This window comes from Leucopleurus acutus, assembly GCF_964270905.1.
Source record: "Leucopleurus acutus genome assembly, chromosome: 21".
In the NCBI taxonomy this organism is placed as follows: Eukaryota; Metazoa; Chordata; class Mammalia; order Artiodactyla; family Delphinidae; genus Leucopleurus; species Leucopleurus acutus.
In genome coordinates, this window is record NC_139163.1 from 5,601,256 (window position 1) to 5,745,434 (window position 144,179).

Consider the following 144,179-nt stretch of genomic DNA (forward strand, 5'->3'; position numbering starts at 1 on the left):
CCAGCCTCTGTCCTCAGGCCTGGGAGGCTGTTCCCTTTCACTCATTGTGTTATCTTCACAATGAGGCTTTCCAGAACCCTCACTCTCCACACCCACAGCAGCGGACTTGCCTGCGCATCTATGCCTCTGCCTCTGCACCGCAGTTTGGCACGTCTGAAATCAACCAGAACAGGGCCTGGCAGCCTCTACAGGAGGGACACTTGGCATCAGGTCATCATTGTCTTGACCGGCCGTCTCGTGCCTCATAGGATGCTTCCCAGCATCTCTGGCCTCGACCCACTCAACGCCTGCCCGCGTGGGCCCCAAATGTGTCCAGACATTACCAAGTGTCCCTCTGAGAACCAGTGACATAGAGTAATCCCTCAGGGACCGAGCTCACGGAGCAGCTGTAATTCCTCTCACGGACAGATGCCTGAAGACACATGCGAGGACGGTGTGGGGTGCTCAGTATTTGGATTTGCAGCATCAGCAGGACAGGGACAACTCTATAGGCCAAGGACCCAAGGACAGAGCCCTCTAAGTGGGTGGCCTCAGGTCGCTGCATAGTCTGCAGGCCTCTGGAGCCAGCAGACCTGCCCTGGAGTCTGGGACAACTTAACGTTGAAAACTGCCCTGGTGTGGGAGCACCCCGTCAATGTGAGGGGCAGACGTCCTTCTAAGTTCCCTCCATTGCCCAGAGGGTAAGTTAAATGCACACACACACTTCTACACTTCCCAAGGACAAATGTTAATTCTCAGGGACAGGATAATTCAAACACATAAGGGGGAAAAAGAAGTATTTTCCTAACTATCTCATGTTTTTGAGGCATCCCTCTCAAAGCAAAGTCAGCATTTTACATTGTTATGTTTCAAATTATTAGAAGATCCGTATCTATTATGTACATGAAGGCATAAGGCCTTAGGTACAAAATGACTCTTTGAAAGGAAGGACTCAACTTAATTCTCAGCCACAGGGTCTCAGTCTGGGGGAATGAAAGGCAGTGATTTTGGACTTTGTTATGTTCTCCTTAGGAAAAAAAAAAAAAAAGGAAGGTATTAAAAGGAACCTCAGGGCTTCCCTGGTGGCGCAGTGGTTGGGAGTCCGCCTGCCGATGCAGGGGACACGGGTTCGTGCCCCGGTCCGGGAAGATCCCACGTGCCGCGGAGCGGCTGGGCCCGTGAGCCATGGCCGCTGAGCCTGCGCGTCCGGAGCCTGTGCTCCGCAGCGGGAGAGGCCGCAGCAGTGAGAGGCCCGCGTACCGCAAAAATAAATAAATAAATAAAATTTTTTTAAAAAGGGAACCTCACAAGATTTCTTCTTGATTTGTGTACGCAGAGGAAAGTTACATGGTCACCACAGCCATATATGCTAGTTCTAGTAACACTGAGTTGAGCTCCGCTCAGAGCCCTCCACTCAGAGGGCCCCATGCTTGACTTAATGGTGGTCTTGAAATGCTTAAGTTCCGAACAATGGGCCCATTTTTATTTTGCACTGTGCCCTGAAAATCATGTACCTGTTCCGATTCTGCTGTGACCCTCTAAACACACCAGCGAGTACCATCCATCTGGAGGGCATTCCTCCTCTTTGGGTAAGTCACACGGAGCTTTCTCAGGTAATTCCTTTGCCCCATGAAAAGAACTAGAGGGAGAACTTGAGGTCTCTTTTCAAATATCGCCTCAATATGGACATAGTCTAAGTAGAAGGACGTGGCTCAGTAGGAGGCCGGAGTGAACTTTCTGTCTGATTCCAGAATCAGGGAGACCTCCCCACCTCCCCGCGGGCAGAAGCAGGCGGGGGCAGGTTACGTCCATAACAGCACAGATGTCCCTGGTTGAGCAGAGCACAGTAGGTGCTCACCCTCTGCATCCCCCCAGCTCCAGCGCGGAAGAGAGGTGTGGTGTTGAGAAATCGAAACCGAGGCCACAGTTTGAAAATGCCCCTAGACCAAGCACCCGTAGCCACTTAACTGAAACGAACTCTCCAGACTTGCCCAAATGCTGCTGCTGACCTGAAATAAGCTTTAAGCTTGCTCCCTGTCGGTGCGACCTTGCAGCTTCCTAGCTAGTTGGCTACCTGTGAGTGAGCTTATACGATGAAAAGGAGTGCACGTTTCCAGTAACCAATCACAATAGAAAAGAGTGCACCGTCGCCCCTTAGTATCTGTGGCGGATCTGGTTCCAGTCCCCCTGGAATGCCTGAGGATGCCAAAATCCCGGGATGCTCGAGTTCCTTATAAAAAATGGCGTGGTACTTGCTTACGACCTATGGACACCCTACTGTATACTTTAACTCATCTCTAGATTACTTATAATTCCTAACACCACGTAAATGCCATGTAAACAGGTGCTGGCAGGAGGTAAATTCAAGTTTTGCCTTTTGGAACTTTCTGGAATGATTTTTCTAATATTTTCTATCTGAGATAGGTCAGATCCACAGATGTGGAACCCACGGGGCCAGAGGGCTGAAGGTCCTCACACGTTTACACTTTATAAACTGCGCTGTAATTGCCGAAAGCCAGCTTCTAGGCACTTTCTGTGGGAAGTCTCCCTGTCTGACATTGGCTTCTCAATCAACAAAATACTCATATCAAGTAAAGCTCTTCTGAATTTTCTCATGTTGACATAGGTCAACAACAGTTACTGACTGCAAGGGCTGTTTGGCTTGCGCAAAAGTTGGCTGGGTCTTAGAGGATGACTGTGGATTAGTGAACTTGTTCAGGAGGTAACTTCAGTTATAGCTGCTTTTCCATTTGAGGTATTGTAACTGAAAGCGGGGTCCGGCTGCTCGCCGCTCCAAAGCCAGTGAAGAGGCCAGGCTGGTGGAAAGTTTGCTTTATTTTGGGTGCCGGTAACCAAGGCGGGGAGGGGAGGGCGGACTCGTGTCCAAAGGCCAGCTCCCCCCAGTGGCAACCAGTGGGCAAGTGCTTTTATGGGCAGAGAGGGGGCTGCCTGCAGAAACAGCACAGGCAGCTCTGACGGTCATCTTGAAATTGGTCATCTTGATTGTTTTAAGTACAGTTAATCTTCGGTTCCAGGGTTGGTTTGTTTCCATTTCTTGAGGCCAGTTCTCGGAATGCGGCAGCTTATGTCATGGCTACAGCCTGGTCACCGCGTAGTTAACTTCCCCACCTGGTGTGGGTTTCGGTATCTGTAAGACAGCTCACAGGGCACGGCTCAGAATATGATCTATAGCCCTTGAGAAGGAACTAAAGGTCCTTCATTATGCTTAATGACTAAACTAGTATTATTTGGTCTCCTTTGCCATTGTTTCTGCATTTTCTCACTTCTCTGATTAAACTTATTCTTTGGCTATAGTTTTTCCACAGACAAAGGGCAGGCGGAGGACCTGGGGGACAAGGACCATAGGGTGCTGCTGTGTTTCAGTATCTTTACTGGAATAAATCGCCACAACCCCTAGCAGCTGTTATGCTGCTACTGATCTGCAAAGTGTTTTTTCTCTTCTCTAACAGCCTGCAAGAACCACAGAAAGCCGCCTGCTTTTTCTGAGCAGGACAGTAGTGCACGTTCATCCTCCTGCCGCAGGTCAAATCAGTTTTCTGGCTCTCTGCCACGAGATCAGCAGAGGCTTTTGAGTGTCGTATCATCCCACAGAATACCCGGCTGGTCCACTCTATTCGTGATACCGTGGATCCAGTGAACGGGAGTAGCAGGTTCTTTAGCTGCCCTGGTAACATGTAGATGAGCTACTCCGAGTATGAAGCAATGTATGATTCAGCAGGAAAACAGAGTAACTCCACGAATTCAACAAGAATTTAAGATAAGGAAACGGTCAAACGGAACAAAAATGAGACCATCAAACGAACAGAGATAGACCCCTAGTGCTGGAGAGCAAAGGCAAGGAACAGGGGTTCTGAGAGTCTAGAGCTTGAAGGGAAAGCCCTGCAGACCTTTGCAGGGGCAGCGTATACAGCAGATGCTGATGCCTAAGGAGCTCAGAGGAGCGGTCCTAGAGTAAAACCTGGGGCTTGGAGTTCTGAGCGCTTCTCAGTGGTCGCTGCAACCTCTGAGGGAGTACGATGAAACCTGCTCCGGGAATGGAAAACAAAAAACAAAAAGCAAAAAAACAAAACAAACAAAACAAAAAACCCAACCTGGACGGTGGCACCAACTGCCCCTGCCCGCTGGAGCCTTGTTGCCATGGCAACCTTCATCCAAACAGCCCTTCTCCTTTCCTCCGGTCTCCTGGTTCCTCTCTAGTTCCCCCTAGTGGCAGGATTTAATACAACTCAGCAAAGCAGAAACTACAGTGCCGAGTTCCAGCTCCATGGGGCAGAACCTAGAAGGGTGTATTTGAAACACAGACCTATTTGCTTCACAATTGGCACATTTGCTACAGGAAAAAATTCTAACTCCTCAGCAAGACGGTTCTCAGTCAAGCCCCAATCTATAGCCTTAACTTACCTCTCTAGCCATCATCACCGAAATCTTAGGGTAGCCCCACATGCCAAAGCCTAAACACTTCCTCTGACCTTAATGGGTTATTTGTTATTCTTTAAAACTCATAAAAAACTATCATATCATAGATCATGTCTGCTTCTGCTCACACTAGTAACTCTGCGTGGAACTGTCCGCTCCCCTCTTCATTCCACAGATTTCCATGATCGTCTTAGAAATATCATTTAAACTTACTGAGCCCTATGTGTGTACACTGTTCCAGGCTCTTCACTCATTTAACTTGTTAATTTAACCCTTCAACACAACCCTGTGAGGTATATCCTATTTATTTCCATCTTTTACAAATAAATGTGGTTAAATAACTTGCCCAAAGTCACATAACTAATAAAAAATAGACCTGCTGCTCCAAAGCCTCTGCCTTAACCAGTTCAAAATACTGCCTTATAAGATTCACATCAAAGGTCACCTCCTCTGAGAGGACTCCTACACTCCCTCAGGCCAAATTATTTGCTTCCTCCCTGATACTAATATATTTTTACCATGGCAGAGCTTTTCAGGGTGCGTGATCTTTTTTCAGGTATTTATATCTCTGTACCTTCTATAAATAATCTAGTGCACAGTTGCCCAATAGATCTTCCTGCAGTGATACTGTGGTATCTGTGTTGTACAGTGTGGTGGCCACAAGCCCCATGTGGCTACTGAGCAGTTGAAATGTACACAGTGTTACTCACTATATTTTATTGAAATTTATTTAAAATTCAATTGGAACAGCCACGTGGGGCTAGTGGCTACCATATTGAATAGTGAAGACCTAGTGCATAGCAAAGCACCGAATAATAATTCCTCAAAAAAAAAGGTCACCAAGTGAATGGATCATCCGTGAAAGACACATTGGGCAAAGTAAAAACACTTGTAGAGCTCCGTTTTTGTTTTTCTTTTTCACCACATACAGACTCACATTGGTTTACTTGATTAATAAACATGTCTACGAATACACATTCAACAAAATATTATGTAGCTCCACTCTCAAGACCTAGCCCATATTTTATCTTGCACAATAATGTGTATTACGAACCACATTTTTTTTTTTACTGTAAGACTTTTTAAAGGATGTTAACAACTCTGCTGTGTAAATATTTAATTTACAATTGTCTGTCCCTGCTCTGCAATCCTTTTTTTTCCCCCTCTGTACTGTTCACTGATAAATCCCAAGTGACTAGCTCAGGGTCTAGTAGGGACTCAATAAATATTTTTCGAATGAATGAATGAATCATGCCTACTGGGGCATCTTTGTGAAGTGTGAAAATCGAATTTACAAATCGCTTTCGAATATGCAATTTTTATGAACACAGCGTAATAATTAAGGAAATAGGTACGTTAAATTTTGTAGCCATTAAGCATCTATTCATTTTAATTTTGAAGATTTTTTTCATTGGCATTTTGGAACAAAACCCTATCGTTTCCAATTTCCAAACAAAAACTGTCTTTGTCCTCTGAAAGGTCCTCACAACCTCCTCCAAATGCTTGACTGAAACTAGGCCTTCCACGGGGCAGAAACCACGATATTCAAAATGTCCATTTCTAAGGGAGGGCTCTAAATCGGTTATTCTTCACGCCAATTAAAACGGAGATTGAAAGCTCCGCCCAAGGCTTAAGCTCCCGGAACCGAGTCCTCAGTGAGGCCAGGGAAGCGCGTCCGCCAACCCGGAGCCGCAGGACCCCAAACTGGAGGACCCGCGAGGCCGAAGCCCCAGCCCCACCGAAGCCCCGCCCCGCCGAGGCCCCGCCCCCGGTGCTGCCATAGAAACCCAGAGAGCGCCATGGCTGCCGCCGGTCTGGGAGGAGAGCTTTTGACACTGCCGACGGTACCCAAGTCACCGTCACTTGCGCCACGTCCAGCCGCTCCCATGCGAGGGAGGCCTAAGAAGTGTCTGGTCTATCCGCATCCCCCGAAGAGGTCCCGCGTGTCTCCGTCGGTTCTGCGCTGGCTCCAGGGCCTGGATCTCAGCTTCTTCCCCAGAAACATCAACAGGTGCTGGAGCAGGGCCGGCCCCCGCCGCCTGGCGGGAGCCTCGGTCGGAGCCGAGCAGCCCCGGGGTCCGTGCAGGGGCTTTCTCCTGGGATTGCCCCGCCCACTCACCCCCCCCCCCACACACACACCCCTTGCTTTCTTAGGGAGCTGACCTAAAAAAAATAGGATGGAGCATTTCACTCAATGGGTCAATCAGTCAATCAATCATTACAGAGACTTGAGTTAATACAGACTGCTTTGGTGACTACAAAAAAAGTAAAAGAGTCCAGGCTCTTTCTTCAGAGACACTGGACATTAATACTAGTGGCAGTTAATATTTGCTCTGGGCGTGCAAACTAAATTCCATAAAAATAATGACTTTGTTGCAGGCAAGGACTCTGGTTTACTAATTTCGGTATTCCTCAAGAAAGACACGCCTGAAAATTTCAGTGTACCTAGGTATCACATGGGCATCTTGTTAAAATGCAGGTTCGATACAAATGAATAGTTTGGGGTTCATAAAAAGAACACCATGGCCTTCGGTGTGTGTCATCTTACCCAAAGGTTATTCCATAGCAGGTCCTCCTTGGAGCAAGGGTACAACAACATTCTGTAAGTTGCTGCCAGTATAGTATATTAAATTGGTGTTAATGAACCATATCACAAACTGTAAGTAACTGCATTTTATTTCCTTATTTTTATGGATCAGGGATTTTTCAAATGGCTTCCTGATAGCAGAAATATTCACTGTACACTACCCCTGGGACCTTAAATTGTCATCCTTTAAAAATGGAACGTCTTTAAAAGTCAAGTTGGATAACTGGGCGCAGTTGGAAAAGGTAAATTAGCAACCAATGCCACTTTTAACTGTTGAAAAGTTTATGTTTGAAGAGGTGTATTCTTGAGGTCGTGGATTTCTCTGTATATGCGTGTGTGGCCGTGTTTTAGGACGCAATGCAGCTGGGTAGGCAGCTTGTTTCCTTGTATTGAAAAGAAGGTTATTAAGGTTTATGTCATGAGTCACCTGTGAAACTGAGCATACTCATTTCAAATTGGAGCGGGATATAATGGTTGATTTTCTTGCTGAGTAATAATAACTTAATTAACATGTTAAACCTCAAAATATTAGTTGAGGATTAAAGGGGGATTAAAGTGAATTCACAGTAATTGGAGATTTTTATAGAACTTCTTATGGTGAAAGTATTCTCTTTCTACTATTACAGTTCCTGGCGAGAAAAAAACTTAGATTACCTAAAGAACTAATCCACGGAACAATTCATTGTAAAGCCGGAGTACCTGAAATACTGATACAGGAGGTGTACACCTTGTTAACACATCGAGAGTGAGTTATTTGGAATTTTCTAGTAATATAATATGAAACGTTTGATAATATAAATCTTATTACTAAAATGGGGCTTGTCAACAATATTTATTTTTTTATTTCCAGAATTAAAAGTATCCAGGATGACCTTGTGAATTTCACAGACTACAGTTACCAGATGCAGTTGCCCCTGGTCTCCAGATCGACAGCTTCAAAGTCTATTAAAGATAACATTAGGTTATCAGAATTAATAGGCAATCCGAACAAGCTCAATAATGAACGTAAAGTAGAGTTCCTCTTCCTTTTACAAATGTTGCAAAGAAAATTGAGCAGAAAACTGAATCCAAGTAAGTTTTCTTGGAAATAGTCAACTGGGTTCTTCCAAGCTTAAAAGGCTCTTCTTGAGCACAGATGAAAGAAAAGCCTGCCACTGTGCCCTGATTCGTAGACTTGTTGTAATTTCATCTACTGTGACTTTTATTGTTATTAATTCAGTCATACTTATTACCATGTGTGTATTCATATCTATCATATTATTTTGTGCTTTTAATTTGTTCTCTGTTTCTTGTTTTTGTCTTACCTATTTTTCTTCTTCTTTTGGACTGAACTTTTATCCAAAGACTTTTTTCCTCCCTACTAATTTGGAAAATTATAAATTTCTACTCTCTTTAGTGCTACGCTAGAAACTTTAACATGCATATTTATCTTAGTCTAAGAGTAATATCTTTATTCTCTTCCTCAAACTGTAAGGACCTTACAACACTAGGACACTGACCAATCCCTACCAGCCCCCTCCCCACTTCAGTTCTTTTGTTCAGCATTTTCGTTTTGTCAAGTTATTTTTTTAACACTGCAAAATCAGGTATCATTATTTTTTATACCGAATACTTGCTTACATTTAATCTGTCTCACTATTACTTCCACTCACTGGGTCTTGTCGGAATTCCTGGAACGAAACACAACCATTCCATTTAGTCGTCAGTTTAAATGTCCATCTTAGTGCAAAGCTAACCTATCTCTCTGCTGTCTTCTTTGGAACACATGTTCTCTTTAGCCACGGACATACCTCAACACTTTCGATTCTTGAACAGAATTCTGTTATCACCGGTGTTGATTTTTGAGAATGCTGATTTCAAGCTGCCCAATAATTAATTGTGATAATCACAGTTCTGGGAATGACCAGGGTGGTGTTTAAGCATAAACAGGGCATGGCTGATGAGCAGAAATGACCTTAGACACGTCTTCCAGCCTCGGTGAGGGTGAGCTGCTGAGGGGTAGGTGATCGTTAGAAGCACAGTGAAGCTGATGCCCAAGTGCTGCAGTTGATAGAATTAGTTAATAAGACATACGGGAAACATGGAAAATAATTTTGTCACTATTTTTACAGTATAAAAATGTTTGCAAAATGAAATAGATACTGTATGGTTTTACTTATATGAAATATACAAACATGTAAAGCTAACCTATGATGATAGAAGTCAAGACAGAGTTTTAGTTTTAGGGTACTGTATGGGAGAGACGGGAAGCGATTTTGGGGTGCTAGCACTATACTATTTCTGGATCTGGGTGATGGCATCCCAGGTACGTATTCACTCCAAAAATTCATCTGTAAACATAAACAAAATTCAACTGTAAACATACGATTTGTTCATTTTTCTGTACATATATTACTACTGAATGAAAGCTTATTGGGACTTCCAGTGGTTAAGACTCCGTGCTTCCAATGCAGGGGCGTGGGTTCAATCCCTGGTGAGGGAAATAAGATCCCACATGCTGTGTGGCCAAAATATTTTTTAAAAATAAAATTAAATTGGCTGAATTAAAAAAAAAAAAGCTTAACAAAAGACTAATAGGAACATAGGGATACTGTCTTTAAAGTAACTTTTTTTTTTCTTTTTTTTGCGGTACGCGGGCCTCTCACTGTTGTGGCCTCTCCCGTTGCGGAGCACAGGCTCCGGACGTGCAGGCTCAGCGGCCATGGCTCACGGGCCCAGCCACTCCGCGGCATGTGGGATCTTCCCAGACCAGGGCACGAACCCGTGTACCCTGCATCGGCAGGCGGACTCTCAACCACTGCGCCACCAGGGAAGCCCTAAAGTAACTTTTTTAAAGCAACTATTTTGTGCATCAGAGATGTGAACCATGGTGGAGAGGGTTATTAACCTACATATCCACACTGCTCTCAGGAATATGATACAACAGATGTCTAAATAATTTGCTTAATTTCAAATTGTGGTGTCGTACTTTGACCATGGCCATAGTGAATTTTTAAGAAAGAATTTTTGTTTACATTTTATAGAATGGTTTGAGGTCAAACCAACACTGGGAGAATCGACTTTCAGTCATGGTCCTGCCCAAGCCTGTGGGTGCAAATGTAATTCAGTCGTTTCGAAGGAAAGAGTTGCTCCTGTGTGTAAGTTTTTTAAAAGTTTTTCCACTTGTTAAAAATGATGTTTTGGGGTTTTATTGTTTGTTTAAATTTTCAAAATAGTTTAAATGTTGGTCTAGGCGTTCAGTCTAGGATGGTGCGGTAGGTTGGTGTGTGTGCTTTTGGATAGGTGGCGGGAGCATGCTGTCCGCTGAGAACCAGTCACAACAGGTGAAAATCCCAGGCCAGCGCTGCCCCGCCTGCTACTATAGGAGCCATTTCAATTCCGATTTCAGCTTAAAAAAGTGCGCCTGAAACAGGGGAAGCTCGTTGGCAGAGCTCAAAACTCAATCCTGTAGCAGCTGGATGATGAATCAGTCCTAAGGCAGATACAGACAACCTGCACACCTAGACTTCCCCATCACCTGTTTTACAAGAAGCCACGAGTTTAAATCCTGTTAATTCAGAAAGCACTTAACACCAAAGCAAACTGTAGCCAAACAAGGGCCAAAGTCAGCCTCTGCCTGACTTTTTGGTGCAGCCTGCAAGTTAAGAATGGTTTTTACATGTTTAAATGGTTGACAACATACACCAAAATTGCACATAATGGTACTGAAATCACAGCCTGTTCATCTGAGAAGCTTCTAATTATCAAAGAGAGTGGGAACAATTAATTGTAAGAAAGGTTACCTTTTTTTTTTAACACTTAAGTCCCTCTCTTTGTTTACCTAAATCTAGCATCTAGCAAAATAGCGCGCCAAGGGAATGTAGATTTCTTAGTTGTCACTGGCCCCTCATGTTAGAACTGAGTCACCTAAAGAGTCTGAGTGGCCGGCTTGGATGCCTCAGTGCAGAATTCTAGAAACCGAATTCTGAATTCTGCGTAGTTGCCAAATCTAAGCACTATTAAAACCGCGGCACTGTTGCCTCACCTGCTTTCTGAAGCAACATCTAAAAATAGTTGAGTCATATTCAGGATCAGATGCACCAAAATAAGCCCTGGGTATTTTTAGGCTCCACCGATGACTTTTGGAGATGGTGGCATTCAGGTTTTGTATTTCCGACTACTGTCATGCATGCTTTAAATATTGTTTACCAGGCATTTAGACTAACCTGTGCTCAGCCTGTTGCCACTCGTTCTGCATATGTCTGGTATGTTAGAAACACAGATGGTCGTATACAATATTTAGTAACCACAAATGGATTTTAATGTTGTTTATTTAAATATTACACCAAATACAGGTAATGGTGGCAATCCACTTAAAGAAATTCACATGAAGCGAGCTGGAAAACGTTCTTCTGACTCTATGAAACCTATCAGATCAGAAGCATGGAAAGGGGACCCAGAAAAGCACCTGTCTGATGGGCTTTGAAGAAGCGATGCCACCACCTCTTGCCACTCTAAAGGGATACCGTCACCTAGTCTTGGATATATGTCAATAATAAGTAAATTAAAGGGGTGTCTTATCTATAGTTGGGCTGAAGAACATATTTTTTAATTCAATTCAACAACCATTTATTCAACACCTGCACCTAGTAGTGTTGAAAATACAAAATCAGTTTAATTAGTATAGAATGAACAAAAATAATTTTAAAGGTACAGTTAAACATAATTCACCAAGACGGATGAGAATTCTTTCTCATAAATTTTGTAAGAATGGCGAATCTACTTTGTAATATGTTTTCCTCACTAGAAAGAGAAGAGCCATGCTACGGATATGCCTGGTAGTATTTATTTACACGTCATGTTCATCAACAAAATTTATTCTGAATGATTATTACTGTTATACATAGAAAATCTTGCCCACTTCCATAAATAACTTTACTTAAGCCATCAAAAAAAAATAGTCATCTTTCCTGTTGATACTGAGTTGTGGGGAAGGAAAATCATGGTTTACTTGGTGTTTAGCAAACAATTCAGTTTGATTTTAAAAAATGCCTCCTGCTTGCTGCCATGCCCCATATTTTTACTGAAGGGAGACAGAAGCAGTGATATACTGACAGACTGATGATCGTTCATATATTCTCGGTAATTTAAAATTCATATTTGGAAAATTTCCTTCAAGTGGAATTATTCACGTTTTTATGCTATCTCATTAATAGTGTCATTTGACTTCCAAGATGAGTATTACTAATGCTGAATCCCATGATATGCTTGTCAATTTCCAACAAAACTCTATTCATCTTTCTGCATTTTTGAAGCCTTAGAGAGTTTAATTCGATTTCTACCTCCAGAGACTTCCTTGTTTAATCTTACCCTTCTGGATAGGTAACATTTAGTAAAAGAAATTAACGAGAGCCCTGATGAAATCGATGACTTCTTGGGAAAGGTTTAGAAAATTATGAGAATAATTTTTAAACCATAAAATATAGTTCCTTAGGAAAGGATTTTAGAAACAAGTCTTCTGAAGCTCAGCTAGAGAAACGTCCAGAGAAAAGGATTAGATTTGGATAAACAGTCAAATAATAGGTTTCTTTATTCTCTTGACTCTGTTCAATCTCCTGAAAAAGCTACTCACTCATGGCCTGACCCTGGTTAAGTTCCCAAGACCCCTGTGGGACCTACGGAGAGTTTCGAAAATACAGGAGAGTCTGGAAGCTTCATATCATAGTGACTAAGGACATGAAGGAAGTGGGGATATGGTGAAAGTAGGTAACGTCAAGAGCTTCTTAAGATGAGTTGTGTCAACAGAAGCCAACACTTCAGGCAAATCTAAGGAAGGTCATTTTCTTCACAAAGATCTTTGACAGAAGGAAGCAGTGAACTATAGGAACAGCCCCTATAGGAACAGAACCTTTCAATCGATTGGCAGAATGCTTATCACGGGAATGGAAGCTTCTGTGATATGCTGTTTATATTAATTAGTAAGCCTCTTTTTTCTCTCTTTTATACTAATTCTCTCTTCTATACTAATTCTCTCTTGTATACTAAACACTGTAGTCAGTGTTTCTTACAAGTGGAGAATCACCCTCCTGAACAGCCCAATCACATGATTTTTCTAGGTTTCTAAGCAGGGTCATAACCCAGATGGACAGCGCAGCCCTTCATACCTCTGATGACTTTAACCCAGAATTTAACGAGAGATGGTGTCCTCTCACTGGTTGTTCTAGGGACAAGACTGATGTTCATCTTAGCAGTTAACTGTGTCATATCTGGCTTTAACTGCAGTATTTATTAAAATCATTGTCTAATGAGACTTCTTTCATAAAAGCATACTTAAACTTGCAAAATAATTTGTCCACATTATCAGTAATGTCCACATTATCAGACACCTTCAAATAAAAACAAGTTCATGTTCTTTGTTTGGGTTTTCATGCATACTAAATATAACAATGAAATTTAACTTTATAAATTTTTAAAACTTTTGTTTTTCATATTAAGACACATACAGATCAACATAGTCAATGATATTTTATGAAGAATTAATAGTCATAATATTAAGGTAGAGAACATTGTTGAAGTCAAGGAATAATAGAATTGCATTTGAATCAATCAAATTTAGGCTTTAGACAAATACCGGGTTATACCTCAATGGTCTTCATGTGCTAAAGAGTTGTAAGATCTTTCTCATACTTTATACATTAAAATATTATTTCTTGCATTCACTAAAAATACAGAAGAATGTAACAATTGTTTATATATGTATAACTTAATACCTTTGAAGTGTTTAAAGCACAGATTAGGGTTTTTAATCTATTTTAAAACAAAAAGAATGATAGCAGGATTTAGACTGCCACTTTTTAAGTGAGGAGATTTCAGTGCATATATGCCAATTAATAATACCTCTCACCTAAAAAAAAAAAAAGAAATCTGAATTACACGTATCACTAAGGGTTAAAAAGTACTTCTCAGATACGATTTACATTACCCATTGCATCTCTGAGTTGTATACATTCTCTTCTATAATATTAACTATTTTCTTTATAAAATGGAATTTAAGGCTAAAATGCTTTTTTTGTGGAGTTAGAAGTAGTCAGTGTGATAGACAGGTACATAATATATATTGTTTTCTGTTTTAAGAAGCTTAAGAAAAATTTTAAAGTATTTTAAATGCAGCAAGTTTAAAGATAATAAAAACCACCATTATTCTAGTTATATGAGCTCACTCCCTAATTAGACAAAACACCTGTATTATAAACCTTGTAAAACAGCTTGAGTGTCAAAGTACTATTCTTCCTAGTGTGCATTCATTTCGTAAATTTTGAAGTCAGAATTCTAGTACAATTGAAATACTTGTCGTCACGCCTCAGGCTTTGAAAACATATCGACAGATGCGCTATTTTAATAAATATTTTTAAAACTTGAATTTACATACTATATCCCAAATTTCAACTAATATCCTATTTACTTACAGAAATTTATTTGAAACTAATTTTCATCAAATAAATTGTTTATTATAACTATATTATAATGTAACTTGATTAGCGATTATGTGAATATTAAATACATTAATCAAAATTAATATTCATAAATACCAAATATCTTTTTAAGTAGTGAATTATCATCAAATGCAAATTTTCACATAGATTTCACTGCATTTTGTGTTTTTCGCCTCCAATTTTTTTCATGCTTATATAGCCTATTCCTTTATAATTAGACATTTGAGTTTCAGCTACAGAACTTGGGAATGTTTTCTCTTTAAAAAAATAAAACTCAAAAGTACTTTGCGTACCCATTTATTGATATATATTAAACTTATAACTGAAAACTTCGATTAAATATGAGCTAAAACTAGTGGTTTACTACACATTTTATAGAGGACAATACCAGTGTTTGTTAACTTGAAGATCAGCTGTACACACCTTACATTTCGACACTTCAAGATACTCAGTCACCCAAACACTCTAAGCGCCTACTGCACGTCAAGCACGATTCTAGGTGTTGCACTACTTTATAAGTTTCAGCGTTTCAACAACAGAATATTTGGTACCTTTCGTGCTTTGTGAAAAGTTGATATGCTCCTTTAGATTTGTCAGTCCTTCATAATTTAAATATTACCTTCCTCCCAAATAAGGAGACACCTATTTTTCCTTGAAATTATATAAATATTTTATTTGTTGAAGTTAACGAATAAAATCAACTGTGAGTCCCCACTTCCCACCTCCTCCTCCAGACCTTTGGCTCTTGGACAACAAAGGTTAAAGGTAATACTAACCGGAAAAAGGTCTTTAAAAAAACAATTAAGTGTGAGAAAAACCTTCTGTCAAAATGGGTTGAGTCGTATTCCAGTCCCCAAAGGTGAGAATGGGTTCACCTTTGCCCACATCAGAGCGTCATTCAAGGAGATGGTGGATTTCCCATCTTCAAGGAAAAATACAGGGCCCTGCACAGTGACAGTTAAGGGAAGAGAAGATGAGATTATGAATTTGCAATATGTTTTTAAACTTCCAGAAACAGACTCACGCGAATAAAAAACCACTGGTGAGATTTAAGCAACACTGATAGGAAATTTATAAATAAGAGAAAAATTAGATTCTTTGAATTGCCACCAAATAGAGAAACATCTTAAAATATCTTAACATTATGCCCTGATGTCTTTCAAAATAGAATTTAGTTTTATAATTTGAATTCGTTAATTACAATGGCGCTGTCAGTGGCAATAGGTATTGCTAACCTATTAATTACTACAAAGTTAACATTTATAAAGGCATATATGCCTAATAATAGACTTTAATATACTTCACTCTTTTAATCATACAGCCTACATCAATACAACTGGGAAAATTATTTAAGCCAGAAATTCAACCTGCTCTCCTGCTATATATGTGTATATATAATTCAAAGTCCTGTCAACCCTGTGATTTACTAGCATATCTATAATTTAGTTATATCAGCTATTTTGTATGTCGAGGGTAGTTCTGAAGAACTAAATCCAAAAAAAACTTTCAATGTGTATCTCCCAGCTCTTAGAAGGAAAAGCATGATTTTACAAACACAGAATGGAATAAAAAGGTACTTTCTTCATTACTTTCTAAAGTTATCAGGTTTTTTATCATGATTTCAAATGATAACAGCTTGTTGTTAGTAAATTATTTCTAGATATTAGGAAATCCATTATATGAAGTAGGCAGCTTCCTATTCACAGGGACTTGAAATTTTAGTTTTAAGCAGAACACATTGATTTTCTGCAGGAACAGAAATATCCTAGGAGGGTAGCCCCCATCCCGCACCTCTGAATCAGTCATTTGCGCCCTAGTGTATGTAAGATAATGAGTAGATCCTTTCCTAATGTGTGTGTGAGTGCAGAGAGGTTAGCCTGTGGAGTAGGTCATCTGTCTCAGATGGAGAAAAAGTCCTGAAGAGGAGAAAGAAACAGGAAAGTGTCCACTAGAAGTACATGCAGGGCGGTGAGTGGCACTGAAAATGTATTCTGAAAACTGCATAATGGTTTTTGCTCTTAATCATAAGTTCTTGAATTTACTGCTTTGGTTCTTTATCTCTGAACATAAGTGGATAAGCACGTATACAACTAAGTGTTCTGTCTGTGGTTTGGAATATATTGCTGTGTCTGAAGACTTAGTTTGTTTCTGGTGTCAAGTCAAGCTATAGTTAGAGTTTACATTAGCAGCAAGATATTTAATTGGAGTGATTATCCCCCCACGTACCTTTCTCCATTGACCTGGCATGTCAGTGTTAGAAATGTAATTAGCTACGTTACATTAGAAATACAAGAGTCCGCTTAGTAAAATGTGAATGTGCCCAAGAGGTGGCGTTCTTTTAGTCCCACCTGGTCTCCATTAGCATTTCATGGGGATTCAGCTTGGTTTACTTCTTGGGGACACCTACAACCGGTCCTGGCTCTGGGATGATGAAGGCTCCTCTGTTTTCTGGAGATAATGGCACCCCTGGGTCACCCTGGGAGGCTCTGGCATCGTTCACCGTCATTACTTTGATTGGGCATGAGGGACCATTCCTTGGGAATTAGCCACCCCTCATGATTGATCCCCATAATTTTTAACTGCTGAAAAGTTCCGTAAGTCAATGTAAGAATATGCATAATATATCAATGATATATTATACATCTAACAGTTGTTAATTGCTTTCTTTGTGTTTATAAAATACAAATGGAGACTATAAAGTTAAATTTAATCTACTGAGATATAATAATTTGTAACTGTGTTGATTGTTGCTTTGTCTTTCTTATTTAATTTCCCTAAGGATATGATCTATATGTATTTTAAAACATTTGTTACTAAGTATATCTATTATATGAATTGCTTTTAGGATAACAGTACCATGACTATGTCTCTGAATTTATTTCAAGGAGAGGGAAAACATTTATACCAAATATGGAAGCATTGAGGGCAATACCTTCTCACTGGGCCTCAGGTCTCTTTATAGGTACCTACTTTTATTCAGGTTGTGCTTATTTTAAGATCACATTTCAAAAACTAATGACACCAATAAAAATGATGAACATGCACAATTTATGCCTGACATCATGCTGTACCTGGATTTTTAATCCTGTAAAACAAGAGATGTGAATATCAGAATGACTCGGTAGGTTTGACCCGGTCACATAATCTGGTCCAATAATTCCTCTGAGTGGTTCTTCTTTTAGTCTCTTCAGTAAAGTTGCATAAACCATTCTTTGTGAATCAGAAGGGGGTGTATGTGGAGCTTCTTCTGATGATCTATATTTCCAACAGATATTCCATTTTTAGTTTTGCAGAATCACAGGGTTGTTAAGGTTTAGATTAGGAAACAGTCCCTGATGATTATTTAGTTCTCCTTTATGAAACATGGCAAATCAACTTTAGACTCAATGTATAGTAAAATGAAGGACTTAAAAAAGGCAGGAAAGGGCTTCCCTGGTGGCGCAGTGGTTGAGAGTCCGCCTGCCGATGCAGGGGACACGGGTTCGTGCCCCGGTCCGGGAAGATCCCACATGCTGCGGAGCGGCTGGGCCCGTGAGCCGTGGCTGCTGAGCCTGCGCGTCCAGAGCCTGTGCTCCGCAGCGGGAGAGGCCACAACAGAGAGAGGCCCACGTACGGCAAAAAAAAAAAAAAAAAAGGCAGGAAAGGGCGTTGTAAATTATTACTGAATATAGGCTCAACGACACAAGATTCATTATCCTGCCAAGATAAATAATGAGACAACCAAATTGTCAATAAGTCTGTCTGTAATATTAAGTGATACCTTCTGTATCCCAATTTTTATATCAGATTCACTCACCGGTTGATGGATCGTGTGCAAGCTCTCCATGCATCCAATTCCTCAGAAAGGTGTTCGATTTTTATAGGCACTGACACCTTCCGACGTTTCAATAGCTGACTGAAACATGTGAAAAAGACATTAACATCTACCATCCAAGACAAAGACAGCAAAAGAGCAAATGAACTTTAAATAACTGCAATTTCAGGTTTAACAACTGTTGTTCACAAATCTATGTGTATATGTAAATATATACATGTAGGGGGGTGTGTGTGCGTGCAAGTCCCTGGCAGGTCAAAGATATTCAATAAATATTGGTTGGATGACAGGCCGGGTATTGCTGAGTAACAGCCATGGCCAGCTACGGTGTGGTCCAGTGTGTCTCCGTATTAAAAATGACTCTTAGAAAGCAAGTGGAACAGTAAGAAAAGAATGTCAATTAGCGGAAAGCAATGGAAATGCTGACTTCAATTCTTTAAAGACAAGGATGTGTGAAAAAAAGCAGTGAGACAGTGACAGCAATGATCCATCACATCTGTGTATAGAAAACTGGAAAACAGATACAATTTGTTAATTATGAGGCTGTAGGTAAGGAATTACTAGTCCTAGTTTCCATAAGTTACAAACTCAGTATGTTTTTCAAGGAACTAGTTGGTTGAAATTTAAAAGTAAAAGCTGTTTAGGAGATAAAAAGAAAAAGAACATAAGACCTTACAGGTGACATAAGACTAAAAGTAAGCATTTCTATAATTTATATCTTGTGGTTAACTCTTGCTGGTTTGTCATCATTCTGCTGGGACATGATCAGAATTGGTGAGAAAAAATATATAAATACCCTCCCCCCACACACACCCCTAACAGTTCAGTAATATTATCTCAAATCAGCTGGTAGCTTGTTTTTCTTTCAACCTCAAATTATTGACTTAAAAATTTTTTATTGATAATGTAGCTTGGCTCCAAAACAAATTCTTTAAATCATATGGTTTCCCTGTCTACAGTTCTGCACTTGGTAGTACTTTGTCTGCCCAGTAGTTTTTGATGATCTACTGTAGATACAGCACTGTTAAAGAGTGAGGAGAAAAACCCAGGTAACTAGATGGACAGAGCACTGTGAAAATACCAGAGAAAAGCTTACATGTGCACACGGGGAATCACAAGGGTTTCACTCTGGCTGGAGCAGAGAACACGTAGAAGGACACAGTGGGTGATAAGGATGGAATGTGACTTCTGTGGAATTTCAAAGTAAGACTAAGGATCTAAAATGTTATCTGTTCACTAGTGGGGAGTCTCACCATCAGGGAGGCTAATGCAACTGTTGTAGGGGTGACAGGAGGAGCGGGGGTAGGGTGACTAGAGGAAGGGCTACCACAGGGGACAGTTAGTGAAGACGGTAAGTGTGGGTCCCAGAGAATGAGAAACGTGCGGGTGTGGGAACTTACTGCATAATTGGATGCTGACAACGAGGAAGAACACCTAACCCTGAACCTGAGCATTTAATTCTGGACGACAGAAGTATAATGACATCATCAGAAGAAAGAGCGAACCCAGGAGGAATAGATGTGAGAAGGAAGATGGCTTTAATTCTGAGCGCACTGAGGTTAGCGAGCTGCGGGGCGTCCAGCCAGGCGCTGTACCTGCCTACAGAAGGGTGAGTCGTCCGCACAGAGGCGAGAGGGTGGGTTCTGAGGGACAGAGTACAGGCAGGTCCCGGAGCTCGCGTTCCTCTCTCTGGGATAACACGTTTCTAAGCCAGCCACGCTGTCGCAAGTCTCTCCTGCCTTAGGAATAAAATGCCTTCCTTGCATTGGTGATATGTTTTCAAGGGACCATTTTCTCTTTTTCATTACCAAAGTCATATAGAGCTGAACACAGCTCATTAAATAATATTAATTCCATGTGATACATCCTAGTGTTCTTACAATATATTTTCTAAATATTGTTAAAAGTTACTTTCAAATTGTGGTCATGCTGCCTGCGTAGATCTCTCCTTGAGCGCCCTGACAGCAGGAATGTCTGCTGCCCCCTGGTCAGGCCCACAGCTACACCAGACCTCCCCCCCCGGGGGCACTGGATTTTATTTTTGAGTACGACAAGCTTTAAGCACAATGGCCGATGGTCAGCAAGCTGTGAGAAAACACAGGAGTTTGGCAGGTAGGTTATACCTGAATACAATATGCTTCGCACTTTTGTACTGTAGAGATGGGAAAGCTAAAATACACAGTTTTTCATCTTCTTTTGAAAGTAGGGTTACACAGTCCTGGCCAGTGGGTTGTAGATGCCCAGCCCTAAGGAAGACTTTCCTTCCTGAATCCAAGGGTCCTGCCCTCTGTGGTCTCCATCCTTTCACCCTTACCACTCCTTCTGCTTCGAATGTAGACCTAATACCCAGAGGGCTGGGATCTACCTGGTAACCTTGGGTCACTCAGGCAAGAGGAAGGAAGCCAAGAATGTCGGAGTTGAAAGAAGCGGAGAATCCAGATCCTTGATGGAATCTGCCCGAGAACGCCTACCTCGAGTGTCTTGACGTAAGACCAAGTGTTTAAGCTTAGTGTTTAAGCTAGAATTAGGATTTCTATTATTTACACCCCAGTTCACTGCTAATTCATATCGTTTACTGCTGCTTTATTATGAAGCACATGCTTAGTAAACACATGGATGAGTGCAAAATGTATTTGTTGCTTCTGTGATGCACTTAGACACTAACCATCTCAGTGAAAGGTACTTGTCTAATTTCACAGTAGAAGAGAACCTGCTCTCACCTCGTGTACTCATAAAGTGCCGGGACGATGCTTTGGTACTGTCTTCTGATAGCCAGCAAAGCACCAACGTACCCACATAGTATCAGCAGTTCATTTCGAGCTCTAAAAGAGAATATATTTATTTTGAAAGATTCCGTAACTTGAGGTAAGAACATTGCTCTCATATACAGTTATTCTACTTGTGGCTCTATATTTGGATGGGTGACATTTATAGCAAAATATGCTTAGAAAATTTTCTAAACTTGAAGCTGTTTTATTCATCAGTTAACTCCTATTCAGACATGTACACAATAACATAAATTGTATTTTGAAATAAAAGTCTTTAAGTAATATTTAACTCTGCCTTCTTGTTTTTCTCTCTTCCTTGTCTGTTCCTTCATGTAATTTCTCCCCGAGTGATGCACTGGGTCGGACTGATGGATTCCTGGCATACTGTACAGACTGCAGGGGACGGCAAAGAACACCTCCTGCACACCCAGCTGGGGAAGTTTGCCAAAGTTTCACAGGCTCTGCACCATCTTTTCCACACGGCATTGCAACAGAAATAGCCCAAAGCCTCTAGTATAAATATATGTGGTCTCGGGATTTTAGTTACATGGATAACAATGTCCTTAAATGATACTTGAATTCAAGGATAGTGTCTATTTTTTAATTTCTAGCACTTTCACTCCTTTCCCCAACCTAGTAAGCTTTGCACACATGGAGATTTAAGAGATATGACCACTAGACAGACCACCGAGGATATGAGGTCCGGAACCATCCCAAAGCTCCAAACTGGCCCTACTTGAACCAGGTGTGTGTGTGTGTGTCTGTGTGTACATACACATAACACACTAGGTATTAGGAAACGGGACCACTAAGATTTACTATTTGTTTCAAACTGACCTCTGTATTTTTACTGAAGGATAACACAAATTAAAATGTAATTTTTCTACACATGCACCACCTATCTGTCCAAGATGATCTTATTTCCTGATCTGAACACCAAAAACAATACAGCCGGGACCTTCCCTGGTGGCACAGTGGTTAAGAATTCACCTGCCAATGCAGGGGACATGGGTTCGATCCCTGGTCCAGGAAGATCCCACATGCCGCGGAGGAACTAAGCCTGTGTGCCACAACTGCTGAACCCATGTGCCACAACTACTGAAGCCCCTGCACCTACAGCTCGTGCTCCGCTACAAGAGAAGCCACTGCAATGAGAAGCCCACGCACCACAACGAAGAGTAGCCTGCGCTCGCCGTCAACTAGAGAAAGCCCGCACGCAGCAAGAAAGACCCAACGCAGCCAAAAATAAATTAATTAAAAAAAACCAAAAAAACAATACAGCCATTCCGAAACATTACGTAAGCTCAGTTACGCATTTTGGAGAAAAAGTACTCACTCAGTACATGTATGCAGGAGTAATTTTTCAGTACGAACATAACTCAGTAGGTCAAGAATGGGGTAAATGGTATCCAAAGTCCAATTTGAACTACTGATGGATCCTGGCAAAATAAAACCAAATAAAGATTCTCTAAATAATAGGATTAAAACTTGTTCATCCAATTTTTAACTTACGTAATTGATTCTTTTCTGGTCAACGCTATCTACTTCTTTATGTTCTAGATCACAATCAGGTCCCGATACCAAACAGCAACCTCTTTCCTCTTTAAATTCAGGACAGCTAGTGCTTGGTTTTAATCCTTTTTATCGATATGAATGAAAATACCAAATAAAAGAGTAGATTTTAAATTATACTACCAACTGAACACGTACCTTTGATGAAGTCAATACCAATAGGAAGGGCTTTCTCAGGTTCTTGACTTAACAAGTAATACTTTATAGTTTCAAATATATTGCCATCGGCATGGGCTGTCGCAGCTAATTGCATACATTCTTCTACTGTGGGTAGCTTGCACTAGAAAATAATTGGTTTGATGACACTGTTACTAAAATTTATAGGGATAAAAGCAATAGTATTAAGTGCTAAATGTTTCCAATATGCCTCCTTATTAAAGTTGCTGAGAACAGATGTAAATGAAATAATTTGTACTAAAAGCATACACTTATGGGAATATCTTTAAGATCTAATAACAATAAATAGGGTATTACCTAATGAGTCAGTAGTTTTAATCACACAAATACCTAATAAAAGAGGTGAAAGTAGGGCTTCCCTGGTGGCGCAGTGGTTGAGAGTCCGCCTGCCGATGCAGGGGACGCGGGTTCGTGCCCCGGTCCGGGAAGATCCCACATGCCGCGGAACGGCTGGGCCCGTGAGCCATGGCCGCTGAGCCTGCGCGTCCGGAGCCTGTGCTCCGCAATGGGAGAGGCCACAACAGTGAGAGGCCCGCATATCGCAAAAAAAAAAAAAAAAAAAAAAAAAGAAGCTACAAAAAAAAAAAAAAAAAAAAACCCAAAGAGGTGGAAGTAAATTTGTCCTGATTGTGATACTAGAATTAGTACCTGCAAATGTAATTGAGCAGGAAACGCTGAAATTAGTTACTTTAGAACAAATATACTGACCAGTCTCAAAAACTACATTAAATGTAGAAAACATAAAAGGTGCATGCTTACGTGTTCTCTACACAGTGATTTACTTTCACTTGGCCTTGAGACAAAGCAACTTTATTTCGAGTAGGACAAGCTCTCAACGTTTTTAGCTTTGACATTCCGAAATGCCACAAAGTGGAGATCTGAGTCTATGAATTCATTACTGTAAAATGAAAAGCAACACTCCCAATCTTTTCAAATAATGTTTTTTTCTGTTAAAACTGAGAGTCTACTCCACCTTCATGTAAGTTTTTCTGCTTTCATTACGTAGACAGGAATTAAGTTATAAATTAGTAACTTAATAACTCAAATCAATATTTTAACTTAAGTTATGAATTCATTTTAGATAAAATTCTGACTTGTTCATGATATTTGCAGTTTAGGTGTTAAAGTTTGTTGGTTTGTTTCTAAGCAACACAGGCATAGTTTACTGCTGTCTTACTAGTCTTTGGCAACCGCTGAGACAGAGCTTCCGCCGCAAAAAATATTTTGTGCTGTGACCGCAGATGATGTGGTTCATCCACAGTTAGGTCATCTGTCTCCTCTCCTTGGAGATTTGTCACTCTATTTCCTTCTCACTATTTTTTACACCCCCGTAAGTTACTAAAATGGTTTATTCAATTTGTTTATTCCACAGCTTCATATTTTCCGTTGTTTAAAATTTAAGTAAACTGAATATTTTAGATCCCTCAAACTCTCTCAAAAAAATTACAACAAACTAAACTAAAAGAGCTCTCATGTATGTGACATTTCATATTGTTTCCCCATCTTTATTCATTGAATGCCAGTTATTTACTGAGCAACTACTATGTGCTAGGAACTGTGCCTGGTTAGAAAGAAAAAAGTTTCTTCACTTTGCTATATGCTCTGAGAGTAGAGAGAATTAGCAAATGGTTCCCACTGAAATTTCATTCTGACACATAATATGATAAGAAGAGTAGGTTGATCATTCCTGTAATTCTTATCCTATCTTAAAATTCCAAAAGCTATATGACTTAATATTTAAATATAATTTTTAGGGGAGTTCCCTGATGGCCTAGTGGTTAGGATTCTGGGCTTTCACTACCATGGCCCGGGTTCAGTCCCTGGTTGGTGAGCTGAGATCCCACAAGCCACGTGGCACAGCCAAAATATACTGTAATTAATACAATCTCCCTATTGTTGAACATTTTGATTGCTTTTGTATGTAATCTTGGTATATAAATTCCTGTATTCGTAATGGAGCATTTTTAAAAAGCACTTTAGAATAAGCATGCCAATTTTATTAGACTTCACTGATTCTTTTAAAGATCTTAAACTGCCTATTTTTAAAGTTAGCATACATGTACCTTAAGATGCAAAGTGGAAAGGGCTTGGGATGTGAAGTTACAAACGTTGAAGTTCTCACCCCACCGTTAACTAGTTAAAAGTTCCGGGCTTCCCTGGTGGCGCAGTGGTTGAGAGTCCGCCTGCCGATGCAGGGGACACGGGTTCGTGCCCCAGTCCGGGAAGATCCCACATGCCGCGGAGCGGCTGGGCCCGTGAGCCATGGCCGCTGAGCCTGCGCGTCCGGAGGCTGTGCTCCACAACGGGAGAGGCCACAACAGTGAGAGGCCCGCGTACCGCAAAAAAAAAAAAAAAAAAAAAAAGTTCCTTACCTTCTCTGAGTTCACTTTCTTTATAAATTAGGAACAGTATCCCCTGCTTTTCAGGGTTTCATGAGAATTAAGTAACAGATAGATAACAGATGTGAAAATTTAGAACAGTTCCAAACGTATAGTAGAAACTCAATAAACGTTCTTCCTTATTGTTATAATTTTTGTTGTATTTATGAGGGGATTCTGACGGGACCGTATATTCATTTCTCTGTGTGCATCACTATTTGACCAAACCTAAAGCGAATGAAATCACAGCACTGCATTCCAAAGTAGAATACTTAATATCGTCAGCATACCTTCTCATGAAGATCATTTATCTCTTCGATACACCCCGGGTAGAAAGCACAGAGTTTTACTAACTGTAGTTCGCTGTCAGGAGTCATCAGGAGAAGATCAACGGCCAAATTCCTATTCACATAACAAAAGGGGAAACTTCCATGAGGAAGAAAAAGCCTAAAAATAACATTTTAGAACTATTTCAAAGGAAGAAGACTCATTACACCTCCCTTGCTTTTCTATTTACATAAACAGTACTAATTTCCTACTTAGTTATGAAACTCCTCTAAATGTAGATTACAGAAACCAGAGGACGTGAAGAAAAAACGTATTATGAAATTCCTAAATACTGAGCCCTTATATACTTACAATTAATTTTGTTATTATAGAATAATTCTCTAACCAAACTAAGTAGTATGAGACGTGTTCTTTGGAGCGAATTATAAGGCAGACTCTGTGAAAGCTAATTCTCATCAACTTTTGCTACACTTGCCAACAATGGACAACAGTATTTTCCAGCGCATTAAAACTAATGGATATTTAGATATTTTAAGTTTAGATGTATGGGTATTCTGCATATTTCTTAAACTTTAGGTGGAAATCAAAGACAGAAATGTGGTTTCCCGATTTGCTTTCTAAAGATTTAATCAATGAAATAGATCATTTTGAAATCAGACATTTAAAAAATGTGTGGACTTTCACAGCTTTACATTAAAATATTTTGTATAAAACCATTTTTAAAAATCAGGAGGTGAGGAGGTTTTGGTTTCACGCCTCCTAAGAGAGAAATCACTAATTTTTAATGGCTTACGATATTATTATTCAATTTTCAAGAAAATGATAGACATTCCGCATGACTTTAGAATAGACAGTATTCCAAATGTGAAGTTACCACGGCTGTGCTGTGGACTCTGAGTACAGCCCCCTCCACCTTCTCTGTGCAGCCTTCAGTAAAATCTAAATTGGTCATTCAAGTGAATAAATTATTTTAGAAAATATTAGGGAGAGGTTTCATCAGAATACACTGAGCAAAGAACAGGAATAGGGATAATTTGTACGTGTCAAATTCTCTATAATCATTGGGCAAGTAAATCTTTGAGTGTTCTTACAGGTTCCAAATTAGAGTAATTCATCTGTTCTTGATAAAAAGTATGACTTTATGTTTTCTGATACTAACATTTAATAGCAGTTTTTAATGTCCATGAGAATATAGAAATTATCATTTGCTTTTATAGTGTTTTAAAAAGCTGTGCTAAAATTCTACTTTAACGTCTATGAACTACAGACAAAAGTCTGACTTTCTTATCCTAGAATCATATCCTGACACAGAGAAATTTACAGCAATTCTAGCTAATTTTATTTACTTTTTAGGCTAGTTCACTGTTTATTGAAAATTCAGTATGCCAGTAGGGGAAAATGTGTGTCTATATTTCTATATACTGATATAGACCAGCGAAATGATCCAAACTCTTAAATTTCACTACAGAACAGGCATCTTAATTTGCTTAGTTGAGTTAATTATTGTTTTATTGTAGAAAGCCACAGTTCATTTTTTACACAGGTTTCAAGTATAAAATCATGAGTGATTTTGTACCTAGGTTATAGAAACTGTTCTCCTTACTTTGTAGTTAGGTTTTATATAAACTATATAAATGAACTGGCATTCTGCAAAGCAATGAACCAAAAACAGTTAGTGATCATTTCTTAGTAAAGAGTTGGTATTCTAAAAACAAATATGTGAATTTTTAATTGAAGATTTTAATAAAACTCGATAATACCTGTATCCAGTGGATGGAAAGCTAAAAAGAAAATAAATTTGAATACCGTGAATAGGCAATGACAACCAAGGAAAAGCAAACTTTTACCAGTGACTGTAAAAAAAAAAACACGAAGTGTTCTCGGTTTATAAAATTACATTAGGATTAGATTTCACTCGGAAAAAAAAAGCCAGATGCATGTATTTCAGCGTTTGAACTTTATCCTGGTTTCTGGTGCACAAACCTATGGCTATATTAAGAAAGGACTCTTGGAGGGAGTTAAAAGGAAGGAGAAGTTTGTTTTATATTAAAAGCAATAAGACATAGAGTCAGGTGGAAGATTTTGAAACCTCTTTAAAATTTAATATCCATGTTTCGCTACTTTTTTACCTTTACTTTAGTAATCACATTGTATTTGAATTAGATGATGACTTTTAGCACAGCGTCAGTCAGTCACCTTTGTGGGTTAAGTAGTGTGAGTTAGACCTCGTGCTTTCGGTTGGGTCTGAGCCAACGACCATAGTTCTTGAGAGACAGAACTGGGTCCTCTCGAGGGATGGCCTGCGTTAGGTACACTTAAGTCTGAGACTGATGGTGGAGCACCACTCCATTCTGATGGGGGAGGGAGCTCTTACATCACTGTAAGATATGGGTAAAAATTAGAATAACTCTGAGATTCCCGAATCTCTCTGAAGCCCCCAGATCCAACAGGAAAGGAGTCCGGGAAGCACTGCTCTTTTTCTGACTCAGCCCTGGATGAGGGGGCGGTGTAGTGTGACAGCTGCCATAGACTGAATGTTTGTGTCCCCCAAAAGCCCTATGTTGACATCTAACCCCCAGCGGGATGGTATTAGGAGGTGGGGTCTTTGGGAGGTTATAGGGACATGAGGGAAGAGCCGCGATGAATGGGATTTAGTACCCCGATAAAAGGGGTCACAGGGAGCTCCCTCACCCCTTCCACCACGTGAGCACAGCAAAAACGCAGCCAGTTACGAAACAGGAAGCCAGCTCCCATCAGACACCGAATGTGCCAGTTTATCTTGAACTTCTCACTCTCCAGAACCATGAAGAATACATTTCTCCTGTGTATCAGCCACCCAGTCTGTAGCATTTTGTTACAGCAGCCCCAGCTGACTAAGACAGTAGCTAGGAGTGCAAACACTGGAGCCGGTTTATGTAGCTTTGAGTCCTGGCACGACCAATTACTGAGACCAGAGGCAAATCAACATCTACCGCATAGTTCTGAGTGAACTGTTGCATGTTGCACGTAAGTGCTTACGACGGTGCACGGCGCACAGTGAGCGGTAAGGAAGTGTTAGCTAGCGATGACGATGATTCTCATCTGTAGTGTTCAACAGTGGCGTCTGTATAGCTCCATCGTAAGAGTGGGGGCCTGTGTGCAGGGAGTGTAGAGTGGGGAGACGTGAAAGTCCTCATAAACAAGCTTATGTAGAAATTTCCCAAGGTTCTACGTGAGAAGACAGAGGTCTAAAATCATCTTTATTCAACAAACACGTGAGTGACAGCACCATCTCCTTCCTCCACGATGAAGGACTGTCTGCCCTGAGAAGTGAGGAAGAATTGCTGTGAGCTGGAGCTCCAGGTCCCCCGGGGACTCTCCCGGGTCTGCCTCTTACAGCACAGCCCAAGTTTGTTCCAAGTGTCCGGCTATACCATCTTTATTATTACTCTCCCTTAGAAAAGTGACTTTATTTTCTAAACCTCAAACTAAGACCCAAGATCTGACAAGAATGAGTGTAGACATGCAGAATTTAAAAAGTGGGAATGTTGGGCTTCCCTGGTGGTGCAGTGGTTGAGAGTCCGCCTGCCGATGCAGGGGACACGGGTTCGTGCCCCAGCCCCAGAAGATCCCACATGCCGCGGAGCGGCTGGGCCCGTGAGCCATAGCCACTGAGCCTGCGCGTCCGGAGCCTGTGCTCCGCAATGGGAAGTGGGAATGCGTGGTCCTGATAATCTTAAGAAGTGCATATTTACTGTCCCATGGTGCTTTATGTGTTTGAAATATTACACGTTACAACTGGGCTACTTTAGAATAAGTGATGGCAGATTTCGCTACATAGCCACGGTAGTTCTCACTCTTAATTCATGCTCACATCTTATCTTTATCTAAAAGGGAGCTCCTATATTCTCCCAACACACATCTTATCAAGAGCAACTTACCACATTCAAAAAATGCTTCCATCACTAGGAAACTATTCTTTGACTTTAGAAATGCTCACCACGTTGGAATCATCATGCACTTTCTCGCCAGCAGCTCGAGGGCATAGTGGGTTGCGGGTCCTGCCAGCTCTCCAAGCACTGTGCCCACACAGACTGCCAACTCCAGCTCGTTTCCGCGAATCAGGTACGCCATAGCCAGCTTGCTCAATGAGAAAAGAATTCCTTCAGTTTCATAGATGCTGGGCAGCCTCATCATTCCCCTACTGCATCTCATGAAGCAGATAAAGTTGTATTAACCTATAATCGATTATTCTTATAAAATACCGAGTGTAACATTTGTCTACAGTACTTCTGTCAGGGCAACTACGGTTTTCAGATGGAAAACCCCTGATAAAGGGACACAGAGCACATTTTATAGGGTCAGAATTTAAGAGTTTCGAGCCTTTGCTCACATTTTTGTAATTAATAACAGTCTCTCTGCAGTATCCGCAACATGTCCTTCAGTCCCTCTATCAGAAAAAAAAGTAAATTCGTAAACTCTTCCTCGATACTGTACAATGACTATCAATTATCCCTTAAGGCCAACATAGCTAAGGATACACGCAAAATAGAACCCACATCTTTACTTAATGGTTTCCTATTACATTAGAAGCTCAAATGAAAAATACCTCAAAAACATAACTTGCGAAGCATATACTAAAGTATCTATAAAAATAACTGCTTTCAAAAGTCAGGTATTCTGAGTCCAAGTCCAGTGACTCTTCCCTTTACCACACTCCTGCTTCTCATATATGATGAAATACTTAAAGTAAGGTTTTGACAAATATGTCTCTTGTAATAAAAATAAATAAATAGGTAAATAAAAAGATCTCATAGCCTGTACAGTTTATCTGTGTTTATTGGGCACGTCATCGCTCAGGCTTGGAAAGCATGCAAAAACCAGATCTTACATAGAAAGTCACCGTATTATTCCCCCTCAAACATCATGACGTATCTTAAGAGCTTTTCATTCACATGAGCCACTTTGAAATGTACCTCGATATTATCCACAGCGAGGTGGCAACACGCAGCTAGGACTGCCCGGCCATCCTGAAAATACCATTCCGCCAGCTCTCTGCAGGCTTCCTGCAGGAGTCTAGGAAGAAAAAGTGTACGTACTGGATATAAACACAAGGACTCCATCATAAGAGTGAACTGATGCCTTTTTATAACAAGCTGCTTAAGGGATCCAACAAGATTTAATTTTAGATCCTTGGTATAGGTAGAAAGCCTGATTTGGGGGGAAAATCAGGAAAGCAGTCTTTCTTAGCAGATGAGCTGATAAGGCTACCTGCTCTCCCCTGCAATTTTTCTTCTTTTCAGAAGAAAAGCCAAATTTTCAGAATTTCCCATCCTACATCGAATAATTTATGCCTCAGCTATAGGGGCAGTTAACCTTAGAAGAATTACAGGTTGAACAGAAACTTTTCAAGATTTAGGTGATGACTGGAACAGGGGTGGTGTAATGTTAGATCTTTAAAATGCCAAGTTTAGAAATGGCAGAGAATAACAGCAAAAAACCAGGAAGAAATGCGTTAGGCCCAACACATTATTTGCCTAACATTTTGTGATCATTTTTACTTGTCAAGTGTCCCAAAAGTTTAAATATCCTATTTCCTAGGGCCATGATAGGAGCTAAGAGAAGACGCAGAGGAAGGTAGATTACTGGACTTGAAAAAGGTCAAAAGGCTGGAGAATCCTAATTTCTATTTCTTTTAAAAACGTTAGTATTTGGATTTCATTTTTTTTTAATTTTTAAAAACATTTGTATTGGAGTACAGTTGGTTTACAATGTTGTGCTACTTTCTGCTGTACAGCAAAGTGAATCAATTACACATATACATATATTCACTCTTTTTTAGATTCTTTTCCCATAGAGGTTATTACAGAGTATTGAGTAGAGTTCCCTGTGCTCTACAGCAGGTCTTTATTAGTTATCTGTTTTATATATAGTAGTGTGTATATGTCAAGAGACCTAGATGTTGTTCCAGATGCTAATACCAGGGTGTCATGGATTTTGAGTGATGTCAGGGAGATGTTATCCACACTGAGTCTAGGGTGAAACATTAATAAACAGCACATCTTACTTTTACTGCCTCTCCTCCCCAGCAGGTTTGATCAGATTTTAAGGATTTAGGTGCTTTATATGCAATTTCTGTACTGAAATGCAGTTTTTGCTTTTCTGGAAGCTACATAAGACGTGTGGCGGCTGTGTCTATGTGCCTGACATTTCCCTCCTCGTCTAGGGACGGATGCTGTGACGGAACATGACTGTGGTGAGAAATGCAGTTGAGGACACGAGACAGACAAGTCCTCTGCGTGCCAAGAAGGATGAACTGCCTTAAAGGGAAACCAGCCACAAAAAAGTATTGATCCCCAACAAAGAATGAATCGCTCACTCGTTAAAGTCTTCCTTGTAGATATCATCAGAATAAGAAGATCCTTTAGGTGTTGAAACATGGAAGGTTTGCATATTTCCCTCACAAGCAGCCTGGAATTTAATGCAATCTTTAGTTAATCTGTAGCTAACTGCTGATAATGGACCGATTTCAGAATATTCTTTTGAACAAAGTATATTTAAATGATGTTTGAAATTTATACTACGATTTGGAGATAGGCTTAGAATTAAAAAAAAACCAAAAAAACCAACCCATGAACTCTGTTGTATCAACAGGAAGCTTCAAGTGAATGATTACTAGAGTTGCTCAAGTGTATACAACATTCAGCAGCGTAGAAAAGGCCAGAGTTCAGAGATGCCTGCATGTTTAAAGATCTAAAATAGGTTCAGTGTGGCCAGAGCAAAGAGAGGGTGACTGAAATGTCCAAGAAAGAAGGTCAGGAGGTGGGCAGAAGCCAAGCCATGTACAACTCTGTCCATCACGTGAACATGACCTTCCCCCTCCCACACGCCCCTCCCAGTGTGTCCAGCCCGTGTCGTTACGTGTTTGTACCTGTGCAACAAGCAGAGCTTCTTTCAGCTGACCTCGTGACATAAAAAAATGGACTAATTTTTTCACATCGCCAGTGGCTATGCAGTATGGAATGACATCATCCTTATCTTCCTGGATCAGCTGATCAGCTCTCCTAATAAAATAACAACAAAGCTTTTTTTTATATAACATAGTAATTTCAAGGTTCTCAGTTTGACTGAGATTCTCTGAAGTCTCTAAAATTTGCATCAGAATCCACAAAGACCTAGATTTATAATCATATCACATAAGGAGGACAAAAGTTTCCTGAAATAGTAAACACTGTTAGTACTTGTTTCCCCTTAGGAAACTACAAATTTTCATATTTTAAAGGCAATGAACATTTCAGGTCTTAAAATTAATGTAGCTTAGCTATTAAAATAAGGAATATATCTTTCTGATAAGTTGTTACCTGGATATGTGTGATGGGACATCTACTCTCAATTGGATTAATTCATATGTGGGTGTCTACTTCACTAAAGACAGAGAATTTTAAGCGTTTTAGTGAGCACAGCGATTGGCGAGCCCCTGAATGCAAGTAGCCTAAGAATCATTAAAAAGGATAATTCAAGAAAATTTTATTTCACTGTTACTTATATTTAACAAACATGAAATTTATTTGTTTTGATTTTTTCCCTACTCACTGTCATAACTGGCTATATTTTTGCTGTGCTCATATGCTGGAAAGGGTTAAGGAGCTTTGCCCCAGGCAAGGTAGCTTAAAGAAAAATAATGTTCCCAATATGTGAGGGGGGAGCGGAGGCCTGATCTTGAAGATTATGAAGGATATACATGTGTCTCTGTCTCTCTACATCCATCACTGTCTGTCTGTCTGTCTCTGTTTCTCTTTTCCTGTTTTATGTCCCCATTACTTTCTCAGTGACCAACCTCGTTAATGCCACTCTTAACGTTCAATCTCAGTTTTACTGAGAACTAATCTGGTATATTTAATTTATGCTGGCACCTGCATTAAACTCCATTTCAATTGCCAACCTTTGGGTGGGTGCAGTAGACACTTTTTTATTTAATAATAAAACAACAATTTTATTGTTGTTTGCCTAGATCGCTGTTAACAGTCTCCAGTTCATGGGGTCATTGGCGTCTTCCCTAACAACCAGGCTTTCACCATCTGACCCTGATTTCCCTGTTACAGCTGTTTAGAAACAAGATTCTCTTCCTGGGCATTTAGAAATAGGACTGAGAGACTGCCGATCGATCTTTCTGAATGGCTGGATGCATAAAACATGAACTTAGGAGTTGCAGGGAGATGATTTTCTGGCCACCATGTGAACTAAGGAGCAGAGAAAATCAGGTGTTGGTTTTCAAAGATAAATGAAAAAGACTCTTGTTTCTTAGGTTGAAACAAAATTGTTTTGTGAAATAAATACCCTCTGCTAACCTGACTTTATTAAGGTTTCAGTGGGAGCAGTGACATTTACCATTGTGTAGTAATTGTACACACAACAGAAGACACATGAACTTAGAATTACTTTGGATTCTCAGAGCTTAGTCTAAGGAGCCTGCAGTCTGAGGGCTGGAGCTAGCTAATGCTTAACTGATTTGGGGAGAGTAGGTGCTGGGGAATGGTCCACTTTGCCACGGCTAATGCGTTAATCCTTCTGTATTTCATGCTTGGTCTCTGATTGATTTTATGGGTACACGTGAGTTACAGTTGAATTTTTTTTCTAAACCCTGTCCCGTGAAACGAAAACCAAACTTCATTTTTAATGCCAGAAGCAAGGTAATTACTCATTAAATAGTCCTCTATGGTAACTGGCACGTAGTGAGCGCTAAATACCTGTGGAACCAATGAATAGAACAGAAAGAGAGCAGTCTATGTTTCCCCCTCAAAAGATACGTGGTGGAAGCCCTAATCCACGGTACCTGTGAGTGTGACTTCATTTGCTGATATAATTAGTTAAGACGGGGTTGTACTGGATTAGGGTAAACTCTAAATCTGATATGACTGGTATCCTTATTAAAAAGGGGGAATTTGGACCCAGAGACGCACGGGGGATAATGCCACGTGAAGACTTAGCAGAGCCTGCAGTGCCAAGGGCTGTCGGTAACCACCAGAAGCCAGGGGGAGAGCACGGACCTGATTCCTTCTCAGAACCTCCAGCAGGAAGCAACACTGCTGACAACTTGATAGCCGGGAGAGAATACATTTCTGTTGTTCTAAGCACTCGGTTTGTGGTCCTTTCTTATGGCAGCCCTAGGAGACCAATACACCTCAGAAGAACTCTTGTTTGTTTATTACGTTCTAGAACAAGGACATCCGGTTAACCTTGTTCAGTGGTAAAACCCTCTTCATCATCAGAACTACCTTGTATACATGCAGAGGACACAGCAGGAATTAGTGTCCACAGAGAGAATTTCTGAGATTATTTATAGAATGACTATTTCACGAACTTTGCTAACCTTCAAGAAATCTTACCACTTATATTTCAATAGCAATACATTAACCAGTGAGTATGTTGACTGATCTGTCATTTCCTCCATCAACATGGGGGAATTTGCCTTCTACCACTGTTCTTATCAGATGTCAGCTCAAATATAAGAACGCCAAATGACTTATAACCGATTCATTTAATTTACCGTACCAGGAGACATAAAATTCAGTTATCATTTAAAACAACATAAAAGTAAAAAATCTCAAAGGCTACTAGCATACTTATATATTGCTTCTATTTTAACAAAATGTAAAACATCTGCTTGGACACAGACTCTCTGCCTCACCTCTGCATCAACTTCTTCCAGTATTTCACAGACACCCCTGGCGCAACTGACAAGGCTTTGTCCCACTAGAACAGGAGAAAAGAAAAGCAGAAACATACCCATTTTGATTGTACCGGCTAACTCTTAACAGACTTTTAAAAAAATGAACTCATATTTATAACACAAGTTTTTATTAGAGTGTTTGGATTTCCAGGCATATTTTTTGTATACTATCTCATGCATTCCCTAGGGTATAAGTATTACCATAGTTTAAAATAAAATAAGATATATAAATTCCCTGATTTAGCAGGGAAAATCCCAAGCCTACAGAGAAAGAAAGAGAGGTGGAGGGAAGGGGGGAGCAGAGAGAGAAAAAGAAAGGAGGTTGGGGGAAGGGGTAGTACATAAAGTATGTAGTTTGAAAAATATACTAACTCACCTTCCCACACAACACCAGAGTAATCTGGTCTATGGTATTCTATGTTCTCTTTTCAAAGTCATATATACACTGAAATTTTTATTTCACTGTTACTTGTATTTAACAAACACGGCATTTATTTCTATTTGTATTTTTTCCCTACTCATTGTCATAAATTTTATTTATTGTCATCTCTCCCTTTATAATTGATATTCCTGTCTTCATATTTTAAAAATTAGCCTACTACTAAAAGAAGCTCGCTGTTCAGTTAAGGCTGATTGTGACTGTTGTTTGAAGACACAGATTTCACTGAATTCAAGTCTAGAAGGGAACTGAGGAGAAAATATTCTGAAATATCACTACAAAAATCAAAACTTCATTTTAATTAAGGCTCTCCGAGACAGGCAAGTTCTACTGCAAATAAAGCTAGAAAATTGGTAATTAGCCTGAAAATAACAGGTTAGGAAATTTTTAACACTACATTGTTTATAATCATGTTTTTTGGGGGAAATTCGTCTTTATTATAGTAGGGATGAATGGAAGAAAGAAATTGAAATGTAGATTAAATTAACTTTAAAATCACCAAGCTCTTTCAATAAAAACATGTGTTGCAAGTGAAAAGAATAAATGTTTTCCTAATCTCATACTATCAATTTTACAGAAATAGAAGGTATTTGTAAGGCGGTGATCATGAACAATTATAAGGACACCTATATTTCTAAAGGGTTGCAAGCACAGTTTTTTGGATCATTAAGTCCATTGATGAAACTGCACAACAACAAAATTATTAGCTCCATAAGTAAATGCCTGATTAAATTATCTTGAATTAAATTGGAATTAAATATAATTTTAAATTATATACACCCAAATATATAACTCAGAAAGATAAAGAATTACACTGTTCTACCAAATTTATTTATTCTTTTTCTCCTTCACTTGATATTCTTTCTAGAAGTGCCCTGTTAAAGAAGTTACTTTTAAGTCATACCTTTATTTCTTCATAAGAAAAATTTCACACTGCTCCTAAGTTAAACATTTTTTTAGTTTGCAATTCCTTTTAAATAACATTTTTAAATGGTACACTTTATTATCATAGATCAAGGAGTAATTCATTGTTTTTCTCTAATGTATGGGGAGATACAAAGGTGAGCTAAATTTAATTTTGATACAGTTTAATGTAATGTTACTGCTTAGTTTTACTTCATATTATTTATAAGTATGCTTTTTTTTAAGTTAGTTTTTTTAATAGATCTTTATTGGAGTATAATTGCTTCACAATACTGTATTAGTTTCTGTTGTACAACAAAGTGAATCAGCCATTTGCATACATATATCCCCATATCCTCTCCCTCTTGAGTCTCCCTCCCGCCCCTCTAGGTGGTCACAAAGCACCGAGCTGATCTCCCTGTGCTCTGCGGCTGCTTCCCACTAGCTATTTTACATTTGGTAGTATATATACGTCAATGCTACTCTCACTTCGCCCCAGCTTCCACATCCCACCCCCGTGTCCTCAAGTCCATCTTCTATGTCTTTATTCTTGCCCTGCCACTAGGTTTGTCAGCACCATTTTTCTTTTAGAGTCCTAATATCATGCTTTGTAATTATAAAATTAATTAACCAAGAGCTTTTCAGAAATTATCAACCATGGAATGAGTCCACGTCATTCTAATCTTTTATTTTTCATGGGTAGGAGAATTTCTGTTGACCTAAAAGTACACATGCCAAAAAATGAAAGGCTCAATAAATCTTCCCAAACTGAATACTAATGTAATGAGCTCCCAGATCAAGGAACAGAAGCCCCTCCTCTCTTCTGCTCTATTTTAGTCACCACCCATTTCCCAAAGGAAACCACCATCCTGAATTTTAATAGAATGGATTCATCCAAACCTTTTTGGAAAACTCTGTTTTGTTGATTCAGTGCTCTCTAAAGATCAGAATGCGCCTTCACCAGCTGACCCTCAGAGGGGGTCAGTGTGGGGCTGACAAACAGTATTAGCAAGGGGAATTCACTGGGAGCAGATCAGCCAACATAGATTGTTTTAGGAATCCAAGACTAGAGTCGAGGACAGTGGTTCTCACAGGTTAGCTTGTTGGGAAGAGAAGCTGGAGGGCTTAGAAAGGCACCTGTCATTGGGCTCCATCCCCCGAGTTCCTGATTCGGTAGGTTTGGGTGGGAAATGCACGTCTGAGGAGTTCCCAGGCATGCTGATACTGCTAGCCGGGATCTCACTTGGATAGCTACTGCTCTGAGGTATACCCCTGGTATCAGATTGGCAGAGCACCAACCAGGCCTGGAAGAAGACAAGCTTGATATTTAGTATCTAACTGAGACTCGGGACACTGTGTGAGACTCCTTGGTTTTGCTTTAATAGCACATTTTACCTCTCCAAGTTCCACCATCAGCTCACAGTATCTCCGGATCTGTCCTAATCGCAAGTGTATTTCAGCAGCTTCCTTCAGTCTTTCCTCTTTAGTAGGGACGCCAATACCACCACCAAATTTCGACATCTTGATTGTGGTTAGTTCCTGGGCTTCAGACTGGTTAAGAAGAAAATGAAATGACCTAAATTCTGTTATGCAACAGTTAGTGATAACAGATCATTATAAAAGCATTATACAGACACATATTTTATAAGCATATCGCACTGGAAATATTAAATATTTTTTAAATCAATGCTTTTTATCTATAATATATAATACCTCTTTAAAAACAATATTTTGGTGTGGTGAAGAGTCGGGCTCGGGTATGCCTGGTGTGGGTGGGAAGAAGCTAAATCCCATTTTCCTTAAAACTCACCAGAAGTCCAGAGGCCAAAAGGCAGTGAGTGATAAAGTGGTATGTAACTGGTGAAAAAATATATAATAAATAAATAAATAAAAACTAAAAATTATTCTAATTGGTTTCTATACTATCAATAGGTAACTGTTACAGTCATTAGGTGTTTAGTTTGTGACTTAGAAGGTACTTCTTTATGAAAATAGCTGCTTCCTATCACCATCAAATCCACATCCCTGGCATGATTCTCTCCATGGTCTGACAATTAAATAGTCACCCACTGATACTTCATTGCAAATATAAAAGCTTTTTCTTCTTTCTGGTCTCAGGACTGGTTTACTGTTGGAACTGCATATCGCTTCATGTATAAGGTGACTAGTAGTTTTGTACTGAAATTCATTAAGGGATAAAATATGATCAGTTTTAATAAAATATATCCCAGAATACAGCCTAGTAGGACTCTGAGACAAAAATCAGAGTAGCCCATACATACAATCATCTGGTAAGAGTGTAAAGGTAAAGCATTTCAACGGCTTTCCAGGTGACCTTTGAAGAATTTCACGAGATTCAACCTATGAAAACCATGGCTGCCTTAATCTGTTCCCCAAATAATTGATACTCTCGTGATCAGTTTTTACTGAAGGTTTATGTCCTCAGTGTTCACTTACTTCAGTCTACCAACTCTAATTATATATGCAAAAAATAATTTTCATATTTTAATAGTGAAAAGGCAAAACAATTTTGTGTTTGAGTACATCACATCTGCATACTTTACTTACTGTTCGGAATGTAATCAGATGTTTCAAATGCATTATTCCTTTACAGTAGTTCTGAGGAAGTAAGCTATCATCTTGCCCTTTTATCACAGCAACTAAGTCCCATAAATTGTCACTGCCACCCGGAGGCTAAAAAGTTGATACAGAACATCCAAAGATAGAAAAATGAATTAAAAACCCCACAGCATTTTGCACCTTTAAAAATATAATGCAGGCATATCTAACTTGAAAAATTACCAGGATAATAACTATACTCTATCTTATTTATTGTTTCTGGTTTCCATTTAATTTTTTTGTTTGTTAGGCCCTCTGAGATCCTTGTTGGATTAATGCATGCACCCAAATTGTCTATGGAGGACCAGAGGGGAAAAGCTTTGTTCGTTGCGAAAGATCCTTGAATCACCCACAGTCCCAACAAATAGCCTCTATGTATACAAATGTGCGTGTATAAGCGTGTGTGGTATAATATGAAAATTCTGGATATTTTCAAATGTATATAGTAGAAACTGTTATAATTTATAAAATAACACTAAATTTAAAATCATTTAAGGTCGGTGGCAAACTTTTTTGATTACATATTTTGTTAGCTCAGAAATAATCTCAGCTGTCTATTACCATGTGGAAGATCACGAATAGTTCTTGAGGTGAAAAGGGTCTTCAAAACAAAACACGCGGTTCTGAAGTGCAAGTAATAATTAAGAAGGAAAAGTTGATTTATTGCCAATAATAAAAGATAGTAATATCAAGGCGAGGGCCAGAATAGAAGGTAAGGAAGCATGCTGCTATAAAAGCAGACATGGAGACCACACAGCCGCAGCTAACAAGTTAGGAGGTAGACCGGTAGCTGAAGTACCCTAAAGGCTGTCAGAAATGCTACTGATTAGTCAATGATCGATTTTATCAGTGTTAGTAGGGTGGAAACAGCAAATTACCTTCTTCTGTCTCTTTTTTAATGTCTCATTGCCCTCACGACTTATGGACCATTTGCTTTCTTACACTGGGATGACACATGTAAATATGTGATAACTTAATGACAAAAAGTTGTCATGATTCACTTTGGCAAAGGGGAGATTTTCACATTTAATTCCTCTAATACTTACTGATAAACATTCTGAAAACCATCTTAGTTTTTTCACACGAGGGTTGCCACTTAGTTTCTCTATCTCCTGTTTGATGTCTCTTGACACTTTGCCACACAGCAGAGGGGGCATGCCTTGTTCTACAGCACAATCTGGAGAAGAGACACAACAACTCAGTGAGAAAACAGCGCTTATAAAATCGTATTTAGAAAGAAGATCTAATACATGCAGAGTTTCCATACCAGTGTTCCCGATAATTTCTTCCCAGGATCTATCTGCCAGAATATTTATTTGTAAAGGAGTGATTAATGGCGTTAATGACCAGAGTCTCACCGTAGAGTCCCGGGAGCACGAGGCCATAGTGAAGGGGCGGCGTGGGTGGCATGTTAAACCTGATGGAAGAAATAAAGCCATTTACTAATGGAAGCACTGAAAAATATGTTTTATTGATGTGTACCTCCTAACCCTTCCACAGAACTGAAGTTGTGGAGAAGTGTTTTAAGTAACATTTCTATCCTGGCTGAAAACAATACACAGATGTAAAAAAAGTATTTAGCATCTTCTGTAGATATGAATACAGAGTTGAATAATTATTAGAAAGCAGATGGTCCTGGATGAAAGTGTTGGAATTACATTTCAGTTGGTATGTCAGTGAGCTGACTGTCATCCCCATGGAATACACAGTGATCCATGGGTGGGTGGATGTTCTCATTACACGATAAAGAAAGGCTTGAGGACCTTTCATTTTAGAATGTCCAGAAATGGGATTCTCTCCCACACTCAGTCCCACACTGCAGTAACTAAAAGGCCATTGGCGTAAAGCATATGGATACAATGACTAGGTGAGGGTTAACTGCTCTCAATAATCATTTTTGCATTCTTAACGTACCTACTCAACCCCATCAAGGTTTGGGTGCTACAAATGAGGGTAAAATCATGTGCAAAAGGTAAGGAATCTGATTTTCCATTCCCAACTCATTTATAGTAAAAAACTTTGTACTATATTAAGAAACAAAACATTGCCCCAAATATCCAAAAATAGAGGTAAAGGAATGGCTAACTACGTCATACCTAAGTTATTAAGGACTTCCTGTTTTACAACTTACCTTTGGGGTGATGGTAAGGTAACGGAGAAAAATCCAAGCCATACATGAGAATATGTGCAAGGGTATATGTGTGCGTGCGTGCATGCGTGCGTGCGTGTGTGTGTGTATGTTTCTCTACAGGGATAGAGAGAAAGACACCACGGTGCTAACAAGAGTTATTTTCTGATTATTTCTGATGACATTTTCTATTATAGTCTGTGTATTCTGATATTTAAATAGTAAGCATGTATACTTTCTACTAAGATAAATGTTATTTCAAAATGAAACCCTGTAAGACTTCTTCAGAAATACTGTCTTGCTCAGAAATTATAATCATGAATATAGCAAAATTTAAAAGTACATGAAAAACACTTTACCGTATACATCTGCGCCATGATCGTACACGGTATCCAAACAAGCTCCTTCCCGAGTGTCCCACACTTTTATAGTATAGTCCCAGCTGCCAGATATTAGTAGGTATGGGATCTCAGTATTCCACATTAATCCCCGCACAGGTGCCGTGTGTCCTCTAAGAACGTTTATGCATGCATCTTTAGTATAATCCCAGATTCGAACAGAACTGAAAACAGAATATTATGTATATAATACAAGTTATAATTTATCTAGAGTATCAGCATATTCTTAATGGAACACAATGATTATTTCTCAGTATATTGAAAAAACATTTTATGTTTCAATATATGTTATGATTCTCTTCTTTTTAGCAAATAAAAATGAATTTTATTTATTTTAAAATGAATAACTAACTAGGCTAGAGCCATCCTATTCCAATATTTTTTCCTTACTTTTACTGGTCATTAACCCCTGATACTAAATATATGATTTCACAGTTTATGTGTTTAAAAAATTGCTTTCTTAAAATAAAATATCCAGAACAGGTAAAGCCAAAGAAAAATATGACTAACAACATGTATACGATAACTTAAGAGCACTCAAATTATTTGTGTAACTTGAAAATACAGTATGTATGGTGACGGGTATTATTTGAAAAATCAATTCGTATCTCTGCTTTTATCAATACAGGAAACACTTCATGTTTTTGTCAGTTAAATAAGTTTCTTAGTCTGTGGAATCACTCTCAGATCAAGTACAAAATTTAAATATAAATGGGTTCATAATATTACTTGAATCTACTGACTGTGTAGAGTACAAATGTTACTGAAGGACAATTTGAACTCAAAATCAATTTAAGACCTCCAAATGCCAACTCTGCTTGGACAATTCATAATAATCTTTTAGTTAAAGATTTATATAAACCTGAAAAATATCAAAATATTAATACTCCAAAGGTTATATTACACTATTAGGAGACATACCACATATTTTATTTCTTAAGGCATATCTCTTTCTGCTATATATAAAAGACTCCTTTCTTCTTTTTCCCCTTTATACCAGGACAGGATAATGTGGTTACTATATACCACAACTTTTACTTGCACCAAGTAAGATTTTTCTTACCTAGATTTATCTCATATTTAAACAGCCCAAACTGTACCATGCAAATGTATCTTGTCTGGATATAAAATATAGACAAGATTTCAGAAACTTCCATAAACCCAGAAAAAAATGTTATGTCACTCATTTCTAAAATATCTTCTTTTCATGCTAACATACATAATCATCTTCTTTTATTCCATTCTTAATGAAAACAGAGTACAGCTGTTTTCCACATTAAATATGGGAACATTATTAAAAATCAACTCGTCTCTACATGTTACAAAGGTTTATTGTTTCAGACGTTTTTCCCTTTCCCAACAGATTTCTGTTAACTTTGTTCCTAATAAGAGAGAAATAAGCATCTATTGCAAGTACAATAAATAAGGAAATAGAAATCATGAATAAGATGCTAAGTATGGAAAAATTTAATTTACTTTTAGTTGGATGCAACTAGATACTTGTTAACTGCCTACTTGTTAAGTACATGTTTAAAATAGTTCCACATACACGTTGGATCATATAAATAAGTACACTTCTAGAAAATTACAAGCTTATGAATTTTAGGACTAGAAAATTAGAATCCAAAAATACATACCCATCATCAGAGCCACTGCAAAGAACTCCCTCCCTCAGAGGAGACCACCTAACATGGAACACCTTCTCTGTATGCCCACTAAACACTTTCAATGGTTGATCTGAACTGGTGGCCACATAATAGACACGAACATTTTTGTCTTCACAGCCAGTGGCTATCATGTCTCTGAAATATCACCCACGGCACATAAAAAAATAAAAAGTTTGATACTATTTGTTACTGATAGCTTTTAAATGCACACAGTTCTAACTTCTAAAACGAGAATTTTTTGCTTCCTTAATGAAGTTACACTGAAAACTTACATAAGTAAAAACCTCATTTACAGCAACTGCTCTAGTACAGAGTTTCTCAATGTTTCCTTTCAATCAGTTGTGTTTTTTATTTATGAGAGATAATGGCACAGTCATTTCTATACATTCTTTTTCAAGATGTCTAGATTCATAACTTTAGTATTTCTCAGACTTTTATATTTTGCAACTACTGGGTCTTAAGAAGGGTCTTGAATGGTCAGTGACTGAGATTTGCTTAATTGCTGGTAGGCACGTTATTAATTACTACATGCCCTGACCGCTGGTAAATTTTGTTGTGGTAGGGATATAAATAGCAATGCTTCCCCCAGAAGTGTGCTAGGAAAGCTCCCCGCAGAGCCAGGGTCGTCTCATCTGACAGTAAGTCACATTCCTGGTTTTCCAATTCTCTCTGGTGAGATGCTTAACTGTTTGATCCAACAGAATCCTCTGGGAATATAATACGTGGATCTGATCTTTTAACGATCTTGGCTCTATCTCTAAGAGAGTGAGAGAGCTAAGCAACTATTTGTACCCTAGCCGTCATGCCTGGAATACTGTTCCCAACGGAATTCGAGTACTAGGCAGACCTGTGGCATCAGGTACCAGCCAGAACAGTCTCCCCGAGGAACACTAACAACCGTATAAACAGTCCCCAGACTTTAAAGGTAAAGAGGGGAAGTTACACGTTTTGGACCCAGCTGTTATCAAAACCTTCTCCAAACTTCAAATTGTTGATTTTTGTTGCATGGGTTGTAATACCTGTATTTATTTAACCTTACATGCATAAATACCCCAGTTGGTAAACTGCATGCCAATCTATAAATGTGTCGATTACATGTGCCCAAGGCCCACTGATAAACAGCCCGTTCCTCTATGTGGGAAAATATATTTTGCATAATACAAATATTTACACGTATACACGAGCATATTTCTGTATATATGTCTATGCAGATACATAAAGATAAAATCTTAGAAATGAAAAAATATTCAAAGAAGGTACATACAGATATCCAAATTATCAATTCAGAAATATCTTATGAATAAACTTTTATAAGTTCAAGGTGTTTTTCACTTATCTCCTAGGATGCTAAGTGGAATATAAATACAGAAATTAGAACATTTAGAAAAGATTTTTAAAAATAATAGTGAAATTTTAAAATAAAAAATGAAATTTATTAGGTAGGCTTGGTAGTAAACACAATAGTTAAGTATAAAGGACTTTTTTTTTAAAAAAAACTTTTCTTAACCAACAAGGCATACTGCATTAATTTCTAATTTTTATTCCTACCGGTCAAATTCTTATTAACCCTATAAAACAGAGAAATAAGAATGTGGAACTGTTCTGTTGATCATATGCAAGGTAATTCTACTCATTTTTATATTCAACAAATATTTATTAAACATCTGGTTTTTTCAAGGCATAGTGAGGGTCAGAAGTACAGTGTTTTGCTGATAATATACTGCTAAAAACAGATAACCACTACTGATCTCATGGAGCTTACATTCTACAGGGTGAAGCAGCCAATTCACAAATAAAACTTAATTTTATGATGTTAAGTGCACCCAAGGCTTATTATACCATAGGGGAAATTTACCTACTATGGGGGTCAGGGAAGACTTTTCTCCAAAAGTGGTTTTTTGAGCTGAGAGCTGAAGGATAGGGAGAAGTTACTTATATCCGGCCCGGGTTGGGAGGAGTTGTATGTGGTGGGATGGGAAGTAGAATCCTAGATGGAAGGGGAAACAGGAGTGAAAGCCTTGGGGTGAAAATGAGCTGGCTGGTTCAAGAAATCGAAAGCCACTGTGGCTGGATATAAGGAACAAGGGAAGCAAGGCTTGTAATGTGATACTAAAGTACAAAGGAATGGGATTATACAGGGACTCCCTTGTAGGACTGGCTAAGATTCTGCACATTATCCCAAGATCAATGGGAAACTGTTGAAGGATTTAAGCAGGAGAATGCCGTGCTCACATCTGCGGTTTTAAACGCTCACTCTGACAGCAACCTAGAGAACACAGAGAGAGGAAGTGGTGACGAAAGGTGTGAATTCTGGAATTGATTTAGAAGACTTTTGCAGAAGTCCCAAAACAGACAAATGTCATTAGTTTAGTCGCTGGAGGGATGGTTGGGTAAAGAAGGATATTTAGATGGAGGATATGACAGGAATTGATGGCTGGCTGCAAGTGAAAATTGAGAGATAATAAGGTCTAAAAGAAGAGGGCTTCCCTGGTGGCGCAGTGGTTGAGAGTCCGCCTGCTGATGCAGGGGACGTGGGTTTGTGCCCTGGTCCGGGAAGATCCCACAGGCCGCAGAGCGGCTGGGCCCGTGAGCCATGGCCGCTAAGCCTGCGCGTCCGGAGCCTGTGCTCCGTAACGGGAGAGGCCGCAACAGTGAGAGGCCCGCGTACCGCAAAAAAAAAAAGAGAAGAGGTCAAGGATTTGGGCTTTAGCAGTTTGTTGTTTGCATTTTCAGGCCACTGAGGTGGGAAATACTGCAGAAGAGCTGGTCACGAGCTCATTTTAGAGCCTCTAACCGGGGACCTCCCTGGCAGTCCACGGTTAAGACTTTGCCTTCCAATGCAGTGGGTATGGGTTCGATCCCCAGTCGGGGAGCTAAGATCCCACATGCCTCGGGGCCAAAAAAACCAAAACATAAAGCAGAAGCAATATTGTAATAAATTCAATAAAGATTTTAAAAATGGTCCACATAAAAACTTTTTTTTAAAAAGTACCTGTAACTGTGTAATAAATGCTTCTGTATTTACTGGAAGAAACTCATAGATCCATCATTTTGTATAATATGTGATTTGACTCAGAACACAGTGTAATAAGGTTTTAATATTTTAGTATGTATATTTTACGACTCTAATATGGAAAAGCATAATTCACATAGTTTTCACAATATTTAAAGAAAGTTTGAATTTTTAAAGATAATTTATATCCCATCAAAGAGAGGTTTGAAACACAAGATTCTTGGAAGTGCAGGGGCTTAAAGGATCAATTTTAGTGGAGGTTTGACTTGGATTAATTTTTAAATCTAAGCTGATCTTTAATGCCAGGCTCTTAAGCAAGGTTGACCTTTCAAAACCATTCTAAGTTCTGTGTCATGGGAAATCACCCAAGGCCGTGGCATTTGCATTAGGTGGAGGCAATGGAAAGTCACAGGGAACAAAATACCATTGCACAGATTCCTAAAAAGGGTTCAGAGAAAGGGCCACGTTCCTCAGAAGACACACACAGATTGGACTGATTTCCATGTTTCATTAGCTAGTCATATGCTTTTCCTTAAAGCAGCAGGAAATAGCTTGAAAGTAGGAAATCAGTATTTCTAAATCATATAAAAACCTCACGGAATAAAAACAGATGGTTACACATGCAATTACAAGGCTAGGCAAAGGGAATATTACCTAAAAAGAGTCATGAATATTACCTATGGAAATAACCTTAAACTTTATGGCTATTCAAAATCTCTGAAATGTAATTATTACTTATTTCCGGAAAAAATACTTACCTGTTGTTTTGGCTCCAGTCACAACCAAACACTGCAGCTGGATGTTTGTATTTGTGTAGTACTTTACCATCAACTGTTCGAATAATACTGAAATTAAGTATAATATATTAATAGAAAATTACAACAGTCTAAATACATCATTCAAGGGAAGAAAGCCAGAACTGTAAAATTTGAACATAAGTGTTTTAGGAAAGAGACCTTGTCTGCAAAGCACAAGGAACATTTAAAAGTACTGTGTAAATATTACCAATTATGAGTAAGGATATTTATATCACATAGTATTAATTATGGTAACCCACTGAAACCAATTTAAAGGAGATACATTTTTATTTAGAAACTATTTCTTATATTTTTAATTAGGGAAATACATAGTTTAATACATATATTTTAAAATATATGCATTAGATTTCAGCTTCAAAATTTAACAGTTCAAAATGTATGTTTAAAACAACTCATTTATAGTGTTGGGTGCATGCACTATTACACCAACTGCAAGACATATAATATTTTCATGGCATATTTTAAGTGATACAACTAGAACTTCAGAGGACCCCTTCTCCCAAAACAGATCCTATACACTTTCACTGCAAAAACAAAAGCAGCTCTAATACCCTTCTATTATATTGCCATAGTGCAAGGGCTACTGATTCCATAGGGACACAAAGCTGTGTATAAATTAACGTATTGCAAAGTTTTAAAAGTCTTTGGAAAAGACCCTTTTAAAACATCACTAGGCCCACCAAAACTTTGAGGTTACTGGAGAGTGGTGGTGATCTACACTTCCAAATATTTAGTCATTGACTGTGGTATTTATCAAATAAGTAATGCCCTGAGAATATATGGTAAATCTAATCATGTATCACCTAGTCAAAAAACTCTTACGTACACCTTTCGTATTTTGGTATGTATCAATGAGCAAATGGTCATTTTCAAGGGAAAAAAATCACTAACTGTCGTTTCTGAAAATTTTAACTTCTTGGTAAAGATCTTTGGTTTCCATAACTACTGTATTTTCCACTGAAATTAAAAAGTGAGGATGAGAAGATTTGGGGCTGGGTATAGCAAAACCTAAGAGGAGATAAACTTTACTACTTCTCAACAACCATAAGTGCTTATACTACCCGTCAAAGATGACAATATCTATAGCTATAGGGTAGCACCATTGGACTAAAAACTTTTTTTTTAACTCAAAGGCAATTCTTCCCTTACATATATTTCTTGGAAGCCTCCTTTTTCCTGGGACTCAACAGAATTAAGAAAGCACATATTTCTGAGAAGTTAGTCACTTTCTAAAAATAGGCATTTCCCACAGGCATGGTCTTATTGCTCCTTACAAAGCCTTTTTATCCTTTTAAAAATAATAACACCTACTGTGAACAAGTTTCTAGAGCACTTGATACCTCTTTAATCACTTGCGAAACTGAAATACCACTCCCTCAAAATGTGATGAAATTTAGACTCTGTGAAAGTCCTTTAAGTTTCTTTGAGGTAAGTCACGGTATTCTAGTTAAAATTCGAGTAGTATTTTCATTTAGAAAGAATTAGTGGTTTGTTTATTTTTAAACATCATTGAATTGTTATTTATTACTGATGTATCATAGCAATGTAGCATGTGCCTATGCGGGCTTATAAATAATATTTATGATAGTAGGTAGAGCTGTACAAATGGAATCTCATCGAACATTTTAACGTATGTGCTAACATGATACAATTGATATTATCAAATGTATCTTTTATAAACAGTGTAATTTCATACATAGTACTTACCAGTAACCATCACCACTGCAGGTTGCTATTCTTTTGGAATCTTTATGACTCCAGGCAATGCAGAATATTCCATTTTTTCCATGCTTCAAAAAATGTAAAATACCTATCAATAAGAAATAATTCACCCCTTTTTCCTCTTATTTATTTATTTCTTCTAATATTACTTTGCTATTAGGAACTTGCTCTAGATGATGCTACAGAGACACTACTGTCAACAGCAGAAGGCTGAATACATACTTTAAAGAATGTGTAACGCTGTCAACACTTAAGAAACAAAACCATTGTTTTAAGACATAAATGGGTGGCTCTATTTCCTTTTTGTGGACACTGGTAAACACCCAGAATCTGCTTCCTCAGCCATCTGTAGAATTAAGCTCTGCTTAATAGCTTAATACCTTTTTCTGTAAAAGCCCTTCTGGAGATGAAGATATTTATCTATCTGCTTTCTAACCCAGTTAGGCTCCTAAAACTACAGTATAAGAGATGCTGCAAGCAGCTGTTATTACTGATTGTTCTTCTAAATTTCAAAATTTTATTTTTATGAAACAAAGAAGGTTTAAGGTTATTATTATAACAAATCACTCTCTATTTACCTGTACTCTATGTTTATCTGTATTCTTGGACTGGGAAAGGGTAAAGGAATACAGTCACAGCTGGTATGATGAGAATTTTTAAAAACACAAAGAATATATTTTATACATAGGAATGTCGTTCATCAACTAGGTAATGGGTGAATAAAGGTTGCAACCAATCCACTTCCGAATTTTGTTTAAATCATTTCCGTTTTATATAGCACTTAAATCGTGGCTGCTCTTAAGGGAAGACTAAAGTGACTTTTTATCTGGAGCTTTAAGGCTGTTTTACTAAGGTGGTCTCCAGTTTGCTATTTTTACCTTTCTTGGGGGATCAAGGTGGGTAGCTTTATAAAGATGAACACAAGAATGGAGGTAGTCTCTATACTCACTCAGTTAAGGAGGGGAGGTCCTCCATCAGTTGTGCTCGTCCCCGTGAACGGGGCACTCATGGCTCCCTCACGTCCTGCATTTTATTTGGTGAGGCATGTGTAACTTAGTTAACTGAAGCTGGCACTGTTCATTTTCCCCACATTTATTATCCTAGATGTAAGTGGTTTCGATATTGGTCTTAACTATGCTATTGGAGCTGGGAAAGACATAAATGGACGTAAGAGATGTCCCTGATGCTCAGGGCTGGGCTGCTGGAATCAGGCTGCACCTGCCGAGTGCTAATAGGAAGATACTTAGTTGACAGGACGCCAAGATGCTAGAAGAAGAAATCGACAGATTTGACATCCAAGGATAAGATTCTTGAATTAGGTCAAAAGTTGCTTTTCCAGGTTCATCTTTTCTTCTTATATCCTTACTTATTATGGGATACGCAACGTTCTGGTGATGGGGAGGGCAGAAGGCGGGCTGGGGGAATGCTGAACTGAGAACATTGTTGTTAAGTAGAGAAAGGGAAGGATGACCTGTAGTCCTTTGCCAAAGTTTCCTCTTTTGAGAGCAGAATTGCACACTGGTGGTTGTTGAAGTTTCCCTACGGCTCTGCATTTGTCACATAACTTCCGTAACCCCTGGAAGATCAACGCTACTTGATTTTCAGAGAGAGAACAGTCTTTTGTATAAATGGTTTTAAAGCCTCGATATATAAATAATTATTAAGTAAGTTATATGTTTGATAAACTTCAACAGTAATCATTTGAAATGAATGAAATTTCAAGAAAGTGACAGACAATCCTAGATGCTGTTCACATTTCCCTCCATTCACAACTAACATACTGTAACGAGAGCATACGTATTTACAAAATATTAACAGAACTCAGGGAAATATGAGATGACAATTTAACTCCAAGCAGAAGGAAAAGTACAATCTGTGACACTACAAATAGGAAGAGAGGAGCTTTTGGAACTTGTCATGGAAAAATGGAATTTGAGACTTGGAAGGAAACCTAAGAAATTATATAATCCAACTTCACCATCTTATAAAATGAACAATCAGAAGAGATATGGGAACATATGTACATGTATAACTGATTCACCTTGTTATAAAGCAGAAACTAACACACCATTGTGAAGCAATTATACTCCAATAAAGATGTTAAAAGATAAATAAATAAATGAACAATCAGCTTCAAGGCAATAAAATTATCCTCTCTATGTCAAGAGCTAATCAGTGACAAAATTGGGACCATAATTTGGGTCTTGTTCTGAGTTTAGTCTTTTTCCAACTTTTGAATATTTGCCTAGACAGTTTCGTGGAAGGCGACCCAAAATTCCTTTGAACTCTCATGCAACTTTAGGTGAATTTTTCTATCTTAGGCTCAGCTACATTTTTCAGAATTCATTTTAGCACGTGCATGTCCTCTTGGATTTTCTTCTAATTAAAAGACTACAATGCCACCTGGTGACTCACTAATAAATTAAGAGAGGAAAGCATTTAAAAAACGTGAAGCCATATAAGGCATTATGTTATTCGACTAGCAATAAATACATCTTACCTCATTAAATCGTTGTACGATTTTGCCCTTTTTAATATCCCAAATAAAAGCACCATTTCGAGAAGTTGCTCCAGCAATACAATTTAAATCACCTTAGGAAACAATTTGTTAGACGTTATATGAAATGTCTGCCACAAATGTTAATTCTTTTCAAAAATGTAATTTTTGAAAAAGTAAGACTTGAGTTTGCAAAGTGGCTCTTTTTTTTAAATAATGAAAATTATCAAATGTATGCAAATATAGAAAGAACAGTATAATGCATGAATCCATCATACAATTTCAACAATTATCAAAATATGGTCAATCTTATTTTGTCTATAGCCCCCTACTGGATTTCTTTGGAGCCAATCTCTAACATTGTATCCTTTCATCAATAAATACTTGAGGATGGATGTTTAAAATACAGGAACTCTTTTATTAACATGACCAAACTACTACAATCACAAATAGAAAAATTATCAAAAATTCCTCAATATTATTACATATCCATTCGGTATTTACACTTTTCTGACAATCTAGTAATTTTTTTTTTTTTTTTTTGGTACGCGGGCCTCTCACTGCTGTGGTCTCTCCCCTTGCGGAGCACAGGCTCTGGACGCGCAGGCTCAGCGGCGATGGCTCACGGGCCCAGCCGCTCCGCAGCATGTGGGATCTTCCCGGACCGGGGCACGAACCCGTGTACCCTGCATCGGCAGGCAGACTCTCAACCACTGCGCCACCAGGGAAGCCCTAGTAATTTTTTTAATGGTTAGGAAAGTATTTCTCTAAGAAGGACACATGAAAAAATTCATTTTCTCCATCAAAGACATAAACAATGCTCTTTGTTTTTAAGGAGTTAAAAAAATCTGTTAAAATTGAACTGCAGCTAAGTTAGTAGCTGGTCTTGAATTTTTTGCAAGGCAGTCAAAGAAGAGGTTTGCTCCATTAGAAGAAAGAAATAGCTGTTATCTGTCTCCTAGGAGTAAAAATATGGAGGAATTATTTTGTGATAAATGACTATAAATACTAAAAGAAAAGTCCTCACCACTTTTTTCTAGGGTTTTCATTCTGCTACCCTTCTAGTGCTCTAAAATTATTGGGGGTAAGTTTCCATATTTATATGCACTTCTAAAAATTTCCCAGTGATATCTACTCTAAAAATAAAGGAAATTTTGCAATCATCTATAACCTACTCTACTTCCATCCAGTGTCAACCTTTGCTAATCTTTTAAGTTTCATCCATATTTACCTAACAACAGTGATTCATCAGTAATCACTTTGCAAAAAGTGGCAGAATTTCCATTTTACAACATTTTTATTTTCTTAAGGCAAATTCTCAATGTAGAGAGTGAAATAAGCTTGAAGTAAGATCGGGCCTTCTGTGTTATGATTTGAAACAATGGTTTTCACAGCCACAATTTCTATTCAAGCTTTAGGTTTGAGACTTGAACACGTTTTGTAGAAGAAAGAATGATCAGCTCGTTGCTGTTACAGCGTCACTGCACTGGTGGCCCAATGCCTGTATCTCAACCCAGCAGGCCCTGCTGTGACGATGCAAACTACCATGACTAAGAGCACAGGCTTAAACATCAAATTGACAAGGGTTCACATCTTGACTCCACCACTACTCCCTCTGTATATAATCTTCAGTAAGTTACTCAACCTCTCCGACCTCAGATCCTCTTTAAAAAATGCTGGCTCTCACAATCGAAAGTAAAGTGAAGATGGAGGTAAAGAAGGGAGCAGAAAAGAGTGCTAGTTCTTTTTGTTCCTTACATCTATTTTTCTTTTTTTTTTTTGGCTGTATGCGGGCCTCTCACCGCTGCAGCCTCTCCCGTTGCGGAGCACAGGCTCCGGACGCACAGGCTCAGCGGCCATGGCTCACGGGCCCAGCCGCTCCGCGGCATGTGCGATCCTCCCGGACCGGGACACGAACCCGCGTCCCCTGCACCGGCAGGCGGACCCTCAACCACTGCGCCACCAGGGAAGCCCTGTTCCTTACTTATTAATTAGTGAAGTAACTTTTTTTTCCAATTAGCTTTGGATCTATAATAGCACTAAGTATTTTCTGCTTCAGAGAACAGCTGCTGTCATTAAGACTTGGAAGTAAAAGCTTATTCTAGATCTTCTCACGGTAGGAGATAAGGGATACAAAAATAGTAGTTCTTTACCTTTTTTGTGTCATGGACTTCTCTGAAAATCTGATAGCTATGATAATCTTTGACAGATATAGGAACATGCACACATATGCTAAAAATTATGCATAAAATTCCAAGAGAATCCCAAATTCTCTGAAGACATCAAAACCCTGACAGCCCATATATTCAGGGCTAAAAATCTCTGTGCACAAGGAGATAAGCTAAAAAATAAGCTACATCTTGGTTATAAGTGGGTTTTAAATTAATATGTTAGTATTAGGACAAATAAGTAAAGCATTCTACATAGTTTATAAAGTGAAAAATTCATTTTAGGTGTGTAAAATTATTTATTACAGGAAGAAAATATTTGGGAAGAAAATGTCAGAGGTTTCACAGGACATCTCTTTTTTACGTACAGGAAGGTATAAAGGTAGCATCATTCTGAGATCAAAGAAAAGACCCTATTATAGCATAAAAGTTCTTCAATATTACAAAAGTGGAGTTTATATAGAATCACATGCTCACAATTAAACTGTGATGATATATAATCATTCATATTCACAAAAGAGATGTATCAGAGAAAGACAAGTATTATAATTTTTAGAAAATACATGTTTTATCTTCATATATTTGATTCACATGAAAATTTTAAGGAAAACTTCTATAATGTAAAATACACTACACCTTTATAGGCACATCTATACAAATGCAGCTAAAACTAGATGCGTCAGTATCATCCTGATTTACTGGGGCTTTTCTTCATGACTATGTCATATAGAAGGGCCGAGAAATCAACGTGCTTGGGCAAGCAGTCTACTCTACAACCCACAAAAACTGCACCAACCACTATGTTGGTACTAATCTGCCTCCACAATCATTTGGAGTAAGATGACACTGTGAGGAAGAAGATAATACAAATGAAAATAAAAGTTAGGAAAGTCGGGCTTCCCTGGTGGCGCAGTGGTTGAGAGTCTGCCTGCCGATGCAGGGGACACGGGTTCGTGCCCCAGCCCCAGAAGATCCCACATGCCGCGGAGCGGCTGGGCCCGTGAGCCACGGCCGCTGAGCCTGCGTGTCCAGAGCCTGTGCTCCGCAACGGGAGAGGTCACAGCAGTGAGAGGCCCGCGTACCACAAAAAAAAAAAAAAAAAAAAAGTTAGGAAAGTCATTTAATTGTATTCCTGATTTTAATAAAATACTTCTTACCTGGAGCCCATGAAAGGGAATAAATAACCCCTTCATTCCCTGGGGAAGTGTACACTGCCGTCAGTGTGTTTATATCCCAGACTTTTATTGTGCCGTCAAAGGAAGCTGTTGCTAAAAGATTGGGATCATCAGGTTTGAATTTGCAGTCAAAGATAGTTTCCACATGACCCTAGGGATGCAGCATAAAAAAACATAGAACAAACCCAGACAAAATGTGAGTCCTCAGCAGGGCTGTATTCTATTTCACACAGAGGCTTAAGGATCATGAGAACAGAAGTTCGTAGACTCATAGAATTATTATGACTCCATAATAGAAATAAATCTTAGAAAACACTTAATCCAAGCTTGCTCATTTCATGAATGAGAACAAGAAAGCTCAGAGTAACTGGCAGAGGTGGACTTCTCCTTCCTTCTGAAAGAATATTCTATTTCTCATTTTGCTTCCAAAATATACTACAACTATGTGATTTTCCACTACACAAAGGAGTAATGTAGCCCACACAATAATGGGAAAACTACCAAATGCAGAGTAATTCTGATAAGCTAAACAGACATTAATATTTAAAGAAGTTTAATGTTTATAATGTTTACAATTAAATAATTTTAATAGTTCTATACATTTTTCTAAAATGTTTCAATCAACCAAGATAAAGTCCTAATATATGATTCTCTATGAAAATAATTTTAGAATATCATCAATAATACAAAAGTAAACATCATTTTATACACAAAATAAGTATTGTGTATAAAAGAATGACTACAGACATACCAAGTCCCTAAGAAAATCCCACTTCTTAGCTCCCATATCATAAAGTCCAACTCCACCATCCAAGAAACAGCACACTGCGTGACCAGGAGGAACAGAAAATGCTTGATTCTGTGTCAAAGTTGGGGGTGGTACTGCTTCACTCGTTGAGGATGTATAATGATTTTTGGTTGGGGACTGGATTGAAACTAGAAAAGAAAAAAATAAATAAACAAGTAAACATTTATGCCAGTATCTTCCCATAGGCTGGAATGAAGCCACAGGACTTAATTTACAAAGACGCTCTTTGTTTTCTTTTATCCAGAATTTATATCAGTAAACTCTTAAGCAATGATCAGGTTTTATGCCACAGGAGTACTTTAGCAGCATTGCCCATATTTATATATACAAAATGGGATATTATTTTGAAAAGAGGTGTATAGAAGTGCAGGTGGTGCAAAATGAATGAAAATTAGTTTCTGAGGAATCACAGTATGTGGTGAATATTTGGTTTCTTATTGCCCCATAAATTAAAGCACAGCACGATTATTTCTGAATTAAAAGTTTCTTTCAAAGTGCTGATGTAATAGCTTACTTCTTCCTCTATACAAGCAGACACACACGCACCTGAACTTTTTTCTTTTAAAACTAATAACTCTCTTCCCCTAATTTTCAATCCAATGAAAATAATTTTTTTTTTCTTTTTTTTGCGGTACGCGGGTCTCTCACTGCTGTGGCCTCTCCCATTGTGGAGCAACAGGCTCCGGACGCGCAGGCTCTGCGGCCATGGCTCACGGGCCCAGCCGCTCCGCGGCACGTGGGATCTTCCCGGACCGGGGCACGAACCCGTGTTCCCTGCATCGGCAGGCGGACTCTCAACCGCTGCGCCACCAGGGAAGCCCGAAAATAATTATTTTTGATATTATTTATAATTCACTTTAATTTAGCACCTAAATTAAGAATTACAACTGATATACATTTGCATCTTAATTTCTCTCTTCTTCCTAGACTTTCATAGACTTTCAATTACATAAATGTCTCCTTGTTCAGTTATTTTCTTTGTATTCTTTATCACATATTTTGTCTTCTTTCAAAAAGCTTTTCCTTAGAACATAAATATACTCTTGTAAATATAATTCAAAATAATGATACCACCATAAATTATCAGACCAATCTAGATTAATTACACACTGGAATATAAATATTTCCCAGTATATTGTCTTTTTTGACTCAAATATAATAAAGTCTTTCTTATTGCATTCATTAGGATAATACTCATTTCTTAGAATCGGAGAACAACAGGCAGTCCAAACTAGAATGAACCATTAATAACAAAAGAAGCATTTGGTTCAATGAAATTTTGCTGAAAGTTTGGTTAAAATTAATATAATCCATGACTGTTTTCTAATATTTTAATTTGTTGATATTATAGGTGGTTTTGATACCCTTTATGCTCCTATCAATCCATAGTTCATCTTTTTTTCAGAATTTGATGATTATGTCTACATTTAAAGTTTTTCATTTTTACATAAATTTTCTTACGCCACGCTTTCTGTTACATTAAAAAATTGGGAGAAAAAACTATCAACAACCTGAAAGGAATGACTCAAAAATGACAAGATCAGTATGTGCTTCTTTATATTTCCCGACTTTTCTCTAATGGGCCTGGACCACTTTTGCAATAAGAAAAATATAAGGAAGTAAAGAACCTATGATATTTCAGTCATCTTACGAGATGGGTGTTCACAGCAAATAAACAAAGAAAAAAATAGTTCCAAAAAATGCAGGATATGTAAACATATGCCAGTCCCCAGCATACTATCAATACTTCTCCAGTCCTAATGCTTCTAGACCCTCCAGTTCCCAGGATTTAGAAGTATTAGGAAAAGCTTACATTTGTGAAAAGACTGGAGGTTCAAATACAGAGAGTTTCTACTACTTGCCATTGCCCACAAAATTAGATACTAAATTTGCTAACCAAAACAACATTATTTTGAACAGGCCTCACTAATTATTTAGTATATCATAGACAGCAGTGAGTAAGGAGGAATCAATAACTCTAGGTTGTTCAATCACTACTCTTTTCCCCAAGTTTTTTTATGATCCACACAGAAATAAAAGAAACACTACCAACCATGCAGAGTAACCACAGTTGACTTAAATAGGAAGTCAATTTCTTCTCCCTCATATTTAGGAAAAATTCTAATTCTAAACCTCCCCCCCCCCATACTCCAGATTTTTCTTTTGTACCTTAAATGTATTTTATAATTTTTTCTTAATCGTAGAAGTAATAAAAGGTAATTAGAAAAAAACACAAAAATAAATGAAGAACATCTATAACACTAACTACTAATCCTGCAACAAACATGCAATACGTTCAAACATGGAATATATATTCTAGATCCTACATTTCCAATGTTTAGGTTATTTTAACTTTGTTATAAACCATATAGATTGTAAAAGAGCCATGTTTAAAACAAAGTCCCCTAGTTCAGACCAATTTTATTTAATCCCATCACTCTTGATATTTTTTATTTTCACCAATATCATTGTCTCATTTTCCCCATGTAGATTTGAGATTATCTTAATATCCTCACTTAATAGCATTTTTAAATGTAACTTTGCTCTAAATATTTTCAATTTAGCAATATTAGATATTGTGTGGCTTTGATGGTACCTTTAGCACGTATATTGTCAAAGGCTATTTTTTTAAATTTGCTTTTCAGTAGCAGTATTTGATACGTTTATATCATTATATCACTCATTTTATTGGATAGCAGCAAGTACGATATTTTAAAATATCCAATTTTGATATTTTTACTTACATTTCTTCCTTGGAGGAGAATTCAGTACATGTAAGCAGTGAAACCCTGTTTTCTTTAATTTAAAATTATCAACAGGTGTTGCTCTAGAAACATTCCAAACGCGCAAAACACCCACTTGAGAATCTAGTCAGATCAAGAAAAAAGCATTATATTAACAAATTTTATTTGAAACATAAAATGCCTAGATATAAAAGTAATAACAAAATTTCAACTTGCCAGATTTTTAGCACCACTTACTGACATTCTTCACACAGTAATATTATATCATAATACAAAGAAACAGCCGAAGTGATATTCATCCTTCCAATTTCAATTTGCCTTTTTTTTCCTGTTCCAAATCCCCTTCTCGGGTGAGAGACTGCCTGCCTTGGGAGCCTCCCCGACAAAGATCATTATGACAATGTGACCACAAAAAAGCACCCCAGGGACACACTTGCTCTAAGAAAGCCAGCCACAGAAAACTTTCCACCTCTACCATTAAGTAACCCTTCACCTTTCGAAATGCTTGTAAACTGCTTCCTTGCTCACTTGCAGCCAAACAAGGACTGCCTGATATACCTGAAGATTAATTAGAAAGCCCCCTCCTTCGAAAAATCCTACCTTAATAAGCTGCTCTGGAAAGAGTCTGGCAGTTCCTCAAATGATTAAACGCAGAGTCACCATGTGACCCAAAAATTGCACTCCTGCATATATACCCAACCGAATTACAGACATGTGTCCCCATAAAGCCTGCGCACAAATGTTCCCAGCAGCATTCATAACCACACAAAACCGGAAACAAGATAATGTCTATCAGCTGATAAATGGATAAACAAAACCTGGCATATCCGTACCATGGAATATTACTCATCTATAAAAAGGAATGAAGTACTCATCCATGCTACATCACGGATGAACCTTGAAAACTCTACGTTAAGTGAAAGAAGCCAGACATAAAAGGCCACATGTTGAATGACTCTGCTTCTATGAAACGTCCGGAACAGGCAAATCCACCAAAAGAGAAAGTAGATTCGTGGTTTACGTACACACAGGAGTGACTAAGGGGTGTGGAGGGCGTAGTGAAGAGTGACTTGCGGATGGGTCCAGGGCTTATTAGGGGGATGAGGAAACGCTCTGGAGTTAAATGATGCTAATGATCGTAGAACTCTGTGAACACAGAGACCACTACACTGTACACCTTAAGTGTACACGGTGAGTTTTTATGGTATGTGAATCTCAGCTCAATAATAATGATAATAATAATAGGTATATTATTATTAATATATATCTATCATTAATTATATCCTGTGAAATTAAAGGCAATGAAGGTACATCAATAAGAATCCATCTACTTCTATGTGCAGTTTAAGTGCTTAAAGAAGTAAAGACTTCTTTAAAAATGTTGAAAAGGTAAAGACTCTTTGTCTTCATTTTACACTTAGCAAATATGGGAAGTATTTATACAGTAGCTGAAAGTGCTGTCTCTTCAGAGACCTCTCTCTCTCTGAAGCTAAGTAAACGGTAAGAGTCATTTAATTCCTAATTTCTATTTTAAATTCCCCACCTTCCCATCCCCCATCACTTCTTAGTTTTGCTAATTCTCTTATGATTAGGAAATCATGACTGTCAAAATCCTCAGTGAGGCTAACAGACTCCTCATCCAGACAGACTGTTTTTCTAGCCAGTATTTTTACTGTCACCCTGCCATGGCTGAAAGTGAACTGCCTTTGTCTTTTGTATACACACAAACACAGACATGCACACATGTGTGTACATATATAACATATTTCAATGTTACCAGAAACCTGGAAAACCAGGCCTTCCTTTCATTTTTATTTGTCATTGTATTAATGATGCACTGTATAAATAAAAGTAAACGAGCTATTTACTATAATAATAATGTTTGAGATATTAATAAGTCTTACACAAAATTAACCAATAAAAGTACAATCTCCCTGATTCAGTTAAAGAATATACACATATTTAAACCTCTGGGAGTAGGGTCAAGTTACCTCCAGTTATAAACATGCCAGGAGCACCAGGAACCCAGGCCAAGCACTGCACAGAAGCTACTGCACTGGGAAAATTAAATGTTGTTATGCAACAAAGTGATTCCGAATCTACCAGGCGAATTCCACGATGCAAATTAGCCACTAGGAGGTAATCAGTAGACAGTGGGTCCCATTCCAGGGCTGTAACGGGATCCTCTTCGTCGGTCCCTTCAAGAGATTCAGGTCTCAGAACATGTTTCTGACTTTTACTACCTATTAAAATGTAAAGAGCATGATTTTAAACAAAATTTCCAAAATAAGATTAATCATTGAGATCACATGAACTTCCTCCTTGCATACCACTGATCTCTGAGGGTCCTGGGAATACAAGTCTGGCATTTCTATGCAGAAGTCATAACTGACAAGGGAATGCAGGTGAATTAGAGTTTGCCCTAAGGATGAAAGTCGTACTGGACTGCTTTGCCTTGGCAATCCCCAGTACCCTGCATGTTTTTCTATTTGTTACTGAAAAGCTGTAAGAAAAAGACGTAGGAAAATAATATACATCAGCTTGTCATCAACTACAATTTCACTGAGTTACAACAGCATAGGGATAGGGAAGTGTTTACCAAAGGGAAGAACACCGCGTTCTGACTAAAAGCACAGACTTTGGAGGGCTGCCTGGGTCCAGATCCTAGTCCCAAGATACTTAATCTCTGTGTGCTCAGTTTTTTATTTTACAGTGGAGAACATAACGATACCAGAGTTTGTTTGTTTGTTCAAGAGTAAACGAGTTAGTTGCTTGAAGTGCTTCAAACAGTGGGGCATACATTAAACAGCATACCAATGTTTACTGTCATCCGTCCTCATTCATCCTATCACTTGTCATATCATAATTCACTCCTGGCTACCAGAACAAAGAGGCAGCCAGAAAAACAGGGAGATGAAACAAGTGAGATTAAGTGAAGAAAAGGATCAGCAAACAATCCTCTTATTTCTTCCAAAATATATACACGCTGGCGATACGGAAAAAAAGGCCTTTGCTAACGCACCAATGGGGACTCCAATTAAACAGTTCTCTCGTTCACAAAAGAAAGGCAGTGAAACACTAAGTTTACAGATTACAACCTTAACAGAAGTACCAATTATTCCTAAGTACTGTAAACGTTGAAGAAGTGTCTATTTTAAAAATAACACTATTGAAAGATACCATAGCTCTTCCTGCAATGTCTTCGTTACATACTGTTTTTCAATGTATCAGATTATAAAAGCAGAAAAAATAGATCTCCTTGTATATATAAGATATTTGTAAAGTTAACTGAAAAATCTTATAGTTTCTGGCTTGAGGTTAATTCGTCAGAACATATTCTTTAAATATAATGGTATTCTTAGGTAGGGAGTGTTTTATTTAGATATTTTGCAGATATAATCATAGAAGGTGCATGTGAAGCTTCTCTTATTTGACTTTATCAAACTTTTGCAATAACCATCAAGAAAAATTTGCTTGCTTCTTCTTTCCCAAAATAAGCATCTTTAAAGTTGCTATTTGATAAAATAAACAGTAATGAATATTAATATAGTTGGTCATTACAAACCACAGAGAGGTAGAAAAATGATTAACCTAAGTTAATCAGCTATTTAAGTAATTATTAGGTATTTGAATGTGCCCGTTAGTATCTATGGTTATTAAAAATATTCCAGGGCTTCCCTGGTGGCGCAGTGGTTGAGAGTCCGCCTGCCGATGCAGGGGATGTGGGTTCGTGCCCTGGTCCGGGAAGATCCCACATGCCGCGGAGCAGCTGGGCCCGTGAGCCATGGCCGCTGAGCCTGCGCGTCCGGAGCCTGTGCTCCGCAGTGAGAGAGGCCACAGCAGTGAGAGGCCTGCGTACCGCAAAAAAAAAAAAAAAAAAAAAAGTATTTAAAATAAAATGGTCCAATGCATAAAGAAGATGTGGCACACATATACAATGGAATATTACTCAGCCATAAAAAGAAACGAAATTGAGTTATTTGTAGTGAGGTGGATGGACCTAGAGTCTGTCACACAGAGTGAAGTAAGTCAGAAAGAGAAAAACAAATACCGTATGCTAACACATATATATGGAATCTAAGGAAAAAAAAATGTCATGAAGAACCTAGGGGTAAGACGGGAATAAAGACACAGACCTACTAGAGAATGGACTTGAGGACGCGGGGAGGGGGAAGGGTAAGCTGGGACGAAGTGAGAGAGTGGCATGGACATATATACACTATCAAATGTAAAATAGATAGCTAGTGGGAAGCAGCCGCATAGCACAGGGAGATCAGCTCGGTGCCTTGTGACCACCTAGAGGGGTGGGATAGGGAGGGTGGGAGGGAGGGAGACGCAAGAGGGAAGAGATATGGGAACATATGTATATGTATAACTGATTCACTTTGTTATAAAGCAGAAATTAACACACCATTGTAAAGCAATTATACTCCAATAAAGATGTTAAAAAAATAAAATAAAAATAAAAAATAGTGTTAAAAAATTAAAAAATAAAATAAAATGGCCTGACTTTATCAATAATTTATATAGCTTTTTTTTTAACATTAGAAAGATCATTCCCTAAGGAAAGAAAAGATTTATTTGGATGTTCACTGTTCTGTTCAATTTCAATTTCTTCTTTCTTCTATTAATTTCAGATAAATTGAATGTAATACGCCTTGTGAAAGTAGTTATTCTAATCCTGAAGCAGCACTTTCATCCATCTACCTAGTGAACCAGGAGTCACATCCATCAACAGATACCAATGGCTAAAAGCACGTTTTTCAAATGTCAGCAGTGCTGACTTATAAGTGGAGAACTGTTCATCTAATTTTTCAATTTTTTATTATATATTTTGTTATTGTTTAAATTTTAAAAATACACATAAACTAATTTCTCAGACCTTTCCACTGAGCCATGTTAATTAACTAATAGAGCTACACGGAGTTATTGTTCCTTTTTATCCCAAGTTCAAACTCTTTGCTAAGGAGCTGTGACAACTAAATGGTATTTTACAAGCAGGTGCGAAAATATTTTTGAGTAGTATTAGTAAGTTATTATATAATCCAGCTGTAGGTCCTTTGTCATTCAGGCCATTTTCTTAGTAAATACGCAGAATGAAACAACTGACTTTAAAAAGTAAAAATGCAGGACAAATGCCTGACAGGGGTTAACTCAAAGTAAAATCCGCAGAGCTGAGTTAAATGTACTACGACGCCTCACAAATAAGACTTACTTCCAATGGTTATTTGGAATTGGCATAGGGCTGGATAATATTTGCACAACTATTATTTAAAAATTAAAATACTGTTAACTTTCTATGCTGTGTAAATAAGAAATTATATATGCTGAGAAAAATAAAATTTAAGAGACCTGACTAGTAAAATTCTTACCTGGTTGAAAAATTGATAGACTTCCATCAATATGACCAAAGACAACTTTCCCCTTTTTCTGGGTATGCCATCTGAATATACAGATATCAGACAGGAAGCTGTGGGCTTCTCTGTGCACAGTCACGCCACTGTCCGGTCCTGAGATGGTCCAGATGAACAGTGGGCCTCTCTGGGAAGCAAACGCCACTGCGTCATCTGCATTCCAGCACCAGCTGAGAGAGGCAGGCGTCCCTGGAATAAATTAAATGCAGATACACAGTAGAGAAACATGGCATAAGATCGTACCGTTAAATGTGATTTGCCTCCTACCTTTCTACAACAACTAAAATACAAGACTGTGTTCATTGTTAAAAAATATTACCTTCTTACTTGGAAATTTGATTTATAAAGTAACCCTAAAGGCTGCAGGGAACATATGCAGCGTACTTCTATGATGAAAAAGTACCTAGTTTCTGGTTTGAAACTACTAATATGATCATATGCTTCACATACTCAAAGAAATGTATAGAGTTCTTTCTTTCTTTCAGAAAACTATATATTAAAGCAATAAATTCTTACTGAGTTTTTGTGTATAAGACCTGCTTTAGGCGTTCTAGGTATACAAGTTAATATAGGAGAAAATCCTGCTTTAAAGGATCTTAAGTATAAATTGGGGAGATGATTACATTTATGAAAAGTTGCATGCTACTATAAGGATTTTTTTTTTTTTTTTGCGGTACACGGGCCTCTCATTGTTGTGGCCTCTCCCGCTGTGGAGCACAGGCTCCAGATGCGCAGGCTCAGCGGCCACGGCTCACGGGCCCAGCCGCTCCGCGGCATGTGGGATCTTCCCGGACTGGGGCACGAACCTGTGTCCCCTGCATCGGCAGGCGGACTCTCAACCACTGCGCCACCAGGGAAGCCTCTATAAGGATTTAATAACAACAAAATTAACACTACAAACTACTTCTTATCAGGAGTTGGATTTAAGTCTTAGTTTTGCCTCGGATGATCTAAACAAGCCACTTTACCTCTGTAAACCTGTTTCCTCACATAAAAGAGACATGACTAAAAATAGCTGACCACCTGTTTCACATGAAAGTTAGGGCAAGAAAAAATAATGATGTATGTAAAAATCCTTTTTAAACTAAAAGACAAAATACGAAAGTTAACTGATAGTCTCCTGTTATTGTGATCAAATAAATAATAGATGAAATAAATGTTATGGTAAATTTATGACTCAGGAGACAGACTGTGAATCTCCCGACATAGAATCGGAATCATCAAACTGAATATGCATATCAGATCGTGTGGAGTTAGGGCCCAGGAATCTATTTCTAACAAGGTTCTCCAAATGATTTTTATGTGTATAAGGGTTTGTGACCGTTTGGGCTACTGCCCTGGAAAGAAACTGGATTTGAATTACACCTTGAAGGAACAGCGGAGTTTCAATACGTGGGTCAAGATGTATTTCCCGGGAAGAGGAAACGCTATGAACAAAGACACAGGGTTGAAAGTTGTTCATTGACCGTAAATTCAGTTTGTGTCAGCAGCCTACAATGTGCCAAGAGGCAGAAGCTAAAGCTGATTCACTTGGTTATAAAGCAGAAACGAACACCCCACTGTAAAGCAGTTATACTCCAATAAAGATGTTTAAAAAAAAAAAGAGAGAAAAAGGAAACTGTTTCAGGGCTTGACATACAATGGGAACTCCATAAATACTCACTGAATGAATGAATGAGTACACAAATAAGGCCAATAAAAAAGCTGTTTGGTTTTCGGATACATTAACAGAAGTAGAATTTCCCCAATAAGGGATAAGACATGCTGTATGGGTCAAACCACCACAGCCCACTTGAAGGAAGCCACTGGAATGATGGCTCTCGGAATGTGTGTTTTGAGAAGCACAGCAAGGAAGAGAAAGGACCAGAAACGATGTCCTGTAGTTATAATAGAAAACACTGCTATACTGGCTTGTCACACGCAAGCACTTCTAAGAGCTCTACAAATATCCACTCATTTAATTCTCCCAACAATATTCTGAGATAGGCAGGTAGTATTATTCTCCACTGTTAACAGTTTTTTTTTTTTTTTTCTGAAAGTGTATTATTAAGTGTGACATTTTTCAGGTTGGTGACAATTTTTTAACCTTTTACATTTAAACAAAGTAATACTCATTTTCTTTTAAGTGACTTTTTTAATATTAAGAAAAAAGAATGATAAAGTAAAAAGAATACAGAGGCATGTTCAAGTTCAACAGCCGGATGTGGAAGTTCTAATATTTATTTTTTTTTAAGTTGACAATGCAAACTTCTACTTTGTTTAAACTGGATTCTGAAAAGAAAAAAGGAGTCTAAGCCTTTTCAAAGGGGATTATTTTAAATAAAAATGACCAAAAATATTCATAATTTTTGCAAATAAAATATCAAAACTTTCAATCTTCAAATTAAGATCTTTGAAAACATAAGGAATTTAGCCTAAAATTTTTCAGAAAAAATATATTAAATTGATCAAAATTGTTACCACAATTATTTAATCATTCTACACATGTTAATGAAAAAGTCTTATTTAATTGCATATTCAGTGGCAAAGGAAGCTATGGTGCACACAGTTGATGAACAAAAATCTCTTCCACAATGAATGGATGTGATGCATATGGTGTTTGATGACAAATCAGTGGACAAACTAGGTAATGATACCATAATATGCTGTCTAATCTGTCCTTATGCATAACATTTAGAAAATGTTATTACGCAGTTACAGTCTAGTATAGATTTTGTGCGACAACTTTATAAGCACAATGGCATTGCATAACATTTTTAGTTTATGGCGCATAAAATATGGAAAGAATTTTAAGGAGTATTTATTGTGTTATTTAAAATTAATCTCACACAAAGCTGTATTTAAAGTAGTGGGAAAGTGCACTGTTGATCAATATAAACAATACTGGTAAAACCGTAGGATCTGTGATTGGTGGAGAAAGGGCTATGACCAGAAAAGCTTGAAATCTTGATTGAGGCTATTAATCACTGTTTATACACCACAAAGCTTTGTACCAAACCTAATTTGGCTTTTTCTCATTGGAGTAGTGAAAACCTTAAGGAAAACTGTTACTTACATTAATGGAAGCTCACTGAATAGATGACTTTTAAAAAGATTTTGCTCGGACATTGAAGCAAACTACTCACTGTCTAATACTGAAATTCATTGGTTGCTGCAAGTGAAGATAATAAGCACGTATATGAACTTGGGAAGGAGATGCTCATTTTCCTAGCTGAAAATATTTGGTAAATATTTTTTAGGACAAAAGTTACATAACAAAATTGGTGTGTTTTTCGGGTGTTTTCAGCATTCCTAACGACCTAACTTTGAAAAGACAAGGGAAAAGCCATACTCAATCTATGTCGAACATATCCAAAGGTTCCAAAAGGCATCATTACTGTTATATTGGAAGCAAGATTTAAATACAATTGCCTATGACTTCTCAATATTGTTGTTACACACTGAAAAGAATATTATAAAGAAACTCTGTGAAAAGTAAAGTTTGTGACACTGTCACATCTCAGTTTACTATCTCAAAGTTACAACCAGTATTTTTTAGAGAAAAGGCTGAATATGGAAAATATATCCAGCAGTAGCTTTCAAAAACATAATCGGTAATTGAGCTACACTCAGCACTCAAAAAGAGAACTGAATTATTATGACATTTAAAACAGAAAAATGATTATTTAACTTCATCATCATTACGGGGTAAGATGCTAGGTAGAAAGAAAGTAATGATATTATGCCATTCACAAAGATCTATCTGCATAAACTAGAACTTTCTACTTTGACCTAAAAATATAGGAAAAAGTCAACTCAGCAGAGCAGTGACTACATGCGTCATACTGTCTTTGTATGTTTCAAGCAAGGCCAATTGTCTCATTGAGAAAATAGTATCTAATTATTATTTTTATGTTTATTTTGGAATTTTTAATATTATATTTAAATATTAATAAAGTTATTTGGTGTTGACTATGTTTTTTAATTGATCAGTGTACTAAGTCTGATAATTTCATGAAATTTTGTTTCAGTTTTGTACACATGCACATACACAATAATGAGTCATGATGTGAAATGTGTTTCTTATATAGATTACCATTAGAAAGCTTGAAAAACACTACTTTAAAACTTGAGCTAATTGAAATAAAATATTTTGCTTATTGAAATAATAGAAAAAAACTGAGCTATAATTCACATGTAACATTCTATTTATTTTCATTCAATAAAATAAATCCCAGTTATAGGTATACCTTTCGTATTGTCGAGTTTAGCAATGACTTTTTGTTCTGCAACATTCCAAATGATCACTAAATTATCGGTACTGCCACTTGCAAACAGATCAGGGTTATGTGGACACCAAGAGATAGCTGTGATTGTTTTTTTATGTTCAGACATAATTGCGTGAAGTTTGAATTCATTATAACGGTGATCCAACTAAAAAATATATAAATAAAACATGTCAGTGCTTCTTTCTTTGTAATACACTTTCCATTAATAATCACATTATTTTTTAAAAGCTATATACATGAAAATTAGTACACCCAATAACAAGATATGAACATAATTCAAGCCTTGGTCTACTTTCAAGTGAATTCAAATGTATTCAATGTGAAAGAAATCATTTTTCAAAAAAATAAAAGAGAATTGAAATTAAACATACCAATTTTAAAAAGAAGTAACAATAAATGTACATTTAAATATGCATAATAATTCAGAGACGTATTTTCCATAGCTCTATTTATGAGGGAAAAACACCTTGTTCTTAAAATATTTTTTCTGCAAATTTATAACTTATATTTGAGTCAAAAAAATGTAGGTTAAATAAGCCAGCTGCTCATTACTACATTATTAAGATGTCCAAAGTTTGCAGAGCAATGGTATCATTTGGACCTGTTTTATGTTATTGCTTTTTGGAAGGGGCATTATGTTGTGTTTTTATACGTAAGTGGACAAAAGGAATAGCCTAGTTTTCCTATTTTCTTTGTAAATGTGCCATTAATTAGTGGATCAATTCATCTTTCTATCAGTTTTACCATGTTTGAGATGTACATACTGTATACGTCATTTTGTTGAACCTGGTTTTTCCCTTTAACACATAACAAACCTTTCACAGTGTTACATAAGAGTTACTCAAATCATTATCATATTAACTATTAACTACACCAACCTTTCTTTAACCGTCTACTTGCAGTAAAATCCTAACTGCTAACTGTCACCCAAGTTTATTTGTATTAACTTCTAAATCAGGGTAATTTTTAGTTTGTTTTAGTCTTTAATAACACGCAAACTTTCTTCATAGGTTTTTTAGATTAATACTTTTAGCTTAATCTTCCTAAGTATTCAAGTCATAAAATGTCATCATTAAACAAGATATATGCAAACATTAAAAAAATTCAGTTTCGCCTTCATCCACTTTCTTACCTTCCTGACTCCTCAGAGGAATAGTTTTCCCTGCCTGATAAATTCTTCTTCTTTAGGAGGAAGTAAAAGACAAGACAATAGGGACCAAAGATTAAGGGAGAAATTTCTTAAGAGGAAGCTTAGCAACACACACAGGGTGGTAAAGAGGTAGATGGCAAAACAAAAGGGCATTTAGAAGGCTTGCTCCTGTCTTCTGGGGAACGGGAAGTGAAAAAAAGATGTGAGTTACATTGAAATTGCATTTTGATTGCTAGATATTTCCTCAATCTTGAGAAATGGACTACATAAAATCTTAGCATTGTGGAAACTTAATTGGTTTATAGATGAATGCTATTATTTCTTAAATTTTCAATAAACTACAACACTATTAGCAATTTAAAGGAATTTTTACTCTAGAATAAAGCAATAATTTTTTTTCACTCTTAACTGAAATGAGTTGGTATTTCAAGATAAAAAAATTCAAGAAACATTTACTAAGTGGTTACTAAGCGCCAGAGAGTGTGCAGTAACTTGAGAATTCAAAGATGAGAAAGACCCATTCTGGTCAATGGAAGCATGTAGAGACGCCATCCATTCCATAAGGTCCTTCACTAAGAACGAGGAAAAAGCAGAATGTAGAAAAGAGCTTATACATTTGAACTGACATTTGAAAGATGAGAAAACGTCTCTGGACAGGCAATGTGGGCAAACTGAAAAATTAGTGCAAGCACAGGCAAGATACAGAAGAGTCTGAGTAGTTTTGGAAAAGGCAATGATCTCAGGGTCTGGAGCACAAGGTGACAGGGAAACGGAGACAGGAAGATCATGAAAGGATGTCATACCATGAGGTTGGATGTTAATATTAAGGAATGAGGAGCGACTGAAGACTGAAAAGTTTAGATTTGCATTATAGATGACTGATTACACTGAAGGATAAATTAGAGGGAGTCAAGATAGAGGCAAAGAGAATATTAAGAAACTGTTATAGTAGTTTAGATGAGAAGGATATGAAGAAGGGAGTAAAAGGTAGAAAGTACCAGAACCAGTCCTGGTTACCTAGGGTGCAGGACGTGAGTAGAAGAGGGAGTCGGTGATAACTCTCACATCTGTGGTTTAGACTAATGGTTAGTGGGTGACACTGAAATACTGGCTCCAGGTTTAAGAAGAAAAACTGGACTTGGATTTATGATGCTCATGTCACCTCTATATGAAAAAATTCAGAAGGCCGTTGGCTGTGTAGATTGGGAACTGATAAGAGATGTCTGCACGGAGCCAGCACATGAAAAAAGGTAGTGATAAAGGTGTTTATTCCAAGACTATCTCAAAATATGTTACAACTGCACTATTTTTAATAGAAGTCTCTCTAAAGGACGACTCACTTCTTCAACTGATAAGACTATTTTCTCGTATCACATGTTACTGAGCAAGGTTTGAAATAAATGGACACATGAATTCCATTTAATTATATGGGAATATAGTTTAAAAGAATTAAGAACTACTTGTTCACCGTTCATAAAACAGGATCTTTAATTCTTGAAGAAATTCTTTTTGATGAATAGCACCAAAATAGGATTACTAAATCAATTAAGAATTTGCTAATAATTTAATATTATGATATGAGCATTTTCTAAAAGCTTGACTTGGAAAACTAACAGAGTATAAATAGTAACAAAATATACAATAAAATACCAATATCAATAAAGTTACAGCATTAAGCTTTTCAAGTATTAATTAAATAGTAATTTTACCTGATAAAAGGAAAACTTGGAAAGAATCAGCATTCTTTTACCTGATAAACATAGATGGCCAGGGTAGCACAGTACGCAAACCTGTCTCCATTGGCAACGCACACATCTTTGTTCCATGGCTGACATCCAGCAGCCAGCAGTCCCACTTGTCTTACCTGGGACATGTTTGCCTTGAGAAACAAATTCAGAGGCATATCAGTCAATTCCATTATTCAATAAACTTCCTCTTCTTTGTTTTACATCTGTTTTGGTCAATCCTTATCTTTACGCCCTGAAAACATTTTCTACTAGCGCTATCAATCTCAGCGCCTACTTTCAAAGAACAGGAGTTGAAATCTCCAAATGTCAACAAACATCAAGGCAGGTCATTTCAGTTAAGGAAGCGAGAGATTATAAAATAAATGAGACTGACATTTGACCAAGAGTTGGTAATCCTACCAGGAGTGACAAGGACCAGAGTGAAATAGAAAGTGTATATCCTATCTAAAGGGTCTAGTACCACTGGAGAAGGTTACTCCATGTTGCCAGATTTCTGGAACTTCCCAAAGAAATGGAAATATCCAGATGTTTATGTAAACGTACCAATTTTTATACACTGGCAATTCCTTCAAGGCAGCAAATTCAAGTGTAAAACACTGTGAGCCAATACAGTATTGGGAGGATTGTGACCTCTGTCTCAGAACTTCAGTCTTCACATTGACGCTACGTCCTCACAGAAACTATTTGAGGTACACAAGGCAGGAATACAAACTGGCTTAACAGTAGTGTTCATTGTGAAGAGAGGACAGAAGGAAGCTGGAAATTACAGAATTTCCATTGTGAAGAGAGGACAGAAGAGAGGACACAATTCCATTGTGAAGAGAGGACAGAAGGAAGCTGGAAATTACAGAAATTACAGAATATAAATCGTTTATGTGGCAGGGCAGAGGATTTTAGAGTAAAAGAGCCCAGAGTCAGTTACGTTATATCTCATTTCTAAAGCTACTTTCCTCTTTATATCTTTTCTAGTTCATATTTCCACTTCCTGAAAAGATCTCTTTTTTTCCTCTTCTCTTTCTTCTCCAATTTCTATCTTCATCCCATTAAATTCCTTTATCTGGGTGGAACTAGTGATATATTTCCCCAAAAAAGTAAATAATTTGCAGTGAAAACTGGCAGGATAAAAAAGCGGTGCTACCAACCTTTCGGTGCTTACAAGTATAAGAAACTGCTACAAATACCTGCTTTCTTCCTCCTCTAATGACACCTAGCATTCTGGATAAATTTTAAAAATACACTTTTTTTCAATTAGTAATGTTATGACAATATTACTTTTCATTGAAAATATACATTAGCTCAACCACATGTGAATTAAATAGGCTGTTATAGTTTATCCTTGGTATGTATGATTACTATTAATGTTTGTGTGTAAACAAATTTTGAGTTTATATTTGGAAAAGAAACATAAGGGAAAGATATTTAAATATACAGGCAAAATGGAGTCATTTAATTTTCACTTTCTTCTAACTCTGTTTTACTTTTTAAAAAATTAATAAACTTTATTTTTAGAGCAGTTTGAGGTTTACAGCAAAACTGAGTAGAAATTACAGAGATTTTCATTCGCCCCCCGGTTCCCCAACACGCACAAGCTCCGCCACTATCAACATCCCTACCAGATGGTACATTTGTTATAACGATGAACCTACCCTGACACATCATTACTATCCAAAGTCCAGAGTTTACATTAGGGTTCACTCTTGGAGTTGTACATTCTACGGGTTTTGACAAATGCATAACGACATGCATCACCATTGTAGCATCATACAAAGTAGTTTCACGTAACCATCTTTTTACTGTCTCCATAGTTTTGCCTTTTCCAGAATATAGCTGGAAATCATAGAGTATGGTGTTTTTTCCAGATCGGTTTCTTACACTTAGTAATATGTATTCAATGTCTTTTCATGGCTTGATAGCTCATTTCTTCTTAGCACTGAATAACAGTCCATTGTTTTGATGTACCGTGGTTTGTCGACCCATTCACCTATTGAAGGACATGTGGTTGTTTGCAAGTTTGGGCAATTATGAATAAAGCCACTATAAACATCTGTATGCAGGTTTTTGTCTGGACGTAACTTTTCAATTCATTTAGGTAAATAAGAAGGAGTGGAAAAGGAAGAGATTGCTGGATCCTGGCAAGGGTACGTTTATTTTGTAACAAACTATCGAACTCTCTTCCAAAGTGTCTGCCCCATTTTGCATTCCCACCAGCAATGAATGAGAGTTCCTGCTGCTGCACATCCTCACCATCCTTCGGTGTTGTCAGTGTTTTAGATGGGCCATTCGAATAGGCACGTAGTAGTACCTCCCTGTCGTTTTAATTTGCAATTCCCTAATAACTTATGATGCTGGACATCTTTCCATAGCTTACATGTCGTCTTCTTCAGTGATGTGTCTTTTCAAGTCTTTTTCCCTTTTATTTTTATTGAAGTATAGTTGATTTACAATGTTGTATTAGCTTCAGACGTACAGAAAAGTGGTTCATATATATATACGTATATATATACGTATATATATATATGTATATATATATGTATTACTTTTCAGATTCTTTTCCATTTTAGGCTATTACGGGATATTGACTATAGTTCCCTGTGCTATACAGTAGGTCCTTGGTTTTTTTTAATTGGGGTGTTTGTCTTTTCTTGTTGAATTTTAAGAGTTCTCCACATATTCTGTGTAACAGTTATTAGACGGTCTTTGGCAAATATCTTCTCCGAGTCTGTGGCTTGTCTTCTTTTTCTCTTGACACTGTCTTTCACAGAGGAGAATATTTTAATTTAATAAAGTTTAGCATTCAATTATTTATTTCATGGATCATGCCTTTGGTGTTGAATCTAAAAATTCATGGCCATACCCAAGGTCATCTAGGTTTCTCTTATGTTATCTTCTAGGAGTTTAATAGTTTTGTGTTTTACCTTTAGGGTCTAAAATCCATTTATGAAAGACGTAAGGTCTAGTCTAATTTTTTTGCATGTGGATGTCCAGTTCTAGTACCATTTGTTGAAAAGACTACCTTTTCTCCATTGTATTGCCTTTGATCCTTTGTTGAAGATCAGTTGATTATATTTATGTGGGTGTATTTACGGGCTCTCTATTCTGTTACACAGATCTATTTGTCTATTCTTTTATCAATACTACACTGTCTTATTCCTGTAGCTTTACAGTAAGCCGTGAAGTTGGGTAGTGTTAGGCCACTGACTGTTGCTCTCGTTCAACACTGTGTTAGCTGTTTTGGGTCTTTTGCCTTTCCATATAAACTTCAGAATCAGTTTGTCAATATCCAAAAAAAATAACTTCCTGAGATTCTGGTTGGGATTTTATCACATCTATAGATCAAGTTTTAGCAATAAGTGACATCTTGACACTATTGATTCTTTCTATCCCTGAACATGGAATATCTCTCCATTTATTTAGTTCTTTGATATCTGTTGTCTGAGTTTCATTGTTTTTCTCATATTGATCTTGTACATATCTTGTTAGATTTAAACCTCAGTATTTCATTTTTGGGGTGCTATTGTAAATGGTAATGTGTTTTAAATTTCAAATTACACTTGTTCATTGCTGGTACACAGGAAAGTGATTGACTTTTGTATATTAATCTTGTATTCTAAAATCTTGCTAAAATCACTATATTGGTACCAGGAGGTTTTTTTCTACGCAGACACTAAAGTCATCTGTGAACAGAGACAGTTTGATTTCTTCCATGCCAATCTGTATACCTTTTATTTCCTTTTCTTGTCCAGTTACATTACTTAGGACTTCAGTACAGTGTTGAAAAGCAGTGGTGAGCGCAGACATCCCTGCCTTGTTCCTGATCATAGGAGGAGAACTTCAAGTTTCTCACCATTAAGTATGATGTTAGTTACAGGGTTTTTGTTCTTTATCAAGATGAGGAATAAATATGTTCTTTGTCAAGTTGAGGAAGTTACCCTCTATTCCTAGGTTGCTGAGAGTTTTCATCATGAAGAAGTATTGGATTTTGTCAAATGATTTTCAGCATCTGTTGATACATAGGTCTATTCAGGTCTAGATACACGTCTACACAGACTGTCTATTTATACTTGTGTGAGTTTTGGCAAACTGTGTCTTCAAAAAATAGGTCCATTTCATCTAGGTTATCAAATTTGTGGGCATAGAATTATTGATAGTACTCCTTTATTATCTTTTTAATGTCCATAGGATCTGTAGTGATACCTCTTCTTTCACTACTAATATTAGTAATATATTTCTTCTCTTTTTTCTTCTTAAGTAGCCTGGCCAAAGGCTTATAAACTTTATTGATCTTTTCAAAGAAGCAGCTTTTAGTTTTGTTTCCTCTATTGATTTTCTATTTTCAATTTCATTAATTTCTGCTCTAATTTTTATTATTTCTTTTATTCTGCTTACTTTGAATTCCATTTGCTCTTCTTTTTCTAGTGTCCTAAGGCAGAAGCTTAGATGACTGATTTTAGATCTTCCTTTTTTTCTAAGAAATGCACTAAATGCTATGAATTTCCCTCCAAGCCCTGCTTTTGTGGGCTTTTACTTCATTAAGTTGTATTTTCAATTTCATTTAGTTCAAAATAATTTTTAACTTCTCTTGAGAGTTCTTCTTTGATCCATGTGTTGTTTAGAAAAGTGTTGTTTAATCTCTAAGTATTTGGGGGTTTTCCAGCTATGTTTCTGCTACTGATATCTAGTTTAGTTCCATTGTCTCAGAGCAGACCTGTATTATTTCTATACTTTTAAAATTTGTTAAGGTGTGTTTTTTGGCCCAGAATATGGTCTAGTCTGTGAATGTTCCTTGTGATCTTGAGAAGAATGTGTAATCTGCTGTTGTTGGATGAAGTAGCCTATAGATGTCAATTATATCCAGTTGATTGAAGATGCTCTTGAGTTCAGCTATGTCTCTACCAACTTTCTGTCTGCTAGATCTGTTAAATTCTTATAAAGGGATATTAAAGTCCCCAACTATAATAGTGGGTTCATCTATTTCTCCTTGCACTTCTATCAGCTTTGCCTCATGCATTATGATACTCTGTTATTAGGCAAATACACATTACGGATTGTTATATCTTCTTGGAATACGGACCCCTTGATTATTATGTAATGTACCTCTTTATCCCTGATATCTTTCCTTGCTCCGAAGTCTGCTCCATCTGAAATTAAGACAGACATGCCTACTTCTTTTGATTAGGGTTAGCATGGTATATTTTCTCCATCCCTTTACTTTTAATCTATCTGTGCCTTTATATTTAATGTGAATTTCTTGCAGAAAACATATAGTTGGGCCTTGTTTTTTGATCCACTTTGACAAACTCTGTCTTTTAATTGGTGCATGTAGATCATCAACATTCAAGGTGATTATTGATATAGTTGGATTAATATCTACTATATATTTACTGTTTCATTTTGTTGCCCTTGATCTTTGGTCCTGTTTTTGTCTCCCACACTTTCTCTTTCTTTTGTGGTTTCAACTGAGTACTTTGTACGACTCAATTTTTTCTCCTTTCTTATTATATCAATTATACCTCATTTAAAAACATTTTAGGGCTTCCCTGGTGGTGCAGTGGTTGAGAGTCCGCCTGCCGATGCAGGTGCCCCGGTCCGGGAAGATCCCACGTGCCGCGGAGCGGCTGGGCCCGTGAGCCATGGCCGCTGAGCCTGCGCGTCCGGAGCCTGTGCTCCGCAGTGGGAAAGGCTACAGCAGTGAGAGGCCCGTGTACCGCAAAAAAAAAAAAATAACAATAATAATAATAAACAGGAAAAAACAAAATGGCAGCTTCTTAAAAAAATTAGGATTTTGAATGAGGTATTAAAAAATCATGCATCATTAAACATATGAATACTATTGCATCTATAATTCTGAATTATGTATTTAAACTGCTAGTATTTGAAACTTCTATATTATTTTTCTCAAAAGTATCATAAAATATATATATATAATATTATGTAGCCTTTATTAAGCGATATCTTCAGTTACCGAGGAGATAAAAAGAGATGTCCAGAAGCTTTTGATATCATTGTGGTCAGCATGAATGTTTACAAAATTAGTGATTCTGCATTACTAAAAATAGAAAACGTTCAACCGAAGGTCCATTTCAAAATATATGTTTATATTTTAAATATAAATCCTACAAATATGTCACATATATAGGAAATCAAATATATTTTAACTGTATGTGACAGGTAGTTTTATATTTCAGGTAAATATTACGTACCCTTTTATCTTTAGTTAAGAATATGTTTCCTTCTTATGTGAACCACCTAAGAACTTCCATGTCCATTCTAAAGATTTGCTATTTCAGAAAACATCATCTTTCTGGCCCAGAAACAATATACACACTTCAAAGATAAAGTACTAAACCTTGCAGTTCACTGAATAATGCAGATTTACAAAGGATTCAGGGAGAAAGTCTGAGCACTGTGTCACCTCACATGCAACTGACAGTGTCAGTAGCCTGGCAACTACAGCCCTACAGAGATATTATTTTCATTTTTTTAACCTAAATTCTACTCTTGGTTTCAATCTTATATTATATGAAATACACAATGCATACATTATAATTACACTGAAGTGTAAGTGTATGAAATGTAAAAAAGCAAGTTATAAGAGTATATTTGCATTAGATTTGTATAACAATAAAGCTCACCTCTGAATATGCAAGATTATATGACATAAGCATGAAATTTAAATATAGCTAGAGTTACAATACTGCCAAAAATAAAATTATAAAACTAAGTTAAAATCAAGTTCATAAAAGAAAAAAAAAATCAAGTTCATATACATGTGCTGTGTGTGTAGAAATATATACATATGCCATAAATATTAATTATATCAAAGTATAAAGGCCACTTCAGTGATCTAAAGATAAAACTCATACTTGTATGTGACTTTTTTCAAACACTACATTTCTCAATTATAATTTTTAGCTCAAAAACCAACTTATCTTTTCCAGTAAGCATTAAAAATATAACAATGGAAAAATCTGGTATTCTGAACGCTGACTATATAGGGTATATGCGCACATATATATCATCTGAAAAATTTTAAGCTGGAATTTTAGAAGAAATTAAATAATCATGTTTCAATTTTCATTATTTAGAATAAGCTGCTTCATTGTCATCTAAGTCTGTATAAGAACTGATCAAAACTTGAGCCACGAAAAGCTTAAACTCATGAAGAGGATATGGTAATTTTAGGGTTGGACTATATCTATATATGAGAATAGTTATTCTTTTAATATGTCTCAGAACAAGGAATTCACTTATAAAGGCCATAGCTTATTAAAGGGCAGATTGGGCTTATGGTGGAGGGAAGGATTTTGAATCTTCAAAATCTCCATGAGCTGCCTCAAAATCACTAAAAAGAGACACACAATTTTAGCAAAACGCATTTTCTTAAAATCAGTCACCCCCTCCCTCCAAATTAGATTGTCATCCTTTTCCTTTCCCGTAGAGGAATATATGCACTACACTTGAAAACAGAAAGCCTTCTGTCTGAACATCAGAAATGCACTGTTATTACATTTTAAATGCACACACACAATATAAAAAAGGATGCTGGCATTACAGTGCGTGCACGCGTGCCTCTCTCTGTGTGTGTGTGTGTGTGTGTGTGTGTGTGTGTGTGTGTGTGTGTGTGTCCAGCGCAACTTCAAATACTGCTATTAAACGCATAAGCTGAAACATTTCTATCATTATGGTTAAGGCTGGAATTCGGGATGGTGAGCTACCCAGTAATTCTCAACCTCCCTTCTGAAGAACGCTTTAGGATCCATACCATGAGGGTTATTCTCCAGAGTTAGATATTTACTGGCTCCTGAGATGTTTACCAGCCTGTTTCACAGCTGAAAAAAAAAAAAAAAATCTGAAGAAGAAAACCCAAGAGGCTTAAACTGCTGAGGACTGACAACTAAAAAGATAATCTAAACGAAGTAAAGTGCTGAGAAAATATCTTTGATTGATGTGATTAGAACAGTACCCTGAAGAAGTAAGGAGGAAGGAAGAAGAATTCAGCGCTGCATGTCTTTAGTAGTACACGCCCTCAAACAACAATGGGGATAAAGCTGGTAAAACTCCATCAAGATATTCTGGCTCTTTTGTTCCACTCATTAATGAAAAGAAAAGTTCACAAATCTCCTTCATTTAGGTAATTAAGAAATCCTTCATTGAAAAGGGGACCATAATCAAAGAGAAATCTTATGTTATTCTAAACTAAATCCATTTTGATAAGGTGCATTTAAAGATGGCAGTTTCTGCTGTCGCAGTAGAAATAGATCAGAATAGCTGTGCTGCGCAACAGTTGCCATAGTAACAATGCAAATCCCTTTGAAGCATAATTAATTGCCTAAAAATTTACCAAATGGAACATGGCACTCTTCTTCAGAACGTTTTTTCATTTTCTTTTACAATATTATTATAATACGTGGTATTATCATACATATTTCTATCATAAAATTATGTAAAATTACTTTCTTGAAATTATTGCTATTTTCATACGTTAATCACATTAGAAAGAATCCTATTTTATCTTTAAAGCCTAAAGACAATCTGAACACGTTAAGAATTCATCTGAAATCAGGATAGAAAAAAAAAACACCTTTTCTTCAATAAATGACTATCCTTATATATTTTCTTACCTCTGCTTTTAAGTCTATCAGATAAGTATCCTATTTACCCTCAGAATCCTGCAATGCAAAAATGTCCGCAATATGAATGACACAGAAATACAGCTGCATGAGAAATAAAGCAGGAAAAAAATCACAGAAAATTAGAATTACAACGTAAATATATCTTACTCTTTGTAGTCCTTCATAGCAATCATCTTGCTCAAACCAATGTGAAATGTAAGTCATCCAAGCCATAGAATGTTCCTACTTTAATCAAGGCAATTGGAAACCGGCTTCAGAATCGTCAGCACCTAAAGTAATAACAATGTGTTTCAACCAAAGGGGTTTACCAAACTCTGCCTTATGAAATGTTGTTCAGTACACGACACTAGAAGTACATACACATTTCAGCTGAAACAGTTTTAATAATTTATAAATAACAGTGTCTGTAAAAATGCTAAAGCAGAAAGGTAAGCCTATAGTCAAATAAGAAATAAATCAAATGATAATTATGTTGTTGTACTAGACAATGCTATGTCAAATACTTCATTAGCCCTTCACTTGTCATTGTTCTGGCATAGAAACACATGTATGACACATACACATCACTGCAGCTAGTTGAGAACATCTTCATCTCACTCTAAAAATATACCAAATGGGACATGGCACCCTTTAGAATTCCTCTTCTTCCTTATTCTCTAGAAATATTTTCAATAATATCTGCTTGAAGCCCCAGGTCAAAATAGTTGGGAATAGGCTTCCACAGGCAGCTCCAGGACTCGTACACTCTGGTGCTCAATTTGTTTCCATCTTGCTGACTTCCCCGAATCTGGACCATGCTTTCTGTCCTGCCCTTGGGTTCCCACAGAGCCCCTGGTTCCTGGCTAACTGCTCAGAATTTGCATCTCCTGCAGGGTCCCACCCTCTGGACTGGTGGTCCTTCCTTGCTGTCTCTCTTGTCATTGCCTATCCTATTCTGAGTTAGAGATCTGTGTCTGTGTCCTGCCTTACGCTTTTTTACCCTGCCCTGGACCTATATCTAGTGCCTACCCAGGGTATATCTAACTATCTTGCCACCATTTCAGTGGTTGCAGTCTCTCATGCCAAGCCCTTAAACTCCATTTTAAAGTACCTACTGTACCTAGATCCCGTATCTGGTAATCTCAATATAAACATCGGTAAAGCCAAGCTTATCCCTTTCGAGTGATAAGAATCCCTTTCTACTGCCCCCCAATAGTCTTTCATGTGCTCTGCATTCCCTGTTCCAGTGACCAAAACTATACTCGACGGTAACCCGAAATAAGAACATGGAGCCATCTTTGATTCTTTCACCACTTTCCCCTCCACCTCCCGCTACATTTGATCACCAAGTCTTAACAGCTACCTTTAACATGTCTCTTCAAAAGCCCCTTCCCTCCATCCCTAACACCACTGTCTTGTACAAACTAATGAAATACTTTACTTACTAACCTCCCTGCTTTCACTGCAATTCCTAAACATGTTCTATACCAGCATGGCTTTATGCCTTTAAGTTGTGAAATGCTTGCCTGAGCTGTCTTACCTCTTCCCCTTTTTTTGTGACTAATGAGCTGTATCATATTTATCAAGACCCAACTTAATGTCCCTCTTCTTTGAAGCCTTTCACAAATGCACCAAATCCCTCATCTGTATGCCTCTGAGTCTATATTTGTGTGCACTGGATAGTGATTATTTGCAGAGACAAAAATTGTGAGTTGCCCAAGACAAAGGAACATGTTTTATTCATATTTGCATAGAAGGTACAAAATGTTTGTTGCGTGAATTGACACATGCTAGAAGAGTTTGTCAACTAGTGGTAGTTCACATGAACCGAAGGGGTGTGTGGGTGTGTGTGTGTGTGTACATAACTGCAACTTGGAAAGGGGCTAAAGAAATGTATCCAAATTACAGGTAATATACTCATCAACAAGGGAAATGGGATTACCATTCAATTCCTTGCAGAGAAATGGCTAATCAGATTATTTCAGAAATTAATTTTTAAAGGGAAAATACAACGCAAACTTGAATTGGTAAAATTAGTTTATAATCATGTAAGGTACCACGTGTTTACTATGTCACTATAAATACAATATAGTTGAAAGGAATACCTTGTCTGCAGGGCACATAGCAGTTCTCATGTCATACTTCCTGACCTTTTTCCATGAGCACTATTTACCATATTTGCAAGAACTGAGAAAAGTAAAATATTTCACATCATGGAATCGCAGATGAATATTATCTTGCATAAAAATACATATTTTTGATTGTATTTCAGGTATTTTGATTATCTGAGAGTGTATAGAATCTGGTTCATTTAGTATAAGAATGGCCAATAGTGTTCAACTCTCACGACTCCTTGATGGTCTGGAGCGCAGGGTTGAAACCTTTAGCTGATCTCAGAGCGGAAGCATGTCACGATCACTTAGCAGTAACTGAAACAGGAAGGAGAAAGTCATGGTGACATTTACTCCACATCTTTACATCTGTGTATTCCTCCACGGGTCTAACTGACTAATTTATTGTTAAAATCACAAATTTAACTTAATTCGTAGTCAGAAAATTTTTCCTGCCTTTTAAGATTAGTGATGGAAGGAAATGAAAAGAATCAAAGGCTAGATGTCATTGCGTTAAAGAAAATAAATAAATAAAGTGGCTTGCAACGTCAGAAAACTTACTGCAGGGATTCATACAACACACAAGTAACCTGTGGTCTGACTGCGGGTCGTGACCTTTTTATATCCCTCTCTGCACCTATACCTTTTTATGAGCTCATCACGGGCCGACTATATATCCTGGCCTGTTGCCTTTGGACTTGCCGTATGACTTGCTTTCCCCAGCGATATGTGGGCAGAAGTCAGAATGGTCCAGCTCCAAGCTCTGGCTGTAAGGCTTGCTTCCTTTCACACCCATCACCATGAGGAGGACATTCCACAGCTACCCTCTTGTAGGGAACAGGGTGGGGCTGGGGAGGGGGGAATGCTATTTTCCCCCCAACAGGATCTGACTATCTAAAAGTAGTGGCTGAAATACTAAGACGCTATGGAGAGCTTTTCATAATCTCATGGGACTGGAGGGAAAAAAACTGGCGTCCATATGCTGCCAAGGAAGAAAATGGCCTAATAATGGTGCCCTTTCAGTGAGAACCACGTGGGTCCACACCTTGACACTGGCGTGAAATAGACGCTCCTTTACAAAGACTGAAGTTCAGCTTCAAATAGATTCATTCAATGATTGCATTGAGGGGGTCTTCCCTACCCTCATACTTTCCAAAAGCAAAAGCACGTTCTCTCTGGAGAAAGAGAATATTAAATCGTCAGGCTGCAAAGCGATCAAGGGAATTCCAAAGAGTGAGGAGACCAGTCAGGGGGAGACAAACAGACTAACGGCGGCTTCGCCTTTGCCAGGGAGCGGGAGGAAGAGGTGACTGCCATCAAAGCGGGGAGGAGAGAGTCAGATGAAACCTGCGGGAGTCCTAAAGGCCGGCATGAGCTAGAGCACCAGCTCAGAATAACTGGAGGCCCCCGGTGCAAGCTGAGCGGCCCTCACCTGTCAGATCTTCTCCTCAGGCCTCAATCGGGGGCTTAGGAGAAAGAGGGGGGCAAATCAGACATAGTCCCCCTTAGTGGCTCAGGCACAGAGGAGGCACTCGGCTACTGAGAGCTGACAGGCATGCAACTCTGGATAGGCCCCTGAATCCTTCTCCCAAATGGAGCACAAGCCTTCAGCTACTCGGAGAGAGGAAATACATACCCTCACTCCCAGGGACGATGGGGAGGGAGTAAAGCAAAGCCCATCTGCCGCTAGGGAGGGACAGATAACCCTCCTTCCTGCCCACAGAACTGGGAGAAGGGAAGAAGCAAAAGCTACCAGCCCCTGGGGGGTGGGCAGGGAAACATCTTGGGCTCCCATCCTGAGCCAGAACGAAGCCCAGATCTGCCGCTGAAGAGGTGCTTTCTCTCTTACTCAGCACCCACCCCAGATATAAAGTGGAGTTTGGCTGCCTCAGAGCGGGCTTGAGGAGAGGGAGACACGCAAGTCTCCCCTAAAAACCAGATTCCCGCAATCTGGGAGATCAGATGATAGGACAGTCGTACACTGGGGTACTATACAATAATTAAAATGAACCATACACAGCGAAATGGATGAACCATACAATGTAATGATGACTGAGAGTCACACATGAATATCATAGGATTCTAATATTTATAAAAGTTTAAAGACCAGCAAAGTTAATCTATGCTACTAGAAGTTATGAGAGAGTTTTCTTCAGGGAAAAGGAAGTTGTGACAGACAGGAGCCATGAGGGAGATTTCTAGGAAGCTCACAATGTTTCTTTTATGCTAATTATGCTGATGTGCAAATTTGCTGGTACAAAACAGTAAATTGCACATTTCTGCTGTCAGGTATATAATCTAAATAAAAAGAAATTATACACTAAGAATCCACAGCAGTGCTTTCTAATACTAACAAAATTAAGAGGGGAAAATAAACTGAAATGACTTGTCCACATATAAGTAGGTGTTGTATAATTGGATTATATTTTCTAACTTCACTTGGACACTTTCATTTATCTTTTTATTTTGCCCCTAGAGTTTCCTGCCCCATTTACCACCCCCAGCCATCATATTTTGCAACATGTTAAGTCTTTCTCTGAGATATGCACTAATGCTGCTTTAACCCACAAGTATTTTTAGAAGCAACGTCAGGGACAAGCGGATGAGGAAGGTGGACACAAGGAATAAATAATCTCACAACAGGAAATGGGTAAAAACCAAAGTCTGCAAAGCAAGCAGCAGGGGACTGAGATGGGCTAGATTAAGGATATGCATTTGGGGGTGCACAGGAACACCCACAGAGTCTGATGACTCAGCGTGATGGTTCACAGTGGATGCCTGCTAATGCCACGCCCACAGCAGATCCTCGGACTCCTCAGTCGGGACTATTCCACAGGGGTGTGCCCCAGAGCAATCTCCACCAGCACGTGCCTAAACGCTGGCAGCGATCTGTAGCGACACACAGCTCCCATCCCAGCATTTCATGCCTTGACAAGACCTTCCAAAAATATTAAACAGCTACATCCTAAGAACAATTTGAAAGCTCACCCTTGGAAAACAACAAATCAGTATAGCTGACAACACCCTCCAGTTACTGGTGATTCTAACCACTAGTAACAAAGTGACAATCGATACAGTATACCTCTCTTTAGCTTAGGTCACATGATATTTTTAACATGTAAGAACAAAAATAGTTGAAAATGAAGTATTTTTACCAGAAAATATGACTATATGAAAAGTAAAAATAGGGCTTCCCTGGTGGGGCAGTGGTTGAGAATCTGCCTGCCAGTGCAGCAGACACGGGTTCAAGCCCTGGTCTGGGAAGATCCCACATGCACCGCGATGAAGACAGTGGCTCCCGCTCGCCGCAACTACAGAAAGCCCTCGCACAGAAACGAAGACCCGACACAGCCAAAAATAAATAAATAATAAAATTTTAAAAGGTACTATAGTCGTGTCATAGGTACTACGTGAAAGCGCACTAAACGGAGGGAGCAGCAAAAGCAGAGACTGACCAGGAAGCACTCCGGGGAGCCTTGAGAAAGAGAAAAATTGATCAAAGTATATAAAGATGTGTATTCAAAGGTCAGGGTCACAAACATATCACCATGCAGAGAGTCAGGGTAGTTTTCTTGAACTCCTCTTTGTCCTATTCAGAAGTTTGTTAATTTTCTTAATAGAAATCTATTGCCTATAGTAATTTTTTTAAAAACCTAAAAATATCATGTTGAAAATCAGTGTTTAAAATTTGAATACACTATATGCTCAGAGTGATGCAAAAAATTCTAGTGAGCACATATAGTTAATATGTTAGTATTTACTATACGTGCTCATTAGAAAGCATTCGGAAATTGCCAAAAAAAAAAAAAAATGGAAGGTTTTTTTTTAAGCAGCCACTAGCCCACTAACTTGAGAACTTCTTCCTCTGTCTAGTACCCATAATTCTAAACGAGCACTATTTTCACTGATAGGTACAGCCATAGGTTATCAAGGATAAATATAACTTTAAAATCTCTAAATCGGTGCATCTCGAAGTGTGGTTCTCCGGTCTCTTGCATCAGAATTAACTGAGAAACTTGCTAAAAATGAAGATTCCTGGATCACAATCTAGGGCCAGTGGATCTTGGGGTGGAGTCTGGAAACCTGCTTTTTAACATCATTTCCAGATGATTTATACAGCACAGTAAAGCTTGAGAACTACTTACTCGGTTCAACAATAGCAAAGATGTTTATCAGATAAACTGCCTCTGGTAACTTCTACTGACCAGATTAATCTCTTAAATTTCAATCATTCCTAAATTTACCTTTCATGTGCTTGGCAGGACATTATATCTCAGCATCTCCAACATATGTCAAATCCTAATGTTCTTAAAAGCTTAGATGATAAAATAGGTCACAAAGTACAGTATTAACCTATGTTAAAATCCTGGATTAGAGAGCAAATAGAAAAGAATAAGGTCATTATGGTTGTTCTAGTTTGGACTCACAGAATGACCACTTATACCAGTATGAATTCCAATTTGATCAGCAAAACAAAGGATTATAGGTAAGACGGAGAAGACCAGAACACTAATTCAAAGATGTGGCAAAGTGAATGCAGTTATTTCATCATCCATCTATATACTTAATCTATCATTCATCTAGATATTTATTTTTATACTTCCTACATTTTAACCACCAAAGTGAAAATTATATGGATTTGAATTATGAAATTAGATTTTCAAGGCGCTTGAAGGATTACAGAATCTCTTGACCTGCAATGTGGAAAAGATTTTTAATTTGATCAAAGATGTAATACACTTTTCTTGAACAACAGGGTCATTCATATACCTTCAATTAACCATTCTGAGAGACTCAGCCAAAGAGAAATAGAAGAGTGAGATCACGTATTTTTCACCCATAAACTAAGAAGAGGTAAATATTCCACTGAAAGAGACATCATGAAAGTAAACATGTAAACATTGTCATAATAAAGATGTAGGATTATTTTTATAATAGGGTATGGCAAAAATAAGTAGCTTTATTTTTATAAATAGGATCATTCCTCATGAAGGAGGACTTGAGACGCTATGGCATGAACTGTTCTGTCAAACCTGAGGATGCCCATCCCCCTTCTAATTCATCTGTTCTGTAAGTTGGACTTTGTATATGAGTTTTTCAAGTAGGGTGGGTCTTTATGTTATCTGTGTCTGAAAATCAGGATTCTCATTTGGCAGAAACAGTCAGTTAGACTGGCATTTTCATGTTCTGGGCCAAGGGTGTTAAAATTTATTTTTGTCAAGGGCTTCCCTGGTGGCACAGTGGTTGAGAGTCCGCCTGCCGATGCAGGGGACACGGGTTCGTGCCCCGGTCCGGGAAGATCCCACAGGCCATGGAGCGGCTGGGCCCGTGAGCCATGGCCGCTGAGTCTGCGCGTCTGCAGCCTGTGCTCTGCAATGGGAGAGGCCACAACAGTGAGAGGCGCACGTACCAAAAAATATATATATATATATATATATTTATTTTTGTCAAATGCTGAGAAAAACCAGCAAAGGAAATCAAATGGATTTAAAGCTTGAAAGCTTTAAGAAACAGCTCACACCAAGTCACTACATCCAAAATTTCTTTTATATATGCATCCATACATTGATATGAGGCCGGAAATAAATCCTAAAGTTTGATAAGTGAAGAGTTGTATCAGCTAAGGCAGGACCAGCGCATATATGAGACAGGTTACTAATCTAGTCAACGGGCCACCTGTCAAAAATTATTCCCTTAGCCACCATAAAATTCCCACAAAGCTGAACTAATGTAATTAATAATGCAAGTGAGATATTGTGTCCAAAAAGCTACTATTGAAATTTAAATGTTTATGAAATGTATCCACAATTGTATTCAATATTTTCAGGAATGAGTTCATTTATTTAGTAGTTTAAGTAAAGTTTCAAAGGTGGAGTTGTATACGAACACTACCAGTTCAAGAGAGGACTAGGTCCAGTGGCACAATGTACCTTCTATCAGTACCTCTAAAGCGTGACCTTGCGTTAGAATCACTTGAGCATCCTGAAAACACTGATTCCAGATGCTCCCTCAGATATTCTGATTTGGCAGGGCTGTGGCCTGGAAGTGTGCACTTCTGACATTTTCCCAGGGGATGCTGGTCTAAGATACATGTCGAATAACACCATTCTAGATGGCGTCTAGTACCAAAGGGTCAGAAAGTCTAGAAAATAAATGTGTCCAACTTCAAAATTTTACCCAATGGTAACCATAATCCAGGCTTCAGATGTAACTTCCAAAAGCTTCTTATTTCTAACATTCAATTGTAGATGTGATGGCTATGTACACTTAAGTACCATTGAGGTGCATTAGGATAAAGAATTTATAAGATAACTGGATCCCCCCCAAATCACAGAAGACTTTGCAGAAAAACTTAAATCATATTAATGAGCGAATCAAAAACTTTTACAAACACTTTTTAATTAAAAAATTTTACAAACACTTTTTAATTAATATTTTAAGCAAACTTTCTATATGATGAGACCAAACACATGCAATTTGTTCATTATGTACAATAGTCACTTAAAAAATACAAAAGTGATCTAAATCTTAACTACTCAAACTTTTGAATTAGTCACTTAAAGAAATATAATAAAAGAGAAAGGTGATATATTTTTACACCTCTTTAGGGAGCAGCACAATGCGGAGTGTTAGAGCCTGAGGTTCCAGACCAGCTTTCCCATTGAAATTTTCCCAATTTTGAGCAACTTAATTTTTGTGTGTTTAGTGTTAATGGTGTTAGATTGACTGGTCTCTAAGAATCCTTCTAGCTTAAATTCTGAAATGACTCCTTCAAACCTGCTACCCTGTTTATCTTAAAAATAAAATTTGCATAATTCTTTTCATTAAGACTCATTCAAACAGTTTTATCTTAATGGGCCAAAATTAAGTATTACCTACTTCTTATTAACCAACTATTCAATTTTCAGGGCTCCATGTGGCGCTGTATTGTATTGAAAAATGAAGTTTTTCCAACAGCACATCATACACGACTGGTCTGTGTAGTGAGAACTATTTTCTGCTTTCCAATTGGAAAGTTTTTTTGTGTATGAGATATGAAATTGAGCTTATTATACATAATTGCAAATGAGCCCACCTGAGATACTGGTACATGCTCATAACTTAAAGTGTCAACAACTGGAAGAGAACAAGTCTGAACATAAGGTAAATTACTTAACAACCTCCACTATGAGTTCTCTACATCTGAGCATTCAAATTTATAAACCAAATTTTAAATGGTGTAACATCCTCACCAAAGCATGGAAAATTATTTCTTGCACCTTTTGATGCAACGTGATGATGAACATGACAGTTATCAATTATCCCTTTAATAGCAAATAACATTGCTGAATTATCTCCTATGATCTTACTGTGCAAGATTTGCCTGTTTCTGTGACACATATATTTCCTAAACTAGAATACAGACTTCCAGAATTTTAGGAGATAATTACGCTACTAAATCAATGTTGTAATAAAAAAGTAAGCCTTTATCATTATTAAAAAAAATTATCTCACTCAAGTAGCTGATAATGTGATATCTAGATGCAATTCCAGGTTGCTTTTTTTTTTAACAAAGTCTAGCCTATTTCAAGTTATATTTGTCTAGTCATTGAGATCAAGTAAAAACAACCTGAAACTTGTCTCCTCATGTGACAGCCCATGTTTTACCATGAGAAGTTTTGAAATTCTTCTAGTCAGTCATGATGGGATTTTTTTCCCTTTCAATACACAAAGGCAAAGGTCAAAGTTGATCATTTTAGTGTATTTCTCTACCAATTTTTATAACCGAAGTTACAAGTCCTTCTTGAACAGTAACAGTAACCTCAAGCAAGAGGAAGCTTTTCCTTTAGGATCTGTTTCTCTACAGAGTAAATTCTTTGGGGAATTTCTAAGATTCTCTCCAGGTAACCATATCTAATTTCTTGCTCATAAATCTCCAAGGAACAGTCTCGTCAACAGTGAGAGAATCATCTCCACGTGATTATCATAGAACACAGCATGGTCTTGGATGTTGAAAAATGCCAGCCACTCTTGGTCTAATGTATGTTTCTCACATGAAAGAAAATGAGGTGTCAGTTAGTAAGAAATCCCTCCCAATCTCCTAATGTGATTTCTATGGATTATAATATTCTCAGTAAGATCTCTGTTCCTGAAGACACACTGGAAGCTACATACATAATTTCACTTTAATATTTCAATCTGCTACATGGAATAGATACAAAATACAAGATGAGATAATTCAGCAATTGCAGAAAGTAGTAGTAATGTTTGTATACTCATCATTACCATGAATGGCTGGGTAAACACGTTATTCAGTAATCTGGTAAACCATTACCTTTCTTGCATATTAGATCTGACTTTGAATAAATTCTGGAATACAGGAAGGACATTTGGATCCTTCCAAATTGTTTGAATTTCATTTTAGTCTTCATTACAGAGTTTAGGCAAGTAAAATTAGGTAGTATGGAGAATTTGCACATATTTTATTGACAGGGACAGTCTAATCATTCATGGTGGACTTCCAGTATCTACTGGGGCAAAACAAACAAAAAAACAAACATAAAACTGTTCTTACTCTTCTCTGAGCAATATAAAAGCTGCTGTAGCTCACCCATGCTCAGGTAAGGGCTGCAGGGTAGAGTCCACAGAACACAACAAAAAACACTCTAGCTCTAGAAGTCCGTCTACTGGGAGCAGAGGAATTTAAAAACATTATTTTCTAAGCTAAAATGATTTGCAGCTTTTGAATATATAGGATTATTGTGTGAGTAGTAACAAAAGTTTTTAGTACAGCAATATTTAATCATTAAAGATAAAAAGAATGAAGAATTTCAAACTTTTAAGTAAATATATCTATTTTTTTTCAGAGATACCCACAGTTCTTTAAGTATTCCTATTACTATAAACACAGGGAAAATCAGCTCAACATAAGTAGTAAAATTCAACTAGCCATTTTAATATAGAGTAAGTTTGTGGAGCTCACTTAAGAAGTATATGAGTTTGCTTTCCATGTGGGCCCTTTCAAACAAGCCTTGGTTAATTCCAGTTGAGCAAACTTCCCAGGAACTCTCAATGCAATGACCTAAACCTAGCATTTGTAACATTAATCTCTAAACTATCACCTAAAGCACGGTTCCCCAAACTCTGGTGAATTAACTGACAACTTTTCAAAGGCATTTAATTACTGTATTTAATTTTAGATCACAGAACAGGAAAGACTGTCAGACTGATTTCTCAGATCTCTGCCTTCACACAGGTAAGACGTGACCACGCTCACTTTCTTGCAAACTTAGGCCAGTGAGGCAGAATCTCAACAGGATGTAAGAGAGCGCTTTTCTGCAGGGGCTGTCCACACCACAAGCCCAGAATCAGCTCCACTAACGCCAGTAAGAGGGAGACAACATAACACCCAAGACCATGCTGTGTTCTATGATAATCACACCAAGACTATCCTCTCACTGTTGATGAGCCTAGGAGATTTGTGAGCAAGAAATTAGATATGAAAACCTGGAGAGAATCTTTGAAATTCCCCAAAGAATTTACTGTTAGAGAAACAAACCCTAAAGGGAAAGCTTCTTCTCACTTGAGGTGACTTAAAATGTTCAAGGAGGACTCGTAATTTCGGTTATAAAACTTGGTAGGGAAATGAGTTTCTCCGAAGGGTATCTATTTCTGAAATACTCGACAATGAAAGAAATGGAATCTCTCTCTTCAAACCATTGTTGGAGACTTTTAAATAAAAAAAGTCAACAAATACATATACAAATGGACATGGAAGTTACAAAACAAGTGTGCTTTACTTCTGATACATGATCCAAGGCATCACTAAACTTCATTCAAATCAACTGCTTTTACTTAATATAGTAAAAAACAATAAAAGTCAGCTCCAATGCTTGCTCCTTTTAATATCTGCATGCAAAAAAGTAAGTCTGGGTTTGTTAGCTTCTGAAAAATAGGAAAGATTATATTTTTAAGATTCGCTTAGCACACAGTGCGCCTCTGAGATTCAATACTGTCTTTTTTCTGGGACGCGCTTCCCTTTGACCCCAGGGTTTCTTGCCGCAGCCTGAGTACGAAGGCCACCTTCAGGGGGGCGGGGGTCCTTACAGAAGCGCCCGTGGGCACAGTAACGAGAGCGACAATCTAGACTCTATACGCACTGAGGCTGAATAAGCTTAAAACATAAGGCAGTGTCCCCGGTCAGGGTCGCAGGTGACACTCCAGGGGCAGTTCAGAGGCGCAAGGGCTGCTGCTGCTTCTGCTGCGTCCCGTCGTCGGCCGGTGAGCGGCGCGGGCGCTCGGGGCCTCATCGCCTGCCAAGCCCCACAGGACGCGCGCACGCGGGTCCGCGACCGTCGCGGGGGCGGGCGGACCCCCACCAGCCCCGCGACGCCCCATGGCTTGAAGATCGCCCTCCTCCAGCCCGCGTCCGCCCGCGTCCCTCGCCCTGCGGCCCGCCGGCCCCTACCTGCAGGACGAGGCGACCGCAGCGGCGGACAGCGGAAGGTGCTGAAGCGGGCGCGGCGGCCGGACCCGACCCGCACCGCCCTCTCCTCCTGCGCCGCGGGCTCCGAGGCTGCGCGGCCGGGCCGCGGGGTCTGAAGGGCGCGGAGGCGGGCTCTGCAAGCCTGGCCGCGCGCGCGGCGCTCCGGGTCCCGCTCCGAGCCCCACGTGACAGCCACACTGGCCGCTGATTGGAGCGCCTGGGGAGAGGCGGGGGCGGCCCCTGACCCCCGGAGACTGTGCGCGCCCAGGTGGTTACCTGGCAACCGGGAGTCGGCTCTGAAGTTGTGGTTCCCAGGCCCTGGGTTAGGCTTCAGCAGAGTTTACAGGGAGGCTGAAAGTGGAGGAAAGAACAGTGAACCGCCGGCGTTCTCACCACCTAACAGATTCCGCACACCGGGCTTGCACTTTCTAGGAAAATGAGTCAAGTATACAATAAATAAATCACCCCATCTTCTTGAGGAGCCTGAGGGAGGGAGTTGAGCCTCCTTCAGAGTCTAGGCTACACTGGCCTTGATGCTCACCTGGAAGGTGAGTACAGAATGCGGTCTCTTCTGCACTTCGTTATAGTCTGACTGGGCTCAAGAAGCTCTGTGCAAAACTCCTATGAATGCGATTTGTCTCTATTGGTGGATTTGTATGTAGTTAATACACCTGCCCTCAAAGTGTGCAAACTGACATTTTCCTTGTGGAATCTGGTTGAATGGAAATGGCGCTGTCATTCATATTTCCTTCTTCGTATCTCTGAAATATCTTCACTACCAATGACCTTTATCAAACACCCAGGAGACAATAAACCTTCATATACTCGGAATATGTGTTTAATAACATTTACTGAGCTCTAATTATATGTCAGACTCTGAATAGTTAATAAATTTTTTGTTTTTTTAATAGCATTTTTCAGATCTTTTAAAAAATTAATTTATTTATTTATTTCTTCATTTTTGGCTGCCTTGGGTCTTCGTTGATGCGCGCGGGCTTTCTTTAGTTGCGGTGAGCAGGCGCTACTCTTCGTTGCGGTGCGCGGGTTTCTCATTGTGGTGGCTTCTCTTGTTGCGGAGCACGGGCTCTAGGCGCGCTGGGCTTCAGTAGTTGTGGCTCTTGGGCTCTAGAGCGCAGGCTCCGTAGTTGTGGCGCACGGGCTTAGCTGTTTGGCGGCATATGGGATCTTCCCGGACCAGGGCTCGAACCCGTGTCCCCCGCATCGGCAGGAGGATTCTTAACCACTTTGCCACCAGGGAAGCCCCTGAATAGTTAGTTATGTTTTGCCCCAACCGGCCAACCAGGGAAACTCCCTGGACGTAATTCTGACCCTCCTATGCCATACACTTTTTTTTTTTCATACACTTTTTTCTTACAAAGTATTCTGTGCAGACTGTTCCCTATCACGGCACTTAGCATTCTGTTTTGCAAATTAAAATTGACTTAAAAGTTACCTCTCCACACAGACAAACTTGTCAAAAGCTAGAATCAGTTCTTACAGGTCTGTTCTCTGCATTCTAATAAAGTGCCTGATGAATAGCAGATTTTCAATAAATGTTGGATGAATGGATGGATAAATAAAAAATTAAGCACATAATCTACCAGAGAAAGTATAGAGGACAACACCTAAATATATGTGGTGTGTTAAGTCCTAAAGTAGGGTTATATAAAAGTTCTGCGAGATAATTTCAGATGAGGGAAGGAGAAAATTTTCTTTGTTTTCAGAGTAACTCTCAAGAAGGGTGATATTTGGACAGGAACTTAAGAAACAAATAGATTTCACCTGTTGGAAAAAAGGACTGGACATACTATGCATCAGGAACAGCATGGCCAAAAGCACAAAATGGGGAAAATGCATGATTGATTTAACTAATTTTGACTTGTTTGCATTCTCTGGAGGAGGTGAAGGTGAGTATCTAAAGAGAAGAGGAGGGAAAGAAATTGGCAAAAGATTAAACTGAGAAAATAATAAAACCAGATTTAAGAAGACATTGGACTCCCTGATTAGGTTAGCCCTTAGACCTTAACCCCTAAAACCAGAGCTTTTTTCTTGAGAAAAGATACCTTACAAATGTTGGGGGTACATAAGGGTGCAGAGAAATGAAAAGCATGATGGAGTAGGGAAAGATGCTGATGGCCTGAATTAAGATGATGAAAATAAGAATGATGGAGGGGAGATGGAAAGAAACATTTCTGGGAAAATAGACTGTCATTTTCATTTATGATCAGATATTTATTCGGTACAGTGTCAACAATAAACATGAAGAGAAAAGGTTTCAAAGACCCAATGTCTAGCTTGTTCCATCAAAGTCTTTTACAACTAATTGGTTCATAATTGTTTCAACTCTCCAGTTAAGAATCAGAAAACCAAATGACACATTAGAAAATACCTGGTTATGCATTCACAATTGAAAGATGAAGGTCTTGAGGCCTGGAAAGTTCTAGAATTTGTCAAGATCCTACAGCTATATTAGCAGCAGGATTGATATCATGATCCCAGACTCCCAATTCAGTACCCTCCTCCCTTTACCATGATTTGGTTCACAAGTTTTGAAAGGGAGGTTTAAACAATCACAGATATAGTTAGATCCAGAACCCAAAGAAATAGGATAACCTAATTTCTAAGGAAAACATCTTTTTACTGAGATTTTCATTCTTTTATTCAACAAATATTTAATGTGATGCTCTCATCTCACAACCAAAAAAGTCAGACACTCAGGCTGACAGTTTCAGGGCAATCATTAGTTCTTAGCTAGAAGAGGGATTAGGGGAATCAATTGATTCTAGTCAATCAGTCTTCAAGGGTAGACATGTTCTGTGAGAGCAGTGGCTTTGAAAAGGTGTTCCAGGCCATTTAATGTGACAGGTGCATTTTTTGTGGATATTCTAAAAAAAAAAAGCAACCAGGTAGAAATTCTTGAACTTAAATTTTAGGAAAATTTAGCTAAAAGGGCTTTAGATTCACCTAAGTGAAAAGCTTTCTCACACTATTTTTAATGTAAAAATGGTAAGAGAACAGAAATAAGCATGACAAAAAAAGCAATCAAACTGATATGCAGTAAACACGTAGAGAACGAAATACTTAGAGACTTACTGTGTATAAAAACACTGGCTGAAACCAGATTGCACTGGCTTGAGGGAGACAGCTGTCATAGTTTTCAGGGTTTTAGCAACCCATTGCTGTACAGAGCTCTTATTAAAATTAAGTGATATAAACTTATAATTTTAAAATGTTATTAAAAACAAATACTCAAAGCTCATCACTTTCTAATTATTTTTAGTATTTTATCTTTATCTATGTTATTGATGTTATTTATGTCTATTATGTCTATTTATGTCTAAGTCTGCATGGTGGAAATACTATATAATATTGTATATTTCTTCCCAACTCGTCATTCCATGATGTGATATTGGATGCTTGAAACTAGCCAAAAATCAGTGTATTTACAATCCCCAAATCAGCAAATGCTGCAAATCAGGCCGTGATTCATGGTTTTGTTGACTGTCTAGACCTACACTGTCTAATAAAGTAGCTACTAGCAGCATGTGGGTTTTTTTAATTAATTAAAATTAAAAAGAATGAAAAGTTTAGCTCCTCAGTTGCAGTAGACACATTTCAAGTGCTCAACAGTGAGTGTGGTTGAGTGGCTTCTGTATTAAACAGCACGGGTAAAGAACATTTTCATTATCACAGAAAGTTCTGTTGGTAAGTGCTGGTTTATTTCCAGAGTCAGAAAACTGTTCCTGGAAAGAGCCAGAGAGTAAACATCAATATTTCAGGCTTTGCAAACCATACAGCCTCCATCTCAACTCCTCAGTTCTGCTGTTGTAACTTGAAAGCAGACAGACAAGACATAAATAAATAGGTGTGCTGTGTCCCCAAAAAACTTATTTACGAAAACAAGCTGTATTTGACCAAACAAGTTATTTGCCAATCCCTGGTATAAACTTAAGGAAATGATGGAGAAAATATTAATAACGCAATTCAACTGTAAAGTGTGATATGCCTATAGTTATTACAATATAAATAGCAAAAAAGTTTGAGGGACACTGCTTCTAATATTCAAAACCTATTATGCAAAGACGTTGGTAAGGTCAACAACTAAATAAAAAGCCTTCATTGTTGCCCTGCTGACTCATTAACATAAAGGAAAATATCAATCAGCATCAAAGCACTATGTGCATTTGTCTATTGCAACTGTCATTCAGCTACAAATAGAAGAGTTTGGCAAAAATTCAGAAAGAATTCTGTGAAAATCAATTAGCTATATGGAATATACAATAAAATATTGCATTATTATATGTAAACATGCAACACAGCCTTTATCTCAGCAAAATCTGTAATAACCTTGTGTACATATATGTACACATTGTTTTATTCAGAGCACTGGTTGTTAAACATTCATTAGCACACCACTAAGAAGTCCTTAAATGTGTCTAAAAGTGTGACACAGGCTGCATTATGATTCTTGGTGTTTCTAAAGCCATCAATCTATCTATCCATTGATTTGTCTTTATTTCTGTTTACCTATCATAACCTTGAAAATGTGCCACTCATCTCCAGCTGTAGGAAACATCAAAGATAGATGACCTCAGGTGTTGTGCTCTGAATCCACCACCACTGTGTCTGGCCAAAGCTACACTTTACCATATGTACATTGTCTCTCAATAATTACTGTTTCATCTTGGCAAATGACTGCCTCCAGTTAACATTAAAATATCCCAATAGTGTACAATTGGCCCATCAGACTGAAAGAAAATTAGGTGAATACATTTTTTATTTTAAATGGAAGATGCTTTTTGAACATATATTTGCAGTGAGTATTGGGAGTTAATAGAAACTAGGCAAAATAATTCTTGTTTGCTTGACAGCTTAGCTTATATCCTTAATGTTGCCATGAGCTTATACCCTTAATTTTACCATGATCCTCTTAAATAATATGTTTTTGGCTTATTGTATCCCAGATGGAAATCTTTTTTGGTATAAGATACAGGCAACTGTTATCTGAGATATTATAACTCTCTAAATCTAAAATTGCCTTAATATGGGCATTCCATTCCTGTGTGTGCGTTGCATATACATAACTATGTATCTAAATAAAATGTAGCAAGGCTTTATAAAGAGCACTGAAGAAGCGTACATATGAGACTGACACAGTGCAACAGACAAAGCTGAGACAAAATAAAGCAAGGTTGAGACTTCTGGTTGTGGAAAATATGCCTTAGATCATCTTGCTGTGAAAACAAGACAAGATGTTGTTGCTATGAGTGGGAGTCCCACATGATGCAATTTGCCAAAAATATCTCAGAAGACTTTGGGCCCCTAAAACAAAGCTTTTTGTTCTGGGGTGACTGCCAAAAACTTATCTTTAATCCGCAATTTTAATCTTCTAGTGACACCAGGATGAAGAGCACGTAATCATTTTTCACATGTTTTTAAAATTCTTAAGATCATCTACAATAATACGTGAAAATCTAGCATTTATAAAATCTTGTTCGGTGCGTGGCCAAATTTCCTTTGGCTATGCTTTTTGAGAGCAGTCGTAAAATTAAACCTTAGAGGATTTCTTCTGTGTTACTGTATTTTTAATCCTAGCCATCTTGCCAAAAGGAAAAAAAAGAGAGAAAAGAAAAATCTCTGAATATATATTTTATGAAATATGAAAATAATATGTTACATTGTGATTTTCCAGAGGGAAAACTTATAAACTGGTTAATTTTATGGCCTAAAAAAATTTTTCTAAGGAGCACAACAGTTTAATAAAGAGTATGTCCTTTTTTTTTTTTTTTTTTGCATGTTGTTTTTCCACACTCCCTTGTCCCTATGCCACTCTGATTCCACAACTACATTATAGTTTTAGGTTTTTTAGAGGTGAAAGAGGAATAAGAAAGCAATGGATCCAAATTCTCTTCCGGAGATGTTAATATTGAAAAACTTTTTTCTCAAAAGGAGAGTGTGGACAAAGTAATTAAGTAAATAAGCAAGTCAATCTTGAATGTCTATTAAGCAGGTCGGTGAACATCTAATACTTACCACTTACATAAATTGTTCTGTTAAATGAATGTTAAAAATTTTTAATTTATGGTTGATAAATTAATATTTTTAAAGACGGTTATATTTAGCTTTTCAAACCTTTGCATTGCATAATGCTTTATTTTTATGTTGAAACTTGAGGCAAGATCCTTAGGGATTAATTTGTAGGTATTCTCGAACTCTCTAATTGCCAGAGTATTTTAGTATCATTGCTTTTGGTGTACAAATGGATTTCCCCCTCTAGTTCATGAAAACACAATTAAATTTTGAGAAGTGTGTTGTTCAATCATATGCCGTTTCCCCAGTTACAAGCATTTTACTAGTATAGAAGGGAACCAGGCAGATGTTATAACCAGTTCAAAAAAAATTCAGAATTAATGTATATGGTGAGTAAAGGAATATTGAAATGACTTTCAGATGGAAGCAGAAATTGTGTTTCTGGGAAAGAGGAAGAAGTCAGCTGAATCTTTGCCAGATAGGACAGAATTTACATATCTATCAGTTACTTACAATTTAAAAGAGAAGTGCAAAACAGCGCACAGACCATGAATAGGGTTGGAATTGGGCAGCCAAAAAGAGGGGCGATAGTCAATGCATGAATTTCCACTGGCTTTTCAACAGTTGTGCTGGTGATATTTAGGGACCTAGCTTTGTGTACATAATACACTCATTGAGATGACAGATACGTAGACTTTAAACTTAATCAACATGATTGATTCCTAACATCACATGTAGGTTCACTGGGGGAAAAAAAGATAATCTGGTTATAAGAGAACTGAAATAATGCTTAGCTTAAAATAGCATATGCATTGGCATGATTATAAACTAGAATTATCTAATAGATATCATTAAAAGAGGTTTTTAGTCTATCAATTCACCACCGCTTTTCCCAAATCTTTATTGTCAAATTTACAGTGGTTCATAGCTGAGATTTTTTGGTGGTGGGAATAGATGGAGTGTATTATGATTATATATAATGGGAAAAGTATTAATCTCTGAATACTGAAAAATCTTGGTGATTTTTTGCTTGGTTAAGGTATGGAGTTTAAAAATAAAGCTTCTGACATTGTCTGAAAGAGTATACGTATTGTCTTAACAGGACAATCCTGATTTTTCTGATGATTTTTGTGACAATTTTGAGTTGCCACTAGGTGGCACTGCTGCATCCTTAGTCAATGTAGCGGTTGATTCCTCTTCCACCCCGAAGGCCGTGCAAGTTCTGTGAGGCCAGGCTCGACTTCTAGTCCCTTCTCTCGCTTCTGTTTGCTTGCTCGTTAAGTTCCACTCAAAGCAACAATCAGATACAACTTGTTGCTTGTTCAGCCCTGAGATGATATATTGATTCTGATAACTGTGATCCTACTTAGTTACTTGAGGACAAAGCAATGTAAGCTAAGCATTCGTCTTCCTCTCTCCCAGGGGCCAACTGGCTCGGCGTTGTGTGTGTCTGTAAATGTCTGTAAAGCAGTGGGTCATACCTACGTCCCTGCTCTCCTCCCACCGCCTGCCGCTGCACCGTGGTCACTGAGATGCACAGGCATGGTTCCCTGACGGGATGCCCTCCTCCTCTGAACGCAGCAGCAGGAGGGCGAATACTCAGCACCCTCAGTTCCTCTGATCTTTCTATCCCTTCACACTCCCCATCAGCAGCGCCCAATGCTGAAAGGTAGAGCAGACTTTCTGAAGGGCTGGGGTAACTGTCATGCAGGAGGAGAGCAACTTCAGACAACACGCTAAAGGTGCCTTTTCTCACCACCCAGAGGAAAATTGCCCAAGATCTTAAGTTACAACTTTTGCAGGGTTAGGGTTTTGAGTGATGGGCACACTGAAGCTCCTAACCTTGACACTCCTTCCTCAGTACTGACTACTTCCTAAAACCCTCATGAAAATTGAAAAAAAATGATCTCCTTGCAAGTCTTTGTGTATGTGTGTGAAAGTGGCACAGCTCTAATGCAGCCATTTTTTAATGGTGTCCAAGTGGTTTACAATAGCTAAGCATCTTTGAAACCACGTATCAGTTAGATCAGTGCTTTTCAAGATTTTCACCTAAAAAAAAAAGGAGCATGAACCAGAGGGTTCTGTGACTATAACACTTTTCGGAAGTTTCAAAGTATATTAGAAATCAATGAGAATTTCACGTTCTATGCCATAAAAATGTCTCCATATTTTTAATTTACAAATATTTTTAATTTATGAAATACGTTTTTAATAAAAATTTACTATTCACTAAAACTGAGGTTTCAGGAAGACGAGTCTCGCTTTTTTCTGGGACCTTGAATGTACCCCTAAGGTGAAAAACCAGCCATCCTGGTTTGCCTGGAACTACAGTGTTTCCTGCGACACAAAACTTTCAGGGCTAAAACCAGAGCAGTCTGGGCAAACGGGGATGGTTGCTTACCTTATATGTGACTTTGAGAAGCACAGATAGGACAGGGGTTAACATCGTTTAGGAAGAGGGATCCTAAAAATTCTGCCTAGCATCCCTTCCCTATTACGATAGCAATTACATCCTGCTTTTTTGGTATGTGATCTCCGCCCTCTCCCCTGCCTCAGTGTGGGCACATGAGTTCAGCTGTCCACCTAGAGTGCCCTGACCTCTCCCCACCATGCTTGGACCCAGTCCTTGTTAATAAGAGCACTTCGCTTCCTGCCCACAGCGATTGGTGCAAGCGGGGTCAGGGGACCCAAACAAGACTTGAGATGGGTACTTGGAGACGGTGAGAGACAGGCTTTCTTCTGATAGGGTTGCTAAATCAGGAGGATAGAGAAGGAGCTATCTTGATTCACATGAAAAGTAAAAGAAAAAAATCATTGCATGAAGAATGGAGGCAAGAGGGTTTACCCAGAGCCAAGAAACCCAAGACTTGATTTATTTATTTGAGCTCCTGCCTCAAGTCATGCCTAAGGCTGGACCCATTTCTAGGCTTTAAACCCTACAAGCCAATACATTACTTTTTAGCTTCAGCTAGTATAATTGGATGTATATAATTAGCAATGGAAGGAATCCTAAGACACATGCTGAATTTATTTTTCCTCAGTTTACAGAAGCAAAATTAAATATAGCCTCTTGAAGATTCAGGCTTCATAGCACATGATTCCCCTGTGCCTTGAGGCCGTATTCCTCCAAGGAGACGGTGAAGGCTAGGAGGGGCGGAGTGAGGGGGATGGGAAAGCTAACCGTCAGCTGAGACTCCAGGGGGCAAGCCGTGTGCAATGTACATCAATGAGGGCTTGGAAGTCTCCAGGTCTGCTTCAGCAGGGGGTGGCGCCAGGTGTGCCAAAGGTGGGTGCAAAATGGTTCCAAGGAAAAGCAACATGGGAGATTTGCTACACGGAGCAGGGCCCTAACTGATTGAGTACGGTGCTGTCTAAGTCCTCAGGGGAGAGTGAGAGGTAGACCAAGATAGGAATCAGTCCTACAGCCTAGGACCGACATCATGAGGAACCAGGCTCAGAGACTCTGGATAAGCCCGAAGATCAGAAGAGATTGGCCTGAGGAAGGGAAGGTAGGACCGTGAGAGCCTCTTTTCTTGAGGGAGGATTGGTTTGGGATTTGAATGGGGAAAAAGCCCAAGGAGGGGACCAGCAGCTGCAACCCTAAGACGCTGGAGAAGGCAAAGACCTAGAAGTGCAAAACATGGAAAAGAGGGCAGTTTTAATGATAGCTTCCTAAACTGTAATTCCCAGAAAAATGTTATCTTTACAACTGAATTCGAATTCTAGTGATTTTTCGTAAAAATAACTTTTTGTCTATATGCTCATTCCCCATGTTGAAACTCCACTCTCCGTTTGGACATGTATGTTTACTGGAAATTTACAATTCCACCTGTGAATTCATTTCTATAAGCCTTGAAGCCACAACTGAAGAGCTGCCTCTCTATCCCTCTTCTCCTGTGCTTTCCTTAACTTAAAAAGAAAAAAGCTCAGTTCACAGAGCCGTGAAACATGAAAAGAAACAAGCTCGATTACTGTTGTGAACAAGCAAGCATTGCAGCATAAACAAGCTATTCCAAACGTTTTCACTGCCTGAGATTTAAACGCCGCTCCTTTGAGGTTGGGTTTCCACGTATGCAATGGGACTGTCAAGTCAAAAATTTTATCATTTCATAGATTTTTTAATGAAATAAAAGGGCATCTAAGAATAACCTGAAGCATTAAATGCTTTCATTCTGTCTCCCTGGTTTTTAACAAAACAAAAATGCAGGTCTAATTTATTTCATATCATTAAAAGGATTAAAAGTTCTCCACTGCCCCTCTGCTCCCAGGTATATCAGCACAACCCACTTAGCAGCCTTGCTGTCTTCACCTCAGGGTGTCCTCCTTTTCCCTTTTCTTTCCCTCTCCCCACCCCTATCCTGAGAATCTTAGTGTTGTAGAAGGAAAAGTGAATATATTGGTGTCCCTGACTTTCTGGAGTTCTTTTTCACTCAGAGGAGACGGTGACATGCATAAAAATGCCAGCATTTTTTGAAGCCTTTGCTCTCTATTTATATGACTGTCTGGGTTTTACATGTCAGTCTTCCTTTCCGTTCGCTGATGTGTTGAATACTTTAGCTCCCAGCACAAGGTCTTCCCCTCTAGTCCTTCTTCTAAAATCAGGGAGCTCAACATCCTTTCGGGTGGCCTGTGCAGCAGTCAGGCCTCTCAGCCCGTCACATTCACCTCCGACCTTTTGCTCTAGTGCCCTCAGCTCTGCACTCAAGGCATCTTTGGGTCATCAGCGTTAAGACTGGAACTCTGAAGGGTCTAAGCTAACCAGCTGGCCCACCAGTCTTCTGTCCGTACATGTGATTGCTTCATTGTCTGTGTTAACTTGGCTGGGCAAGGGTGTGACTGGAGAGCTGGTGAAACATCATTTCTGAGTGTGTCTGTGGTGGGGCTCCTGGAAGAAATTAGCCTTTGATTCAGTAAACTGAATAAAGAAGATCCTCCCTCCCCAATATGGGTGGACATCATCCAGTCCATTGAGGCACCTAATACAACAAAAAGACAGAGGAGGGGCGAATTCTATCTCTCTGATCGAGCTGGGAAGCCTGTCTTCTCCTGCCCTCGTACATTAGTGCAGGTTCTCAGGCCTGTGGGCTCTGCGATGGGCACTGTTGGTTCCTCTGATTGTCAGGGCCTCAGGCTTGGACTGAAACGCACTACCAGCTTTCCTAGGCCCCCAGCTTGCAGACAGCAGATTGTGGGCCGTTCAGCTCCTGCATCATGTGAGCCAATCCCTCAAAGCAAATCTTTTTCTACATATGTATCTATATATATCCCATTAGTCCTGTTTCTCTGGAGACTCCTAATCCATCCAGTGTGTGTGTGTGTGTGTGTGTGTGTGTGTGTGTGTGTGTGTATGTGTGTACAGAAACATGAAACTCTGGATCAGGGAACAGAACTTTCGTGTACTCACAGAACATCTGTCCCCCACACCCCAATTCCCCATGGCGAGACAAGGCAAGAGGCAGACTTATCTGTGTCTGCAGGCGTTTGTATCACAACAGAGAAACTGAAATCATGAAACCCAGAGTTTATATTGGAACTGCTGGCATATCTTCCCAACCTCCCCTCTGGAGTGAGAGAGAGAGAAAGACACTTTGTTTTTCACTCTGGAATATAAACAGATCCTCTCTTGGGGGAGGATGGGAAGGTCTTTACTGGAATGTAGGAAATTGACTCTGGGGGAAGCAAGAAAGCTGTCTTTAAATTTTATTATTCATAAAATGTGAACGGTTGTCTCTGGGGAAGAGGAGACATTCTGTATCTTTATAGTATGTCAACTTGCATTGTTCAGAAAATCCTGGCCATGTAGGAACATGCAGAAATTCAGGAAGGATTGTCTTCTTGCAATCTATACCCACACGACCTCTAAAATCTCCGCACCGAACATCTCAGTTTCTGACTACCTGCTCGTGTTTTTCTAGCTCACTTATTCCAGTACCCAGACTCTAACGGACTCTAATTCTTGCCTTCTTTAAGATATCTAATTCACTTTTTGATTTGTTTGTTTATTTTTCAGTCATCCGACCCACCATCTGCTACTTTCACTTCCCTTTTAACTCAGCCTGAATTTCATGTCCCATTAGTATCGTTAGTATCAGTGTCCTGAGAATTCCCTCAGTCCCAGGCAAACCAAGATGGTTAGTGGAATTTATCACCAAGAACCAGCTACGATAACAAAAACAGCACAATGGTTGCAAAGCCTTAGCGTTTCAATTAAGCTTTTGGAAAACGAGAAGGAAAGGAGAGATTTGAGTCATAATTTCACTAAAATGCTTTTTTTGTGAAGTCTCAAGACCGGTTCCGTTTGAAGAGCCACAATCCATTCATGTGGTTAGGCTGACCCCTGTTGGGGATGGGCTCTCAACCACAGTCACTTGAGAGGTGATCAGCGAGCTGCCTTTTTCTTTTAAAGTTTTTTATTTCCTTTTCTATTCAGCATGAAATACGCCTCCCATAAAGTTTCTCCTCTGACGTTAAACACACGGGGGAAGCTCTCTGCAGTCGTGCTGCTGACGTGTTTTGTGGGCCTGCCGTGGAACCGCAGAGTGGCGAAGATCAGGCCTTTGGTCCCCATGTTATTCTTAGTTATTAGCAGGGAGAACCCAACAAGATAGTTAATTTGAAATTGGATCTCTAAGTGCTCGTCTTTGCATCTGCTGTGTCCTTGGCCTTGACATACTGTTATCCCAGATTTCTATGTGTGTTTCTCCTTTGCTTCCTTCAGATCTCTGATTAAATGTTGCCTTAGTAGACAGCCCTTCCTGACTACATTGTATAAACGGCATCTCTTTCCCTGATACTTTCTGTTATCCTTCGCCTACTTTCGTCCTCTTTAGACCAGTCAACCACACCTGGAATCTGCTCGTCTCTCTCTCTCTCTCTCCCTATCTATCTATCTATTCATCCATCCCTATTCCCACTAGAAAAAGGCAGGGGCTTTTCCTATATTGGTTACCGCTGTATCTATAGCATCTCAGACAGGACGCCTGAGGGGACCAGTAGATGCACAATATATATTTCTTGAATGAATGAGTGAACGAATGGTCAGTGTTTCATTAACATAAAGCCAATCATCTGAAAGACACTGAGCGGCCAACAACAATGCCTAAGTCCTTGCAAAGGAAAGTGGTCATTAAAAGAATCACACAGCAGAGCGTCTTTCCACAAGTTAATGGCCTAGTTACCTAATTTCACAGAGTGGAAACAGAGTGGTAGTGGCAGCATGTGTCACTCACAGGTCTCTGAATGCAACTTTGTTCATAAACAGACTTTGTTCTTGTTCTTGCTATTTTTCCTTTATCAAACTGAACTGTAAATTCAGGGCAGTGATTCTTCTCTCATTTATCTGTTGACGTTAAATCAATATTAAGACTTTTTAATAGCCTAAAATATTATTAGGCATATATATTATGCCCTTCAAAATATGTTTACTGCATATAGATTACTACTGTTGTCCTTATTATATTCTAGCTAAGTTGCCACTAGGCATATTAAAAAACTATCTAGTGCTTATACCTGAGGCCGTACAGACAGAGTAAACCATGCTACACATTTTCAACACTGGACAGAGAATAAAAACTATTTTTCTTGCTAATATTCTTTGAGTAAATAGGACTTAGATAAACATTTTTGGACTTTTAACTGAAAATACATCTAAGAAGATCGTAACAGCTGACAGTGCTTGAGAAAAGTGGTAATAAACAGTGCTTTAAACTTTTATTCAACTTCTTATTCTGACATAATTTCAGACTTGTAGGAAAGTTGCAAGAATATTGAAAAGAATTTCTCTAAGCCTTTTTGTTTCTTATAAATTTATTTATTTTATTTATTTATTTTTGGCTGTGTTGGGTCTTCGTTGCTGTGCACGGACTTTAGTTGTGGCGAGCGGGGGCTACTGCACTTCGTTGCAGTGCACGGGCTTCTCATTGCGGTGGCTTCTCTTGTTGTGGAGCACGGGCTTTAGGCACGTGGGCTTCAATAGTTGCAGCACGTGGGCTCAGTAGTTGTGGCTCGCGGGCTCTAGAGCTCAGGCTCAGTAGTTGTGGCGCAGGGACTTAGTTGCTTCGTGGCATGTGGGATCTTCCTGGACCGGGGCTCGAACCTGTGTCCCCTGCATTGGCAGGCGGATTCTTAACCACTGGGCCACCAGGGAAGCCCCTCTCTAAGCCTTTTATCCAGGTTCCCACGTTAACATTTGCTACCTTTGTTTTGCTCTATTGCTCTTTTCTTTTCAAATATGTTACACACGCACACCCCCGGAGTTTAATCTTCTCTCTTTGTATATGTTTTTTTCTTCATTTTTTTGAAAGTAAGCATCAGACATGATGCCCCTTTACTCTTAAATACGTCAGTAAATATCTCATAAAAGCAAAGATATTCTCTTTCTAATCAAAGTACAATTGCCAAATAAAAAATTAATATTGATATTATGATCTAAACTACAGACATTATTCACATGTTGCCAGTTGTTCCAATAATATCCTTTATAGCAGAAGAAAATCCTGGTTCACACTTTGCCCCCTGCTGTTCTGTCTTCTTGGTCTGCTTTAGTCTGAACACTCCTCAGTGTGTCTTTGTTTTCATAACCTTGATAAATTTGGAGAATATAGGCCAGTCATTTTGTAGACTGTCCTTACACTTGCTTTTATGGGACACAGCCGTGTGATTGGGTTCAGTGTCTGCATTTTTGGCAGGAATATTGCAGAAGCACAAGATGGCATGTGTCCTATTGTTGTGATATTGACTTTGATCATTTCATTACAGTGGTGTCTGCCCGTTTTCCCCATGGAAAGTTATATTTTTTCATTGTAATAAATAAGCATATTATGGGAAATAATTTGTCAGTAAAGAATATAAAATTCCTGTGACTCATCAAACTTACTTTTTATCCACTAGTTTTAGCATCTGTTAATGATTCTTTTGAAATCAATTATTACTATGATGGTTACCAAACGGTGGTTATCTAATTCCGTAACAGTGCTGCTTTAATCAGAAATAAGTTATTATATAATAGTTTTTTATCTTTTCATAGTTTAATTATTTTCTTAATGGATTTGTATGCTCTCATTTTTTCCCCACTGCTAGTTTCCCCACTGCTATCTAAGGGATCCGTAAAAATTGCCTAGGTCATTTGGTAAAAAGCTACTGATTTTATAGATCATTTCCTTCTTATAATAAGTAATTGTTTGCATTAGCCATATTATTTTAATATTTTAAAAAGTATAGATGCTGTCTGTTTTAAGAGAGCAACTTTTTTATATGTAAAGGGATATCAGCCCTACTCACTATCTTGGGGTTAGGTTCCTTCACTAAAGCTTAAATTTACCGGGCATGGGTTGATTTTTTTTGCCAAGACTCTGATATTAGCAGCAGGGTGCACAAGCTGTCGATAGAATTTTTCTTTTTTTGTCACAAGTGGCATTCATCTTAATTTCTTTCTTTTTCTTAACTATATGACACCGTGTGGTAAATATTACATGATATAGCAAAGAGTTTCCTATAACTTTTATATTATGACTCAGTTAAGGACACTTTAAAACCAACACTACCGGGCAAAGAAGTTTTTAAAATTATATATCATTGGGTAGTCTTTGCAATGGCATTTTAAAAATTTACTAACCTGACTAGCTAAATAAACCAGACTCTGCTCCTCTACTAGAAATTTTTCTCTCTATGTATGTATTTCTATATATACATATAGTATGAGGATATGAAGGGTGAACATAATATTTACCAATCTACAAACACTACCTCTAAGTTTATACACACTTTATCTCTGGATATTAAAATGTCATAATTGCTAAAGTTTAATGACCCTGTTAAGAGGAATGGAGTACGTCTTCATCTTTTAAAAATACATATAAAGTAGTGATAGTACCAAGAAAATTTGAAAATTATTTTGTGATAAAATGGGAAAAATTCTAGCATGGAACTCTAGATGCTGCCAAAAGAGCATTTATTGGTGGTTTGCTGATAATCATGTATAACTTCCACTCTATTATCAACACCATCATCAAATCATGCCTGTAGGAAGGCTCAATGAATACTTTTGGATGTATAACTTGTTGTTACCATAGATGTGTCCTTCATATTTGTTCATTGGGTAAATGGTTTAAATTAATAGCACCTTAATATATTCAGTCCATGATTCTTGAAAATTCAAATTTAACTTACTTATTTTTGTTGTTGTTTCTTTTACTTTGGGTTGGCAAAAGTTGAGGAAATAAGTTGATTGAAAGGATGTTAGCACTCACCTTTATCCAAGATGAGCCTTGTTGGTGACACTGCAGTGAAGTAATACAATTTGTATCGATAGCAAGGGAGACAAAGGTATCATAATTTTGTGAGGCTAGAGACCACGTACACCTTTTCTCTCTCTTCCTTTATAGCTTTATAATAACTTTATAATTTTCTCTGCCCAAACCCACCTCACCTCCTCATCCCCTCCATTCCCATCCCTTTTCTCATCCCCTAACCCTTCTTGACCTACTTCTCTTATAGCTTAACTTGAACTAGTTTTTATGTTCAGAGATGGGTGTTTATAATACGTAGTCTTCACAGATTAAGTATATTTATGAAGCCGAAGTGGAAGCTTTATTCTAACCATCAAGAACTTTTCGAATTGAACAAAAAACTCTCAAATTTATGGGAATACAAGGATTCAAAATATTCTATTTTTAAAATTATATTTTAGAAATTTAAAACACTCTTAGTCTTAAAGTATACCGTTGGCAGTGAAATAAACATATATATATATATATTAAAATTAATGGGGCTTCCCTGGTGGCGCAGTGGTTGAGAGTCCGCCTGCCAATGCAGAGGACACGAGTTCGTGCCCCGGTCCGGGAAGATCCCACATGCTGCGGAGCGGCTGGGCCCGTGAGCCGTGGCCGCTGAGCCTGCGCGTCCGGAGCCTGTGCTCTGCAATGGGAAAGGCCACAACAGCGAGAGGCCCGCGTACTGCAAAAAAAAAAAAAAAAAAAAATTAATGAACTGTTATTCTTCAGCCAATGCAATTTTTAACAAGACTGCAGCCGACAGATTAATAAGACGTCTCTAATTCTGATGAAATGATTCGTTATACAGCTTGTCTCTATTTTCATATAATTTAAAGATCAATGAAGCAACAGAAAAATAATGATGACGAGAGAGCTCTATAGCCTCACGACTGTGATCTGATCCTGTTTTTTTGCTGTAAGACTAACTAGCTTATGATTGTTGCAGTTTGCTGCAGTCAGTACAAACAATCAAATCATTTTTACAGTGTTTCTTACACTAGAGTCAATTTTTTTTTCCTGGAGTGATTTCTTTTTCCTGCCAGCTCTCCAATCTATTCTCTCTCCAGAATCTAAATTGCTCAGGCACCTTTTTGTCCAAACGGATCCACGCTCAGCAACAGTAGATGCCTGTCTGAATAGCAGGGAACACTCCTAAGGGTGGAAGTGAATCCCAATGAGAAGAACACTGAATTCAGAGCCAGAGGCCAGAGTGCTTCCGAGTACGGTAGGCTGATAAATGACAAAGTCCTTTCCAGTCTCTCCTTACCCTTCACGCAGGTGACAGCTTAGTGCTTCCTTGTCTCGGTGGAATTTTCCTGTAGCAGGTAAAGGAGATGTATGGGTACATCAGTTCCCTTTTGATGTGTAACCAACCAGTCACCCCAAAATGCAGTAGCTTGAAACAACCATGATTGACAATTTCTCATGACTGATTGTGTCGTTGGTTCTTCTCTCCAGAAGGGGTTGGCTGGACTCACTAGTATAACTGTGTTGAGTTGCGTTTGTCCGAGAAGGTCTCTCTCAAGTGTCTGGGACTTCGGTGCCAGCCATCGGTGGAGGCATCTCATTCTCTCCCCACTTGCTGCCCAATTCCACGCGGTCCCTCTTTCTATCAGGACATCCTGGACTTTTTACCCAGAAGCTCAAGGATCTAAGAGAGCAAACGTCAAAGCTTCCGGGCCTATTAAGGGCTAGTCCCCAAACCAGCAGAGTGGCAACTTCTGCTGAAGTTATTGGGCAGGTCGAATTCTACTGGACAAGGCCAGCCTGCTTCAAGGGGAGGGGAAATTCCACCTCTTGATAGAATTAGTGTCATGCGCACACAGGGAGGGGAGGAATTGTTGGCAACTCATTTTTGAGACTGTCTATAAGGAAGGTACGTTATTTTTTAATGCTGCTCAGATTAATTTCTCCCATTTTTTTCAGTAGTCATATCCATTTTCCCTCAGGAAATTATTCTTCCTACTCTCAATCCACGTGCTTTGGGTGAAGTCCCATCCCCAGCTCAAGTATAACGTATGGGACTTGGGTTTAGGTCATTCAGTGCATCGTATTACATTAACCACCGAGGTCAGGAGTGAAATGTGATCTCATCAAAGTCAAGTGAGTGCAATAAAGTTTGTTTCCCTGGTCATTGTGGGATAGAGAGCCTCATTCCCTTCCCTAGTCTGAAGCTAAAATGGTGATGGTAACAAGAGATAATAGAAAAATCATCAGAGAACAGATTCAAGCAAGAAGCAGAGCCCTAAGCTGGAGAGAGGAAAAACAGACCCTGATGACATAATTGCGTCCTGGATCTAGCTTGCTGAGGCCAGAACCCCACCTTGGTTTTCTCAGTGTTGTAATGCAATACATTTCTCTCTGTGTATAACGCCTGTGAGTTCACTGGATGGGAAGAGTTCCAACTCATAAAAGTAGAAAGTTAAAACTGTCTGCAATTCCGTTCCCTTCTTGGCCTCTGTAGCCCAAAGCTTAAACTCCTTGAAGAGAAGGGGGTGAGGAGAAAGAATTCCTCTGTTAGAAATATGAAGAAAGAAGGAAGGGTTTTTCCAATATTAAAAAAGAGGTTTTGTCAACTTGAGCTTGGGAGTGGGTGGAGGAGACATCAGTTAGGATCTGACATTGCCATGTGCCCTCAGGGGGTGGCCAGGCCTCAGAAGGGTTGACAGGGTAGTGCACATTGTGAGGCAGGACCCTAGGCTCCAGTGCACTCACTTTTCCAGAGAAACCCCAGCGAAGCGTGGCACGGATGCTGCAGAGCCGGCTGGCTTGAAGGACTCACGGAGAATGGGACCGTGACAGCTTGAGAGCAGGCTCTGAAAATAGCACACTGAGCCCCAGGGGTTCTGCAATATCCTCGCGAGGAGAGACCTTGGGACCCTCAAGGTCGAGTGGCCTGCCGTCCTGAGGGAGTTCAGATTCAAGTTGATGTCAAAATCACTTTTAGAAAATAAAACAATGACTTTGTGTACATTGGAATTTGTAGACTGAGATTTATGCTTATTAAGCACTAATAAAATACATGAATTAAAGCAACTTGTTTAACATTTCTGGGCAGGAGTGTTCTCCCATACACAAGCTGGAAGATGAGGGATCATGAAATCAAAATATCTTGTACGCCTATGATAACCGGAGATTATGTGTGTGTAAAATTTCAGTGAAAATATTGAGCACCTACTGTGTGTCAAGCACTATGCCGGATGCTGGGGACACAGTGCTGAGAAGAATAAGCCTGGTTCCTGCCCTCCCAGAGCCTGTAGTTTAATAGAGACGCAGACAGTTAGAGATGGAACCACAGTGCAGTTGCTATGACGGGAGGACGGGCTATGTTTGGGGCATTAGACAGTGGTTGTGCCTGTCCAAGTCTGCAGGTCATGGAGAGCCACTGAATCCAAGTTGGAAAATAAAGACAGCAGATCTTTACAGAGCAAAGTGGGAAAGGAGGTTTGTTGGGGGCAAGAGTTGTTTTAAGCCGAAGGAACAACATGTTCAAAGGTCAGAGTGGAGAGAAAGCATGGCAAATTACAGGATCCTGAACGGTGATGCACAGGTTGAACATAAAGATTGATGTGGTGAATGACAGCCATGAGAGGTAAGGCTGGAGGGCTGAGCGGACGGCAGCCATGGCACCAAGTCCCTTCTATGCTGCTTAAAATATTTGTCTTGGGCTTCCCTGATGGCGCAGTGGTTGAGAGTCTGCCTGCCGATGCAGGGGACACGGGTTCGTGCCCCGGTCCAGGAAGATCCCACATGCCGCAGAGAGGCTGGGCCCGTGAGCCATGGCGGCTGAGCCTGCGCGTCCGGAGCCTGTGCTCCGCAGCAGGAGAGGCCACAACAGTGAGAGGCCCGCGTACAGCAAGAAAAAAAAAAAAACAATGTTGTCTTAATTTACCAATTTATCCCTACCCTCACCTGCCGTTTCCCCCCTGGTAACCATAAGTTTGTTTTCTACATCTGTGACTCTATTTCTGTTTTGTAAATTGCTTCATTGGGATTGACATATACACACTACTATGCATAAAATCGATAATAAGAGCTACAGTATAGCACAGGGAACTCTGCTCAATACTCTGCAATGAGCTATATGGGAATAGAATCTAAAAAAGAGGGCATATATGTATATGTATAACTGACTCACTTTGCTGTACAGCAGAAACAAACACAACATTGTAAATCAACTCTACTCCAATAAAAATTAACTACAAAATGTCTGTCTTGGGGCTTCCCTGGTGGTGCAGAAGTTAAGACTCTGCCTGCCAATGCAGGGGACACGGGTTCGAGCCCTGGTCTGGGAAGATCCCACATGCTGCGGAGCAACTAAGCCCGTGTGCCACAACTACTGAGCCAGCAAGCCACAACTACTGAGCCTGCACCCCTAGAGCCCGTGCTCCGCAACAAGAGAAGCCACCGCTCACTGCAACTAGAGGAAGCCCACGTGCAGCAACAAGGACCCAACGCAGCCAAAAATAAATAAATAAAATAAATAAATTTATTTTTTTAAAATGTTTGTCTTATTTTGATGTTTAGGTGAAGAATTTTAAACCAGGAAATTACATAACCAGAATCACATTCTTAGGATGATCAATTGGGCTGCTGAGGAGAGGATAAAATGGTGGGGGGAATTGTATGCTGTAAATCGAATGGTTTCTGGCAGGCCACTCCTGCTCTGAAATGCTGTTGTCACTTCCAGGCTGTCATTTCCGACTCTGGCCCAGATGTTCCCCGTCCAGTTTACAGAATCAAAATCTACTAGCGCTCTTTGGTGGTCTCAGGACAGCTCATTTCTTTCCCTGTTCAGCTTTGCCCATCGTATTTGGCTCTTGTCCTCGGAGCTCTGCTAACAAGGCCACTAACTAGTCTCACACAGACGTATAAGTCACTGCAGAGTCTGAGCCTCACTCTGCTGTTGGAGAACTCCTCTGACTCTGCCCCAACATATAGCAGCATCATTATGAATTAATAGTAATAATCCACTGAATTCAGAGTTGTTGGAAGAGCTGCATATGTGATGTTTATGCAGAGGACCTAGTGCATAGTAGGCACTACAATACATGACTATTATTTATAGTTGATCTGATCTTTCGAGCAATTCCATCCTCCTTGCCCTGATTACCTAGAGTAAATATATGAAAGGAATCAGGATAAATTTATACCATATTTAGGTCTATCAGCACAAGAGATAGTATCATACCTCAAATGTTGCAGTAAAAACATAGTACCTGGCATCTCCAAAGACGCAAAGGAATAAAGAAACTTGAAAGTGATTATCTTCATTAAAGAAATATATGAGGTGTGACTGAAGTGATGTGGCTTAAATGGGGCTGTGAAGGCTATAGCTCCACAGCCACACAAACAATGAACCTCCTTATTTTACAGTTGACAGCAGGCGTACTAGATAGATAAGGGATGTCTGGTACTTCTACATTAAGTGTAGATCTCATCTGAATTGCATTTTCACTATTGTGTTTCTGATGTCCTGAAATAATTTATTATGCTACAAATATCCTCATTTTTTTTTCTGGGAATTCTGGAAAATTTTTGTATTTATGAAACAGAAGTAGAGAAGTAGAGACATGGATGTAGAAAACAAACTTAAGGTTACCAGGGGATGGGGGGGGAGGGATAAACTGGGAGATTGGAATTGACGTATACACCCTACTATGTATAAAATAGATAACTAATAAGAACCTGTCATAGAGCACAGAGAGCTGTACTCAATCCTCCGTAACGACCTCTGTGGGCAAAGAATCTAAAAACTACAACAACTACGACAAAGTACTATGAGTTTGGAAGAGAAATATAGATTGGTTCATACTGGAAAAGAACTATCAAATCATTTTTTATCCTTACTATATCTAAAGTAAATTGAACAACATTTAAAACTGCTTTAGTGGTGGAAAAAAATGATGTCTCATTTGCTTCTGGTAGTTGGATCACATTTCACAATAGACTGAAGGTGAAGTTTCTTAACTTTCCCCCCATCCTTTGGGGCATGTAGAATGGCATATCCTTCAATGAGCTTATTTTACATGCAGAATCTACATTTCTTCTTACATAAATTATTCTAACTTCTGCCTTTCACACTTTTACTATCTAAAGGGCATCTGCGATCTCTTAAACATTTTTATGTGACTTTGAAAAATGGTGTTGGTTGTGCTTATTTACATAATATAGCACACATGTGATAATTGACAGTGTACCACATCACCTAACACTTTTGGATAAAATTACAGATCATGGTCATACTTCCTGATTTTTTCATTTAGATCAATGTCAAACACTCTTAAAAATATTAAAAAAAAATTTTCTTCTGCAAGTCTGGGATGAAAGACACTAAATTTGAAAAGTTTTTTTTTTAATTTTGAGGACAATCAAAATATACTAATGTTATCCATAAATATTTATTGGTCTTTGGCAACATTTTTTCTAAATTATTATCAATGAGCCATAGTGTACGTCTTCCCAACATGGCTAGTTTTAAAGAGGAACTGTCTCTTATTCCATTTTGTCCTGATGGAGTTATCAAACCCAGAATTTTATGTTCAGCGTTCCCTCTGTCTCTCAAGTGGTAGCTCAGGGCTGGTACATGAGCCATGCAGACTGATGGTAGTGTGTCAACCTCTTGACAAAAGCGAGCAGCCCACAGGTGGTCACAAGACCTCCAGCAGAGCCAATCAGACTCCTCCATAGACTGTGGTACAGTGTCCGGAGTGAGAAAGGTTCTTTGCTGTAGGGCTTCTATGCTGGGAAAAGGTGATCACAGAAGGTTAGTGTCATCTTCCATGTCACATGTAGAAAACAGAGACACCTTCTGAGGGATTTTACATCTGAGAGGCACAAAGTGCTTACCCAGGGAGGAGGAGAAGTGTAATCGGTATTGAAATGTGTTAAGACAACGTTACAAGAATTAATTGTTCTGTAGAGAGAAAGGAAAGGGTGGAGATATTCCCGAAGCAACATCCACGTGAAGTTCTAAGCTCATAGGCACCCATCACAAAAGATGCCCCTTATTTGTCATCTGTAGAGGAAGGGCCTCCGGCGACAGTGAAAGGCAAGCCCAGGGACAGTCAGCTGTGAGTGTTGAGTAGGGTCACTGGCCAGAGCCACCAGACATCAGGGGCGTCACTCGGTTCAGTCTTCTGACCTATGACCCCTTTCAAGGTGTGGTGGAGTTGGGCCCCCCTGGTTTGAGAACAGAGAGCTGTTGATAGGAGTACACTGTGGGCAGCCTGGAGTGTCTGGAGGACGCTGTGGAGACTTCGTACAACCTGCTAGGGAGGTGTGTTCACAGCCTGCAGGTCTGCCTGGAGGAGACGCGCTGATCAGAGCCATCGCACCTCTCGTAGGTGTTATTTAGTTCTGCTTGTCCGCCGGCTAAGCATGGATAGCTTCCTTCCTGGCTGTGCCCCTGAGCTCCTGCACTGGTTAGGCAGTAGCTGGGAGGAGGGTAAGGTAGCTGAAGATTTAACACGAGAGTGACCATCGCCCAAATGTCTTCAAGAGAGTGAGCTAAGCCTGACATCTCCCAATAGATGGAGCGGGGCGGGGAGATAAAGACATCTGTAATGAAGCATAAAGTATTTTCCCTGATCCACTGAAATGTGAGGTGAGAGAAAAGAGCATTGGATGGAATTAGGAGACTCCTAACCCCTTCTCTGTCAACGATCGATGCTTTGAAGGACACATTAAAATTATAATAATCATTTGAGTCTCAGGGTCTTGATACATCACATTCTAATTTCCCTGTAACGATTAACTTCAATTGAGTAAACTCAAATGACCACTCAGCACTCAGAGGTTTGCTGTTATCACACTCTTAGGTGACGTCTCATACTCGTCTCCTTTCTTCATGCCTTACACAACCCTTCCTTTTATAATTCGTAAAAGAGGAACTCATTTAATACTTAGCTGAAAAACAACAACCAAATGGAACAAAAATTGCTACGAGGGGCTTCCCTGGTGGCGCAGTGGTTGAGAGTCCGCCTGCCGATGCAGGGCACACGGGTTCGTGCCCCGGTCCGGGAAGATCCCACATGCCGCGGAGCGGCTGGGCCCGTGAGCCATGGCCGCTGAGCCTGCGCGTCCGGAGCCTGTGCTCCGCAACGGGAGAGGCCACAACAGTGAGAGGCCAGCGTACAGCAAAAAAAAAAAAAAAAAAAAAATTGCCACGAGGGGGAAACTGTTCCTCTGACAAAGCCCACTGCAACATCCTTGTCTGTAGCTGTCCGCCCCCTCCTCCCCTCTATGGACGGGCATCCTGCCCCTGTTTACCTTCCCTCTCGCAGCTGCGATTTCTCCTGACCCCCTGATTTAGTCACATAAGCATATAAGCATGCTTTGGAATCCACCTTCTCTCATCATGCCTTTCTATTCCCAACATCCTTGCCCTGTTTCTCTTCTTCCTCTCAGAGCAAATTTTCTAACAAGATGCAACGTTTTCACTTTCCCTTTTCTTTCACTCTTCAGCGCAATCTGTTTGCTTCCGTTCCCACCACTCTTCAGATATTACCCTTATCAAGGTCACTAGGAATCTTCAATTTGCCAGATTTAAAGAGTACTTCTTCAAGCCTTCCCTGACTTGTCCCTGTATCACCCCTTCTTTGGAACAATCTCTTCCCGCCCCTTCTCTCACTGTTTCCAATCACATCAGCCACCTCTCTACTTCACTGATTCCTACTCTTCTGCAGTACATCCAAGGATAATCCTCAGGTTCCTTCCTGGAATCTCCCTTTTACCCTCCCCCCTAAGTAAGTCCTTCTATTTCTGTGGCTTTTAATAACATCTCTGTGCTGTGAAGACATACAAGTGCATCTGCAGCTCAGTTCAGCCCTCAGTTGTCCAACTGGCAACTTGACATTTCTACTGGGATGCTTCGTAGGCATCTCAACGCTTAACATGTACAAATGAGGTCTGTCCAGGACCTCTATTTCCTCCCTACAACTCCTTCATTTTAATAAATGGAGCCTGAACGGGAAACCCAGGAGGCATTCTTGACCCCTTTCCCTTCTTCAACTCACATCAATCAAACATCCCATCATGTCAGTTTTATGTCCAAATTGTCTGTCCAGTTTTCTCCATCTCTCCCATTGCTTCAATTCCAATCAACATCATCTCTCAACTGGCCTGGTTTTTCTGTTCCTTTCTCTTCCATTCCCCTTTTCACAATGCAAACAAAATAATCCTTTAAAAGTAGGAATCAGCTCAAGTCACTCTACTACTTAATATACATTAACATTTTCCCATTGTAGTGAACCTGATTTGCAGACTCTCTACAATGGCTTATAATGTCTAATGTGGTAGGACTCCTTGCTGTCTCTCTAACCCTACATCCCCTCTCCATCACTCCTCATCAGCCATACTGGCCCACGTCAGCTTCTGAAACAAGGTAAACTCTTTTCCTCATAAAGTAAATCTGAAGTGGGACCTGAAATCTACATTTCTAACAAACTACCAGGTGATAAGAATGCTACTCTTTCAGTTGCAAGGGCCTAGACTGACAACCAAAGCTTCAATTCACTTTTCTATTTATCCTATAGATGATATCTATTGGCCATCCACTTAGTGTAAAAAGTACAGGGAGGAACGTAGGTAATGAAAAGAGAATAAGGCACTCTACCCAGAGAGGAGTGATGCTCTGATTGAAGGATAAGGTAAGTAAAAGCTAGTCACTCCAGGGAAAACGGGATCCATTTAAAAGGATGTGGAAGAACAATTGATTTGGAGATGGTGGATTCTAAGAGGGCAAAAGATGCGAAAGTTCTGTCTCAAAAAATAGGTATTTCCACAGGTGAAGGAGAAGTAAATGACAAACAGAAGTAAAGGTACTTCGGACATAAATTATGGAAGATGCTAATTATAATAATAGCGTTAATAAAACTAATCGTAGGGGCTTCCCTGGTGGCACAGTGGTTAAGAATCTGCCTGCCAATGCAGGGGACATGGGTTTGAGCCCTGGTCTGGGAAGATCTCACATGTCTTGGAGCAACTAAGCCTGTGCACCACAACTACTGAGACTGCACTCTAGAGTCTGCACTCTAGAGCCCACGAGCCACAACTACTGAGCCCGCGTGCCACAACTACTGAAGGCCACGCGCCCAGAGCCTATGCTCCACAGCAAGAGAAGCCACCGCAATGAGAAGCCCGTGCATAGCAATGAAGTGTAGCCCCCGCTCGCCGCAACTAGAGAAAGCCTGCCCACAGCAGTGAAGACACAACACAGCCAAAAATAAAAATAAATAAAATAAATAAATTAAAACAAAACAAAAAACTAATAGTAGCAATAAAACTAAAATTCATTGAGCCTTTACAATATGCCAGGTGATTTCAAAACATGTATCTATTTATTATTTATGTACATAATGTATTTAAATATAGGTTTATGTATTATATATTTATACTTCAAGCCATATATTAATTATATATAGTATAATAAATATATATTAAAATTATAAATGTATTATTTATTATACATAATATAAATTATTTATTATATAAGTTCATTTAATCTTCAAAATAACCTAGAAGTTGGTGCTATAACTATGCTGTTTTCCGGGGGCAGAAGTAGAGGAGAGAAGTTAAGCCACTTGCCCACGTGTACCTGTTTAGTCAGTGGCAGAGACAGGATATGAACGCAGGTGGTTTGTAGCAGCTGGTGATTACAAAACTCAGACTCTAGACTCCAAACCATTGCATCAGATTCCTTCTAACATCCTAAGCCTACCAAACTAGAATATATACTTCAAGTCGACCCAATGTTATTTATGCATGTGATGGTTTTAGAAGCTCTGCTCCAAACTAAGTGAATTCTGAGAGCTCTTGTAATTCTGAGGTTTTATTATAAAGCTTCTGAGGAGTATTTAGTGGCAGCAGTGGGTGCCTGCTCAAACTATAAGCATTTAATGGTGAGAGGATATTAACTAGAAAACTCCCTTTTTTCCCTAAAAATAGGGTGGTGATGGGGCAACTGCAGTTAGAAAATATCTCTTGTGGGTTAAACATGTGAACAATACATGAAATAAAATAAGGACTAAAATGTATACTGAAGGGTCACCTAGCATAGTTTTTTTTTTTCACATATCTGAAGTGTTTGTCTTTAATTCCATATAAATTTCTTACAGATTATACCATCAGTTAGCTGAAGTGAAAAAGCAAAAGGAAGAGAAAGCAAAGCAAGATGCAGATGCCCAAAACAGAGCAAGGGCAAAAGAATTTCGTAAGGTGAACAGCCAGCCTCACAATTTTTCATGTCTAAGGCACATCAGAACTATAACTGATAAATTGAGGGACCTCCACAGAAAACACTAGAGAAACTTCGAGCCAAAAATATATGCTGACTTTCCACACAAAGTGTAAAGGGTTTTTTTTTTTTAATTATGTGTAACACAGACAAAATTATTTAAGTCAATTTTTAAGGAATTTCATGTTCTGATTCTTTCCAAGACCAATCACCTTAGTTCCTCCAAACTCATAATCTTCAAGATAAAGTAGCGCTCTCAGAAAGAAACTGTCATGTGAATCAACCCACAGTTCTTTTAGTTGGGCTTCTTCGATCTCCAGTGGAATATGGACACACTTCAGAATGCCCCACCTGGAATCTTTGGGACCCAATTTCCTCAAGTGATTTACTTTAGGACCATATTTAGGGTCAGGGGATGGATCTGCCTGGTTCTGAATTTGACAGCCTCTAAAAATGTATTAGGTTCAAATCATGTTCACTCATAAGCCATCACACCCTAGAACAGTACAGATGATCGGGATATGCCAATACCTAAGATAAAAGAAGTTTGACTGTTAGGTTTTTCATAGTTTACTTGGCCGCTCTGTCTTGTAGCTCTTTCCCACAGATCTAACAGGTAATTCTATGAGTAAAGGAAACCACGCAGTTACTCTATGAGGCGTTTCCAACGAAGGTTTTTTAAAAGATACACCAATGAGCCTAACTCAAGAGAGATGCTAACGTGATTATAAACGTCAATTGCATAGAGGACAGTGCAAGAAACATGCCACATTCTTTAAAAGTGTGTGAATACAAACCAAGGCCATAGAATATAAAGGGCGCTGAGGCCTGATACTTTCCACACCCTTAAGTCTATGGGCTCTAAATACGAATCTGGTGTGTTTACAAAATAAGTATAGATACAGACTAAACATTAAAGAGCTGAGAACGGAAGTAGTAACGAGAACAAACAGAAGAGAGGAATCACATCACCATCCGGGGTTTCTGGTGACCTGGGGGATCTGACCAAAGTTAGCTCTTTTGCTCTTTGACTTCCTCGTCTATTTTGCTTGTTATCCCCTCACCCCGTTTTTTTCTTCTTTTTTTTTTTTTGCGGTACGCAGGCCTCTCACTGCCGCGGCCCCTCCCGTTGTGGAGCACAGGCCATGGCCCACGGACCTAGCCGCTTGGTGGCATGTGGGATCCTCCCAGACCAGGGCATGAGCCCGTGTCCCCTGCATCGGCAGGCGGACTCTCAACCACTGCACCACCAGGGAAGCCCATCTTCTCATTATTTTTATTTTTTAAATTTTTTCTTTTCTCATTTTATATTTTTTTGCATTTTTGTATTTTTTCTTTTTCTCATCTTTTCCTTTTTATTTTCTTTTTCTTGATTCTTTTACTCTTTTAATTTTTCTCGTTTTAAAATTTTGTGCCTTTTTTCAGTTTTCTTTTTATTCTTTTACTTTTCTCACGTTGTTCGTTTTTCTTTTTCTCAGTTTTCTTTTTCCTTTATTCATATTTTCTTACTTTTACTTTTTAATTTAGTTTGTAGGGTTTTTTTTGTTTACTATTATTTTTGTCTATTATTGTGGTTTGATCCCTTTATAATGACCAGTTAATTGGGTGAACTGTATTAGTCAGGGCTCAACAGAGAATAAAACCAATAGGATATACAATATATGTATTTTATATATACATATATATAATATGTATATATGTATTTTATATATATAATGTATACATATATATGCTATGTATCGTATATATTTTATTATAGATTATATAATGATGTATTGCTATTATATAATAATGTAATTGTTATTTATAATTTTATATTATAGTATGGATTTATTATAGATTATATGCATATATGTATAATAAGGAACTAGCTCACAGGATTACGGAGGCTGAGAAGTCCCATCCCACCATCTGCCATCTGTGAGCGAGAGCCCCAGGAAAGCCAGTGGTGGGATTCAGTCCAGTCTGAGCAAAGTCCTGTGAACTAGAGGAGCTGATGGTATAAATCCCAGTCTCAGGTCAGAAGAAGATGTGATGAGCTGTCCCAGCTCAACAACGAGACAGGAAGAAGGCGGAAAACATTCCTCCGGCCTCCCCTTTCTGTTGCCTTCGCAGACCCTCAGTGGAGGGGAGGCTGCCCACCCACACTGGGGCAGCGGAGCTGCTTTGCTGAGTCCGCTGGTTCAAATCCTCATCTTCTCCAGAACTGCTCTCACAGACACACCCAGAAATAATGTGTAATCTGGGTCCCCTGGGCCAGTCAAGTTGACACACAAAATCAGCCATCATGTGGACTTTGGGCCCGGCCTTACTTTGAGGGGTTTGGACCACTTTTCACCCTTTTAAACTGACCTTTTAGAAAATGGAACAGTCAGCCCCACGCACTGCGGGGCCTCTCGGCCACCTCAGGTTCGACCCAGAAAGGCAGCCACCATCTCCTCAAGCCTGTTGGCAATGGTGGGTGCACATCCTGCCTGGGAACGCGGTGGCCGTGCAGATCAGTAACCTGGTTCAGCAGAGCTGCACCAAGCTCCGAGGACGGTCACACAAAGTCCAAAGCACGAAGGCCTTGAAGCCCTTGCCGTGCAGTGAACCAGTGGAGGAGACTTGTCCCATTACCTCGTGGCCCATGGCAGCAAGAGAGAGAGAGAGAGAGAGAGGCCTGAGGCAACCTCCACCAGATCTTGTCTGCTGTACCGTCCTGTCCTCAGGGGTGGCTCGTCCTCAGGGACTGTCGTGGCCTGATTGTCTGTGTCCCCCCAAATCCGTATGTTGATGCATTTGGATCCCCAACAGATCCCCCATGGATATCCTAACGTGGCGGTATTTGGAGGGGGGCCGTTGGGAGGTAATTGGGGTCAGAGGAGGCGATAAGGGTGCGGCCCCATGATTACAGGAAGAGGAAGTGAAACCAGAGCTTTCTCTCGCCACCATGTGAGGACACAGAGAGAGGCAGCCATCTGCCAGCCAGGAGGAGAGTTCTCTCCAGGAACCAGATCCACTGTACGTTGACCTTGGACCTCACAGCTTCCAGAACTGTGAGAAAGAAATATCTGTAGTTGAAGCCACCCAGGCCGTGGTATGTTTTACAGGAGCTCAAACTGAGTGAGAGATCCAAAGCAGAAAACCTATTTTTGGAGGCTGATGGTGCAGGTTTTGGCTCCAGCAATGAATTCCCCCAGGGCAGCAAGCTGGGCACCTTCTGGGGCACTGCCCCACATGCTGCCCGGAACTCTTCCAGGGCGAAAAGTTACCACAGCCCTGCAGTGCATGTGTATGGCCTGGGAGCCATCCTCTACAGGCCGGTCAGCGGGTCCCTGCCTTTTGATGGACAGATGACAAGGAGATGTAGAAGCAGGTACTGAGTAGAGCAGACAGTATCCCACGTGTCCACAGAGTGTGAGACCCGCTCATGAGATGCCTTACCCTCACCCCCAGCAAGAGAGGCACTTTAGCAGAAACCATGAGAAACCATGGACGAACGTGGGCCTTGAGGACAGTCAGGCCTTGCGCCGAGCCACTTCCTGACCGCAAGGATCCCTGAGAGATGGAGTAATGGTGTCTGTGGGTTAGACACGGGAAGAGGTCCAGGACTCGTTAATGGAGCAGAAGTAAGACAAAGTCATGACCACCTGTCTGCTCCTGGGCTACAGGAGATCCAAGCAGGGGGGCTACGCCATCGCTCTGAAGCCCTCAACTTTAGCTGGTCCCACCAACACCTGCACTTCTTCCCCATCCTGCAAGGTACAGCGCAGGGTTTCTGCCAACCCAAGCAGCGGAGTTTCAGCCAACGTGTCATTCTCACCTTTAATTCTTACTCGAAGAAGAGTCAGAGTAGAAGCAACTCAGAAAATCAGTGGCTGATGAGGAGTGGAAGTCAGGGCAGAGGCCAGCAGCGCATCTAAAGCGCCTTCCAGGGCTTCCCTGGTGGCGCAGTGGTGGAGAGTCCGCCTGCCGATGCAGGGGACAGGGGTTCGTGCCCCGGTCCGGGAAGATCCCACATGCCGCGGAGCGGCTGGGCCCGTGAGCCATGGCCGCTGAGCCTGCGCGTCCGGAGCCTGTGCTCCGCAACGGGAGAGACCACAGCAGTGAGAGGCCCGTGTACCGCGGGGGAAAAAAAAAAAAAGTGCCTTCCAGCCTTTTCTCCTGTGCGGAGACGAAGACAACCTCCCTAGCGCAACCCCCAGGGTGGCCCTGTGCCTGCCTCTCCTCCACGGCACCAGCAGCCGTGTAGGAACCCCAGACAGTACCATCTCCCCCCAGGGCGTATCCTCCAAAGGACACCCCCTCCCCTGTGGGCAGCTGGCGCAGGCGCAGATCCAGTGGAATTTGCCCGATGGTGTGAGGTGTGGCCCAGGCCCTTCTTCAGGTGATATCCGGGGCTAGCAAGGGGCCACTGGGAGGTTTTTCATCTCCTCTGCAGATGCTCGCGTTTCAAGTCGGCCAGAAAAACAACCAGCATCAAGTTGAAAGCAGACTGCACTAGATCAAACATCACGTGGTGGGCAGCAGAGGCAGGCGAGGCAGTGATAAAGTCAAGAGAGTCAGGAGGCCATTATGGTCTCTGCCCTTCACATGGAGCCAGAAGGCCATGAACTCCACGGAGCCCCACAGGGCGGTGCTGGAGATGAGGCAGGTGTTGACGAGAACGGCTGCGGGTGGGAGCAGAGCAAGAAGTACCCGCTCTGTGTGTGCATCGCACACCAGCCAAGAGGACTTCGTGCAGTGGAGGGTGCAGGTGTGCAAACTGCCCTGGTGTCCCCTCCACAGGGCTCAAACTAAGAGGGTACCCAGCACCTCCATGGCCTTCAAAAGCATAACTGCTAAGCTTAAAAGTCTGCCAGGAGCAGTCTGGGACAAGAGGGGAAGCCATGTTTGTGGAAGAGGAAGGATGGCTCTATAGAAATAAACACATACACACAGACACACACATATATTCTAACTTATATATTGTGTTTAAATACAATAGTTAAAAACAAACAACAATGCCCTGCTTTATTGTTACAGCTGTCACAAGACACTTGTCCACAACTTTGCAAGAGAAGGTCTTGACTCCTTCAAAATTCTCTTGTGATCCAACCGAAAAAAAAAACCCCAAAAACAAAAACAACACCAAAAACACCAAATCCTTCCCTTCAAGGTGAACGAAAGCCTGGTGAGTCTATCCTAAGAACAGGACTCATGTCAATGGACTGGAAAGGGGACTATATTTGGGAAGTGTGGTGTCGTTTTTTCTTGCTTGAGGGAAAACAAGGCTTGAGGGTCACATCTATATGATGAATATTGCTATGAAAAGGCCATTCCAATATTTTAAGCCTAAAAGAAACAAACAGAAAATTAAACTAATCAGCAGAAACGATATGAGTCTTGTGGATGGCATTTCCACTCCCTGAAAAACCAGCTTGCTCTCCGGAAACCTCCCTTTCATCATTCATTATCCTGCTCGAGGATCCATGGCTTCTTCTTGACTCTTTCATATATAAATTATTTTGATGGGCTTTTATGGACACCCATAAACTATTTCCATTCATGTTCTCTATGAATATTTGCATTTGCAACTAACATTTGTATAGCTCTTTAACATTTTCAAGGTCTTTTTCAAATGCATTATCTCATTTAAATTTGACTCAGACTTTTTTTTTTCTTTCCTTCCTACTCCTAACATCACTGCAGTAGACTTCAGAATCCCTGTGGATGACCTTCCCAACACCTGTCCTCAAAGTCCCTCCCCTCCATACCAATTACCATCACCTCCACTGCACTTCGAAAATCCACTCCTTTGGTCTTACCCTGGGCCTTACTCCCAGTTGTTCAACTTCTGAGATCTTGAGGTCTAATTCAGCAAACTTTGAACATAAGGTGCTGTCTGTCCCCATCTTTCAGCTTTATTTCCACTAAATTGGCTTTCAAACTTCATTCACACTTTTAGAAGCTTTACCGCTTCTGTTCCCCGAGTCCCAATCTACTTCCCTTCCCTGCTGAGCTACAAATAGGGTGTCTCCGTTCCCTTCCTGCCCCCCACTTTCTCATTACCTATTGTCCTTCAAAGTTATCTGCTCCTCAACTTTGACAACACTCTTGCTAATTGTTGGAGGAGGTCATCGTGAGGACGGACGTGACTGGAGAGTTGAACCCAGGCAGTGGAGGCTCCTCACCCGCTCCCTGTCCTTGGACTGTACTTTCTGCCCACTGTTCCCACACTCGGAGTCATTTTCAAGGACGCAGCCTTGAGAGCGCAGTGCGTTATTGAGACCATCTGGATGGTCTGCATTGCTGAACCCGCTTAAGGGCTCTCTCTATAAACTCTGAAGAGTCTGGCGGGCAGGGGTGGACATCTACTGGTCTTGTGGCCCCCGAAATAAGCCTCCTAAGTCAATCCACTCCCTTATTACACCTGCTACCTCCCAACCTGGAGTGGCTGCCTCTTCTTTTTGGTCTCTCTTTGTCCCCCATGTACGGGGGGCCAGTTTCAAATTTCACCCAGGAACCCTTGACGTATTGAACCGGCACTCTTGTTTCACCAGTGACTTGATAACTGCTACATCCAGAGGGAACTTCTCAGCCCTCATCTTATTGGCTCTGTCTGTGAAATCTAATCCGGGTGACACTACTTTCTTCCCGACACTCCCCTCGCAGGACTTCCTCTGGGTTCTTTCCCTAGACTGAGATGCCACTTTTGCACTCCTATTCATGGACTCCTGTGGCCCACACTAATTAACGTCTCTGTGTTCCGATCTCCCACTGATGGTGTTCCTTCCTTTTCATTCTACATTCTCCCAAGATGAGTCAAAACTGTGGCGATGTTGGAATGATATCTGACAGAGCCAGAAAAGGCTCGCGCAAACTCCAGTCACTCTGTGCCTAGGTCAGACCCCTGAAGTTTGCAATAGAATGTGGAATGAAACGCCTCCACTCATCTCAGGATTTAGCTAAAACCTCAATTTTGAGTTCGGTGGTGGATTAGAACCTCCATATTCTAAAAAAGAAGTGCTAGTCTCATCCGCACAGGATTTGTGAAGAGGTGGCCCAGGCAGTGGGGTTGGAGAAGAAGGATGAGTGGGGAGATGGTTTGGAGGCAGAATCAATCGTAGGGACTGATGGACAATTAGGTGGGAGGAATGAGAAAACAGACATACTGGAGAATTGGTGTTATGAATAGAATATATTGAGGCAATGAGTTAATTGAATTCCCATATAAAATTATGTAATTTATTAAAGCTCAGGTGAAACAATGGCTTCTTTGTATCTGAGATCCAGAATATCGATGCCCATTTGTATGGTCACTGTAAGGGAGATTACTTAAACGTTAAATTTCGACACATTAATTTATAATCAGCCCAAAGAGAGACAGCATCAAGATCTTGATTATTACATAGCAGTATATAATGAGATCTATCTCTATTGTATTTCAGAATTCCTACTGGGAGTATCTAAAATATTTATGAATTTTTCTTAATATTGGAAGATGATACCACCATCTTTCTCAAGCATGTGGCTATCCACATAACTATTGAGAGAGAGTGTGGTGAACTGATTAAGCTCGTGGACTCTGGAGCATTTCTGCTTGGGTTTGAATCTCACGTTTCTGCTTATTATCTATATGAATTTGGGTAAGTGATCTATTTCTTTGTGGCTCAGTTTCCTTATCAGTAGAGTGGGAATAACTGTATCTCCCTTATAAGTTTGTTGTGAAAACTATATGCGTTAACATAAAGCCTTTAGAACAGTGCCTGGCACAATAAACCACACTTAATTTATAATTATTACTTCGTATTTCAGAATCATGGTATAATTCCACTGGAAAAAGAATAGTTCTAATTTTAGAATTATAATATCTTGAAATAGAGCCTCAGGAAATAAGAAGTAAGTTGTCTGTGGCGATCCAAAAGCTGTGCTTATGAATTAATCTCCAAACATTCATCATTTATCTTTCTTGGACCCAGGTGTAAGTATTATGCTTTGCTGCAATCACGGCTCACGTTCGTCAGTTTCCAGAACGGTGATGCATTTCTCAATGGTACGTTGAACCCTTTTAACTTTTATCGACTACTTCCCTTCCCCACCCACAAGAACAACTTTCTATTTCCGTTTAACTGAAAGGCATTCACGGCATCCTTCCAGGAGTGTGCCTCCTCCATTACGTGAGAAATAGCTGTGCAAACGTTTCTGTGCCATTTTAATGATATGCTCAGCATTTCTTCATGTTTTTCTGCCAAACGTGCTCTGAATTATTTTTCGTATCGTGTCTTCTCCATTATTTAGCAGTGTTCCTCGAGGTTGGTAACCATGCACTTCATTTCATTCTTCTGCTTGGTCATGGCATAGATCTGTATACTTTAGGGTGTGTCCTGTACGAAAAAGGAGCTTGCGATACTTTGGGGACTGACGTACTGAAATAACTTCTCCACTATGAATCCTGAAAGAACTAGGCCAATAGCCCAAGGAATTATATAATTTTTTTTTTTTTTTTTTTAGCTTGAAGGGACCTTAGAGATCACTTTTTCCAGATCTTTCATGTTACAAATTAAGAAACTGAGTCCCGGTATGTTAGTAGTAGAGCCAGAATCACAACCGATTCCTCCCACCTGGCAAGCCCAGCGCTTTTTCAGCACTACCTACTGCTTCTTGCACTGAGTCATTTATTTTCCAGGTGACTTCTGCATATGATGATGATGATGGGGTGTGTGTGTGTGTGTGTGTGTGTGTGTGTGTGTGTCTTTTAGGACTTTATAGCTTTACCAGGTTACAGAAACAAATTTATTCAACAGAGAAGAAAGAAGAGAGACATAAATTCAAGGGAGAATTTTCTCGTCCTATTGCCTTAATGTTGTTATTAAGGGAAAAACTGGAATACTGAAAACAAGAGAAGATTTTAGGGAATGTAGAAATCATCCCATCAAACTCTTCTGGAAGAATCTTTCCTGGTCTCCACATTGGGGATGATTATCTTGGCTACCCGGTTGTCCGTGGGGCGCTGAGACGGTGCGGGTGTGTAATGTGTGTTTAACGTATGGGGGGCGGGGAAGGGCGTTTGCACGTGGCTCGCCCGGGCCTGAGCAGAGAGGGGAGGGGAGGGGAGGGGGCCCGTAGAGGGGGGCGCGGCGGGAACCGCGAGGCCACAGCCAGTCACCCGCGGCGCAGGTGGGAAGAGGGAGGGGTCTGCGCGGTAGCCGCGGAGCCGGGAGCCCCGGGAGCCGGCGAGGCTGGGAGGGGCGAGGCCGTCACTCGCCGCGGCGCGCGGAGCAGGGGAGGCGCGCGGAGCCCTTGGCCCCGGGCTGCGCCGGCCGCTTGCGCTCCGGAGGGGCCGCAGCGAAGGCGGACGCGGCGCCATGGGTGAGTGAGGCTCGGCCTCGGGGGCGGGTGTGGCGGGAAGAAAGTGGGTGTCGGTCGGCCCCAGACTGCGTCCCTCCTCGCCTCCCCCGTCCGTCTGTGGACTTTTCCCGGGCGCCGGGGGAGGGGCGCGGCCCGGGGGTCGCCGCGCGTGAGCAGCCCGGGGTCGGATAAGGAGAGTCGGGGGGCGGGGTGGCTGTCCCCACGTGTGCCACGTTTCAGTGTGCGGTTCGGCGAGCAAGTTGAGACGGGGCTCGAGGAGTGGCGACGTCGTGCACTTTCCATTCGCCCAGGTTTGCGTGCGGGAAGGCGCTGGGACGAGGCGAGTTGGGGACCCTTTCCAGCCCGCGCCTCAGCGGGCCGCCACCGCGGCACAAAAGGCTTGACGTGGAGGCTGAAGGCCAACCTGCCTCCAGCAGAGCTGGGCCGGTGGCGAGGGACGCGGGCTGTCCGTCCCGGCCCAGGTCCCCGGGCGCTGGGGCGCGCGCCGCTCCGCTCAAGTTTCTAGACGGGGTCCGCCCGCTTCAGAGCTGAGCGGCTGCGGCTGCAACGGCCCGGGGAATGTGGGTGGGCGGAGGGGGACCGGGTGTGAACCCGTCGGACCGAGCGGAGCCCGAGGAGGCGGCGTCCCACGAGAAGGCTTGGGAGCCGAGCAGGGCGCGGGGTCCGGAGAGCAGGCGTCACGCGCCCTGCAGAGGCGGCGCGGCCCGTCCCGGAGGCCGGAGAGAGCCCGGCCGTGCCGCCGCTCACGGTTACGGATCAGCGACCCACCGGCAGCCCGGCTGGCTAGTCGACGCCAGCGTTCTCGTTTCTTCGCGTCCGAGCGCGTTACGCCCCTCCCCCGGAGTCTCGCTTGTTCTTTGTTGTCAGGGATTTCTTCCAGGGTACAGGAGGCCTTTGGGATTGACGTGCTCGGGTGGAAATTCCTAAGTTCCCACAGGCTCGAGGGTTAGGGGACGCTTTGACTGCTAATCGGTGCAGTTCATAGACGCTGGCCAACTTGGAAGAAAGGAAAGAAGAGAGAGCCGAGGACATTTTTGCCTGTGAATGTTAATTGTGGTCAAGACATGTATAGTCTCTTGCGTGATTCTGGAGAAGTTTTAGAAAGACCCATTTTTAGGGCCTTTGAATAAAATAGTGTTGCAGATGATCTGCAGGAAGAACTGTCTTTAAAAGTTTTCTGAAACGGAAGGAATATTTTCAAGTTAAAAAGGAAAGATAAAACATTTTCACAAGTGTGGCAGAATGAGTTTCAGGCTCTTCCTTCCTTCCTTCCTCCCTCCCTCCCTCCCTCCCTCCCTCCCTCCCTCTCTCCCTTCTTTCTTGCCTTTCTTTCTAAATACATGGGCATATAAACTCTTGTTAGAATAGCACATAGAGGGAAAAAGCTCTCATAAATGGAAAACCAGAGTAATTGACTTACATAACCCATTCATTTTACTAAAAACTTTAAGATGCTATTTGGATCCAACATAAAATCTCTGGAAAGAATGACATTTTTGCCTTGTAACCGTAAGCTTGAGTGGACTATCTATCAAGGGGTAAAGTACACATAATTTTGCAGTTAATTATTTCTCTAGGGTGCATTTCCAAACTGTAATGAAAACAGTTGGTCTTGGCTTTTACCTCAATTTCCTCGGGTAAATTACACACGATCCCAGGTTACAGGAGAGTGTTCTCCGGGACAGGGGGTGGAGTCAGCACCTGAGCTCTTCTGCTAATCCTGAGCTTGAAGACTTCTCTGTCCTACCTGTAAACGGACAGATACCTAAAATTTGTCTCTTTCTTTTTCTGCCGGGAGTGGACTACCTTTTCCTACTGTAATCAAGGTCACTAAAAACTCGTGTAGGGGTCAGATGGCTAGTAGGAGAGAGTGGGTAGAGGAAGCAGGTGAGAACCCAGAGGTCAGGGAAGTAGAGAAATGAACAAGTGGGTGGCTCTAGGGTGAGAGCATGAGGCCAGCACTCAGGACAGTGACCCAGACACGCGGTCCACAAATAGGAAAGCCAAGGAAGGAGCCGAGGGGGGCCGATGAGAGAAAGAAGGAAGGAAATCTGTCCAGAAACTAGAGAGAAAACACTTGGTCACTTAAGGTCATCTCTCTCTTCTTCTTTTCATTTACTTGTGAAAAACACATTACTTAGAACTTCTTTTATTTAGAGGTAGTAGGGGGGTGAGGGTTTAGCATTGGAGTCCAAATTGCTAGGATAAAGGGGAAAGCAGTGTAGCAGAATGCCTGACTATGCCAGCAAGCTGAATCCATCTTTTTCTGGTGTCATGACAACTGAAATTTATCATTTGAAAAAAGGAAGATGGTGCTATGGGAGTGAATATAGCAATCAATTCTTGCTTGACTCAGAAGAAGAAATCCATGCTCTAGCATCGTGGAAGAATGAGAGTAATTGGTTAATCAAATATTCTGAATAATTGATAGTTATTTATAATGCACAAGGCTAATCCTCAAAAAAAAGAAGTTATTTGCGAAGTAGGCAAATTGAGATTTTGGGATCCCTTGCTCCTTCCTTTCATGTATTTTCTTTCCTCAGTGATGCCTTCAGCTAATCTAGGTATGCAACAGGCTTTCCCTCTGCACCTAAATTTTTCTCTCGAGAAAGGATATGATGAAGCATTTCATACTGAAAAAATGCAGGACTGACTCCTTGCTAAGAATATTTATATTTTAGCTGCAAGGTTAACTTTAACCCACATGGTCTCTAATTATGTAATTCCAGGCTCCAGTGTGAGGTGGGTTGGGGGGATATTTTATATTTCTCCTCTAACCACGTCACTTGCGTAGTTCTTTGTTTTATCTAAAAGGTGATGTTGGACATTAGTTCATTATTTAGATATTATCATGGAAAGTTTCATGGAGGGAGTGGTATTGAACCTGGTGGTATTTGGATGGATGTGAAGGATTCGGGAAGAGGTGTTCTAGAATAATGGGCCCCTAACCCAAAGCAGGAAGGAATTTGGGGGAGCGGAGCAGTAAGACATGACAGGATGGGACTTGATTTTGGAGAGCCTTCAAAAGCAACCAGAGGAATTTATAATTTATGTAAGAGGAAATAGAGAATCATGGAATGTTCTTGAGCAGAGAAGAATTGTAATGAACTTAGTGTTTAAGGAAGATAAATTGAGCAATGTTGTTTAAGACACAGGATAAATTGGAGAGGACAGAACCAGTTGTCACAGTAATCCTGAAATGACATGGTACATGTCTAGTTCAGTCCTAGTGGAAGAGTGGCGATAGTGGAAATGGAGGGGAAGAAAGATAGATGAATGATATTTCTAATGAAAAGTCTATAAAATTAGGAAATTAATAAAGAAGAGAATGAATAAGAGGTATTTTCTGGAGATGTGAAACCTTGAGGATTGGGGATATAGTAGGTCCCTTGATAGATTATTTAAAGGATAAAACAGATGGTTTCTTTTCTGGATGCTTTGGACAGAAGATTAATTTCATTTTTGAAGTGTTAGTTCAAAGATGATGGCTAGACATCTAAAGACGAATGTTAGTAGATTGGAAACATACAGTGAGAAATTAATCAGAGGGCAAGAGCAAGAAGGAAAATAAAAGTTAGAAGGTCACCAATCTTTGGTGAGAGGTAAATCCACATAATATATGAATTATCTGTTCGGAGGCAGGAGTATAGGGAGGTGGGTCGAGGGAAGGGGAAGGAGGATAAACACTGTTCGCTGGAAGAGAAACATCAACTACATAATGTGTATCAATGCCCTAAAATTAGAACAGTGAAATGTGACATCTTTAACATTCCGTGTTAGATCTAGGAGTCCGGAAATTTTGACAAGAGGAGAACATCAGACAGAAATATTTTGCTGTCATTCAATTTCAGTAAAAATGGACTTAGTTAAGGATCTGTAAAATTATTTGCAAACTTAGGCCAAGAATAATGAGACGTGGTATTGTCTTGAACTCAACTTCGTTTTTTCAGGAAAATATGACCCCTAGAGGCAGTTGGCAACAAGGGACAGAGAGCCAGGATATGAAGTAGGAGAAGCAAATGATGATCTTTGGGTGGATTATGCAAATCCTGGGGATCCTGTTTCCTCTTTTGTTTGATGAGAGGTTGGGCATGATTCTGTACATTTATGTAGCTCAGATCTTGATTTAGTAAGACTTAGAGGAAAAAACATGGAAAAAGATAAGCTCGAGCTCTTTCCATTAAACAAATCAAGAACATGTTAAAGATGCTAGACTACTGGGCAAAACTTTTTAAGGGTCAATTCGCCTCTAGTACGTTACATTCCCTAGAAAATTATAAACGTCTGATAGTCTGAACTTGAGCAGAGCAAGATTAATATTCTGGTTATCTTCACTGCATAATAACTGTCTCCATAACTAGTTAATTAAAACAACAGTTTGTTATTCTCTCTCATGGCTCTGTGGACTGGCTGCTGAGCGGTTCTCATTTGAGGTCTCCTGCCTCGCAGTTGTGTACCTGCTGGGGGTTCAAGCATCTGAAGACTTGATTGGACTGGTCGTCTAACGTAGCTCCCACCTGTAGCTGACAGCATGCTGGCTGTCGGCTGGGACTTCAGGTGGGGCTGCCTCCAAGTGGCTTGGACTTTTCACAACATGGTGGCTGGGTTCCAAGAGGGAACAGCCCTAGAAAAGTGTTCCAAGAAAAAATCCGGCAGAAGCTGCAAGGCCTCTTATAACCTAGAGCATCTTAGGTCCCCATACATCACTTCAGCTGTATTCTCATGGTCACAAAAATCATTCAGGACAGTCAAGTTCAAGAGGAGGGGCATTAGACCCCCTTCCTCCTGATTCCAGGAGAGAAGGAGGGAAGGAACTGAGGTAGGCAGCTGCTTGATCTCGTTCCTAGAAGAGATGTAAGTGTGTTTCACAGTAGAGAGATCCTCAGGTTTGCAACTGAGAATCTGATACAAGTTTTCTGAAACACATATGGTAAAGCATTGAAACTTTAGAACTATGAAGAAGTCCAGATAGTCACACTAAAGTTTCACAGTGAAACATTTGAGTGAAAATTCATGCCTGGGTGGAAATGTGTTAGTAAAATGCCGGGATAAGCTCTACTCAGAATAATTTCAAATGCGATCAACTAATATTTCTTATTTTAATTTAAATTTGAAGTTTCTAAGGCTATTGTAAATTACTGTTTATTTTACTTAAATTTGAGTTTATGTTATAAATTGGAAGGTAGGTCAATTAGCATAAATCCTTTATTCAATATCCTCTTGTCACAATAAACTAAATGTTTTGTAGTGAACTAACTGTTCAGAAGCTTGCTTTATTTTTCAAAAACGTGTTAACTGTACAAAATACATAATCGGAATTGGTATGGTGCAACTAAAAGTAAGTGTAGTCTTAACTGTACTTACTTTTTGAAAGATATGTTTCTAAATTAAACATGTAAGATTGTTTATTAAATCTTGAAATGTAAATCTCATTTTATTATTTTTAACGGGAGAGAGTCAGAGCTGTCATTTATGATACAAAAATATAGGTCTTTCTCCTAGACAGTCGAAAAACAAAGAAAAATTAGGGTAAATGAGATGGGTTTAAAGTCAGGGACGGAATTAGTTTCAACCTAGAAACTTAGAGGCCTTAAAAAAGAATTAGATTCTGTTTCAACCTGACTGATTTGAGGTCATTCTATTTTCAACTGTTTGACAAGAGGTGAGGAAATGAGGGTAGATGATATGAAGCCACATACTTCGTGCACAGTAGTCATGATGTGGCAGACACACAAAGCCCACATCTCAACAAGAAATAAAGGCCTGACCTATATAACCAGTGGAACCGGAATAATGCCTGAGGAGTTCAGAAGGCACTATGGCATGGAGTTAAATTCTTCTTTAGTTTGTTAAGATGACCTGTCAGAATAGTCACTCACTACCTCCTCTACAAGGTACGAGATCTACCCAAACTGTATAATGATAGCACAATAAATATCTCCTGCTGTTTCTGTAGGACTTCTTTTTCTAGAACCTCCACGTTTATTATCTAAATAGAATAACTTAGAGAATACGTTCAGTACTAATTGCTGGGTCCCACTGCCAAGATTCAAATTCAGAAGGTTTGGGCTTGACCTTTGGGCCTTCAGTTCTAACGTGGTTCAGCCAGTGTTGAGGATGAAGCCTAGGACACGCTTCGGGAATTGGCTCTTCCAGAGAGCCGCTGTCCCCCATCAAGCTGGCTGAGCGCCGTGACAGCTGCTACTCATCACTTGTGTCCTGTCGAGACTTAACCTGATGAAGTCTCTGTCTAGTTGCCCTTTCCTTCCTTACCAGTCACTTCTTAGCCTTAGGATGGGGTGATGCTCTCCAGAGTTTACTGAAACTCTCCCTCTGAAAATTACTAATGATTTCCCGTCTCATGGTTCCAAGTGTAACTTATGTGCGCATAACTCCCGAAGCCGTGTCCCTGGGCTCCAGTGTCGGCTGTCTCCCCCCAGCCGTCCCTCTAGTGCTTCAGCCTTAACGCCTGCAAAACGGAGTTCCTCCTGCCAGGATCTGACTGGTTCCCTCTTCTCTTCCTTTGCCCTCTTCCTCCTCTTTCTTTTTCTTGATGACTCGAATAGACCTGGCCTTGTTGAGCAAACGTCATTAGCCCTCTGGCCGTCCACACTCTCTTGTCCCGTGTCACTGCAGTTGCTTTCCGCCAGCCCCTCACCCGCTCCAGCCTGGACCTTAGTGGTCTTTTCAGTGCCAGTTACTTCCCCGCTTTGGTCTCCCCCATGTGATGATCAAGACACCCCACTCAAGCACAACTCTTAATCGCGTCGCTGTCCTCCCCAACTTCATTTCCTGCTATTAGCGCTCATGCATTTTATCCCTTAACCGAAAGAAACTACAAATTAATTTCATCTACTCACCCTCAGCCTTTTCTTACCTCCAACTATTTGATCATGCTCGTTTTTATTACTCTGTGGCACGTCCTTTATTTCCCAGTGGAAATGCAAAACTATTCTCAGCTTAAATATATTTCCTGCATGAAAAATGTCCACTATCTGCCCAGCTTAGTGTTTTCCAAAGCGTGGGATATATGCTAGTGAAATGCAAAGTATTTTTTTTAAATGTTCGACAAATGAGTTATGATAATGCTTCTTTTTATTTTTTAATATTTAATTATTTCTTTGGTTGTGCCGGGTCTTAGTTGCGGCAGGCAGGCTCCTTAGTTGTGGCATGCAAACTCTTAATTGCGGCATGCATGTGGGATCTAGTTCCCTGAGCAGGGATCGAACCTGGGCCCCCTGCACTGGAAGCGCAGAGTCTGAACCACTGCGCCACCAGGGAAGTCCCCGGTATTTTTATTTTATATATTTCATAAATACTTCTACACTCTTTAATATGTGCCATGCACTATTTACAATGCTTTATAAGTACTTAGTCGTTTAATCTTCCAAACAATCCTATGATGTGTGTTATTATCATCATCTTCATTTTTATACAGAGAGGTTTAAATAATTTGCTCAAGGTAACCTAACTAGTAAACAGTCAAGAGGGATTCTGAACTGAGGCCCTCCGGCTCCAGAGGCTCTATGTTACACCACCTTTCCATTTTCGGTGGTTCAAGGACATGGCATTAAATAAAGTTGAATGTTACAGTGATAAAGTTATGCTCTTCTCAATATTCTTTCAATTCTTTTGATTAAGTCAAAAAGAAATCCTAATTTAGTGTTATTGGTTGTATTCATTTCACAGCAATTACCTTAACGCATCTCCCTTTACATAATACAGGCATCCAGGTTTAAATAAACTGAGAGGTAAAATGGTACTCAAGTCAAAAAAAGGTCGGATACTTAAAGAGTATCAATGATATTTCAGAGAGTTCCCCTTTTTAATAAGGAGAGGGCAGGACCTAGACTTTGAGCCTTTGGTAATCATTGTTTTTAAAATAAGAAATACTGACTTTCTATTTAAGGTAGAGATTTAAAGTTTCATTTAAAATATATTGTAGTAAAAATGTAAATTGTGTTTTAAAATACCAAGTAAAGGAGAATAATGATGATACTTAAATATGGGACAAACCATATACCTGGAGGCAATCTTGGTCTGTAGAAGTAGTTAAAATGTAAGTATTTCAGTAAATTTTTATCCTAATTTATCCACTAATTAGCCACGGAACTTGGGCACTTTTGTCACTCAATTTATAATTGGCAGGGCTTCAATTTATAATTGGTGGGGATAAAACCAACAATATTTATCTTACAGGGATGCTTCTAGAAAAAAAGATGGGTATTTGAAAAAACTTTGAATGTAATAAATGCTGAGTAAAGTATTCTATTTTTACACATTGCTAGGAGAATCTGGTATGGTAAAAACCATGACTATGGGGCACAAGTGCCTGGAATTTGGTAAGCACTGCATCTAATGAAAGTCTGCCTTTTCTGTGCACTCTCAGTGCCTTACTTCTACATCTGTGACGCTTAATTGTGAATGTGTATTTTCTCCCCCATTATTTGAGGTCACGTCCAGATTCTGAAGACAGCACCTTCCAGTTAATTGGCATAAACACAGCAAACACTCTCACCCTTAAGCTGTTTGTCTAACACTGTTTACCTCACTAACTTAGTAGAAAGTTACAGAAATACAGCATTTGACTCTTACTGATGAAAACTGTATTTAGAATTAGTCATGGCAGGAGACAGGAAAGAAGGCAGAACTGTGGAATGACAGGGTTAGGGCTGTGGTCCTGGGAGGGTTTCAGCACCGGGCCAAAGGCCCCAATGAGATGGGAAACATGAAGGCAAACAGCCCTAGAAGAATCCTCTGAAAACAGACGAGACAGAGTTAGTTCGACTGCAGGAGAGTCCAAGGAGGACAGCGTTTTGAGAAACCAGGAACCTGCCTCATCTAGCCCAACAGAAGGAAGAATAGAGGAATGACATTCCTTTTGCATCGACGGATTTTTCGTTGATATAAGCCCATTGAAGTTACAGTACTTTTAATAAAGGGGTGAAGATACAAACCTGCTCTCATGGAGCAGATTTCAAGGACTAAAAAGAAGAGAGAGGACGGAAGGAAGAAGGGGGAAGAGGAAGGAGAGAGAGAGAAAGAAAGGATTTGGGTGGATCCAGGGTCAAAAGAAGATTTTTATCAGGTAGAAAAGAACTGCAAGAATTCCTTCATATTTTAAGAAAAGGGGAGTGACCTCAGGGAGAGGCATAAACCACTGATGCCTTGGAATGTCAGGATCCCTGGGCAACGTGGTACAGAGCGATTAATCACGGGAACTATTTGGTATTACTTAAACAGGGTTTTTAAAGTAAAAAATTATATATATTTTGTCTATAAAAATGATGCCATTTGAGGATTTTTTTAAAACTTTATTTATTTTTGGCTGCATTGGGTCTTCATTGCTGCGCATGGGCTTTCTTTAGTTGCGGTGAGCGGGGGCTCCTCTTCGTTGTGGTGCGTGGGCTTCTCCTTGCGGTGGCTTCTCTTGTTGCAGAGCATGGGCTCTAGGTGCGCGGGCTTCAGTAGTTGTGGCTCGCAGGCTCGGTAGTTGTGGCTCGCAGGCTCTAGATGCATGGGCTCAGTAGTTGTGGCGCACGGGCTTAGTTGCTCCGCGGCATGTGGGATCTTCCCGGACCAGGGCTTGAACCCGTGTCCCCTGCATTGGCAGGTGCATTCTTAACCACTGTGCCACCAGGGAAGCCCAGGATTTTTTTTTTTTTTTAATGAAAGACCATGCTTCTTGATTGTTTTAAATTGTGTTATAATAAGTCCAGTAAAGATGCTGTAACTTGTCAGTTTTGACAAACATATTGTGTTTATTTTTCTCATATTTCATTTATAGAGGATGTTTATACCTTTAATACTAAGAATATACAGATAAATTTATGATCTATTTCAAACAGTTAAATGAAGCAACAGAGATGAAGCTTAATGTGGTTAAATATTCCCTAGACCAGAAATCTGCTGATTTCTGTGTGGTTCTTGTCCCAGCTCTGCTGTTATCCATCTGTGTTCCCTTTTTCCTCAGGTACAAATGAAGGATTTGGCTTAAGTGGCCCATAGGATTCCATTCAGCTCTAAATGCCCATAAGCTGATAAACAAGCAAAAAATAAATACGACATATCCATGAGGGTAGTTTCATTGCAGTGGTTCTCAAACGGCAAGCAGATCTGTCCTTCTTACTCATTTCTTTGTGGCTTCAACCTAGACTTTGTAACAAAGAAGACTCTTGAGGCTTCAGCCACAAGATTTTGGTAGTTTTCTTTCTTCATGGCCGTACGTATATGTTTTTATACTTACCAAGTGAGGATAAAGGAACAGCTGAAACAAAATAAAACACCAGGCATACGTATTTCCAGAAATTACCTCAGGCTTCGTTAGGCTACATTGCTCACATAGAATTCATTATATATCATTATTAATATATCATTAATAAGTGAGAGAACTGGTTGATCTATTTTAACATGTAGGTTTGTATTCCTTATCCTGGTAGGATCCTGAACTTTTGAAGTATGTGGCTATGTGTGTGTGTGTGTGTGTGTGTGTGTGTGTGTATGTGTGTGTGTGGTGGGGGGCGGTTCTTGTTCCTGCATTTTCTTTGATTTGTTTAATTTTTATGTGTGTGAGTACACAGTAGTGTCCTGTGAGGTTGTTATAAGTAAAAAGGAATCATTTTGCAAGTGTTAGAACTGGTTTTTTAACCATCAGCAACGTTCTCTGCTGGTGAAGAGTAGCACCATGGTTATGTCCTAGTCTATGAGTCCCAAACAGACACTATTTAAAAAAGAAATATTGGGGCATAAAGAAGGAGGTGACATATGAGAATATAAAATAAAGTATAAAATATAAAGATAAAATATAACTCACTGCTGGCTAATTCCATCTGGGTGTAATATTTTCTTTTAGTAGAAAAACTATGTAAAAGGGAAATGCTGAAATGGAATTGCGTTTTCAAAAAATGCTGAATACTAAATACGCAGTAATATTTATTTTAGTAGACATTTTCTATTGAGATAAGTCAGCTATCTACTTCAGCCTAGATTTGAAGCGGAGGTAACAGACATCGGGTATGAAGGGAGTTTTCTGCAGCCCTGTGTCAGTTTTTCTACTAGATAGTACAACAAGGACAAAAATTCATTATGAGGTGCTACATATATGTGTGACAAAGACCCATTATTGTCACTGTTTTACACATTCTTTCCTTCCTAAAGGAAGATTTACAAAGAAGAGTACAATTTTGTTTGTTAATTATAGATGAGAAAGTAAACTCAGGGTGACAAGTCTCTAGAGAAGAAAAATCCAGAGCAACTATTAATATAAGTGCATCAATTGTAAGTAATTGGTTCCTTAGGTATAAATGAAGTAGTGATCACTAGAAAAATTAGTGTTATTAGTTTCAGTCATTTCACATCAATTACCTTAATAAACGTCCCTTTACGCAACATGATAAATACATTCTGTTTAAATAAACTGGGAGGTAGAGTGATACTCTCAAAGGAGGTAAAAAAAATTAAAAATTCCAGTGATAGCTCATATAGCTCATTGAATCATATTATAGTCATCGTTGTGGCAGAATCATTGTACCTAAGGCCACCAACACTTCCATGGTAAAATAATACGGTGTATTATATACTTGAAGTTATTAGAGAGTAGATCTGAAGCTTCTCACCATAATAGAGAGCTAACTGTGTGAGGTGATGGATGTGTTAATGAACTTAATTGTGGTCATTGTTCACAATGTATGCATATGTCATCATGTTGTGTACTTTACATATATACAATTTTGTTTGTCAGTTATACCTCATTAAAGCTGAAAACATGTAAGAAAGTGAAAAACTAAATTAGAAAAGAGTACTCCTCCCCAAACAAGCAGACTCTTCAATGTATTTTCTTTTCTTTTCTTTGGCTCAGCTGCTCAGAATGCAGAGTCTTAGTTGTCCGACCAGCGATTGAACCCGTGCCCCCTGCAGTGGAAGCACGGAGTCTTATCTACTGGACCGCCAGGGAAGTCCCTTAAGTATATTTTAATATTGATTTGACTGAACAAGTATTTCTTTTTTTTTTTTTAATTTATTTAATTAATTTATTTTTGGCTGCATTGGGTCTTTGTTGCTGCGTGTGGGCTTTCTCTAGTTGCGGCCAGCGGGGGCCACTCGTTGCCATGCGCGGGCTTCTCACTGTGGTGGCTTCTCTTGCTGCGGAGCGTGGGCTCTGGGCGCGTGGGCTTCAGTAGTTGTGGCTCGTGGGCACAGTAGCTGTGGCTCACGGGCTCTAGAGCGCAGGCTCAGTAGTTGTGACGCACGGGCTTAGTTGCTCCGCGGCATGTGGGATCTTCCCGGACTAGGGCTCGAACCCATGTCCCTTGCACTGGCAGGCGGATTCTCAACCACTGCGCCACCAGGGAAGCCCTGAACAAGTATTTCTTAAGGATCAACCACATGCCTGCCCTTCTACACATAATGACAGTGAAGGATGCAGACTATAATTTCTGCTCCAAAAGGGTTTATGTATTAATTGGGAGATAAAAAACTCACCCACACACAGAAAACTATTTGATAAAATTAGATAATGGAGATCTAGACTAATATAATAATTGCTAAAAAAAGCTATTGGTCCAGAATGGAAGAGACCAGTGGAAGCTGCAGTCATCAGGGAGGTTTTCTGAATAAGGGAGGGACCTTGAAGAGAACCTGGACTTTCTGTGAATCTGTCAAAAGGTAGGGTGGGAGTAGGTGGGCGTAGCCCAGGAGGAGCAGAGGTGCAAAGCCGTGGAGGTGGGGTGAGTGTGCCCTGGGGCCCACCTGAATCTGCTTCCCCTCCAGCTGCCTTGCATGAAGGCTCCTGACCTTTCCACTCTCAGTGACCTCTGGCCTGGGCCGTGGGGTGCCACCCTAGTAGAAGTCTGCCTCTGCCGTTCAGGCTATCTGTGTACTTCAGTTTCTAGTTGGCCTCTGCATGCATATTCCTGCCAGTCCTGTTCATGTATAGACTACGCCCTCAGCTCTTTTGTCCTCTTACTCTGTTCCCCCAGATCTTACCAGCGTGTTGGCCCACGTGGGCATCCCTTTCAAGACTAGTCATTTCCATCCCCGTACCGCCCTCAACCCTGGCTCTCCCAACTCACCCCTGGATTCTGTCCTTAAGTGGGATTTGCTGACTATGTAAATTAAAACCAGTGTCATGCTTAGAGCATCAGTAACATTGCACAACACCAGAGGGTGTGATTCCCATCGCACTCTATGTGCCCCGAGGGCTTCCTGTCGGGTAGAACACATGGGAATGGTGCCCGGCGGTGGGCAGAGTAGGGTCTGCTAGTCACAGCCTCAACCTTTGTGCTCTCACTCTGTTTCTCCAACTCTGACCCTTCTCACTGGCCTCCTAGAGCCCTGACAGCCTCATTTGCTTTCCCTCTGCTCCAGCCCATCGTTATTTCCCTTCTCTCAGGCATGGCCCAGAGCCCCGACCACTCTGTCGCAAATCTTCTTAACTCCCTTGATCTTTTGTCCCGGAGCCTGGATTATTGCAGCACAGATGGGAGGAAGCCTTCATGCAAGGTCTGAGAAAACGGTTCTAGTGCATGATGATGCAGTTGTAGCATCTCAGCCAGGGAGTGATAAAGAAATTAGCAGATTTTGTTACAGATGAAGCAGAAAGGAAGGAAATGTGAGAGATAATGAAAAGAAAAACTATCTTTTTGTCTGTTGAGATACCAACCAGAAGAAATTGTGTTCTGATGAAAGAGAGGAAGAAGCCGTCAAGGATGAGCATAAACAAACTGAAAATATTCACAGTTCAGGCAGTTGCCAATTAACTGTATATATCATATCCCAAGTTATTAAATAAGAGGGTGATCTGGTATGACTCCTGTCAACCCAGGGATTCAGGATTGCTGTGTTGATCTCCTTGTCCAGAGGGATGTTCTGTTACTTCCTGCTACCTACGTGGTCCTCCCTGGAAACTGTGCAAGATGACAAACTTTCCGGATGAAAGAGTATTTTACTAAGGTTATGCAATTGGCTTCACTCGCTATCTAAATAGAACCTTCAAACAAGCTCTTAAGATCAAATTTCCTATTGACTGTGTGATATAATCAGAAATTTATAAAATTGGACTCAGATGTAAAGCCATCCACTTAATTACAAATGAAATAACTTAATTCTACATATTTAATTACAGATTACAACAATGGACAATTATACTATTCAAGCTAAGTTGAAAAATTAGAAATTTGAAACTTTAGGTATCAAAGAATGCGATATAGTTAAGTATTGATAATGACAGAGTACCGACAGTTTTTTTATCCCCAATTATTTAGCATTATGCAATATTTCCTTTTTCCTATTTTTTATATTTAATATGCATGATTTGAGATGAAGGGCAAAGAAGAAAGACCCTTTTTCTTATTAACACCTTAGATTTCACATTCTTACTTGTAGGTCTCCCTAATTTGGGGACTCCCTTCTGTTTCCCTTCTTTTTTGCCACTCTGGTTTTTTTTCTGTTCCTTGCTTTTGCTTGGCTTTTAAAGTTCCGAATGATGAATATTTGAAGAAGGCTATATCCTTGGGGTTGAAAGACTCATTCAGTTCCCCCGCACCGTCTTCTATGTAAGGGACTGACCCAAAGCAACGTAATTAAAATAAAACACCGTATAATTAAAACAATGCATTCTGGATAGGTGAATTAAAAAAAAAACACTAATTGGATATCTGTAATGATGTCTTTTCATTTTCCACGGAAGGTTTCTTAAATTAATATGTGCTGCTACAGGCAGGTGAATCTCTAGATTCCGGTGTGTACAGGGAGTGTCCCTCTATCCCTGATTGCTCAGTAGCTCCAGCAGGCATGCCTCTGGTCTTCCAGTTCCTGCACGGACTACGGAATCAAGGTGCAAGTAGCTGTTTGCTCTCAAGTCCAGCCAGTCCTTCTGTTTTCTCGGTCACTGGCTTTCTTCTTCTGTCCCAGTGGCTGTAGCTCACTGTTTATTTTTTGGGTGTTTAGTATGAGAAAACATCTAGTCTTTGATCATGGACAACAAGTGAGAGCAGTGAGCATGCCCATCACGGTACATTGGGTATAAGCTTTGGCTGTTAGGCTCTTGGCTGGTTTGCTGCACTTTACTGTCCTGAAAGTTTGAGAAATCTGACTGCTTTGTTGGTTGTTGTTTCCCTATTCTTATTAACACTTGCCAAACCTTTTGTCAGGCATCTTTAGAACCATGACAGCTTCTAGGTCAAATTTCAGTTTTGATCCCTGCATCTTTAGAAGTAAAACTAAGAACTAAAATAGCCATTTCCTCCCAGTGATCGCAGTGGA

General features: G+C 39.6%; 2 protein-coding genes across 2 annotated transcripts; one reads left to right on the plus strand and one right to left on the minus strand.

Annotated features, from left to right (window-relative positions):
• Positions 1-6,215: 6,215 nt before the first annotated feature.
• Positions 6,216-11,468, plus strand: SPATA4 (spermatogenesis associated 4; the record flags this gene model as incomplete). The annotated part of the gene is made up of 6 exons (XM_082863729.1): positions 6,216-6,427; positions 7,116-7,245; positions 7,630-7,748; positions 7,854-8,074; positions 10,027-10,140; positions 11,338-11,468. The coding sequence occupies 6 exons, from the start codon at positions 6,216-6,218 to the stop codon at positions 11,466-11,468; spliced, it is 927 nt and encodes a 308-aa protein (XP_082719855.1).
• Positions 11,469-15,223: 3,755 nt separating this feature from the next.
• Positions 15,224-92,143, minus strand: WDR17 (WD repeat domain 17). The gene is made up of 30 exons (XM_082863666.1): positions 92,031-92,143; positions 79,641-79,762; positions 70,863-70,991; positions 67,924-68,107; positions 63,653-63,883; positions 60,272-60,523; positions 58,281-58,403; positions 55,480-55,664; positions 54,711-54,879; positions 51,389-51,480; positions 48,874-48,956; positions 47,107-47,193; positions 43,306-43,470; positions 41,630-41,832; positions 40,410-40,559; positions 40,189-40,319; positions 39,092-39,217; positions 37,919-38,074; positions 35,140-35,204; positions 32,383-32,515; positions 31,831-31,922; positions 30,428-30,527; positions 29,455-29,591; positions 25,475-25,631; positions 22,768-22,909; positions 22,394-22,496; positions 21,010-21,111; positions 18,272-18,370; positions 17,547-17,730; positions 15,224-15,419 (listed from the first exon to the last, which is right to left on the minus strand). Exons 2-30 carry the CDS (start codon positions 79,704-79,706, stop codon positions 15,300-15,302), a joined length of 3,966 nt encoding a protein of 1,321 aa, XP_082719792.1. The 5' UTR covers positions 79,707-79,762; positions 92,031-92,143; the 3' UTR covers positions 15,224-15,299.
• Positions 92,144-144,179: the final 52,036 nt, after the last annotated feature.

Excerpts from the sequence above, each read along its gene's own strand:
- WDR17 (XM_082863666.1), bottom strand. The coding sequence starts at position 79,706 with ATGGCTTGGATGACTTACATTTCACATTGGTTTGAGCAAGATGATTGC. Across the intron at positions 63,884-67,923 it reads TAAACTCGACAATACGAAAG|GGACGCCTGCCTCTCTCAGC; the intron begins GTATACCTATAA and ends AATTTATTCCAG. Across the intron at positions 15,420-17,546 it reads TTACAGGATTAAAAATCCAG|GGCCCTGTATTTTTCCTTGA; the intron begins GTACAGCATGAT and ends GTCACTGTGCAG.